At 40.4% G+C, this 144179-nt stretch overlaps 8 protein-coding genes, 1 long non-coding RNA gene and 1 pseudogene across 12 annotated transcripts; 7 read left to right on the top strand and 3 right to left on the bottom strand.

Moving 5' to 3' along the window:
* Positions 1–1726: 1726 nt before the first annotated feature.
* Positions 1727–4349, top strand: LOC146387002 (cystatin-B-like). Of its 2 annotated transcripts, none has more exons than XM_084928306.1 (4): positions 1727–2410; positions 3553–3639; positions 3725–3826; positions 3981–4349. In XM_084928306.1, the coding sequence occupies exons 2-4, from the start codon at positions 3565–3567 to the stop codon at positions 4104–4106; spliced, it is 303 nt and encodes a 100-aa protein (XP_084784432.1). In that variant the 5' UTR covers positions 1727–2410; positions 3553–3564; the 3' UTR covers positions 4107–4349. The 2 variants fall into 2 exon arrangements, with proteins under 2 accessions (XP_084784432.1, XP_084784431.1); XM_084928305.1 differs by having other exon boundaries at positions 1734–1808.
* A 10643-nt stretch (positions 4350–14992) lies between these two features.
* endou (endonuclease, polyU-specific) lies at positions 14993–18359 on the top strand. The gene is made up of 8 exons (XM_084927222.1): positions 14993–15098; positions 15209–15331; positions 16865–17024; positions 17110–17315; positions 17425–17538; positions 17630–17736; positions 17820–17962; positions 18042–18359. The coding sequence occupies exons 1-8, from the start codon at positions 15050–15052 to the stop codon at positions 18154–18156; spliced, it is 1017 nt and encodes a 338-aa protein (XP_084783348.1). The 5' UTR covers positions 14993–15049; the 3' UTR covers positions 18157–18359.
* A 3872-nt stretch (positions 18360–22231) lies between these two features.
* LOC146387004 (neurogenic differentiation factor 4-like) lies at positions 22232–26202 on the top strand. Its single transcript, XM_084928307.1, has 2 exons — positions 22232–22377; positions 24400–26202. The coding sequence occupies exon 2, from the start codon at positions 24406–24408 to the stop codon at positions 25393–25395; it is 990 nt and encodes a 329-aa protein (XP_084784433.1). The 5' UTR covers positions 22232–22377; positions 24400–24405; the 3' UTR covers positions 25396–26202.
* Positions 26203–33704: 7502 nt separating this feature from the next.
* LOC146387005 (zinc finger protein 385A-like) lies at positions 33705–61598 on the top strand. 2 transcript variants are annotated; one of them, XM_084928308.1, is made up of 8 exons: positions 33705–33846; positions 49023–49168; positions 53098–53208; positions 58206–58386; positions 58565–58894; positions 59364–59551; positions 59643–59729; positions 59844–61598. In XM_084928308.1, the coding sequence occupies exons 1-8, from the start codon at positions 33834–33836 to the stop codon at positions 60075–60077; spliced, it is 1290 nt and encodes a 429-aa protein (XP_084784434.1). In that variant the 5' UTR covers positions 33705–33833; the 3' UTR covers positions 60078–61598. The 2 variants fall into 2 exon arrangements, with proteins under 2 accessions (XP_084784434.1, XP_084784435.1); XM_084928309.1 differs by lacking the exon at positions 33705–33846 and adding an exon at positions 37408–37847.
* Positions 61599–62323: 725 nt separating this feature from the next.
* On the top strand, positions 62324–63519 carry LOC146387006 (G-protein coupled receptor 84-like; annotated as a pseudogene).
* An 8730-nt stretch (positions 63520–72249) lies between these two features.
* Positions 72250–74776, top strand: LOC146387007 (G-protein coupled receptor 84-like). Its single transcript, XM_084927223.1, has 2 exons — positions 72250–72465; positions 73360–74776. The coding sequence occupies exon 2, from the start codon at positions 73371–73373 to the stop codon at positions 74592–74594; it is 1224 nt and encodes a 407-aa protein (XP_084783349.1). The 5' UTR covers positions 72250–72465; positions 73360–73370; the 3' UTR covers positions 74595–74776.
* A 4347-nt stretch (positions 74777–79123) lies between these two features.
* stat2 (signal transducer and activator of transcription 2) lies at positions 79124–89231 on the bottom strand. Of its 2 annotated transcripts, none has more exons than XM_084928312.1 (24): positions 89044–89231; positions 88315–88446; positions 88083–88227; positions 87617–87712; positions 86939–87031; positions 86773–86851; positions 86533–86612; positions 86287–86438; positions 86018–86176; positions 85828–85917; positions 85028–85087; positions 84871–84891; positions 84681–84774; positions 84381–84428; positions 84201–84284; positions 83948–84046; positions 83689–83824; positions 83445–83497; positions 83159–83244; positions 82380–82516; positions 82080–82268; positions 81943–81997; positions 81661–81752; positions 79124–79932 (listed from the first exon to the last, which is right to left on the bottom strand). In XM_084928312.1, the coding sequence occupies exons 2-24, from the start codon at positions 88443–88445 to the stop codon at positions 79703–79705; spliced, it is 2409 nt and encodes an 802-aa protein (XP_084784438.1). In that variant the 5' UTR covers position 88446; positions 89044–89231; the 3' UTR covers positions 79124–79702. The 2 variants fall into 2 exon arrangements, with proteins under 2 accessions (XP_084784438.1, XP_084784437.1); XM_084928311.1 differs by having other exon boundaries at positions 86533–86615.
* Positions 89232–91717: 2486 nt separating this feature from the next.
* Positions 91718–94514, bottom strand: apof (apolipoprotein F). Its single transcript, XM_084928313.1, has 2 exons — positions 94273–94514; positions 91718–93694 (listed from the first exon to the last, which is right to left on the bottom strand). Exon 2 carries the CDS (start codon positions 93656–93658, stop codon positions 92378–92380), a length of 1281 nt encoding a protein of 426 aa, XP_084784439.1. The 5' UTR covers positions 93659–93694; positions 94273–94514; the 3' UTR covers positions 91718–92377.
* A 7274-nt stretch (positions 94515–101788) lies between these two features.
* On the top strand, positions 101789–105294 carry LOC146387010 (uncharacterized). Its single transcript, XR_014800258.1, has 6 exons — positions 101789–102024; positions 103942–104062; positions 104199–104292; positions 104437–104481; positions 104881–104951; positions 105057–105294. It is a non-coding gene; the product is annotated as an uncharacterized LOC146387010 (long non-coding RNA).
* On the bottom strand, positions 105286–112799 carry c1galt1lb (core 1 synthase, glycoprotein-N-acetylgalactosamine 3-beta-galactosyltransferase 1, like b). The gene is made up of 4 exons (XM_084928314.1): positions 112274–112799; positions 111880–112150; positions 108943–109607; positions 105286–108058 (listed from the first exon to the last, which is right to left on the bottom strand). Exons 2-4 carry the CDS (start codon positions 112103–112105, stop codon positions 107759–107761), a joined length of 1191 nt encoding a protein of 396 aa, XP_084784440.1. The 5' UTR covers positions 112106–112150; positions 112274–112799; the 3' UTR covers positions 105286–107758.
* Between the last annotated feature and the right edge of the window lie 31380 nt (positions 112800–144179).

Consider the following 144179-nt stretch of genomic DNA (forward strand, 5'->3'; position numbering starts at 1 on the left):
TCCTGTATAAGAAGGGCCAGAGTCGACTCCACCTGCTGAGGAGACTGAGGTCCTTCGGAGTCTGCAGGACTCTGTTAAGGACATTCTATGACACTGTGGTAGCATCTGCCCTTTTCTATGCAGTGGCCTGCTGGGGGAGTGGATGCACGGACAGGGACAGGAGCAGGATTGACAAACTGGTGCGGAGGTCTGGCTCCGTGCTGGGATGTCCCCTGGAGTCTGTGGAGGTGGTTGGTGAGGGGAGGATGTTAGTAAAGCTGACATCCATCATGAACAACCCACATCACCCACTGCATGAGTATGTGAGTGGGCTGAGCAGCTCCTTTAGTCAGAGACTGAAACACCCTCGCTGCAGGAAGGAGCGCTTTCGCAGATCATTCATCCCAACAGCAGTTAGACTCTTTAACTCCTCAATCACGATGTCATAAGTCACTGGACACTGTGAACATCCACGGTCACCACTTCATGCATAATGGACCTTCCATGTGTATGGACATGTGCAGGTATATATGTCTGTATATGTATACATATGTATATTTAGTGTGTACGTGTGTGTGTACATGTCTATAAACAGGAATAGTAGTGGTACAATAGCTATATCAAGCTATATAGTTTATGTCTTCCATATTCCAACTATATCCATAATCACATACTGTGTATGCTACCATTGTATATAGTGTATTATCTTACTTTTTTTCATTGATTGTACTTATTTGTATTTTTGTATTTCCTTCTGATATCTGTACCTGAGCTGAGGTGACGCAAAAATTTCCCCGTTGTGGGATCAATAAAGTCTTATCTTACGTTATCTTATCTTATTTGGAGAGTTATATTTCATTTAGCATGTTATCCTTTTTGAACGCATATCTGAAGGTGACCTAAAATAAAGCACAGTTCAGTCAGAGGGTCTCTTATTGATTGAAATCTACTTTTCCAGCTTTTAGGAGATAACTGAAAGTACACATGAAAAGTGGTCAGTAGGTTGTCAGCATTATTTTATTAGCAAATTTGACCATTAGTCAGTGTTTCTTTTATCTTGTTACTGACGCTTGTCTTTTTTAATTACATCAATGTGAATTTTGTGGTTTGTTTTGTTCAACAAAGTATTGAGTCTGGTGTTGTACTTAGTTTTTTATAGGACAGCACAGAGTTCTGTGAAAAGTTTCTTTTTCACATGAGCTAAAGCAAAAATGTCAGGTTCATATATGTTTTAAAAAGTGAATAAATAATATTATACAATAGTCAGGATGAATTGTAGCACATAAGCAGTTGATGATAGACTTTAAATATTTGACTTTTAGTTGATGATTATTCTCTTTACCATATAGATCAGACATACTTTGTCATTTGAATGACAAACTAAGGAAAAATAAGAAAGAAGTACTGTGTCAGACTAAAAGAGTTGACTTTAGACTTAATTTGCTGTCGTCTGATCTTCAAGCTTACTGTATACCCATGAGGGTGGTATTTATGTTTTTAATTACATTAAAAACAACAACAAAAATAAATTAATCCACAACATAATATCACACAGTACTCTTCATTGCCCTTAATGATATAAGCAGTAAATGACACTATAAACTGAGTTGATCTTACTTGTTGATATAATATGTGTTGGTCATGAGTCATGCTCTGAGTGCGTGCACCGTGATGGCTCCACTCCGTCAGTCATTAAGAGTGCAAGCCTGGGAATGCTGGGCACCCCGTGACTGGAATAAGACAGCTGCACACTGAAGTGGGAAATGGCAGATATATGCTGTGATGGTGGTGAGGAAAGTCCAGGACTGCCAGTGTGTGTTCATTTATCTGTAAGTATATTGATTACTGCAGTGTGTGTTATTGATGGTAAGAGTTCTGGTGATGTTGATTATGAACGCAACTGCATCTTGGATTTATTTAATCAGTGTTTTGCGTTTATCTTATAAATGTGAACGCATTGTGACATGTACAGCATTTTGGATAAAGTCGCTGCTCTTTGGACGGCCTCAGTGCTGCGTGTGTATAATGTAATAGCGCTGCGTGCACCAGAATAGTTGCAGCTGTCAACCTTACGGTAAGTTGGTGGCAGAGCAGTGGGGAAGGCTAAAGTAACTGTGTGTGTGTGTGTGTGTGGATTATATAATTTATATGTTCATTTATATAAACTGTATAATCTATTAATCAATTAATGTATTATTTTAATACCTGCGGACTGTCTATCCTTCCAGCTCAGGTCCTCCACCAGAGGCCTGGGATCTTGAGGATCCTGTGCAGTATCCTGCTGTTCAGGACAGAGATCTCAGATGTTGTTCCAGGATTTTCTGGATCCACTCGCCTAGCTTGGGAGTCATTGCACCTAGTGCTCTGATTACCAGTGGGACCACTGTTACCTTCACCCTCCACATTTCTCGAGCTCTTCTCTGAGCACTTGGTACTTCTCAAGCTTCTCGTGTTCCCAGTTGTTACAGGATCTAATCTCGATATCTTTCTGCAAAGGGACAAACTCTGCAAAAGCTGTCCTATTGATGCATCAATCAGCATAGCGTCTGAAGTAGAAGTTGCCCTATAGCACAGGCCCTATCCACATCAGTTAAATGTAGCATGCTTGGAGCATATGATCGCTGCACCAGGGTCCATGCTCACAGAGATACTAAGTGGGCACCAATCAGGCACTGGATTGTCAGTACCTGGGGTACCTGAAGCTCAAAACAAGAGTCAATAGCAGAATAAGCTATTTGGCTTTGGCAGAGAAGATCTGGCAATTTATTATGGGCATAATGCACATACTCACCTCTGCTGCTCAACGCAGGAATACATTTTCCTTACAAACATGGCCCCATTTAAGGGAAAATAAACAGACTTTCCAATAACATAAGATTTATTGCCAAGAAGTGTGACAGCAAAGAAATGATTGCTCAAATATAAGTTTCCTTACTTTTTCTATGAAGTTTATATGTTTGTAAAATAAAGTAAATCATCTGCTCTAAACAGGTTTAAATAGACTCAAGTTTCCTTTTATAATTTTCTTGAAAACACATTTTTGGGGTGTTTTGCAAAACTGTGAGTTTCCTCAGTTACCCACCTTTTCATTTCACTTAAAAAAACTTGCAGGCATATTGATCTCAGGTTTGATAGCGTATCTCTGGACAGTCAGCTTAAAGAAGAATTTGCAAAGTTCATTGTATTTATTTAAGATAATTTTTGACAGTCACAGCTGTGGCACATAAATTATTTTTATAAGACATTTATCACAGACCATAGACTGACAGGACTACGAGAAACACCTTTTAGTTATCGTCCTTTTTAGTCGTCTAAAAAATGTTAATATAAAAGCATAGGTTTATCTGTTTTAAAGACACAGATAATTTAAGACACAATTACACAAGTATATTTCAAGAAGACACTGTAAGAAAACATTTAGGGGCTGTCGTTTCACATGTTGCTCCTCCTATCATGCGTTAGAGTCACCTTCCAGTAAGTTTCCAGGTCACTTACTCAGTATATGTACTTGGACTGGCACCAGTATGTTTGAGACACATAAAGCCAGAAAACTGTCTCCTCTGTTTATTTCAGCAGACTTTCACAATGGATGCCATAAAATGTGGAGGATTCTCGAAGGTGAAAGATGCTGATGAAGAAATTCAGACAATCTGTGATGAGGTGAGCTTCTTCATAACACTCAGACACATCAACTCTGTGCTCTGCATTTTACGTTATGTTTTACGTATATTTTGTCCATACACAGGTTAAGTGTCAAGTAGAGGAAAAAAGAAATGAAGCATATGCCGTCTTCAAAGCTGTTCAGTACAAGAGTCAAGTGGTGCAAGGAATCAACTATGACATCAAGGTAACTGTGGCATCATACATGATAGTGATTATTAATGGAAGAAAATAAGAAAGTGTGTATGGACTGAGTTACTTGTGAGAACCAGATGAGCTGTTGAACAGATTGAAGATCTTCAGTGTTCAACAAGTACAAGTTTCCTCTGGTTTGACTGCAGGTTCATGTGGGAGGATCCAGCTACCTTCATCTGCGGGTCTGGAAGAAGCTTCCATGTTATGGAGGAGAAGCTGTAGTTACTGGTGTGGAAGACCATCATGACAAAGATCCCGTCCAACCTTTTTAATGAGATCACACTTTGTATTTCAGCTGCTCCCTACCTCCAAGCTGCTGCCTCATGACATGTGCTGTTTTATTATCATGAAAGAAAAAACTGCAATAATGCTCCTTCAAAAGTTAAAGTTATAATCAATACATTAAAAATCTTTAATCTTTAATTTCTAGACGTATAGCACTGACTGGAGTTCATCATTTGAAGCATTAAAAGTCGGATTCTGTAACAAAAAAAATAAATGATTGTGATTGTTGATTTCTTGCTAGTTATTAATTTTTACCATTGCATTTACCATCATTGCAGCTTCTGATGATTTTTTTTATTTTAATATTTGTCCAGAGCTTCATCTATAATAACTGTAAGGTTAACAGTACTCTTGTCTGAATTATCTCTGTTTATGTGTGTGTGAGGGAAGACTCTCTAACAGAGTCCCAAAAGTCCAACACATGTTATCCTGTTTTTAGAGACATAATTTGTGCAGCATATACAGAATCTAACCAAACATTAAAGGATTATTCAGGCTTCTAATCTCTCTAATTTATTGTGTTTTACAATGATGGACATGGTCGTCCATACAGAAGATAATCAGTATTAAGACTTCAGTCACAGCTGAATTTCTTTTTAATCTTGCATTAGTCCCACTTGTCCAGCAGATGTCCTTGTTATGTCTTCTGCACATCTTGCTTGTTTGTACGTCTCAACCATGCTTTGACCAGATCATTCAGCCTTCCTTCTTTTATTTAAAACTATGAACCATTTAATCTAGTAGACCATCTTGTAGTGGCGTTATTGCAGCCTTCAACATGTCATTTTCAGATGGTTGTTTGTTCTGCTTTTTTTCCCCTTTAGCTTGTGTCACTTTGTGGCTGTATCTTCATCTCCCTGTTTTAATTTTGATGCTGTTTGCAGTCATTAAAATCTAACATTTTTGCATCTAACATTTCCAGCTCTAAATGTTAACTAGAAAAGAGTAATAATTAGGCAGAACCCCTTGAAACTCACTTAAAAGTATGTGAAGAGAAAATCCCCCCCTGTTGGAAAAAACAAAATGAAAAAACAAACAAAAAACAAACAAAAAAACCCCCAACAACAATTAGGGAAGGAACAGTAAAATCCAATCTCTACAGCCTTAAACGACAAATAATAGTAATAAAATAATATCTAAACCACAGAGAGGAGTATACACTAGAGCAGGAGTGTTGAACTCCAGACCTTGAGGGCCGGTGTCCTGCAAGTTTTAAATATCACTGATAGGTTTGTACCTTGAACCTATTTGCTGGAACGTTGAAGACAATATAATTACACAGCAAGCAAGACACGAAGTAGGCAAAGTTCTTCATGTTTCTCGTGCACGGGAGAGAACCGGACAAACGCCGTTCCTTCGCTTGACCCCAGTTGCTCTCATCCGCTCCCCCGTAACACTGCTCTTTTATTGAGGTTACATGAATATGCATAGGTTCATTAACATATGACGTCTACATACAAACAAAGAGTACCTTGCCTGTGTGTGTGTGTGTGTGTGTGTGTGTGTGTGTGTGTGTGTGTGTGTGTGTGTGTGTGTGTGTGTGTCAGAGTTTGACCCCATAAATGACTTCCCTAAACCTGCTGGTCTGGAAGTCCAGCAGTTCATCTAAACAAAAGGCACTTAGCCTAAAACAGATATAGCCACGTTTATCCTGCCATAAAACAATAAGACAAGGTACGACCTCTTCCCATGCTCCCAGGATGTAGGTGTGCACACAAAGTTTGCAGACTATTAAGGATCAAACCTCTACCAATCTACAACTAATTATAAAACTCTAAGCATATATAAGTAGATATTTCTAAGCATAAATGACAATCAACAATACAAAACCTAACAATCACCCTGGGTCAACACACCTGAAACAAATGATTAGTTCATTACCAGGCTTCTGGAGAACTTCAAGACATGTTGGCTGTATCCCAATTCAGGGTCTGCAGCCTTAAAGTACGCAGCCTTAACGGTCCACAAGGGCCGCGTACTCAAAGACCGCTAAGGCCGGAAGTGCGAGGCTTGTGAAATGGGACGGTCTAGCCTCCGTTGCTAGGCAACCCGATTGCTAGGCAACCCGGTTACTAGGCGGTTGCTAGGCAACCTGCTTGGCAACGTTTCATACAGCTTTGTTTGACAGAAATGAAGGACAAAATCTTTTGTTCATTTGTTTGTTTGTTTCTACATGAGCTTTAATTTGATAAGTATCTGAGGCTGACTGTGAAATCATGATTATTGGGCTTCACTTCTGTACTGAACAGTCATTTAATGAATAACTGGCTTGGTTCAGAATTAATTCACATATCCATATAACACTGCATTCTAAAATAAGTGCGCACATTTTAGTTTACACTAGTGATGGCCTGCTTGAAGCTGATGCTCCGGTGCGTGTGTCAAAAAAAAATCAACACACTGCTTCAGAAGCACTGTGTCGAAGCTTGATTCGTTTGGCCAGAGTCACGTGATCAGTGACGTCCGAAGCTTCATTTAGAACCTAACTGCTTCGGTGTCTGATTCACTGGTTTATAAGGAAGTGAATCATTTGCGGGATTTGTGGAGTGTTTTGATGGTGACAGATAGCAAACCACTGATATTTATACTGAGAGATTTGGAACGAGCGAGGAATAGAAGAGTTTCTGTCATGTGGGAGTATTTTGAGTTGATTTTGGTCAATCGGATGGGTTTTCCAGCTTTGTGTTCTTGTTGTTTGCCTTTGTATTGTGCGTGTTTAATTTATCTGAAAACGGGAAAAACTTAAAATGTCAAAAATCTGCTTTTGATAATATAAATATAATTAAATAACTTTAGAAAGACTCCCATTTGACTCTTTACATTTAATGTTATAAAAATAGATTTTTTATTTTTTAAATAATCTTAAACTGTTAGTCTGCAAAATGTGCAGCAATTTAATTTATTTATTCTCTTTAGCTGATAGTTTGTGGGGCCCAGGTAGACTGTATAACTGCATCTCTACCAGTTTTTCTGCACTCCAGGCTCTTCTGTTCCATGTGAGGGGATTTTCCTTAAGGCAGGAGAAATTATCTCCACAAAAAGAAACAGGTTCGGCCATCGCACAGTGGAACAAATTTTCTTCTTAAATAAAGATTTAAAAGGGTTACCTTAAATGCATCATGTTGTAATTTGCAAGTTCATAAGCATTTTCCCTTTCCAGTTCACAATCAATTCTACCCCCAGGTCAAAAATATGTATAGGAAAATTTCCCTAATATAATATTATTTATAAATATACCCCTCCTGCGATTAACTGAAGTACATGGAGGCGGGACCTCACAGCAGAAGCATACTCTATAATGTGTTGTACCAGGGGCGATTCTAGGATCAGAGCTTTGGGGGTGCTGAGCACCCAGAGAGCTGCCCAGCCAGGCAAGATAAACTTTACTCATCACAATGAGACTTCTTCCCTGTCTCTGTCAGTCCCTGCATCCCTAAATGCCTCCAGTTGTCCCGAGTTCTCTCTGACTGTCTCCTTGGTGCATTTATGATGAATGATGATCATAGTGAGTAAGAAGTAAACTGAGCGCATTTCTTGGACAGAGATTCACTTTTAATGTGTATGTATAATACAATACAGATATATAAAAATACACTCCAAAAATAGAGTCCTTGAAATGTACAAATCTACAAAATATTGATAAAAAATTATAAAAATGGAGGCAACTTTGCCTATGGTACAATGTACACAATGTATGAAAAGATCTTTACTGCAGATACTACTATGGCTCTGCAGATTTTTTTTTCTTTTATTTTAACCTATGTCGTCTCACCTTGAGGTTGGCAAATCAGTTTTGGTGAACTCCCTCAAGCAGTTTAACAGTTTCTGTTTTGCCTGTCACTGTTCCCTGTCTGTTTTCTTACCTGTTTCTTCCTGACCTTGTACTTTCTCCTCACGTTCCCCTCTTTCCTCTCTCCCTCTTCGGACTGACAATCATACACAAATAGATTGTATTCAATTAGATGAAAAAATGACATTGATATGAAAAAAAAATATTATTAAGATCACTAATAAAAAAAGTCCTCTTACAGTTTACTTTCAACCAAAAGGCAAATAACCAAACCACATGCACATCTAATAAAAGATATAAATATTGAAACACTGATCCAACATTATCCTTTATTGACGGATCATTTGTTCTTATACTTTTACCTGAATGTGGCTCCTGGGTTTAATATTGGCACATGCACATATGACAAAATAACCAACTTCTCTCATTCCATTTCAAACAGGACAGTGGCAACAACAGTAGGCTACGGACAATTTTAAGTTTTAGATTTTAAATAGGCTGTATAAATTTCAATGGGAGCAACAGGACGGTCAAATGTCGCTGATTTTACTACAAAGCAGGACTGATTGTAGGGTAGCAAACATCGTCGGAAAACACGTTTTCAAAACTGCAGGTTACCTGGGTGTAATGTTTCTCAGCTAAAAGGAAACATGGTCTGACTCCTACCTAAATATATAAAGAGCAACTGAAGGTTAAATGCAGTTAACATGTCCTGTTTTAAGTCAGGCACTTACACCTCCACTCCGCTGCGTCTCAGCCACCATCGCTCTGGCAGCAACGGCGCTAGAGCCAGAGTAGGGGAGAGGCGAGCTGGAACAAACCAAAAATGGGCTAAAATCGCCCCTGGGCAGTATCATCAGAAGACATAGCATACATTGTCACTGCTATGTAGATGACACCCACCTCTATCTATCTATGAAGCGAGATAACACACACCAATTAGTTAAACTGCAGGAATGTCTTAAAGACATAAAGACCTGGATGGCCGCTAACTTTCTGCTTCTTAATTCAGATAAAACTGAGGTTATTGTGCTTGGCCCTGAAAATCTTAGAAATATAGTATCTAACCATCTCTAAAATTAGAAATATCCTGTCTCAGAGTGACGCTGAAAAACTAGTTTTGCATTGATTACTTCCAGGCTGGACTACTGTAGCTGATTATTATCAGGAAGTCCTAAAACTCCCTGAAAAGCCTTTAATTAATCCAAAATGCTGCAGCAAGAGTACTGACAGGGACTAGAAAGAGAGAGCATATTTCTCCTGTGTTGGCTTCCCTTCATTGGCTCTCTGTTAAATCCAGAATTGGATTCAAAATCCTGCTCCTCACATACAAGGTGAAGTACACTCATGCTCACAGGTACACACACTATCTTGGGCTGCCTCTAAAAATATCTTGTATTATCAGTACTGTGTGCTGTTCAGTAACATTGCCACTGTTATTTATGCATATGTTGGTTTTTGCTGTGGTTTCTCTGCTGTTTTCTTTTTCTTTTTTTCTCAATAGGTGCAGAAGCATTTCTCCTCTTTCAGCCTTTCAGTCATATTCTCTAATGAAATATGACTATCAAGTGGACCATAATAGTACCTTATATACACTTGTTACAACCAAGGTATACAAGGTATAACCAAGACCACAGAGGGTGCCACTCGTGTCTGCTAAAAACAGACAGCTGAGTCTACAATTCCCAAGGGATCAGCAAAATTAGACAGTAGAAGACTGGAAAGTGTTGCCTGGTCTGACAGTAAAAAACTGTAAAATTTGGGTAGTAGGGTCAGAATTTGGCATCCTGCCAAGTATAATGCTGTTGTTCACACTAGACACTAGACAGCAGACAGGTCAATAGTCACTGTAAAATCTAATTAGTTTGCAGAACTAAAAAAAACTATGCACACTCGTTGCCTCGAAAAATTGAGTAAAGCTTACTTAAGACGGCTAATTTAGGGCAACTTATTGATTTTGAGTATGCATTGTGTACTCGGTGACCTTTAGCTTGCCAAATCAAAATATGCTAGCTTCAAAAGGAATTTAAATCCAATTGTCCACTATAAAATATTATTGTAGCAACTCAAAACTGCCTAATTTTTTGTTCCTCGATTCATCATTTTGAAAATTTTCAATATAAATGTTCAAAATCGTGTTGAAAATTTGTCGATCAAATATAACACTGCAGGGCAGGCTATAACACAGGCTACAACAATAACAGTACAATATTTTATGTGTTTCACAAAGGTTAAAAGCCCAAAGGCTAAACAGCAATTTTGTAGTTCTTTCCAGATTTTAAATTTAAAAAAATCTGGTTGATCTGGTTGAGAAAATATGCACATAATATGGGCACAAAATATGCACTTATGCAATATAAGTTCTATTTTCTTGGGGGGGGGGGGGGGGGGGGCATGAACCCTCATGTGTACTTTAGGGGTAGGAAAATCAAACATTTATATGTCATCAGGCATCCCAAGAAAAATCCAAACCAGTGTTTGTTGCAGAAGTAGTTTTATTTGTAAGTGAACTTCATTTCAAGGCATCAATTTTTCCAGGCTTTAAATCAAGGTTGCACTCTCAGTCAGTGTTGCGTTTGAGCATGTGATCTCCACATGATGAGAGATACCGAAATGTGTGAGCTATTCTGGGTTATCTCACATAAACCCTGTGAAATACAGCATCTGGTCATTCAGGTGGAAAAATCAGAGAGGGTCCCATAATAATGCATAAATGTACTTCAGATTACTTTGATGGAAATTACATTATTTTTCAAGGCAAATTCCATATACAAAAACAGCTTATAACATATATGTTATGAGCTTTGATGTTTTTTATGTGTTAAAGCTCTGTGTGATAACCAAATGTAGTTTCCATTGAAGAGAAAAAAAACTGGAGATGTTTATCCTTAAAAAGATTGATACATATTTTTTTAAAACGTGATTCAAATATAACTTCAATCATATAAATACATAATTAATTAAGATAACACCTCAAAAAGCACACTGGTGTGTTTTGCATAAAAGGTGCAATTGTGATGAAGTGACATGACTTATGGGTCTGAGTAATGTGAGTGCTGCTTTCGGATTGTTTGAGTGAATTTGTAATTTATTATTTTCTTTTAACTGCACACACACTTAAACAACATAAAGGCCGTGTGCTCCTTTGTGGTATGCCTGGCATTCCTGATAGCACACAACTCACAACAATAACACAAAAGACTGCTTTCAAACAAGGTCTCACGGCTGGTGTGTCGGTGTATGCCGGCATGGACTGGTCCCAGCACCACACTCCATAAGGGAAGAAAACTTTAATAATCAATGCACAGCAGCTGTACTAACCAGCTCCACCTGGCACTGCTCTCTGAACTCCCTCAGCCACCTCTCTTTATGCAGCTGAGGAAAACTACAGCCCACTACCACACAGGCTGACTTAGGTTGGGGAACCAGCCTGTTTTGTTGTTGCAGTTCCAAGCTTCAAATAACAGCAAAACTCACAAGGTGTGTAATGTGTAATGCACCAGTGTGACTTGAGATAGTGAGCTCCAACTCATCACATGTTAACACTTCTTTACACGTCATTTTTCAACATGCGGGACAAATGTTTCAAAGAAATGTTGGCTCAAGCCAAGGCCATTTTTTAAAAATTTTTAACCAAGCAGTTTTCTTGCCTTTCTTCAGATACAAAAGTAATCACTGAGTGACAATAAAGTGGAAAGCATGAGCTCTTAATTTGTCATTTAAAACACCATCTCTCACTCTTATTTTTATTGAGTGTCATTTGCTAACAGGATAATTTGTTCTAATGTTGCAACAGTTGGTGTTTCAATCTAAAGGACACTTTTTTTGGACTGACATGAATCTACAAAGCCGTGAAGCTAGATCCAAGATGAAGCCAGTGGCTGGACTCCTTCATGCAGTAGAGTCACTGCAGTTTGACATGGTCTCAACAGAGGGTGGTACTAGTTTTCATCCTGCATACTAGTACTGCAGAACATTGGTCATCAACCAGATTGGCAGGCATACATTTATGTTATCCATCAATCCATCCATCCATCCATCCATCAGGAACAATAGGTCAGGAGGAGACTGCGAGTGGTTAACCCCAGGAGAGCCTGAAGGCCTCCACTATCATTCCCGTCCCCCAAAAAACTGGTATAGACAGCCTCGATGACTACAGACCTATAGACCTCACGTCTGCAGTCATGTAGTGCTTTGAGCGGATAGAGTCAGTGTCAGCACATCAGAGACGATCTACCCTACCCCCTCGACCCCTACCAGTTTGCTTACAGAACAAATCAGTCCACGGAGGATGCCATCACCATCACCCTTCACACAGTGCTGAGCCTTCTCGAGAACAGGGAGAGCTATGTGGAGACAGTCTTTGTGGACTATAGCTCAGTGTTCAACACCATAATCCCAGACATCCTCACCAAAAAACTGGACCATCTTCATATTCCCCCTGTCACCTGCTCCTGGATCAAAGACTTCTTCACCAACCAGCCTCAATCAGGCCTACTCAGTCCCCACCTTTCCCCTCCCCTGATACTCAGTACCAGATCTACTGCACACTTATGAGTGCACACCAACCCACCCAACAAATGCTCTTTACATCACCGTGGTTTGGCTCATCTCTGATGGAGATGAGACAGTGACAGGGCGGAGGTAGAACTTGTCCCGCTGGTGCTCAGAAAATAACCTGAAACTGAACATCCTTAAAACAAAAGAGCTCAGGAGGCACAGGTAGATCCACTCCCCAATTATTATAAATTGAAAACGGGTGGAATCTGTCTCCAACTTCAGATTTCTGGGCACCCACATGTCCACCGATCTCACCTAAACCCACAACACCAAGCCACAGCAGTGGCTGCACTTCCTCCGTGCCCTGAGAAAGAACAATCTGGACCAGAAGCTGCTGCTGGCCTTCTACACCTCCTCAGTGGAGAGTGTGCTCTCCTACTGCCTGGGTGTTTGGTACGCAGGGCTCACAACTGAGAACAGGTTGCACAGAGAGTAATTAACACGGGGGCACACCAAGTTGTTCACAAGCCAGCCAAGCTAGAATTGCTCCAGCGACTTATGGGTGTGCCACAGAAAGGCATCCTAATCAGGTGCCCAAACCACCTCAACCACCACCATGCTTCAGCCCATCAGAATCAACACGAAGTGTGTGGAAAACATGTCCAGCTTCAAGTTCCTGGGTGTGCACATAGACACAGACCTCCAATGAAGCTCAAACACCTCGGCAGTAGTAAAGCAGGCCCGACAGCGTCTCCATTTTCTGAAAATCCTCAGAAAAATGGACCTGAAGAGGGAGCTGCTGATCGTCTCGATTGAAAGTGTGCTGGCATACGACATTTCTGTATGGTTCTCCAGCTGCACCACGGCACACAAAAAGGCACTTCAGCGGGTCATTAATATGGCCCAAAAAATCATTGGCCATCCTCTTCCCTCCCTGAAGGACCTGTACAGCACTCGCTGTCTCAAGAAGGCACACAGCATCCTACGGGACTGTACACAGCCAGGACACCGGGTGTTTAAGCTGCTGCCGTCTGGCAGGAGATTCAGGCTGCTGAGGTCCTGGACAAACAGACTCGAGGACAGCTTTTACAACAGGGCAATAGCCCTAATCAGTATTTTTTATTTTATTTTTTAATATAATAATATTAATGTGCAATAAACATTCACTCATTCTTTTATTTATTAAGCCATTCCTATTTTTTGCTCATCCCTTTCTTGCACTTTTAAAAAAATTAAAAGTTACTGTGTCTGTGAAGGTTCTCAGTCACCCAGGTCATCGTAGTCAAAGGAGCTTGCAAAGAAAAGTGTCTGGACTTCTTTAAGTTACTTGAAGACGTTTCACCTCTCATCCGAGAAGCTTCTTCAGTTCTAAGGTCAAATGGTGGAGAGTCCCAGATATAAACCTAGTGGGAGTATCCCCCCACAGAGGGACAAAAGGACCCCCTGATGATCCTCTAATCGTCTGAGCCAAGGTGTGAAACTGGGTGTGGGTCCCAATCAGCCAGAGTTTCGGGTGTGTTCATTGTGAAACCTGGCCCCACCTTATCATGCGAATTCCTGAGGTCAGATGGCCCAGGATGTGAGTGGGCGTTAAGGCGTCTGGGAAGGGATCTCAAAACTGGATTATAGATGACCTTAGAACTGAAGAAGCTTCTCGGATGAGAGGTGAAACGTCTTCAAGTAACTTAAAGAAGTCCAGACGCTTTTCTTTGCAAGCTCCTTTGACTAAAAGTTACTGTGTTTTCTTGTGTTTTCTTGCTTTTAGTTGCGCTTGGTGCTGACGTTGGACAGTTTCCAATTTTGTTGTACTATTGTACTAGGTATGAATGGGCAATGGCAATAAAGAGTTATTTTAACTGCCTACTTTCAATGTGGAGAAGCAATGGCTCTACCCTGCACCATTGTGAACGTGAAGCATTTAATCTCCTGGTTTAAATTTCTATAAGTCCCACTTTTTTAATGGCGTAGTTAGCATTCATGTGAATTGAATGCAGTTTCCCTCTCAAGTTCAGGACATGATGCTGAAGTTTCCTTCAAGAACCTTGAGAACTTCTCTATAAGAACAAAAATCCAGTGGAGGCCTGGAGCTCCAGCTGTGGGGAGGTGAGGGCACTTTAGTTTAGGGGGTGCCACAGTCCCCCCTGCCATATCCCCTTGGAGCTCAACCACCTCTAAAGGTGCTGTCAGTTCATTACCGACTGTGTCATCAGCTGCTGACATACATATGTGTGCTGCTACTAGTGGGTTCCCATCATCAGGTTAACAATGCTATTGTTTTCTCATTTTAAAAGCTGTGCCCTTCACTGTGGTTGGGTGTATTTAGCACTTGGGATTACCCAAACAATAATAACCACAGACTCTTCTTTAAAAACGTGATGCGCCTGCTGCCATGTTGATGCCTGCTGGTGTGGTCAAAATGTATGTGTGGCCATCATGTTCCAACAAGTGACTACTTGAGAGAATTAAAGCTGAGTAACCTGTGCATAGGTGCTCTGTCACTTAACTCCACCTCCAATGGTCCCTGAACCAGTATGCCCTACCTCTCTGATGGTAGTTGGGCAAAAACCACACCCCACTTTGACATAAAGGAAAGGGCATAACAGTTAGTTCACCCAGATATCAGGCTGCTGCTAAGCAAAGATGAAGCTCCTTTCTGTCCTTGTACTCTGTTTGACCCTGGGTTTCAGCAGTAAGTCATTTATTTTTTAACCCATCTTTGCATTTTTATTATGATCATATTACAGGCAGAACAAGGATGTCAGTGTGTTTATAACACCAGTCTGTCCGGTTTGTTTCCAGATACGCTGGACTCATGTCAGGGACGATGTGGTTATGGAACAGATAGCAATTACTCGTGCCAGTGCAACCCAGCGTGTGAGCGCTACAATGACTGCTGCTCAGACTACGCTGCATTATGTAAAGGTACGTGACAGAAGTAGAATCTTGATGATATTTGATACCAAAAACATGTGCATTTGCCATTATTATAGTTTGTGGTAAGCTATTAGTATCAGTATTTATTTTCTTGTAAGGGCAGGTGTGGTGAGAGTTACAACTCTCAGAACGAGTGTCACTGTAACTCCCTGTGCCCCCAGTACAACAACTGCTGCAACGACTACAACGAACTCTGTTACAGTAAGACCAAAATATGTGTCGTGAGTAGCTGACCCCACCTCACGTGCCAGATGGTGTCTCTACACTACTAGCTGTTTAGTTTGTGTTCTACAAAATCTTCCACTACCAGCCCCTCTGTTGCAGACACCTGGTTGCTTTCACACGGCTAACGAGTTCCAACAAGCAGCAAGACAGCGGGCTGCAGGGTCCTGTGTCCCAAAATCTGAATTACTCAATCTGTCCTTTATGTCAGTAACATCATAGCTGAATCACTAATTACAGCTTTAGGCAATTATCCTTATTTTGTATATTGCATTTAAGGGGATAATTTTGTTCATTAATTTGGGAGTTTTAGTTTCTAGTTAGATTTTAGTTTATATATATATATGTATATATATACACACACACACACACACACAACAAATTAATGCTACAAACTGAGATCAAAACAGTGTTTCAAAATGATTTTAATTTGTGGGGCTCTTTGAATTGATGAGTTCAACCAAAAGTGGGTACTCTGCTATTTTTATTAATTAATTTAATTCATTATCTGTCATAGATAAATAAATAAATAGCAAATTTTATATCTGAACCTCTCTCATAATTTATCTCAGCGCCCTTTTATTTATCTTGGAGTGTCCAGCCTTTAGGTTGGGGACTTCTGGACTAAACAACAAACTTCATGTAAATTACTTAAATGTAACTGTGCTTTGACCACTTATATTTTAGAGTAAATTTTCTTTTATAAATGAATACATTCAGAGTCATGAAGATTTTTATCATCTAGATGCATAATGAGAACTAATTTTCTTAATTTCTTTCTTTTGACGTATTATAGTTGTAATGTAGTATTTTTATATTGTGCCACAGATCCATATTGTGCTTTTGCTACTTTTTCTTACCTACAATAATCTAAACACTTTTTATTGGCTTGTGGTGTCAGCAACTCATGGGCAAAGCTTTTTTTTTTTTTTAGTATATGTCCAGCAGGTGTCATTGTTGGGCTAGTCCATATAATGAACGGAGATTAAAAGGGTTCAGTTTGTTCATTCCCTAACTGCATCTGTTGCCTCTATGTTGAGTATAACCCAGTGGTGGAAGATGTATTTTGATACATGAAAGCAGCAATACTAGAGTATAAAGATACTCCAGCTTTCATTGTGGAAAGTTGATGTTTTATGGTTTGTGTGGTGATCTAAACAGCGGTTTAAATGTGATCTCTGACTCAAGCAGAGTTAAGTTGGACTATTTCACACACTGTTTTTAACGTGACTTATTTACGTTCCTGTTATCTGTACTCTGACGTCTCCAATAACACACATATGTGCATGTATTTTGTAGATGCGGGTGGTGCCGTAACTGATGCAGAGATCAAGTCTATCTCTGAGAGACTTTATTCTCTGGACTCAAACAAGGCTTCAGCCTCAGACTTGGTCATTGACCCTCAGGCTCTGGTGGCCGACTCTCAGACCAGCTCTGAGACAGATCGCTCCTCGAAGCCGTGAGAAAAGCCGTTTTATCAGCACAGCAATCTCTCGCTACATAGCAGTTTTTCTATGTCCTAAATCTTCTTTTTCTGCTTTCAGCTTGTTCAGCTACCTGAATGAGAATGCTCTCTTTTCCAAGCCCACCTATGCTGCTCTGCTGTCTGTGCTGGACAACTACAACAGGATGACTGGACAGGCAGAGAACTTCAGCTCTCAGCAGCTGGCTGAGCAGGACAAGTTTGTCAGGGAAACTATGTCCAACACTCAGCTGGGACGGGAGCTGTTTGCTTTTCTCTACAACAAGGGTAAAACATTTCTATGCATGATATTTCACCTTCACGCATCCTCAGCAATACTTGAAGGTTGGGTACGGTTATCCTCATGTGTTTTCAATGTCTGTGTTTATATCTTAAGGCATTTACAAATCAGAGGAAGACTTCATTCAGGACCTGAAGATGATGTGGTTTGGTCTGTACTCTCGCAAGAACAACCAGCTGGACTCTAGCGGCTTTGAGCACATCTTTGCAGGTTCGGACAGAGCAGATTTCTTTTGAACATCTCATTTATTTGAAAACATATTCTCTTTTTTGTACTATTTTAAAACCACATTCTCTAACAGGAGAGATCAAGAGAGGAAAGGTCTCCGGTTTCCACAACTGGATCCAGTTTTATCTTCTTGAAAAAAGTGGAAAGCTAAACTACTACAGCCACAGCTTCAATGGGCCTGTAAGCAGCGATGATAAAAATCCTAAAATACTCTTTTAATTTACAAAGGGCACTGCATTCATTTTTTTTCTTTCTTGCTTCAGTGGACTACATTTCCGGATGTCTTGGGGATGCAGTTCATGTGGGACGGCTACTACAAGCAGGTTGGCTCTGCAGTCATTGGCTGCAGCCCAGAATTTGACTTTGCCATTTACAGCCTCTGCTACATCACTCGTCCTGGAAAACAGTGAGTAAATGTTCACATCCTGTGACGCCTTATCGAACTTGGATCTGTTCTAATTTCTGCTGTCTATCATCATCCTTAGGTGTCATCTGAGCGTGGGAGGGAACACGCTCATTATTCAGACTTACACCTGGGATAATTCCTCCTATGGAGATGGGAAGAAGTTTATTGGCTCGGCCTATCCCGCATCCCCTTAAGGACTGACATTTCCCCCTAAACAATAAACAAATTGCAGAGCTGCCTGCAAGTGTTTCATTGCACTCATTATATAATTGTTTTGAAATCATTTTCCCAATAGTAGCATTTAAGTTCCCAAACTGAAAGATGTAATGTGATGTAAATTTGTTTAATACATCCTGTATTAAAACAATACAGAGCAATAAATAAAAAAATACTTTATCGCCTAATGATGGTTTCTTTCTGATTATCTAGTTGCATAAACAAAACTGTAAACCAGCAATTAATCTGCAGTGAAACCTTTCAGAGAAGTCTCTCGGAGCATGAGAATGTGGCGATCTCCCAGGGGCACGATCAAGCTGTGCCTAATGGGGCAAAAAATGGGCGTTTACACACCGTGAGCGGGCACAACGTTGACACTAACCGTTCAGTCATAAGAGCGTGTGCACACTTGACACAATTGCTTATTGTCTTATGTAAGAGCAAAACAACAAAACAGAAAACAAAATGCAGTCTTTTGCAGTATGAACTATAGAAACAAAGAGACATTAACAGATCTTGTTCTGCTTGACCTGCTCTGAACAGTAACCACCAGCTAAACCTGTTCTTATCAGCTGTCCATAAAGCTGCCAGTGTGTATAACTCCCCAGTGTGTGTGCGAGTGTGTGTGCGTGTGCGTTTCTGCCTTTATAAATGGATGTGTATGTGTGTGTCCAGCTGGTATGGGGGTTGATTTTACTCTTTCACTCATCTAGGGTGACTAACAGGATAAATTCTGGTCTGCCGACAGAACAGGGGGGACACACTTGCTGCCCTGTTTAAAGAAAGTATTACAGGAGGTGGATCTGCCACTGATCCCATTGTCCACCAGTCTGTGTGCATTCATGCAAAACAAGAGCACAAGACCAGTCAGTCCGCAGGAAAACTCAGCCTTCAGCAATTCATCTGATTTAGGCCTCACATGTAGTCAAAGTGCTGCAGCAACATGACAATAAAGTTCGCCCAGGGAAGAATTTCTCTTGCTATTTTGTCAGACCATATTACATTTTCTTTGCTGGTGGCTCTGGAAATTAGAAGAGTAAATCTCCTCTCTTTTCACTCTGCCCTCTTTTTTAAGCCCCAGTGGAATCAAATTAAATCACAGTGGGGCAAATAAAAGGGGGAGAAAAAAAAGATTCAATTGTTTCTTTTGTCACTCACACAACTTCATAATCAAATTATAGCTGGCCACCCGCCAGCGTGTCCTCGCATCTCCCTCAAATGGGCTTCTCCTGGCAGATCTCGTGAGCCACCTGACTTTTGTTTTGTAATTATATTATCCCGCTCTCTCTTTCGCGTGTTGCGGCTAATGGCTGAGCGGGCTAGCCCAGCTGCACACGCAGAAACAAAGCTGCTTATGGGGGCCAGACAATGGGCCTGTGGAAAAGGGACGCCTGAAGGCGGTCAGCCAATGAGCACGCTCAACAGGGGGCCAGCAGGGGGTTTAGGAAAGGGTTAAGGGGGTTTAGGGTTCAGCCACAGGGAGAGGAGGAGGAGGAGGAGGGGAGGGGCGTGTATTTTACCCAGTGGTGGGGTCCATCAGTGAGATGGTTAGTAGAAAGACACATGGTCACCATCACCCCTGTCTCCCCAGGGTCGATCCTGGGCTGGAGGGAGGTTCAAGTTTGGCTTAGAAGACTGGCCATTTCTAAAGTTGATGGGGGACCATGAAATACAGAGCAACATTCATTCTCTGGTGTTGTTTTGTACGTTTTCCAAACAATTTGAAGACCATATTGTTATTGCTGTTACCGCTGGTATAGATGTTGAAATGGATACTGACATGTGCAAAGTGAGAGATACAATCTCAGTGCACCGATACAACCTACGGCCATATCAAATTACATGTTCACATTACATTTCTCATATGGAGAAAAAAAAAACTTTTTAAAGGCTACACATGGGCTCTATCCTCATCCCCAAACATGAGAACACGCACAAACACAAACGCACACAAACACACTGTGTTCATGCTGTGGCGCTGGCACCTCTCTAAGGAATTCCAGTATGACAGATGGACAAAACCCACTTTCCCCACTGTCACACACAGAAACACTGGGGATTCAGAGGAAGGTCATGTTTGTGTGTGTACTGAAGTGAAGTTTTATCTGTCCTTCTTTTTTTTTATTACAACAAATTCCCGTCTCATACCTAGAGAAGGTGAGGAGTCCTCTGAGCATGCGAACATGCTGAGTGGGCTGAGCAGCCAGTGGAGAATAGATGAGCATCTGAGCCACAGACTGTTAAAATATGATATATGTTCAAGCAAAGACCATCTGCAGCAGGACTTCATCATGTGTGGCCAGCACACAGGGATCAGGGGACATCATGGCATACATACGAGCACCACTTGTCGAACATAAAGATCGGATAAAAACTGCAAGTAGGTTGCATTTAAATAGAATTATTAACAGGCTAGAAAAGAGAGAGGCTTTTCAAGTTTGGATCAAAGCTCTTAGAAGAATAATGAATAAAATTTATTCTGCTAGGTTGTTACAAAATGTTTTACAAGCATATGCAACGGGGACACGAGGCCTCAGCTATCATATTCCCCTGCCGGTTCCACTCTGGGGATGTAAGAGACCCAGCTCTGCTATTCCCATCTCAGGCTGCAGGTGTGGAATAGGACAGGAAAAGACGCAGGGGGAGGAGCATGGGGCAAGGTGGTCGACTTGGGAATGAATATAAAGTGAAAGCACATAGTTTGGAATTGCAGATTACCCTGTAAACTATGTTAAGCCCCTCTGTTAGAGCATGTGGTGCTCTTTTCCTAAATCGCATATACAGCATTCCCAATCTCACGCTCTCTCTTTTCTCCAGTATAAAAAAATGACAACAATCAGCAAGACAATTTGTCATCCTCACTTTTTGGAGAACCTTGGATGGACAAATAAAATTTGAATTTGAATTTGGTTATTTTACATCTGGATTGCTAACATTTTCTTTCCTTGAAATAATCTGACTTTAGATCATTGTGTGAAATTTGCCACCTACTTGACATTACCTGTATATTAGTCGAATAAAATGTCAAATGTACAGTCACAAGTGTTTTAGTTGTGATTCTTAGTCAGCTGAAAAGTTAATGTAATCTGTATAATCATTATTAATCTAATCATTAGTGTACCTTTTATACAAGTAAATATTTTATAACAGCTGGTTATTCAAACAAATAAAATAAAAAAGTACTGGGCACAAGTTCTTCATATTTCCTTGTCTTTAAGACTTTCAGCCACGTTTCATGGTCCTCATCACTGAATAGAGTGACGTGGCTGAAGCGCTCCTACAGCAGGTTCTGAATAGAGCTAGCATCCATATAATTTTTTTGTTTTTTGAGCAAATCAGAGTGAAAACTGTGTTGCAATTTGCTCAAACTACTGACATAAAAGTTCAATGCAATAAAAAAAATTACTGGACTTTTCAAATTCAAGGTTAACTTACAGCTATTGAATAATTCTGATAAGCGAAGACATTCATTCATTGTCAGTGAATGTGGGTTATGGTGCTAAGCCTCAATATTCAGACACCCATGTCCCGCAGAGAGGACGAGGGGGGCTGGAGCGAGTCTCGAAGTCACATTGCTCATTTAAGCGCACACCTCAGGAGACCAAACTTACCCCTTCTGGTCAGAGCGGCCTCTCAGTTGAGGTGAACTTGTTTAACAGCCTCATCTCCACAGCGCAAAGGGCCTATGCTGGACGAGGGGAATGGCTCAAACACCTGCTCACACGCAACTCCGAGCTGTCACATACAGTTAGGCTCACGCGACCGAGCGCGTCTCCCCTCCGTTCACTGACACCGTGCTGCGGATTTGGCGGCCGCCCTCGCGCCTCAACAAAGGCCCGGGCCTCCCCTGTTCGTCTCGACTATTTCAGTGAGCTTATGCACATCTCTCACACGCGCGCTCGCGTGCGCGCAAGTCTTTGAGCTCCAGGGGCTACAGCCACGGGCCGGCCACGCGCGAGCCGAAGCGCGTCAACAGGAATTGGATGGGAGTGGGAGGAGGAGGAGCTTTAACGTGAAGGTTAAAACCCGGAGCCCCCTCAGAGTGACCCGCACTGAGAGGCTGAACAGCTCCGCACAAGGAGACGCCACTGAACTTCAGCGCTGCTTGATGGACGGTGTGACCGAGCTGTGATCCGTGGAGAAAGGACAAATATCATCTGACAGACTTCCTGAGGCGGTCCCGGGACACATCAGCACTGGTATGTTTCATAGCGCAGCCAAGAGAGACTCTGCGGTTCTCACATGTGAGTGAGTCAGTGTGGACACACTGTTTACACGTAATTTACATTTTAATGTATCTTACAGGCAACTTGCTTTCAGTTTAGAGAACCAGATTTTTTGGCATAGGGATTTTATTTTGAAGTGCACGTAAAGTCAACAAGAAATTAATATATCTAATGAAAAAAGTACAAAAGGCTTACCTTAATATACTTCAGCAATAGCTGCTTAGGCACGCAATTTGTGGGGAGACATTAATATTTCTGCCTTTGAAAATGTCTATTTGAATTCAGACTGAGCCCTCTGTCAGGCTACTGATCTGCGGGATGTCGATCTTTCATTTAATCCCATGGTCGTTGCTTCATCCACGGAGTAAATCCTGTGATGGCCCAGATTAAAGTCCTGTCGGTGACTTGCTGGGGCATTACCAGTTCACAAGTTGACCGGGATTACCCAAAGAACAAGGGAAGGGGAGAAGACGGGTAAAGCAGATAATACATATAGGGGAAAATTCATGTAGCTATAAAGGCATTAAAAGCCATCACCTCTCTCTGCAGCTGTAATGTTTGGCCAATCAGAAGTACATGAGGCTGAGAAGCGCGCATCAGGAACTGTCCGGTGCTGAAACCGTCGGCCCGTTTGAGGACTTATTTGTGCAAAAATAATAGTTTTAATGGTTATTGATGTTTATTCCTTGTGACTTAAGACTTGTATTCACTAACCCCAGGTTACCACGGCCATCAGACCCCTTAATTCACCCTTAACCTTCCCCAACCTTAACATCGTATAATCTTTCTGGGAAGTAAGTTTAGTTATGTTTCTAGATGAAGAATCTTAAAATGCTGAAACCTACAGCCTATATAAAATACAACTTTGTGTTATTTGTTCTAAAATAAAACTGCCTGCAGGAGGGCAAAACAGAGAAAATGGCTGTAATGTGAAAAAGAACAGGAAAAGTATTTTTTCGCTAATCGAAAGATCTTACAGAGAAGAGAGAGGGAAGCAAACAGGGACAGAAAGACACTAGATTTTTATACTTGCTTTTATACTTAATTTCTTTCATTTAATTTGCAAACTTTGATTTTTTATTTCCACTTCCGTTGGTGAGGTTTAGGAACCAAATAGTGCTGGTTAGGTTTAGGAGATGATGCTAAAATATCCTTGAACAGTATTAACCACCTACTACATTTTGTAGTCATACATGATTAAAACAACAGTCCGAAAGTAGTAACATTAGTGGCAGTGTCATTACAAAATTATTTTATGATGCATTAAAACATGATCCAGAAGAGATTACATGTTCCTTGAAAAACAAACGATAATACTGATGAGCATTTGTAGGAGGTGGGGCTGTTAATTATGGGTAACACACCTTTATTATGAAGCCAGGAAAGATAAACTGCTGATCACCTGCTGATTTATGAAGAGCTGTTTAATCCACTGGAACACTTATAATCTGAGACAGGTCCAGAATCACCAAGTTCAGTCCAAACAAAAGCTGCTAAGTATTCCTCTTTAGTGGTGCTAAAAAAATTAGATAATTAAAATAAAAGTTAAAAGGAGCAAATTCACGTGTGAAAAGACATATTATTACAGAAATAAATATATTTCAGTGCATTATAAATTATTCAGAATTAAGGTAATACTTATGTAGGATGACCTCACTGACCAATAACCTAAAATATACATTCCGGTTTAATGCAATACTTTCAACAGCACATGAATTTAGGAAAAGAAAAACAATATTTTGTATTATCATATGTTTAGGATAAACAGATAACATTAATATAATTATAAAACAAATCCTAGTGTAAGTACAGTCACTGTATGTATTACAGTACTCATGTTGAATGCACTGCTTTATATAAAAGAAGAAGCTGAAAACCAACAACAAAGAATTTGACAATGATGAATCTGAGACCAAGGTCTAATAAACAATACTGTCTGTTATTATTACAGCACGTGTGTCACAAAGATGTCCTTTATTCTCCATTTTTTGGCAGATTGCTATGATGATAAAGCCATATGTTAGACAAGGGGAGGGTGAGGAGGTCGTCAGCCCTCTGCAGTGGATGGACGGAGACATGAGCTCACCGGATGGGGATCCATCGGCCCCATCGCACAGCTACAGAACAGGTGACATGATCCAACAGGCCAGAGAGATGGGGAGTGAGGATGCAGAGGAAGATGAGGAGGACAGAGAGGAAGGACCAGAGGATGAATCAAAACGACGAGGGCCTAAGAGAAAGAGGATGACCAAGGCCCGGCAGGAGCGTTTCCGTGCGAGGCGAATAAAAGCGAATGCCAGGGAGCGCTCGCGTATGCACGGCCTAAATGATGCACTTGAAAACCTGCGCAGCATCATGCCCTGTCACTCCAAAACACAGAAGCTGTCCAAGATCGAGACGTTACGGCTGGCCCGCAACTACATCTGTGCTCTGTCTGAGGCTCTGGAGGGGGGCCTGTCCACAGAAAGCAGGGCTTTCATGGAAACGCTGTGTAAAGGACTGTCACAGCCCACGACCAACCTGGTTGCCGGCTGCTTACAGATGGGACCAGCTCCGGGTCCTGGGATGAGGCCTGAAGACAGACATGGAGGTCGGCCACCACCTACTCTTGGTGGCATGGTGAGCTACTCCTCTCCAGGACTGCCAAGTCCCCCATATGGCACATTTGACTCAGCTCACCTGCTTCACTTGAGGGCGATGAAGGGAAGACCCTATGAGAATCACTCACCAAACGAGTACAACGCTGGTGGCGTGGGAACCCCTCCATATGACGGCCCGCCTACACCACCTCTCAGCATCAGTAGCAACCTGGTGCCCAAACAGGAGCCTTCACCTCGCTACCCACCTTCCCACCGCTACTCTCCCACCCCTGTGGAGCAGGTGCTGTATCATACACAGACCGGATATGATGTACACTTAGAGGGGCCATATGACTCCTATCATCCACCGCACATGCCCCCCCGACAGATTACATCTGTCTACAGAGACTGAGAAGGATCAGGAGCGTCGGTTCCAAATCAGCCTTCAGTACAACTTGAAGGATGGAGTCCCGTCCTTCACAAACACTCAGGCTGATTTAAAGAAGCTGGCTCTCTCTCAGTAGACAGACTGGTAGTCAAGCACTGTAGAATAGTTTGTTTTTTAACACTTGTGGAACATTTGCACAGTAGATTAGCATTACTCAGCATTGCTAGCATTAGAAAATACTTGACTTAAACCAATAAATTGTTTTCCAAAACTCATTTACCAAATGATATAAGGACATAGCAGGCTGCTGCTGTCCAGCTGCCCGGGTACTGTAAAATAAGCACTTCTAATTAAGCTTTGGTAACACCAGATATTATTCCACATAAAGTATTTTTAATTTATTTGTTAATTTAAGACGGTGTAAATAATTTTTTTTCTGATGTGTGTGTTTTTGGGGTTTTTTTGTTTTTATTTGTACATATTTGTAGTCCAAGCCCTTCTTTGTCACTTAGACTCATTCATCTAATCTCTTATCCTTGTTTTGTGTCCAGTTTTTTTTGTTCCATTATATTCAAGTTTCACACTTGAAACCATTCGTTTGTGGGGATCAAGCTGATCTTCTGTGGGTAATGACAGAAGACAGAGATATTTGTTTGTTTGTCTTTATTTTCAAATTTTCTGTAATGTGGAGGTTTGCAAAGGGGATCACGGAGAAGCAAAAATTGTAATTCTCAGGTTAAAATTGTAAAGAAACTGCAAAATATGACTGTTTTTCTTTTCAGTCTTGTTTCCTTTGGGACAATTGATGTTATTAAAATACTGAAAGTTCAATTAAGTCTGTTTTTTCTTTTGTTTAATTTACTATTTGATGAAATGTTTTATTTTTAAGCATATATATTCATCAGAATCCATCGTTTAAACACTACCAACATTAACACGCCTTGTTTACTTGCTACTTTGCTTCTCATTTTTCTCTCCAGATCTCTGTGGTTTAGCGGCACTAATCCCCGGTGCCGTCTTTTAATGAAGGACGAATGTGCGAGGCAGGATTGCAAGATAAAGATTTATGATTAACATGGCTGCCCGCCTGTTTAGGCTTTCTACTTCTCTGACATTGCGTTGGCATAATCCTGCCCTGACATCCACCCAGGCCGCAACTTAGCACTTGTATTATACACATGTAATAAATACATTTCCTTACAGTTCTTATATTATTGACGTTTCATGTTCACACACAAACATTCAAAAAACATTTGAAATGCCGGAATCAAATTTTAAAAGCCTGGAAATAAACAGCCAGAGTGAGAAAATGATGAAGATAAAAGCAAAAACAAGAGAGATCTGATTTGAGAGCAGCCAGTCTTGCTTTATAGTCCTTGCTGGTCACTTTAAGGGCCACCCACTGAGAGGTCAGGGAGCGGGGTCAAGAGGTCATGGGTCAGTGGTGGGAATTGTCACTGAAGGAACACTGGTGACCAGTTGCTTCATCATGTTGCCGGTCATCTTTCTGCGTGTTTCTGCCCTGCCTTCATCTTTTCATTCAGAGCAGCGAGCGTTAAGTATGACGTTAGAGGTTATATTATGGCTGAAATGCTCCTAATCCCGGTAAACACGCTGATGAACATCCCACGCATGACCTGCACTGGGAAAAAATATATCGCTTTGTTTTCACGAGGATTAGCATAAGCCTGTGTGTGTATTTGTAATGCATTTGCACTACTAACCAGGAAAACCAGGGACTAACTTTGAGGGGGCAGGATGAATAACAAATAGCAGGACATCTCTCTGCTTGTTGGAGACACAGACGATCCCCAGACAATTAACATGCGGAGTGTTCCTACATGATAAATGATGGACGGCTGATCGACCAGCGTCTTGAAAAAAGAAAAAGAAAAAAAAAGTTTTGTCATTTAAAAAGGACACTTCTGCACACAGGAGAAAGAAAGGACTGCATTCACCCTTAACCTTTTGACCTTTGACCCCTCTGACATTTAATATCAACGATGCCTTTTATTGAATAAATGCAGAAACTGTTCACAGTGCCTCATTTACATGTAATGTTTTGAATAATTTCCCAATTATGTCAATTTTCCCAATGGAAACTTGCGGCTTGGCAACATTTATATGAAAAAATTAGACAAATGCAACAATTCAAGCACAGTTTAAATCAAGCGCCATCAAGTCTTAGTAGTTAGAAAAGGGTTTCAGTCATATTTATGAAACCAATAAAGTTTTAAGAACAATAAGTGTATATATTTGTGTCACTCTAACATCATATGGGACAGTAGCTTCCTGCTGCCTGAATATAAGTACCAAATTATCTAAAGAATACGTGCTCACTTATGTGAATCCACAGTTTGTGCGTCTGTGAGAGAGCTCACCTCACGTGTGGATGGTGGTTGTGTTATTTGGGATGAAACAGTATTAAGCAGCTGATCAGAGCTCAGTGTCTGAATGGTGTCATTTACTCGTTAATCCAGAGGAGAGAGGGGCAGTCAGTGCAGCAGCTCCTCTTCTCCATTTGATACGCAACAGTATGCATCTGCAGCGCTTACTCAGCTCAGCATCTGATGCACGGTTAAACAGATCCTGTTTTGGAAGAAGTTGAAGACAAATGAGTATTCTGTTGTGAATATACTCATTTTAATTTGTATTTTATTAATTATTATTATGTTAGATGACAAGAGGTCAGAACAAAATCTATAATGAAGGAGGGAGGAATCGCACTGCCACCTAGTGGTAGAAGTTCATTCCTGCAATATATGTATCAGCTGCATGAGATATAAGCATTTGGCCACTAGGTGTCAACATTACACAACTTCTACAGTCTTGATCTTGACTGAAGTCTGTAAAGCATACTGTATTAATAAAAATACAACAACCGTTTGACAAAGACACATTTGGCATCGAGTGACTGGCATTCGTTTATAATGAAAACCCCTCAGACTTAATACGATGGAGATGAGATAATTTCTCAAATACTTCCTTTGCGATGACTGTGAAGGTAGACACATAACAAAAGAGACATTTGGTGAGAACTCCTCTGCTAAACACAGTGAGCCAGCAGAGTGAGCAGGGAGTGGGAATAGAATTAACCTATTTACAAGTAAACTGGTTGATGGAGTGTGTTTGGATGAGAATAATCAGGCTAATGAAGATACCTGGGGACTCTGCTCTATCAGAGAACTGCATGCTGTCCTCTCCATCCAGCAAGTGATCATATCAGAGTCTAATTATTTACCGTGAAAGGACATGAAAAAGGATTAATCAAGGAAATCTGACTGATTAAATCTTCAAAGCCAGCACTGAAGTGCATCGGCTATTAGGGAAGAAGGTTGTGGTCGGGGCTTTTATCCTTGAGGGGGGAAAATGAATGATCAAAAAAAGAAAAAGAAAGAAAGACAGTGCTCTCCAGGACTGTTGGGACACTGAGTAAAGGAGAGGAAAGAAACACAAAAAAAATGGCTAGAAAAACAACACAACTGGCACGATTTGAAGCAAAAGTGTTTTTTGATGCTTTTTTAAAAATGCTTTTTGGTAAACTTACCTTTGATTTTATGTGATAAGATTTTCAGAGTTAATGAGGCAAACAATGTGTTTTGTTTCTGATGCAAGTGGGAGCTAAATATAGAAACAAACACACTATTTGATTAGTTAGATAATTAAAGCACTCCCAGATGGCAGTAGTCTCTCCTAGCAGGACAATGCACACGTCAAAGAAAAATCTCAGGAACACCAGAAGGAACATCACTGGGAGCCTTATAGCACTGAGCTGGTCTCCAAATTCCTGAGAATGTGATATGATTAAGCATATTTAGGACTCAGTGGAATAAGCATGACAGACTGGAGCCCTACAACCCACAGCCCACTGGACCTGTATAACGTACTACCCGCATCCTGGTGTCAGACCTGATAGGACGACGCCATGAGGGCTCACAGGTCAGAGCAGATTTAAGAAGATAATGTTAACTTGTACAGCTGACTGGTGTACAAACACATTATAAAGTGTTTTCAACCAGTTTTTAAAGATTTACCTTTGCACGTCATACATAAAAATTTCAAGAAATACTTCATATTTGTTTAACAATAAATATGTACAGATACAAATACAGTACTTAACAAATTTGTCAGACCATCTGCCATAAAAACAAGAAAACAAACATTTTTGAAATCTGAAACTCATTTAAAACTAAACATTGTGTTGTTCGTTTTATGGTTATGTTGTTATGTTATTCAAAAATATAATTTTAATTAAAACACTTAATTGCATTACTGCAATTATCATTACAGAAACATAAAAGCTGATTTTGGTATTTACCAAATCTGTTCATTTAGGGCATCTGTGGCATTAATTTGTGTTTACATATAAAACTATAATTGAGGTATATATTTATACTAGTATAGTTTACTAATTATAATTTTGCACTTTTACCTAAGAAAGAATCTTTTTTTTAATTAATCTTAAATGGATAACTTCTACTTGTAATTGAGTATTTTTACTGTTTCCTGTATTTATTTAAGTTTCTAAATATTTTTTAAGCCGAATTAAAATGAATTTGTTTCAGTATAGTTCCAGTGGTCAGTGGTGTGGGAGAGAGGTTAGCCAAACCACATCTTTCTGCTCAAGTAAAAGTCTGTGGGTTGAAGAAGAAGTTGCGTCAAACTAACCTGCTGCACACATGAAAGGAGAACAGAGACGTGAGCAAACACTGAAAATCCATATATAGATCACTGAGGGAGGAATGCAATGCACTGCATTACTCTGCAGGATGTTATGGTGAGCCATCTTATAAAGGTTTTATGACAGAGAGAGATTAGTTAAAGAGCAAAGGACAGGGCAGTCAGAAAATGTGTGCTTGTTTTACTCACGTTGTGAGGACATACATTTGTTTACATAGTCATATTGTGGGGAACTTGAGTGCATTTATTGATAGCATATTATAAGTCGTTAAACTGTAGAAAGGGGACGTGGTTTAAAGGTTAGCATTAAGTAAGTGGTGGTTATGGTTAGGGTAAGTAACCAGGAAATGAACATAATGTCCTCTGAAGTGATGTAAACTCAACTTTGTGTGTGTGTGTGTGTGTGTGTGTGTGTGTGTGTGTGTGTGTGTGTGTGTAACTGTATCCGCTGATGAAATGTGCTTACTGCTCCAGTTTGTCGTCCTTCCTCACTGTCCCTCAACCTAACCCCTTATCTGGCATGGTGCCAGAAGCTGTTGGTGTGTTGCTTTGTCCGTAATAAACATGCAAATGAAATAAAAGTGAATATGTCTGCCTTAAATTAAACTGGGATATAAGTTTACATGAGCACATCCTTAGAAGAGTCATAAAGTGACCCTGCCAAGACTGACTGGCAGCTTGCATTAAACACTTGGTGTTTTTAAACGGCCTGTCTCATTTACACAAGAGCACTTCACACACTCAGTGTCTTTAAACTGTTCACATCATTTTAATAGACTGTAGTTAGCCACGCATTTATTCCCCATATTCCTCAGGTGACTACTTGGAGCGCACAAGGCAGACTAGAGCTCAGGCCGTTTAGCGTATCAGAATTAGACTGACATTTACTCGACATTGGGCCATGCGTCAATCTCACCTCAGCCCTTGCCTCCTTCTGCTCCACCTAATACTCCCCTACCTCTCCAAAATGACACTCACAAGCACATTTAGGACATCCAATCTGAATCTACACCTTAACTGGCAGAAAGCAGGAAGCAACATGGTAGCACACAGGAGTCCCACAGTATCATGTTTGTAAATTTTGTGTGACTATCTTCATCTCGCAGCCATCCACATTTAATTTCACCATCTCAGCTATACCAGTGCTTCGCTTTAGATGTTTCAGTAGGTGAGAAATGGAACTGGGTGGCAGAGAGGCTGAGAGTGTTTTGGATTTGCAGTGGATCAGCATTTTAAAGAAGGCCACCTAGTGTAAAATTTACCTCCTGATGTTCGGTGCGTGATGTGAGTGAAAAAATAGAGTGTGGCACCAGGAGGCTGATGTCCTCAGGAAGTTGCACAAGTGGAGACAATCAGTGCTTTGTCATCCCCACTATACTTCAGTGATTACTGACAAATCCGAACTTTTAATATCCTGATTAAAAGTTTGGAATGATGGAGACGGGAGAAAAAAAGAAACATTAAAACTGAAGTGCACCAGTTAAACTGGTCATTATGCAGTATTTAAAGCTGCACCAGTTAATGTTTTGATAAAAATGTTGATATAACCTGATTTTGCAGCTGTTTCTGTTCACTTCTTGCCGCTCTGACTGGATTATTTCCAGTAGATACTGATGGGTGTTTTCAGCTCTGATGAATTCAGAGTTGATACTCTGGCAGCTACAATTAATTCCTGCACAATCAAAGGACACAAGCAAAGCTAAAACAGAGCTTTTCCACAGTGTGTCTTCTGTGCTGTCTCCCTCCCCTCACCCCCAACGACAGATGGCTGCCCCTCCCTGAGCCTGGTTTCTTCCTGTTAAAAGGGCGTTTTTCCTTCCCACTGCCGCCAAGTGCTTGCTCATAGTGAGTTGGCTGGTTGTTTGGGTTTTTCTCTCTACTATAGTAGGATCTTGAACTGAGCTGAATTGAATTAAACTGAATTAAAAGAGAAACCAAATGAATGAATGTATGAATGCTTATGGTGGCATCGCACAGTCATACACTATATATAAAAGATGGAAGTTGCTATAGTTTTTTATTATGTTTTTGAAAACTTAACTTGATTGTTAACTTTTTTTCCCCAAACCACATGTTGTAAGTAAAGTTGTTGCACTTTTCTATTGCACTCTTGTGTCTGTATCATTCTGTTCTGTCTGTTGTTGCACTGCCTCTGTTTTGTTTGTTTGTTTGTTTGTTTGTTTGTTTGTTTGTTTGTTTTTTTTTGGGGGGGGGGGCAATTTTTGCAATTTTTCCCAACTTGCACTTTATGTAGTGCTGTGTTGATTGTCTGTTATATGTTAAATGTAGCATCATGGTCTTGGAGGAACGTTGTACTGTACCACTTCGCATGGTTGAAATGACGATAAAGCCACTTGACGTCACTTAACTTGACAATCACACCACTTTTTGCAGCTAGAGGAGTCGCCCCCTGCTAGCTGTCAGTAAGAATCCAGAATTAAGACACTACCCCACACTTTGGTTTCAGTTTCAGCAGTCTGTCTTTAGAACAGATTTTTAATGGCCCTTTTAAGTGAACAGACTGTCACTTAATGCAGATTTAACATAATTTGCACAAAATCATTTATGGATAAAATGGCAACTTAAATGCCTGCTTACTGACTGAAATAAATATAAAACGAGATTATTCAATATACTGATCTAAAGCATTTAATAGGGGTCTCACTTTTGCAAAAGTGCCCAAATTGAGGGCTGTTCAAAGATAATGATGTGAAGCTAAAATGTTGTAAATCTTCATAAAGTTTCTAGCAACTTAAATTCTTACATATTGTCCATCTGTAATATATATAAGCCTTTCTGACACATTTGCCAAACTGAAATTCTTCAGCTTGTGGATAACAGGGATTGAACCGATAAGCAGAATCATCAAGCACATGTGGACAGAGCAGGATTTGAGCAAAGGGTTTTGACGATTGTGTAAATAACTCAGGCTTTGCTCATAACTCATTATAACAACCCGGTCATTCAACAAATGAGCGAACAAACCCTGTGGGGCAGAGCCATTTGTGTGGGAACCTGTTTCAAGATCAAACAAGCAAAAAGAATACACAGTTTATCTGTCCATAAGCCATCTGTTTCATCCACCAATTATACTTCCCTTTGCTTCACCATGTCAACAACTTCTTTCAAGTTTCAGTGACTTTCCACCATCTTCAAAACACACACACACACGCAGACTTCAGTCCTTATTTCCTCTGATCTGCCATCCGTTGCTGGGTCTCCCCTCCTCTCTCCTGCCCCTCCTTTTCCGTACACACACTCCCTCTCTGCCTGTATCTCCCTCCTTCCACAGTTGTCCTCACATATTAGGTTCCCCAGTCCTAAGAAGCAGAATTAGCCACTGGAATCTTGTGCACTTGTTTCCTTCACTCCCGGCAAAGAGGTGACAGCATGAAAGGAAAACACAGAGAAAATACAGACAGACACAGAGTATTACAAGCTTTTTGAAACGAAGAGGATAAAGAGAGCGAGAGAACCAAAGATGAAGAAGATGAACATCAAGATGCTTGTCGTTTGATGCAGCCACACTGTGGGCATGTGGCTGCCTGCACCGAGCATTTCCCTCTTCACTCCCCAGCTGACTGGTGCCAGTTCTGCGCTCACGACGCTGAGTGTTTATTTATTTATATTTCTACAATAATGTGAGCATACTTTTTTTTATTCCACTCAAAGAGGACGGTATCTCTGTGGTACTTTACGCTGGCTGACACACTGACCTCCGGAATCTCTACTGGTCAAAGGAGCTGGATCGCATTGAGCATCGCGAAGCGCAGAAGCAACCAATGTGGGGCTCAGGTAAGATCATAACAGACTACTGAGCAATGCAAAAACTCCCACCAGCCTGAGTTTGCTTCCTTTGATCAGCTTAAGAAGAACTGAGAGGCTGGGTAAGCCGGGATCCCCTCATTACTGCAATATTCTGAGCAGAAATAAAGAGCGAGTGACAGTGGCTACACGAGGCTTTGAAGGTTTCTCTCTTTGATGAAAGTTAGGCCAGTCTCCTGCAAACATCAGCACGCAGGGTCAGATAAGACTTTGCACTCACACTTGGTGTGACCCTCAGCCTTTTACACACTTCACTGATATGATGCAGGAAATGGATGATGGAAGAAGGAAGGTGTATAGAAGGAGGAGAAAGAAAGAGAGCAACCTTTGGCGTGAATAGATAGAACAGAACACTTTTTTGTTTTCCCTGACATTCTTAAACAAGTTGATAAGCAGAACGGAAAAGCTTGTGGACACGCAAAAAATATCAGTAATGTTTGTTATTAAAGTGAAGACATTTTGCCCGAGGAAAGGCTAGTCACAGCTAGAGCTGTGTGGGGGTAATTCTTGTGTGCCCAATGTCAGCATATTCTGATTCTGATTCTTTATATATACAGCAGTAGTAGTAAACAGAATCTAAAGCACTCTGGCGTCTCGGTTAATAGCATGTGAAGTATAAGACACCAGTTTTTGGGTGCTTACATAGAGGGAACTGATTGCACATCTGGCCTCTGCTCACATTATCCTTAGCTGAATCCCCATTACCTTCCATCATAGTTATTCCAAGTCTTTGTCTTCACAGATGTGGTTAAAAAATCTGGTTAAAAATGTAGTAAGTGCAAATGAAATTATTTGTTTATGATCACATAAAAAATGCTTTAATAACACTAAAATATTAACATATATAAATTGCCCCTTCCCCATCAGAGGGCACTGTAATGTACAACACACGTGCTGATGAAGTGCCCTCTACCCCTTTACTCTACACAGACATGTGTTTAGTCCAGTGTGTGTCCTTGTGTGTGCCTGTTTGTGTGTATTTATATACAGGGCATGTTGGTCATTTAGTTAATTCAAGCGACGCCCATTTTAACCTCCACGGTGCAGTAAATTCAGTAGATCTTCTCTCATCACTTCAGAGCAGAAATACACTTTACATTATGTAGCTTTATAACTAAGTGTAGCTCAAGTTAGTATGTAGTTCATATGTAGAACAAAAAAACAAACAAACAAATTTGCATTTACTTCATCTGCATTGTCTGTTTGGCACAATAGCCTGTATGGGGTTACCAAGCATATGCTTATGGCTATTCTAATGTTATCTGAGGAGGACTGGCACAACACTTCAGGCCTCACCGCTAAAGATTAAACCTAAATTGGACTTTTCGACAAATCTGTCGATACAGTTATGGCCACCCGGGACAGTATGCAGTACACAGGACTACTGAATGAACAGTATGCAACTAAACACTGATCAAAACTTTAATACTTTATTCTAAACATAATGGGAGCCATGCGAGTCGTGTAAAAGACTAAGTACACCCTTCCTGCTACCATAGAAATTCAGAGGGTAAGTAGAAGCTGATCAAACTTCATTAACTGATCATCAGCAAGTGTGAGCACCTCTACACAAGTTGGTACTAAGGCAGTTTGCTGGTTTGCCACAATGCTACAATCCCACAATCTTCCCAGGATTGGACATCCCAGGAAACTCACCCCATGGTCAGACTGTGCTATGCTCAGAGAAACAGCACAAAACCCAAGAGCCACACCTCAGACTCTACAGGTTAAAGCTAAAGCTTCACTGAAACTGGTTCATGCAACAGAAGAATGATGCCAAGCACAGCAACAAATGTTACAACACAAAGGCTGAAAAAGAGAAAAATCAAGGAGCTGCAACAGTCCAGTCACATGCCAGACTTTGACTCCAACAGGTGCATAAATGAATGCCTGGAAACCTCATTGAAATGACGCAGCATTGTAAAGAAAAGTGGGCCAAAATTCCTCCACAACGATGTGACAGACTGATAAAATTATACAGAAAACAAAGTTATTGCTGCTAAAAGTGGTTCTACAAGCTACTGAATCATGGAGTGACTACATAGTCCTGTGTAAACTTTCTTCATAAATGTACAAGAAATATTTGAATAATGATTAAAAATTATTTTAAATAATCCTTTTGAGTTGTCATTAAATCCACTGTATAATTGATCAATTCAGCAAAGATATTCTTTCACACTGACAGAACTTTTTGTTCTCCGAAAACCAGAAAGGCTCTTCATTAAGTAAACAAGGCAAAGACTTAGCATAAATCCCCAAAGACACACACACACACACGCACAGACACACACATACACAGATGGGATGGTTCGTCACATGAGCTCTGAGGTCCGATTTCATTTTCCCATGGTGACATCCATTAAAGTCATGCTGTGTCTGACCCTCCACCCTCAGACAGCCATATTAGCACCTGGCCCATTGGCCACAACAATACACCTGCCTGCATTATTCAGGCTGACTCTACTAATGAGGAAACCTTATCACACACACACACACACACACACACACACACACACACACACACACACACACACACACACACACACACACACACACAAACTCTACCCTGGGTTCAAGCAAACTTAAACACAAACAGACTGACACGCAGCATTATTTGACTTACTTTAGGATGACTGTTTAATTATGTAAAAATGGACCAGATCGTGTTGCCTAAAGCCCGAACAAAAGAGTTCATGTGACAGCCCGATCTTGTGAGAAAGTGTTTGACGAAGGCTCGCACATCCATTAGCACAGCATACACTTTAAATTCATTGTTCTGGTAAATGTTGGTATAGGAGTGCGTGCAGTGAGCTTAGTATTTAAGCTCATTCAGCACTCTCTGCCACTGCCTGTCAAACAGCTGTCAGCTCCCTCCTTCATCCTGCTGTTTCACCATATCTTCCACATTTCCTCACCTTACACTTTCATCCCCGAGTCAGTCTGCATTAACCTCAATTTCTCCACCCCTCCCCACAATGCTTCATCGAGTCTCTCAAGCTGTCAGTCTCTACTGCGCCTCTGCGCCCGCTCTTCTTTTTGTCTCTTCGCACACTTGTCTGCAACAACACCGTGAACTCGGTCAGCATTTTCCAAAATGTACTGCTGATTTTTGTGTATACACCTAACAGACAACAGACAGGTAGAGGGAGAGAGCAGAGGAAAATCTCAGGAGGAAATTGTCAGAGCACAAAGACATATTTCAGATTTCAGATGTTGTCGATGAGAGTGAAAGTGAGACGAGGAGAGGTGTGTGTGTGTGTGTGTGTGCGTATGTGTGCTGGGGGGGTCGTCAATAGTAAACAGGAGACAAAGGGAGACGGAGAGAAGGAGAGAGCAGAATCGACAGCAGCATTATCAGTCTGTGTCCTGATTCAAACACCCCAAGAAAATGTTCAGTTCCAGCTGCTCTCATTGGCTAAACCTCCAACCAATCACAGCTTAGAAATGCAAGGTGCCTTTAGGTTATACCCAACCCCAAAAATATGGTCGAGAGAGAGCGCGCAAAAGCGGGAGAGAGAGAGAGAGAGAGAGAGAAAGGCATGCTGTAGTGCAGAGGTTCCTCCTGTGAGGCAAGCCTCCATCTCTCTGGTGTTCCTCCTGCTGGAGTGAATATATAACAGTGAATAAATTACAGGCTTCATTGCAGTAGATTGAGTGCATGCTGTGTTGCAGTCAAGGCTGCTGTGTTTCTCCTCTGGCAACAGCTGCCTGAGACGTGTGCCGAGACCTGAAGGAGAAGAAGAAGGAGAACTATCTAATGTGGATGAGGGACACTGAGCAGGAGGGAAGACACAGTGTAGAGAACCAAAGTGAAGGTTGTGATGTTGGATGTCTTTTCCACATTGAGTTTTGAGAACCAGAGAGGGGGGCGCTTAAGATTTGAGTCGTCCTTGTAGCTGATCAAAGAGGAGAGGAGTCAAGCAGGAAGATAACGTGGGAAAGAGAAGTGGGAGAATACAGCATGATCTTGGGTAAGACAGCATTAGAGGGCTTTTTCCTCCTCCGTGCTCCCATTGATCTGATTGATTTTGTTTTTCTTCTACACAGTTAGATTTCTGTTCTGATGAGATGATCTCTTAGGTATGGTGCAAACTTTTTATATGCATTTATGCGATGTTTTCTTTGACATGCGTGATCAATGTGTCACCCTGTGTGAAAGAAATCTGTAGGGTCTTGTGAGCAGGCTCGCTTTGCTCCAGTTCATTTGACTTTGTGTGAGAACTTGACTCTCACGCTCACCAAGCTCGTGTACATTAGATGATTTTAGTCAGTTCCAGAGGAAATAAGGAAATATATGTATCCCACAAAAAACATGAATATTGCAAAATGAATGAGAGAAGAGACCTTTAACCACATTAAGGCGATTAAGGAAATATTCCAAATTCCTATGAAAATGTCTTCATTTTAAGCAGTCTAACATGACCCTAAGCTGAGGTAGTCCTTCATTATAAAATAACTTAGTGCATTATGTGATCAATTATCTCAGTTTCTCTTGGCCTAAGGCATAAAAGCACTAACCACTGACAGGGTGCAAGACTGCATGTCATTCATCAGTCTAATCCTCCGCCTCGCCAGCAAGCTTCATTACGGAACAGATTCTGGAAACTGGAGATCTGGCTTTTAGATTCAGTTTTTAAAGGAGAATTTTTAAGATCAACAACAATGCTGGCTCACTTCCCTGTGGTCGGTACATACATTACTCCAACATAATGCTCAAAGGTGTCAGGGGACAAATCAGCATTAAGAAGAAGTATAAAAAGGTCAAGAAAGCAGTGTGCCATAAAGCCACAGAGTGCTATTTTTTGTGCAACAGAATAATGAACTCCAACTTCAGTCTATATAAAGGCTGTTTTGTATGCTTGTACACAAATTGAGTTTGGATTATGTTTGTGAAACGCATTTACTTCAGTCAGTTGAGTTATGCTGATGTTTTGCAATCTGCAGAATATTACAGTAGCTTTTCAATGCCCCATCCAATAATGTCATGCACTGCACTTTTATTTAAAGGCTAAAACAACCATCCTTTAGACACAATCATGTGAGGCAGAGGCATATAATTTCGAAACATATAATTTAGATGATGTTTTCCAGTTCCAGCCTTTTATCTTGTTCCGTTTATCAACACTAATCCATCTTTCCTCACAGTAGATTTGATTAACCACTGTGACCTTGTCCCATGTACGTGTGCGCTGACTAAATATTTGACTACTTTATTTTTGTTTGCTTGCTCTTACCCCTGCTCGAGTCTTCCTGTGATCTGAGTGTGAGCTTGAGCTTGTGGTAATCCTTTTCCCAGTGCAGAAGCTTTAACTCTGCATGCATTAGACACTAAACGCGCTGACACATGATCACAACAACATGGGCTGATAGGATTTTATAAACTGTATTAGTTTCCTTTTCGAGAGACAGAAGTAGCTCCAGATACTGAAATAGCAACCATGAAAGGCAAAGGCAGGAACAGCAAAGATGGAGGGGATGAACAGGGAAAGCCTCCACCGATCTACAGTCCCGTGTCTCCCTTCGCTCTGTCTCTACGTCCATCATTTACACCTAGTTTTAATGTCTTTTGATGAAAGGAGGAAAACCAAACATGTTGACACAGTGAGCCTCGCAGACTAGAAGAACTGTGCCGAACCTGGCTCATCTCCCTCGATGCAGAGCAGTGGAGAACACAGTTTAGTAACTCTTGTGTAATTTTTGTGATGAATATTTCAGACCCAGAGGTTTTTATTTATTTAAAAGTGAGCCAAGGCTTCCTCTAGTCTGATGCAAAGACCTCAGTCAGCACTATATAAAAGTTCACATCTTGCATCACATCTAGACACACATAGACGAATTTTCCCCGCTCATCCGTGGCCTCCAAAGGAATCAGAGGTGCACGTTGACCCCGATAAACAACATGACCTTTAAATCCAGGCAATGCAATGAAGGGTGAAAAATATTGGCATTTTAAATGGAGACAGAGGGCTGCCACTCTGTGTTCAACAACCTGACACACATTTCATATGTTTAAGAAGCCTGAAACTCTTGCAGAGGAGAGCGGATTGAGAACTGCAGGACTATACGGGGCTATATGCTGACAGTAAATGCAGCAGAGCTCAGACAGGACATCAACAACTACCTTTTATCACACAAGGAGCTCATGCAGTCCAGAAATTACATTTTGTTTATCTAAATTACAGTGTGATAACAGTAAAACCGCTGCAGTAAGTGGCATATCGTTTCTGAATGTATCGTTATTATTTGTTTATATAAACTGCTCGAGGAGGATTGCGCACAAATGACCCATAACTCTTCCTAACCTTACGCTAGTCTAAACTGGCATAAATGGGTCACTGGACAGTGAAATCAGAGTGTGTCATTTCGGGGGACACCAGCATCTGCGGTATCGTATGATGTCACAGCAAAAATGCTCATCACCACTGCTTTTTGCACGCCTAGTCTGACAGTGTGTCATGTGATGCTGGGCCACAATAGCCTTGTTTACCCACCTGTAAGTACTGCAAAATGAAAGAGGAGTGATGGTGGAACTGTGAGAGGGGACCAGAAGTGTGGACCCAGGAAACGAGGTAGAAAACTGTCTGTGAAGGTTCTCAGTCATCCAGGTCATCGTAGTCAAAGGAGCTTGCAAAGAAAAGCGTCTGGACTTCTTTAAGTTTACTTGAAGACGTTTCACCTCTCATCCGAGAAGCTTCTTCAGTTCTAAGGTCAAATGGTGGAGAGTCCCAGATATAAACCTAGTGGGAGTATCCCCCCACAGAGGGACAAAAGGACCCCCTGATGATCTTCTAATCGCCTGAGCCAAGGTGTGAAACTGGGTGTGGGTCCCAATCAGCCAGAGTTTCGGGTGTGTTCATTGTGAAACCTGGCACAATGAACACACCCGAAACTCTGGCTGATTGGGACCCACACCCAGTTTCACACCTTGGCTCAGGCGATTAGAAGATCATCAGGGGGTCCTTTTGTCCCTCTGTGGGGGGATACTCCCACTAGGTTTATATCTGGGACTCTCCACCATTTGACCTTAGAACTGAAGAAGCTTCTCGGATGAGAGGTGAAACGTCGTCAAGTAAACTTAAAGAAGTCCAGACGCTTTTCTTTGCAAGCTCCTTTGAGGTAGAAAACTGTGATCACAGTTTGGTATATAAACTGTAATTAATGTTACTGAAAATCCCCAAATTGACCAATTTTCATTTTTGCAAAGACGCTTCTCATGCCTAAAGTCTGTAAACCTGCAGCAAAAGTAATGATAGGTGATGTTGCTGTTAGATCAGGAAATCTCATATGTCATTTTGGAAGGCAATAACACATTTGTCATTAAGTTTGGAGCCCTTGTTGACCATAATTATACAGTTAAATGCTCTGAAATCTACAGCACAAAACAGTAATGTCTATCATTTACTGATTTAAGGACTCCAAAAGTAGCATGAGAACATAGGCTGATCATACAGTTGTTTATTGTTTATTGTTCTGAAGTTATGCACACTATGTGCGCCACCCGCCTCAATCTTACCCTTGCGTGTTGCTTTATGGCCATGCTATAGCATAAAACCACACTCTCCCTTTTAGACTGCAATCAAATCCCAAAATACAACTGGTCATTTCTGCTTCTGTGGAATAAAACCTGTGCTGTATGTATTTCAGCTGTATACCACACAATCCTACTTTGTTCTCTGTGACTTTTCTATGCATTGAAGATCAAGTATTCCTTTCTTTTGTCTGTTTTCTTTTTTATAAAATGATGATGCATCTGGCTGCTGTTTGTCTGATGCCATTGTTTTGTATGTGCATTTTTACTGAACGTGTTTGCTTTGGATGCTCTTGTGTGTTCTGTGTACTTTTGGTTCTCGGGTTTCTGTATGTCTGTATCTACAGTAGTGTATTATTCCACCACCCAGCAGGTGTTTAAATGATTTGAGGGAAAAAAGGGATAATAATGTGGGGCAGGGCTGCTGTTCATGTTGTCCTGGTGGATCTCTTAATGGCCTTCACTTTGCTCTTTGTAGCTTTGTGCTGCAGAGCCCTGGTAGAGCCTCAATGGTGCCTGCGACACAATGAAAGACAAAGTTGGCAGTTGGATTCGGGCTGTTCCAGCAACTCCCCAAAGAGCTGAAGCCTGACACGAGCTGAAGAACAGGCGGATGTTTAACAGTCTTTTTAGGAAACAAATCTCTTCAGGATGCAGCATGTTGACATCCACACAACCATGCAAAAGACTGAATAGACAGATGCAGTTTTAACATTAAAATCTTATAGTTTAAAAGGAAATATCTGTATCAGTCAACTTTGTAGGTGGTAAAAGGGAAACTTGTGAAAAGGTCAAGGTGCTGTTAATTGGAGAAGTGGACCTTCTAACTGACATACGGATACTTTTTTATGTCATCACATGAATAGTAATGCCTCTTCTGTTTCCAGTTTGTTAAGTAGACTTTGGTTTTACTATTACTATTATTATAGCTGTCAGCCAAGGAGTTTCTTGGCTGACAGCTAGCAAACTCGAACACTTCTGGTGAAAAGACTGCAAAAGAAAAGCCTGTCATAATCAGTAGCAAGTGAGACAATGAACATATATTACTATATATTAGTATTTGGTGAGTTGGTTTCTGTGGAAGTTTGTTTCCACCACCACAAAAATTGTATTGATCCTGTCGCACTAGTTTCTATCAGATGCCCATGCCAGCATTTGTTTCTATCAATAATCAATATTTGGACTGATCCACCCTCCTCTAATGGTAAATGGCCTGTATTTGTATAGCATTTTACTAGTCCCAAAGGACCCCAAAGCACTTCACACAACCAGTCATCCACCCATTCGCACACTGGTGATGGCAAGCTACATTGTAACCACAGCCACCCTGGGGCGCACTGACAGAGGCGAGGCTGCCGTACACTGGCGCCACCGGGCCCTCTGACCACCACCAGTAGGCAACAGGTGAAGTGTCTTGCCCAAGGACACAACAACCGAGACTATCAAAGCCGGGGTTCGAACCAGCAACCTTCCGATTACAAGGCGAATGCCCAACTCTTGAGCCACGATCGCCCCTAATTTTAATAGTCACATGACAAATAATTGGCTCGCTGTGTGGTTAATTTTACCATCAAAGAGTTCTGAGCTCCAGTTTAAGTGAATGAAATTATAGTATTAAGCAGATATCTTTGCTATTAGTTGATCTTGTAGCATTAGCTGACAAATTAGCATCTCACCTTTTTCTCCATATATTGTCACTTCTGGCTCTAAGATAAACTTCTGAAAAACAATATGGATGCAGTCCTTGTTGAGGCTTCAAAAACTGAATTGAGTGATGTCATAGACCTACATCATATTTACTGTATACTCTTTGGGGTAAGCTTTAAGCAGATTGCTCAGACACCTCACAGGAGTGAGGTACTTTGTACTCTGATACACAGTTAAACTGACTTCTACCAAAAGCAAGCAATGGCATGTAGCTGACCCACTAGAAGAGACATAGCATGAAATTGCTCATCCATGTACGCTTTGCATGTGACTTGCAGAGGTTAACCCTTTGCAACAGCTGTAGCCTACTTGACTTGACTCCTTTCAGTATTTTAAAAGCAATGTTTTTAACCAGCATGTTCCACGCTGTGGTTCAGCTGCATGGAGTACGACTGCTTCCTTTAGGTAGCAGATGGCCTTTGTTCTGTACATTAACCTGCAGGTCAACATGGCTCTTTACCTCCTCTGGTCACCTTGGACTCACCTCAAAACATGCGGCTCTTTCCCCCCACAACCCCCACCCCCTCCTCTGATGCCTTCCTTTCGCCTCCTTGTCCAGACCTCCTTTTCTCGCTCACTCGACTTGAACCACTCAGCCCAGTGCCATTAGTTCTCAGCTTATCATCTCCAGTTCCTTGATAATCACTTTTTTTTTCTTAACCTCTTCATGGGGAAAGACTGTGAAAAGACTTGAGAAATAATTTACAGGATAATATCCAGACAAAGCAATGTCCTGCATCATTACATAATAATTTTTAATTTTAATGAGAGCAGTGAAAAATCTGCAGAGGAAGAAAAAAAAGTCTTCGGTAATTACAAACACTGCATCAAATCAGAGACTGGAGCTGCAGAAGGACTAAGGAATCTCAAGAGCACTGCATAACAGGCACACACACACACACACACACGTTTCCACTGAAAGAGGACTTCAGAGAGGTCTCTAGGAGGCGGCATTTAAGCTTGGCCACTGGGGCGCAAAGCATCTATCATTAAAACAAAGTGCAGAGTGAAATCAAATGTGTTCTCCTTCTCAACCACTTGACTCTCCTCTTCGCTCTGTCCTTTCCAGATCTCACACAGACCAACACAACATTAATCAGAACCCAGCCCATAAATTACCCTTTTTTTTAGAGCATCATCTATTCAGACTACAAAGGTTTGTGTGCAAATGCGAATGTGTGTACCGTCGTCTGTCCCCCCGCTTAGGTTGAAATAGCTGCCTTTGACTTGAGGGTAAGCTGAGCCGCAGTAAATTGGATTTCATGCTCAGTCCTTCACAGCAGCAGTATGCGACACTAAGACAGACCCATCTTCCCTCTGCATTCACGACAAAGTTAGCACTGTGGTTCTTTAAAGGTTGGAGCTTTAAAAACAGTTGCATGACTTTCTTTTTTTTTTCTAGGATTAGTTTTAATGTCAGCTCTGCCAAAGTGTGGCAATTACCAACTCAGCATTTCAGCTACAAAACTGAAAATGTTAGTCGTGAATCACAGACACACCAATGGTGTCATCTGCGACCAAATGTTGGATCAGCTCTGTCTCGCATTCCTTTGTACTTCAACCTCAGGGTGAAAGCCAAACCCAAATGCAGTGAGCCCAGTGGTTTTCTGGTTATTAGACACCCTTCCACCACACAGTTGCCTCTGTCTCTGCTGCAGTGACAGCAAGAGGGTTTTTGTCAGGAGGCAGGCTGGTTAATCCACCACAGACGCTCATTTCAGAATTATCTGTGCACAGCAGGCCATTTAGATGCAGATGTGACGCGGCTGGCATCGTGTGCCGGTCCTCTTGAGCGTGGAGCTAACGGGCCTGGATAAAGGTTTCTTTCTTTGGTGGGAGCCTGCAGTGTCTTTGCCTCTCATCAGACTTCATTCTGGCAGACAGCATGTCACACAATCTCCTGTCCCCTTCCCTCCCTGTCCCATCATGGAGCGAGAAGATGGAAGCAAGCAGGGAATACAGAGAGACTCCTGCGACGCCACTGACATTGACATTACCTCTATGATCATTAAACCTAAATTGGCTAAATGAATTGCCAATTTGAGAAGCCTTAGTCACAGCATACTGGTGTGTGCACCGCACGCCTGTGTGTGCACCTAACGGGGGAGATAAGATTCCATCTCTGGTTGTCTGTTTTCCTTTTTCTTTTCTTTTTTTGTCCCTCCTCTGCTTCTCTTCATTTCTGTCCAACTACCTCTCTCGCACAATCTACACAAAAATTCAATAAGCTATTACACAGACATTGATCTCTTTCTCACACAAACATTTGCATGGGGGGGGGGGGTGAAGCAGTGAGATGACGGTGCTGTCTGTTCATTTCAGTGGAGAAAAGGAGCTGTAGATGGTGAGAACTGGATTTATGGAGTTTGGCAGCATCTTAACACTTTAATGCTCCTCAGAATGTGTCCAATCAATGCTCTCTCTCCCTGCGTGGTCGTGGCATTCTCTCATCTGATGTCACTGTATATCACTCAGGAGCTGGGTAGGTCAGGGGACGATGCTGCTACGCTCACGCCGAATTGGTTGGTGCAGAACGTGGCACTAAAAACAATGAGCAGCATTGTTTTAATGTAGCACTCTACTGTGTCTGCACTGTAAATACAGATTTATTATAGAAGACGTTCTTTGACCTTTAAATTGTAATATAGCGTAAAATGAGCTGTGGATTTACCAGAAACGTGCCGGGAATACATTTCACCAGCCCAAGAGGAAACACAGTGATGATGTCTCTCCATCGCTCCACACAGCTGAGACACTATTGTCCTATTATTTGCTTGGCAGGGAATTAAAGTGTGCTTAATTGCATTCAATTTAGTTTCTACTTTTTTAAATTTACCCTTTTGATCAAATAAAAAACAAACAGAATTTTAAGTGTAATAGGCAGAAGGAGAGTGGTGAACTGATGCTTGAAATAAGTATTATTTACAGTATGCTGCATGTAACTGTAACCCTAGCACCCGCCCACTAAAATAGCTTGGTGGTATGTTCATGAACATTTTTCTCATTTACACAAACGCAGTCCTGTGGCTGTGAATACATCCTGCTGCCTCGTGTTAATCCATGTCTGAAAATAGTTCTCAAAAAGCTACTAATGCTACTGCTTTGGGTGCAGCCACTTGGACACCTCCCACTGGTTTATGAGCTCTTGCTTCAACTCGATTATTTTTTCGTTCATCATTTTGTTTTTTTCTCTTTTTATTAAACCAGATACTACAAGTGGAAGGGGATTCTCACTGAGAAACCAAAGACACCACATGGTCATACAGCAGCAGCTGGTCAATCACCAAGTAGACTTGGCTCAAGGCATTCCCTGATTAGTTTTCCATGTGACTAATAAATTGGACCATATTTCACAAACGGAACATCATGCTGTAAACTAGTGAATGAGAACCGAGAGGGTCACACACTCATGGCCTCAGACAGTCTCTTTCCTGTGCAGCCACACAACCAGTAATGACCTCGTAATACAGTGACAGGTCTGTCCCATCTACACTCACCAGCCACTTCATTAGGTACACGTAACCTTCATGAAAGCATATCTAATCAGCTATTCGCATGGTCGAGACATGGTCGAGACGACCTGCTGAAGTGTGAATCGAATGACAATGTGGAAGAAAGGTGATATAAGTAATCTTAAACATGGCATGGTTGTTGGTGTCAGATCCAGTGAGCAGCCTATGAAGGAAACAGTAACTGATATAACCGCTCTTTCCACATATGCTATGCAGAAGAGCACCACATGTTAAATCTTGAAGAAGATGGGATATAGCAGCAGAAGACCACACCGAGTCCTGCTTCCTGTCACCTAAGAACAGGAAACTGAGGCTCACCAAAATTGTAAAATTGAAGACTGGAAAATCATTGTCTGGTCTGATGAGTCTAAAGCTCTGCTGCAATATTCAAATGGCAACGTCACAATTTAACATAATCGGCTTCAAACCTTGGATCCATCGCTGCCCTGGTTAATGTCTAATTGTGCAACTTTTTGCATATTTGGGCCTCACAGTACCAGTTGAGCATCATTTAAACAGCCTACTGAGAATTGTTGCTAAGAAAGAAGGAGGAAAGGAAGGAATATAACTAGCAAGCTAGATATATAGACAGATAGATGTTTATATTCCTTCTCTCAGTATCTGTTGTTGGGCAGTCACTCATGCCTACCTGATGGTATGTCGTCTGAAATGAGATGTGTCACTCCAGTTTTTTTTAATCCTTCACAAATCTTGCTGCGTTTGTTTTAAAGAGGTGATAATGGCCACCATTTGAACTGTGGGCTTTATGTCTGAAGGACATTTAAACTGCAACCTGTAGCCTTACACCTATTTTTTCCCCATAATATCAAACACTCTCCTTCTCATGCAGCACATGTAAAAGTATTCACACATGATTAACAATAGCTACAGCTGAGCTTTACCTGTCACAGCCTCCCAAGGACGCTGAAACACCCTGAAGAGGAATGCCAAAAGGAAAGACTTTCCCCTCCATCTATTTCTGATCCTGACAGTAAATTATTTATGTCTCCCCTGTTGTCAGAGACGGGAGCCTCCTCTGATACCAAAATAGTCTTTTCTTCCCCTCGTTTTGACAAGTGACCAATTTTCTTTTCAAAACTAACAAAACTGTTAAGGAGCCTAGTCATCACAAAGAGGCAGCAATAAAGGGAGATGACTGCATATAATCTCAAGAGAAAAGATTATACAAATTCTCTCTGGGTAGCTAGATTGGGCCTGAAGTGTCCTGCTGGTTTTACACTGGAGAAGAATAAGTAGTGGAAGCATAAGTGGAAAACAGAAAGAGGATGATGATGAGAAGGAGGAATGGAAGAACTGGTGCTGGAGTGAGAAGAAGTACAGATGAGGGATAGAGAGCCAGGCAAACAGAATAAGAGACCATGAAATAAGGATAGAAAACTGTGCTCGGTGCGAGAGACAGAGAGACACTGGGAGAAATGGAGAAAAGACAGATATCTGCAGCACCCGAGCTGCGAGGCTTAAGGAGCTTAGCTCTCCTGCCCATCACAGAAAAGTCTTCAAGTGCAGGCATTCAGTGCTGCTGAACTACTACTGAGAGAAAAGTGAGCAGCAAAAGCAAAGAGAGGAGAGGTTTGGGTGATGAGTGGGGTTCAAATGTGAAAAAAGGCACAGAGGATGAGGGAAGCACCGGATTTTGTTTTGATACAGTGAAAGAAAAGATGTGTTAGAACTTGTTGTAAGATTGTTGGATATGTTTTGACACTTCTGGAAAAAAACAGCTCAGAGTTCAGAGTTATATACAGAGTTCCTTCCCTGCTTTGATTTTAATGGCGGCACCCGTCCAACATGATATCATTTCAAAAACTCATTAATGAAGTGTCATAATATTAATTCTTGGCGCAGATCTGGTATTGATGATGAAGTCAGACCACTGAAGAGTCCCTGTTTTGTTTTGTTTTTTCCTGCCTTGACGTTTGAGCAAGCATCAAGAAATTTTAAAGAGCTTTTTCTGTGAATTAACAAAAACTTTCTTTTATAATAAAAGGACAGTGTGGGCAATGAGCTACACATTTATTTCTTACACTTTAAGAGTACTACTTACAGTTTTATTTTATACAAGAGCATTTATTTAAAAAATGAGACATACTATTGAGACTTTACTTCTTTTTCTTATCTTAAGACATTACAGGGATTAACTGTGTAGTTAAACTTCCTTACAGTGACAGAAAGGGGGGATTTCACAAGTCCAGCCCACTTAGGATCAAAGTGGGCTGTATGTGGCCCACCATGTGAAATTAGTTTGACATCCCTGGTGTAAGCTCGTTTTCCAAAAGGTCAAACTGCTCCTTTAAGAAGAACGCTTTATGGTTGCCGTCTTTTACTAGAATATGTAATTATTTATAGGTTTTTTAATATCATTGTTTGCATATCTACCGCAGGAGGTGTAAACCGCCCAGGGCCTGTCCCTGCCTTCCTCAGGAGCCCACCTGTCATCCCACCTCCACTGGATATGAAGCCGTTCCTCCAGTTCCCCCTGGAATCGCCTCACCCAGCCAGCATCGGCCTCTTCCACAACTTTAACACAGTGAGTGCTCACAGACATTCCTGTGCATATGCGCACAGGCAGCGCCTGGGATTTGTTATCAGTTTGTTTCACTTAACAGGAGACAGAGTTGGTATTCAGTTGTGGCTCCGGAGCCTCGTGAGTGAAGACAAGTGATAAACTGATAAGGGATTTATAGTGTCTAATACAAAATAATAAGGTGACAGCTGTTTGCTTTTTATTCAGCACAGTGAGTTTCAGTATAATTGAGAAAATGCCCAAGCGAGTGGTTTACAGCAATAAAATGAGTTACAGCTAATCAATCGTATAAGAGGCACGGGCTGTTCTCCACAGTCAGCATTTTCTCCACCTCCCTCACATTTCTAGATTGGGTTTCATGTGAAGGTCATTGTGGTGACAAAAGGGGACGGGCGAGCACCACCCACAGACACACACACACACACAATCAGTCAACTCGGGCAGAATGACCCTTGTGCAGGTTTATGATTCATCCTTTATCATCAAGGGCATTGAGTGTGGCCACTAATTCCACAGCACTTTCATGCAAATCATTCTCTGTCTGCACAGTAAAAATTTCTACAAGTCTACAATACTAAAGCACTCTGTGTGAGTCACTTCAACATCTACTGTCATCATATAAGATAAGAGGCTGCAGGAGCTTAAAGGACACAGTGAAAGGCAAACTGACAAAAACAGTTGATTACAGTGATTATTGCTTCAAACTGAGTTATGGTCCTGTTTGGAGTCAGGTCAACCTCACCAGGTTTACAGGCAATTTCCAAATACTTAACATTCTGCAGAGCCTACAGTAGGTCCAGCCTTCTTGCACTGAGACTGCACAGTACTGCGCTGTGTGGTAAGAGCTCTTTAAACTGCTCTTTAGAGCCACGCAGTCCTAGGTCATTAGTCCAAAACAATTCAGGCAGTTTTACAAAAATGAAGACTGCCTTATTTTACACACTTCAGCGGGGAAAAAATACACATTTCCATGGTAACAATCTGCTGTTCCCATTCAATTCACATAATTATGGTAATAATAGGGTCCAAACAATGACAAAAAAAGAGTTAATTTAGGCATAAAAATGCTACTGTTCATCTGGGTGCCTGCCTTTGAATTTCTCATACTAGCTGCTGGGACATTTTCAAAAGGACTGAATAGAGCAGAGTTGCTGAGGCTCTGAAGAGGTGGCACAGCTGGCTTTTTTTAGTTTTTTGGGGAAAATGAATTCTCAGTAAATTTGTACTACAGTACATAAGAGAGTCAAGAGCTACACTGCTCTGCACAAGAAATAAAAACAGATGTTGACATACACTAACTATCAAGCTGTTTTTACACATGCGCTGCACCCTCACACTTCTCTAGACATTAGCCAGCACAGGTGCATGTGAGAACACAAATGTCTAACAGAGTCTTTGTAATGTTCACGTGTGAAAGTGGCTTTAGTTAGATCCAACTCCTTAGTCCTCCTGTTGTTATAGGAGGACGTGTGCTGCGTTCAGAAACATTTTATAACTTGTTAACAGCAAAGCCAGTTTTGTGTTATGCAACATAGAGGACAAGAGCCACATCCAGGCAATGTATTTATATTTTATAAAAGCTTGTTTAATACTGTAGAAAACAACCTTCAGCCAGGAGTTCAGTATTCCCATGTCAGACAGCCTTGTTGACTGCCGGGAGCTCGATAATTAAACTTCAAGTGCAAATTTGGTTTCACTTCATAATTCAGTCTGACATCGTGTTCTTGTTTAACTGCGTTCGGTTTGGAAAGGGACGTTCGTTTACACTAAGCAGGTGACATATCTGTTCCTCAATTTCCATCAACATTAAGCTGATGATTTCGGTGTTATCTTCTCTCAATGATGACTTGCAAAAGCCCCTGTAGCAGAAATTTAATTTTTTTGCTGCACTGATGAGCAAAGCAGAAATGCAGGACACAATCTGGAGGACAAGAATGTACCTAGCTGTCTTCTTTAGTTTTCTTGATTAAAGCAACAAAACACCAGGGATCCACAGACAAAATCTAAAAACCTTTGCACGGCTACTTAACCAGTTTTGGTGAAGTTGCTTCCTAAAGTGTTTTTGATGCTCCCATTAGATACTGAAGATATATTTTTGAATAGAACTCTGTGTCCTATAATGTAAAACATCACCTCTTTCAACAAAGATGCTTTGCAATCCTATCATGAAACGCTTCCAGCCTTTTATTATGAAATATTATCTAAATCAACTTTAATGGGCATGCTTCTACCAATCTATTTGCTGTTGATTGCAATTAAAGATTCTTTAAGCTCTCTGTCAGCTAAGCTATATGGTTATGTGGTGCATCCAAAGCAAAGGTTTATATGCAGCCAGATATGTGGGAAGCATCTATAAAGTGTGAATTACTGGTGCAGAAAAAGCTCGACTACACGAGGAGAGTTAGAGTGAAAGACAAGATGAAAAGTGGAGTAATAGGTTAATGAGGTCATAAGAGTTGGGACAGAGAAAGAGATCCTGATGAGAACAGGTGGTCAAAGAAAGGCAGCGAATGACACGCAGTGATGGGAGACTACAGAGAAAGACACAACACACACGCACACATTAAAAGGCCCCAGATACATACCCACATGCACAACAGACAGGTTGAGCGCTGAGCTCACCCAGACGCAGCGCTGGCACACGGACAACTGAGCAGATGAAAACAAAACAAATTTGGAGGTGCTGCAGGTCTCCACATGAAAAGCACAAAACAGTCGAAAGATAAACCGAAGAGCTGACGTCACAGGCAAGAGGGGGAAAGACGTTAAGTCTGTAAATATTTCTAACAATAGATTTACACCCAGTTTAAGTCCTCAGACCAATTACACCATTTCCCCTGGTGCCTGCAGCTTCACAGTGTAAACAGTCTCTCATTTGGCAGCATGCATCCAGTCTGAGAAGGAGATGAGAGGTGGAGTAAAACCACAGTGGAGTTTTGGCTGCTTAATGAGGGCAACACCCAGCACTGCGGTTTCCAAACCCTGCCAAAGGGTCAGAGAGCTCACACGACTCCAATGCAGTTGTCTAAAAATGAGGCAGTAAAGAGTATGACATGGCATATTTTTCCTTGATCTGGAAATGACAAACATGGGTATTATATATATATGCATGTCTTGATGCATGCTCAATCATCCAGGTAAGTAAATCTCCAAAAGTTGGAGAAATAGTCAAAAGATAGAGACTGAAGAAGTCACTTGGATGAGTGACGAAACGTTTCTCCCACTGAAAACGCTTCGTCCAGATGAACAGAATAAACTTTTGGATATATATATTCATATTTTTTTAAGTTAAGAGTCATATTTTTATTATTTTGGAACTCATCACATGTCTGCCTGTAGCTATGATATTAATGTCTCATCTTGTGGTAACCCCTTACCCCTTTTACTCCGCTGTTATTTGCTTAAAAAACAATCATCTAAAATGCAGCAAAATCCAAAGAAAAGTTTCCATCTTTTCAGAGTACTGCATGGAGAAATTACTGCTTCTTGTAATACACTGGTATGTAGGTTTAAAAAAAGGAGCTTTTTTTTCTGCACACATAACAATGTAAAATTCTTGGAGATTGCAAGTCTGTAATTAGGCCCCTCTAACCCTAACATGAATTAAAGCGTTTGAACGGCACCCAAGAACTCAGGCACAGACAGCAGCACCAGCTGCTGCAGAGAAAACACACACCTTCCTGTCCGCATCAATCACTGCTCCCTCTTCACTTCCCTCTTCCCCAACTCTATTTTATCTCCCAGCCTTTCTTCCCCTTCAGAGGCTGTCATTCACCTGCACTTTTTCTTCAGCGCCTCTCTCTCTCTCTCTCTCTCATCCACATTCACTTGGCTGCACCTTTGAGTGCACTGCAGTTAGGAGAAGCACTGGCCTCTGAATTTCTCCTGTGGTGTTGAATTTTTGATGTGACCTCTGGGCTGTCTCTCCTCAGATGGACCCTGTCCAAAAGGCTGTGATGACGCACACCTTTGGGCCACCTATGATGAAGACAAAGCGGCCAATCATCTCCTGCAACGTCTGTCAAATACGCTTCAACTCAGAGGTATGGCACCTTAAGCAGTTCCAGAACAGGGTTTGCTTTCATGGCCATAAAAATCCTACTAACTGACCACTTCCAAAATTCACAACACAAACAGCAGCTTTTTTTTTTTTTCTAATAGCTTAGCTTAGGTGAGCAGGATGCCGGGGAAAAAGTGACACTCAAACGCAAAAGCATCCTAGTTTTACCTGGATTATTAATCAAGCACACTTGTGATTGTTCCTCAACCTGCTACATCAGCACCTGTGTGTCCTTTTATGCAGAGACCTTTAGATTAAATAGCTAAAAGCTTAAGTCTGTGGTGGCTGTTCAAGATTTGCACATCCACTGTAGAGTGCTTTACCACACTGTGGAAACCAGTGCTGAATGCTTCTATAATAAAATTTAGTCTTATGTTAACACCTCTGCTTCTAGTTTTTATTGGATTTGGGAAAGTTTTGCGTGCCAGGCTTGTTAGCCCATTATTTCAGAAGGTTTGCTTCAAGAATTTTGAGTAGTGTTGCTGCAGGATTTTAATAAAAGGATGGGGTTAATAGAAACTTAGTTGGTTAAAGACATTATGTTAAAATAATGAATATCGGAATTACTTCAATCCAGAATTGAACTTGCACTCACTGCACATGACCTAAAAAGTCTGCAGTCTGGACTTGAAGTTGGTTGGTGATTGACTGCACAGCTGGAGAAGGTGAAAACTTAGTTCACACTTTAGCAGCTCCATTTTTAGCTTGTCCACCAAAAAGTGTGGGGGGAGGAAGAGAGAGAAATACCTGCTTGCTTCACTTCTGCTGGAATTCTCACACACATAGTAGTATTAAAGTTTCAAAGGAATGTTGTCTCAGATAAGCTCCCGATTATCCAAAAACTTGTCTTTTTAACTTGTGCAAACAGATTTTGATGAACTTTGAAGTCTGAAAAACATTTCTTAGTTGTTGACAGCAAGCTTGTGACTATAACTGTTCTTTATCCCACTCTGACGAGGCTGTAATTGACATTTGTACGATGTGTTTGCTGGTTACAGTAAAGCAGGAGGATGGAGTCCTAGAAGTTTCTGTATTGCTGATGGGGCACATTTGTGGCACGTTATGACTAACAGTCGGCGCCTATGCCAACACAAGGAAAGGGGGGCTGAAATAAAAGAGGCCTGAAGCGATGAAACTTTAGAGGAAAGATTGGAGTGTCCCCCATTAAGGAGGCAGTAGTGTTAACTGAAGTTGAAAAGCAAATCATTCATAATGTGGGCAGCTACTGGATGACATGACCGATGAGTCTGCGCCTGTCTACTGCTGGGTCTGTTACAGTGAGTGAGCACAGGGAATACATTTTAATGATATAGGACTTTCTTTGCATGAAAAAATATGTATTTGGACAGACCATTTCTTGGTGAGCACACTTCTTCTCAAGCTGTATCTCTACATTTTTGTATTTATTTAACACCAATATATGTGCAAAAAGTGAAATAATCCCAGAAATAAAAAACACGTCAGTTCAAGACGCAAATATCTTGTCTTGTCAACAAAACGCTGGGGCTGCATTTGAATGATCGATGCATTCGACACTGACAGAGCTTTCAAGGATGGAAAAATCCTGGTGTTTATGACTTGCCGCTGTAACCTCTAACCTAAAACATGAGCAGAAATCAAACAAAAGCCTGATATACAAGCCTGGCTAAAAATATGATTGGATTGCAGGGACCAAGTGCTAAATACTTTCACTCTAAATGCAGTGGTGTGTAAAGGACACAGGCAGGGAGGGAGTCATGTGAAACTTGTGTAACACTGCCCCGTTCTCTCTGCGAGGGGCCGCTTAATTATATCTCCCCTGCTCAAACCTTGCGTGTTCTCACATGGTCGACATTATCATTATTATTATGGGGGTGGGGTACGTGTAATAGGGAAGTGTTTTGATTCTCTTCACCATGTTCTCATTTGCATACCTGTGTGTTCACTGAAATGTGCATGTATGAAAATGCTCGTGCAGGTGTGTGTGCGTGGCTTATCGTGTGCCCGGGACTTCCAATTCTGAGCCACCTGTTTGTCCAGCCTGCTGCTTTACTCATGAGCTGGCAGTGTGCATCTGCTCTGCTGCAGCTCTACAACACTTTCCAGAGTAACCTGAGAGTCTGGGAGCTTAAAGCATAGTGGACATTCTTTAATAATGAAGGAATACTCTACTTACAGTGCCGTACTTGGCTTACTCATGCTGTCTGGTCTGTGCCGTGGCTCTTAAGGGAATACGAAGCAAAAGCAATTTGTTGATGATGGTCACTGGGAGTCAGGTGCCTATCACTGCTGTGCCACTGTAGTCCCACATGCTGTAATTATAACACCACAATTCATTTAAGGCCACAGAGGACAGATTAGCCTGCCAGTGTGTTCAGCTCTGCTCTGCTGCAAGGTTGACGTCACACCATGCTGCATTAGCCATCGTCACCACTGCTGTAACATGCTGGACACCTCTCTCCCTTTCCCCATCTCTCCTTGTCCTCCTCGGGCAAATACAAAATCATGTTTCATTACCGTCTCCTATCCGTCTGGCAACTTTTGTCTTTTCTTTTTCCTCATCAGTTTTCATGTTTCCACTTCTCCCTCTGTGGGGGTATACTCTATACCGTGTCTTTCTCTTCACCTCTCAAGCCTCTTTCCACCCCCTCTTCCTGTCACTGCTGTCTGTCCTCAGTAGATTTGGCTGCTAGACCAGCTCTATCTGCTTTCAGTGCCTTTTGTCGGTTTATAGATAAAACATCAAAGCACATCCTGCTTAGAGAGAAAAAGGATTTTAGGGACATTCACTTGCTCTCATTTTCTCCTTAAATCCCATTCCCACTTCTTCATTCATCTAAATTCTCCTTTCTGTTGGCTCTCACTCAGCTTCTCTCCATCCATTTCACCTGCTAAAACATAGTTTCTGTTTTATCATATGCTGTATTATTTACCTTTCTTCTTACATAAAAACCCCTCATTGACATCAATTGCTTTGGATCCTGTAATGTACTGTGCCCCCACTTCTGATGCTGTCAGGATTTTTTTATGCATGAATGGATGGCAGCCCTTCATTGATTTCTTGAAATTGAAGGTCATTAGGACAGTGAAAGTATCAAAGCACAAGCAGCAAGAAAACTGTTGGGTTGCATATAAAGATAAACAAAACAAAACAAAACAAAACATGAAGGCCAGCAGCACAGAGCCTGGGTTACAACAAGAGAGGCCACTGGCTATTTCAGCTCTCTACTGTCCTTTGTTTGTCGAGTTGTAGGCCCCTCATCTCCTGCCTAATTGCAGGGAAGCACCAGCTGGGGGAGTAGAGTTACACAAGCAGAGCTATATCTGCCTTTCTGTCATCACCAATCAGGATGAGGGCTATATGGGTAACTATCATTGGCAGTTAATACCACAGGCTTACAGAGGCACGCTGGACACGTCCCAGTCGACCCTTTGCCTCAGAGCCCCAACATGTACCTGGCACACGCCTCATGTGGGTTTCTCAGCCTTTCTATTGACATAAGGAAACAGATCTAATTCCAGAACGTGTTTGCATGAGCATACACATGCACATAGAGTCACACACACAGTGTCATATTACTGTATTAATAAGGAGCTTAAAGGAACTATATTTGTACCCTAACACCTCACCCTTTCCTTTGATTTCACTTGATGGTGACATGGACATTAATATCTGAACTTGGAGGCTTACACTGATTTCCGTATCAGCGGGGAATATTTTCGGATGTAAATCATGCACCACATGATTAAAGTTAAATACCAGCACAGCAAACCTTTTGTGTAATGAGGCAGAAAGTAAGGGCATTGAGGTTAGTGCCCAGCGGACATATTTGTAATAATTGTAACCGCAAACCTTAACCTCTACCAAAAAAAAAAGAAAAGATAGTGTTTATGAATACGCAGAATCTGTAGAGAGGTTTTTTAGTACAGGAACTTGTACAGTTATGGTCTGAATAGCTGCCGGTTACACTGAAAGCTCAAAAGAATAAGCTGTGACTTCAATGCTCTAAAAAATAAACAGTTACAACTAAAATAAGTACGGCTAATGTAGAAAGTGTTAAGCTCATGAAATATTGTCTTTTCTGTGACTTTTTAGCAATTAAAGCCTCAGTGATGAAGTCATATAACTGACATATAAAATGTCTGTAAAAGGAACCTTAATGCAGCTCTGATATGGCTGTGAAAGTGCACACATTACATGTTAAATCCGTGTGTTTTCCAGGGAATCCTTCACTTCGTAGGTGGGAGGAAGTGAGGAAATGGCAGACTTATAATAGATAACTTGTTTCCTGTTGCATCCTGAAAACTGAAATGTAAAATCCGACATCCCCACAGTAGATCTTTAAATGCCCATACCTCTTTATGCTCCCTTGGAGGATCAGCTTGGAACTGATCCTCTTAAGTGCACACTCGTGGATGCAAACTTTTCGCCCAGCAACTGACTGTCAACTGTCACACCTCACCCACATCCCCCCAGCCCATTTCAGATTATCCCACCGCTCAATAATCATCATCAGCTCAGCAGCCCAGTGCTGTGATTACAGCAGTGCTGAAGGAAGACAAGAATATTCTGGAGACTAATCTTTGCTGACTGCCTCATCAGTGGTGCACCATCACCCGTCACAAAAAACAGCTCAACAGACGCTGCATTACTCCTTCAGCCTCAAACTATGCATGTTTCTGCACTTATACAGAAACTTGAAAGAAGATTGAGATGTTTCTAGTCTCCATACCAAAGATTTAAATGGGGTACAAGATTGCAAGATGGTAAATAACATTTAATAAGCCTATGTGAAGATGCCAAATGCATGTAACATGTTCTTATTTTGTTTGATTAGGGTTTACTATGTGTGTGTTTTATTTGTAGACACCTCATTTGATGATCTATTAGAGTCTGCTTGGTTTAATATGGAGAAAAGACAACCAAGGTGGTGGGCATTTGGAAATAAGGACTTGAACATGCCATGTTAAAGTGCCATGTGCTTTGCTCTTGTTTTTCAGAGCCAGGCAGAAGCCCACTATAAAGGGAACCGTCATGCTCGAAGGGTGAAGGGTATCGAGACTTCCAAAACAACCCGTCTCCAAGATGGTGACAAGCAACACCATCCCCCTCCTGCTTCACCCTCCCCTCCAGGCCCTTTACCATCCAGCCCTGAGCCTGATCCTAACAATAATAAACAGGGTGAGCATCGCCTCTCAAATACAGGAACGTGTCATGAAATGTAAAGTGAAAGTATTGGCAAACTGGTTTATCTAAAAAAATATATTTTCACATCAGGAGAGTCAGAAGGTTCATTTTATTGCTGATTTTGTTTTTTCCTAAATTATTCACTAACAAGAGATCTTTGTGCTGTTTTCAGATGACAATCAGTCCTGTCCCAACTCTAAAGAGTCACCGTCAACCCCTAGCTGCCTTCCTACTTCCACACCAAGCTCAGCAGATACAGAGTGCCCCCTCTTGCCTTCTGTCAACACGCCTTTGCCACCGTCTCCTTCCCCTTCTGCAGCCCTCAGTACACCCTCTGCGGATTCAGCAGCACCAGCAGCAGCTGGTCTTCTTGACACCCCGTCCCCAGCACCCAGCCCATCTTCAGGAGAGTCAGAGGAAGAGAAAGCCAAAAAGCTTCTCTACTGCTCCCTTTGCAAAGTGGCTGTTAATTCCCTCTCACAACTGGAGGCACACAACAAAGGTCAGTCCCAGGGGAAGTGGACAAATTGTGCAGCTTTCAGAAGCGTCTTCAGAAACACTGAAGCGTGCCTCTTTAGAAGTTATTCTTCACTTGTGCTGAGTGTCATGCTTGAAGACGTGAAGCAGCTGCGTTACTGCCACTTAGTGGTGAGAATGTCAGGTTAAAACATGGTAAATGGCAATTGATAAAAACCTTAACACACAGCACCTACACTTAATATTTTCTCACTCAATTCTCTATCATAAAGTCCATTTACTGGCTGTTCTGGAGCTTTTAGTCTTGTTACATAATCCTCTGGAAGTTTAAAAAGCTTATTTATTCAACCACTTGAACAACTTCTTATCCATATGGGACACTCTTGCTCTTGGAAACATCAGACAAACAACAACAAAGAGGCAACAGAGAAAAACATTGGAGGGGAAAAAATCCTGGAAGATGCTCACTCTAGTATTCTTTTTGTTGTTCCCAGGTACCAAACACAAAACTATTCTGGAGGCTCGAAGTGGACTGGGACCGATTAAAGCTTACCCACGCTTGGGTCCCAAACCCAGCCCTGAGCAGGGAGGGGAGCTCTCCTCTGACTCTAACACTCAGGAACGCACCTTCCACTGTGAGATCTGCAACGTCAGAGTCAACTCTGAGCTGCAGCTTAAACAGGTGAGGAAGAAACCTCAAAATAGATCCTGAGTGAATTATATGACGAGAAATCCCATATCTGATTTTTTTTTTTTTAAATTTAATGTTCCAGCATATATCTAGCCGGAGGCACCGCGATGGAGTCGCAGGGAAACCTAATCCTCTTCTCAGTCGGCACAAGAAGCGCACAGACTTTATGGTACGTGCTCATTTTTATTTACATGCAGCACTTCTCCCTCATAAATTCATCGTCATTTAGGTTTAATCTTAAAAGGATCAACAAGTCGTTTCTCTATTTGTTTGTTTTTTAAAGGAACTTCCAAAAACCCTAGGGGCTGGACTTTTACCAAATCCTCTGGCTGTTGCTGCAGCAATGGCAGCAGCAGCGTCCTCAAATCAGCTGGCACTACGTCCTCCCGGCCCAGCCTCCCATCCTCATCCTCACCCTCATCACCACCTCCTACAGGGAACACCCCTCAGCCTGCTGAGGCCAGCCCCAGGACCCATCCGCACCACACACGGTCCAATCCTCTTCACTCCTTATTAATGCTGAAAGAGCGAGGACAAATCAGGAAGAAGCACACTGTGAATCGGAGGCCGGCAACCGCGTGCCATCAAGAGCCAAACCAGCTGGTGTTTCTCCAGCTGGTTTTTCAGGATGATAAAAACATGAACATGGCTCTTAATGGCGCATCGTGTAGCAAAATATATGTTTCCATCCTCTCCAGTTTCCATCAAGCATGGACTTCTTTCAGCATCCTCCAGTCTGCAGCTGACTAAATACCTGCATCTGTCATAAGATCCACTACATTGGACTGAAAACCCTACCTCTCTTAAGTTTATGGTTCATCTGCAAGGATTCATTACATATCCAAACGTTAACAAACATGCCTGCTGCAGTTAGGTGTAGTAGTTGCCTCTGATGTTAGCTGGTATCCATACTGTAGCTGTAAAAGTATAGTGGATTGTACCACTGTAATTTTTTCTATTTTTATTTTTTGCTTTTGTAGCCTATGAAAAGAAAAAGGTGCCCACAGTGTTGATACAATGTCTGCAGTTTCTGGCAAACATTTTCAGAGCTGGCGTTTGTCTGTATTGTGTCAGGTCTACAGAAATAAGGAGTGATAAGAAGAACAGGAAATACATAGTTCTCACAGGAAGTCTTAAAGCAGAAGTGATTATGAAGTAATGGTAATCATAGATCATTGGCTACAGATGCACTATGCAGCTCTTGGTGTTTTTTCTTAGCGTTTTAAGAGGAAACACAAGCTTAGACTTTATAAGAAACAGAGAACAAGAGGAAATACCCGTGCTAAGTCTCTTAAATCCCCTAAACTGTTTTTCTGATCATCCTCTGATTATCCCCAAGTCATCACAGATCGTGTATATAAAAGTCTCACAAAGCACACAAGCGGTGAGAAATATAAGTGAAAAATGTCTTCATTATTTTATCATCTACACAATACTGTGCAAAACAGAAAATTTTCAGTGTCTTAATGGACTGACTTTCACATGCCGAGCACAGCAGGACAGTCGTTGACTCATGGCTTCTATTGCAGTTTGTGCACATTAAAAAGACTGCATTTCACCACTATCTGAATGAAGTGGAAACAGTGTGATGAAAGACACCAGCATTGAAGCAAAAAGGACCACATGCACAGATGAGAAGTTGTATGCAAAAGAAGTTTTTTTGACAGTGTTGCAGGTTTGTGTTGGGATAAAAATGTTTTGTTTGTCTGCTCTGCCTCGTGTGCTCCAATCTGCATCACCCAAAGTATCCCAGTGAAAACTGTTGGCTTGCGAAACTTTAGAGGGAAGCTTTAGGAAATGGAAACTGTAGCAATACTTTAAGCACTCCTGCTAACTTTTCTTGTCAACTGCAATAAAAAATGTCTTCAAATGTGATAAATGTTATTTAGGATTAGGATACTGAAACGTTGCTGTAAACGTAGATTAATAAAAAAATAATAATAATAATAAATGGTTCAAGTCTGGGATTCCTAAATGTTGAGTCTAAGTAAAATTATATATATTAAAAAAAATCATTAAACTGAATTCATGGTTGTAACGAGTGGTGACTGGTGTTTTGTTTTGCAGTTATTTTAAGTCTGCTGCAACACATAAACAGGAAATCTCACTATCAGAAGGCAAGAAAACTAAAGAGAATAACACACACACACACACACACACACACCCCCCCCCCATCACCATATGAAAAGAAAGGTGGACGTCATCGACTTTACGGTGAGAAAATTTAACTTCTTTTCATTAGAAATGTTTGAAAGTCTGAATTTTGAAAATATCACCTAGGTTAGAGTTCTTATGAAACTAAACCTTAATTAGTTTATCAACTTTCTGTTAAGTTAAAATGAAAGTAAACGCTGATTGTTGGTTTTGTCTATTTTGTTACTGCATTTTGTTGAGGGAGATATTCCTTTAATAGCCTATTATTAATAATAATTAATAAATAAAGTATTATTACAATATTTAACCATCTGTTCCTGAATAAGCTGGTGACTAGTCATTTCCTCTGGCAAAAACAGAAGTTTTTTTTAGTTGAGAACTTTGTTTGAAAGCCAGAACAGTTTCACTGCAGATAGCTGAACTGTTTTGTTTACAATTGTTCATAATTATTTTCCTTTACTAACCATCAAAAACCAAATGATTACATTTGTTCACTTCACTGCACCTCGAGGATTAGCTGACATTGAAAATTTTTGAGGTGAGGGCAGGCAACGGGATTTTGTTTACTTATATTCTTATTCCTATCTTCTGTTTATATTAGTTGACAGAATGCTGATGAATCAAACAAACCACACCGAGGACGTTCTCTCCTGCTACAGTCCTTCTGTTGAAATCTACCGGTACTTTGCCGCTCTGTGGGGATGTGCTGTAACCATCACGGGTACGGTGGGGAACCTGATGACTATTCTGGCTTTTGCGTTTGACCCACGTCTGAGGACTCGCTTCAACGTGCTCATTGTCAACTTGGCTGTCGCTGATCTCTTATACTGCACCATCCTGCAGCCCATCTCCATCGACTCCTATCTACACCTCAGGTGGCGCAGCAGTGAGCTGTGCTGCAGAGTCTTTGGCCTGCTCCTCTGCCTCTCCAACCCTGTTTCCATTTTCACTCTCTGCCTGATTGCATTGAGTAGATATCTCCTAGTTGCAAAGAGAGCTATGTTTGACCGTGTTTTTTCTAAACGTGGTCTTGTTTTACTCCTTGTCTCTGCGTGGACATTCAGCCTGGTCAGCTTTGGTCCACTCTGGTCTGTCTATGTGTTTGTGCCACAGGTGTGCACATGCAGCTTCCATCGTACCCGGGGTCGTCCTTACACCACCATCCTGCTAGTTTTCAGCTTTCTTGTTGGCCTGAGCTGTGTTGGTGCATTCTACCTGCTCATTTACAAACATGTGCTGGTTGCATCACAAGCTCTGCTACATTACAGGTTCAGCCAACAGTCATCCAGGAGGAAACCAACACCAGCTCAAGAGACTGACGATAGTAGTGTAAATTCTGTCATAACAAACACGTGCGGCCAGGCAGAACTTGTTCAGGGTATAGAGGCAGCTGGTGAAAAGTCCTGCCAGTCTGCTCAAAATTCACTTAAGATCTTAAAAACTGAGCCCCCATCTGAAGCTGACCTTGCACCACCTACTCCCACAAATGCAATGCTAGCATCACACTCGACAGTTGCAGTGGATGAAAAGGAAATTAAGCACATAACACGGATGTGCTTAACTGTTTTTCTGTGCTTTGTGTTCTGCTATGTCCCCTTTGTGCTGCTGAACACAGCCGACAAACCGAACCACGCCCCTCAGGTACTATACATGTTCTTTACCAACCTCACCTGGCTCACAGCTGCATCAACCCCGTGCTCTATGCTGTCATGAATCGTAGGTTTCGACAGGCCTATCACATGCTGCTCACCAAGGCTGCTGAACCTTTCACCCACCTGTGTATCCGTCACACAGATCAGCGTTGATAAAACTTAAAGCAGACATTATAAGATGGGAGACGTGCTAAAAATGTTGAGCTGAAATCAATGGAAGAATTTTAAAACAGCAAAAATATCAACATCAATTTCTCTTCAGGGTGGGAAAAACTTTTTAAAACTTTATTTTGGGGGAGGTGACAGCATTTTTTTGAAATCTTGTTTCTATTCTGTACATAACATTTTTGACAGGGCATTTTCACTGTCTTGCAGGACAAAAATATGTGTAGTTCAAATTTTCCTCATTTTAAATGCCATAAAATGTTGAAAATTTAAATAAACAATTTGCCCTAAATGGACTTGACTTAATTTTGAATTGTTAAAAACTTGGTACCAAATCTCACAATCGCCCCGTTGTGTGAGTTTCTCAGCCATAGTTTAATAGCTATGTCTGTTATAATAACAGGCAGAGAATTATTCCAGTAAAAGATAATAATTTCTTTCTATACATATAATTCTAAAAATTTGGAAAAATTATATTATTTGTAAAAATAAAATAACAAATAAAGAATGTCAATGGTGTGACAATTTTAAATGGGGTAATTCCAATTGGACAGCTATATTTAGCTAAAGGGCCCCATTCAAGGTCATGTAGCTGAGGGGCCACGTGAATCCCATGACACTCATACAGATTAAGTTTTGTTGACCTTATGTTTAAAATGTATATTTCGCAACATAATTACAAAGCGTTGTGTAAATGACACTGAAGTTATTAGTACCATGGTTATAAACAGTGCACAAGTGTGATGAGTGCGTAACTTATTTGGAGAAGAAAGAACTGAAAGAAAAATGAGTAGAAGAGACTATAAAGAAGTGATAGAGAGCAAATTAGGATCCAAGCAGAATATAAGAGAAGGTAAATCAACTGAAAATGTTGCGTTAAAATAGAAATTAAAAATATCACTCAGGTATCTTGATGACTTTAGTTTGAGTACCAGCTCTACTGAATGTCTACCCACTACTAAGTATTAGGATAGGTTGATGCTGGGCTTACCTATTAAAACTATTATTATTACTACTTGTTTAAAAGAATAATAACTCAGTAATAAAAAAAAACCCAATAATAATCCTTAATCATCTTTACTTTGGTAATTTATTACATTGACATTAACCTATTGTCTACTATTTTCCAAAGAAGTATCATGAAAAGAAGGCTGAACGAAACTGGAAAGTGTGTTAACTGTTTAATTAATAACAGCTCTAAAAGTGCATTTTTAACTAAAATTATATTTATTAATGTTTTGCATATTTCTTAAAGTAAAATTAAAATGCATTTTTCAAAGACGTGAATGTAATCAAGAGACTGAGTGCATGAGCTACGAAGAATCAAAGTTCTTTCCGAAAATTAGGCGTCATTTAATAAGTAAAAGTTTCTTTGTTGCGATCAGTACATTTGATTGATGTATTGTTGATGCAAAGAATGACTTTCTCTATCAACGTTTAAATAAATACGTCACATATTTGGGCCATCAGCACCATTTCTGTCCCTTAGTGTGACATAATGTCCTCTGGTGTGACTTTCATAAAATTACCCCCCCCCCACCAAAAAAAAAAAAGCTCTTCTTTTTCTATCATTATCTCACCTGTTAAGGAGAAGGTACATACATACTTATACATTATAGATGTACATACATACGCTCCATCAATGCCTGGAGTTAAATCTGAAATATTGGTTTGTAGCTGTAAAGTTTCCTCACTTTGATGGCAAGCTTTATAAAGCACATATATCAGTATTTTTTAATGTTTTTAATGTGTTTTATTGGCACAAAAGGAAGGCATATGTGAAATGGAAACTGGTATTAGATTTTCAGTGCTACAGGCCAAATCTGCTCTTCGGCATGACGTGGTGGTTCACGTCCAACAGGGCAGAGGAGGATTTGGTCTTGGAGCAGTAACACCTCGGTGGCAACAGGCATCTGTAACTGAACGTCAAAAAGTGGTAGTGGAGAAGGTGTGACAACAGGAGGAAACAGCCAGACATGCTAGAGCCCCTCCATCCCAGACCTGGGCACGCTGAAGGTCGCCAAGGATTGGCAGATGCAAGTGGACTTGGATCAGAGGCTAATTTTCCCACAGAGATCGTAACAACTACTGTGCGACCAGACCTCGTCCTTTGGTCTAACTCCCCAAAACCGCGAGACACACGCCCAGGATTGATCGACCCGTGGTGGGCCTGCCTCAACAGGGGGCGTCAAAAGGGTAAAACATAACATTAGAAATTTTGCTGGTTGACTGAAACAGCTGTCTCAGGGCCTCCTGGGGACTGTGCAGCTAACCTCATGAAACCTCAATGAAAGAATAAGAAAGAAAAATGTTCCGCTCTTCTCCCCTCTGCTCTTCTTCCCTTTTCTGGAAGGCAGTGGGGAGGTAGAGCGTACAGCCCGATCCGGCGAGGAGGTGTGAGAAGCCAGATCAGGCGCCCCCCATCCAGATCTCCTCTCTGCTTTCTCCTATCTTATCTTACTTACTTGTCTTACTCCTCTCTATCACCTTTTCTGTCCCTTTGAAGAAATGAGGCTCCATAAATGTTAAAGAGGCAAGTATTTCTCAGTTGCAGTGAATAGATAGAATAAACTGTAGAAAACTAAACAGCAGAAAGAAGAAGAAAAATAACAATTTTAACATAAACCATTGACACACTCTGGGGCCTGATCAACCCTGGCAGGGCCTCCTTGGATGAGGGTGTCTAGTGATAATGGCCGAAACACCCTATGAATCCAAGGTCCACTACTGATGATGTGTCCCAAATTTTAATATGATCATTTAGATCAGATCTCTAATCCCTAAACCTAACCAAGGAAAAAGGGCAGATTAGCTTGGGTAAAAGAACAAAAGTTGAGGCACACAACGATGTGTGCCGCTGGTAAAGTTTCTGGGCTGCTTTTCCTCATAACAGCCATCCCCCAAGATTTTCTCCATTTAAAGCAATGCATTGTCAGGGAATGTAACATCTGGTCCTTTTACTGAATTCTAACTTGCGTTTTAATGATTTGGGAGAGAATTTCAAAATCATCTTGTAGGTTACAAAACTAGATAAATGTTATTAAACGTTCATCAATCAGAATATCATCTCTGTCCCATCCTTTATTTCATTTCACTAGCTGGGCCCACATCCTCATTTATGTTTGACAGCGTTTTAGTAGGAAAAAGTGAATGCTCTGACATGAATTGAGCTGCGGTTTGGGGAAGGCCTCGAAGGGGACTGGCGATGGCTCCCGGGCCTGGCAGATCCCCATGTACTAAATAGAAGTGAAGAAGCTGAAGAATGGAGAAGAAGGAGGGAGGGAGGGTGGGGCATGTAAACGAGAATGATCAGCTTGCAGAACTAGGGGAACCTATATAGATGGCAGCCGGAAGGAGCGTGTTTGGAGGCGTGGTCCTGCTCCTGAAATTCCAATACATAATCTCCAATAAATAAAAGATGGCAATATTTCCAAGGTGGAAAAAAAGTTATATTTCGTTTTAGTGTCCCCTAATTCATTTTAACAACTTTGGTATTAGCTTACTTTTATTCACACTGAAGTAATGAGAGACGTAACATTTCTTGCAGTTGTTAAATTTGAACATTCAAAGCCAGTAAACAATGTCTCCCATTTCATGGGTTGGCATTTGGATTTGCTTGTCTTCTTGTCACAGGTTTAGGACATGCTCAGAGAGCAGTTCTGCTGTTCCCACCTGTTAGTGAAGCCTCCACCTCCCCCTGGTGGTCATCTTCAAGAAGAGTTAACCTGTCAACTGTGCTGATGAGCTTTGCGACAAGTCGTGTTACTTAGCAGACTGTTTGTAAAAGCTTTTCCCATCTACAGCAGAAAATGCAGAGTAGTGGACTTTTGTGACACCGAAAGAGTCCACTCCCCACCCACTAATACTCATGTACATGTATTTGCCCTAAGAAAAAAATCATAAAGTCTTTATACAACTTAGTTTCACTTCATATTGTGGCGAGCTCAGACAAGGAGGAGATGGAGGTATCGTTTGGTCTTGCTTCCCGTGAGCTAGCCAGGGAGCACAGCCGTTTATTAACATTTGCAGAAGAGCACACTGCCGCTAGCTAACTGCTCAGCGCGGCAACAACACAGCAACAACACACAGGGCGCCCTCTGACCCCGGAAGGACACACCGTCGCAGCGAGAGGGCGTCACCCGTCACCATGGCAACATACACAAAACATAACTGTACAAACAGAACCCCGAACAGCCCTGACCCGCTACAATATATTTCCCTTTGTTGTCCACACCCCACATATAGTACTTTCCTACCCACCAGTGGGGCCTGCCCCTAAGTCTGAGAACGACCGTTGTAGTGGTTTCTGCTCCTAATTTTACCCACTTTCACCTTGCTTAGTCTTCTGGGAGAGGTGGTGGGCACACTGGGTTTCATTTGATAGTGGTTTTAAACTTAGGGAGTTTTTTTCCTACACTTCTCCAAAACTGAAATGAACAACATTCGGTTGCTTCCGTCTCTTCCATCTTGTTCAAATGTATGACTCAAAGTAGGTTTAGGTCAACAGAACCTGCAACCCTTAAAAATATTTTCACAGAGCAGAAAATGTCAGAAAACAGTGACAGAACCAAGTGCTCACTGTCAAAATGCACATCCGTTACTTTGATCAAATAATGAATAGAATTTCATTTGAAACTAAAGGTTTTATTAATCAGTCATGTGTCTTTGGTCAGGTTTCAAACAATCAACACAATACACCAAACGTGATTTCACGTGTGCTTTACACATTGTTTTCACTCAAGAATTTTTTTTATTTATTTTTTTGGGGATGCTGCTGCAGTAGCATGAGACAGACACAAGCTCAGATACAAACTCAGGTCAGTGAATCAGAGGCTTCTGGAGCATGCAGTGCTTCTAAAGTGTTAACTTCTACATGTGCTGCCACACTGAGCCAGAAATTCACACACTTTGCACACTCCATCACACGTCTGTTTTCTCGTGTACGCTGAACTGTCGGACAAATTAACTAATAACAAAGTTACAGGAACATCAGGGGGGCAACAAGAAATGATCACAAATGTGTAAATCGTGCAGCTGCTCAGAGTGACATCAGGCTGCTTTTCTCCTCTCAAATTGTGTGACAGGAGCACGTGTGACAGTGAGTAACCATGGTTACAGGGGACGCTCTGAAACTCATGATCCCCAGTAAAAGATCTCAGGTTATTATATCCCTCTAAAATCAAGGCTGTGCTCAAATACTGAAGCCTAGTTAAAAAAATATATACTGCATGTGTATGTGTGTATTACTGCTGTAAACTTAATAACACTGACATCAATCCATAGGAAATAATACGTGCAATGTGTCACTGATGTTATTTCAGAAGTGAAAAATGAACCCTTCTCCTGACTGCATTTGGTGTAACTTCCCTGTTCATGTTTTGTTGTGCTTTTCAAAGATATGCATGTCTGGCATTCGGTGCATGCCATGAAGAAGACAATAGAAGTTAATGTATTCTGTTATGCTCCATTTGATACTACTATTCTAAAACCACTCTGTAAAGTGTAAAATAAATACAATGTAGATAAATACAATGCAATGACAAAAACACTGTAAAAGGAGAGTGATCATTAAAAAATAAAATACTGCGAGGAGAGGTGGAGAATGAACTTAACCTGGGTGTCTATTGTCTTGTGTAGTCTGGGAGATGATTGGATGATGGGATGGTTGCAGTTTTCTCTGCGGTGGGGTCGAGTGGGCCGCCCTGGGATCTGTGGGGCTGGGCGGTGCTGCTGCACCGATCCAGATGGGCCTGGGCCTCCCTGCTGCTGCAGCGCCGGGTGCGGTCTGCTTGTCTGCACCCCAGGGAAAAGGGTAACATCTCCTGGGTCTAGGTGCAGTTTTCCCCACTGGGGGCAAGGGTACCTGAACCTGGGTATAGAGCATGTTTGGGGAGTGTGATTGTGTGTACAGGGCATGATGCTTGACATTTTATATTCATTTAAAAAGTGTTGTTATTAAAAGACAAAAGTCAAAATACAAAAGATTTCAGGGCTGCACAAAGCCCCCAGTCAAAGGAGCCTAACCCTAGCCCTAACCCTAACCCTCGCCTGTCTGAGGATCATCAGAGGGTCCTTTTGTCCCTCTGTGGAGGGATATTCCCACTAGGTTTAAATCTGGGACTCCCCACCATTTGACCTTAGAACTGAAGAAGCTTCTCGGATGAGAGGTGAAACGTCTTCAAGCAACTTAAAGAAGTCCAGACGCTTTTCTTTGCAAGCTCCTTTGACTACGATGACCTGGATGACTGAGAACCTTCACAGACAAAGCCCCCAGTGTTTAATTATGCACTTTGTAACTTTAGACAATTAATGTTTGTTAGTATTATAATAAGTAAGTAAAGTTAATTTATTAAGCATTTTCACAGACAAACATCACAAAGTTCTTAAAATAAACAAGAGCATTACCTGGCATAACAGCCAGTTAAAAAAGATACAATTAGACACAATAAATAATCTGAAAAAATCTTTCAATAGAAATCCTATTTTAAAAAAAAGTCATAGAAACAGCATAGTTACAGCTGTTCCACCGCTTCTGTCAGAGATCTGAGGTGAATAGAAAAACTGTCTCCAGGACATCGTATTGAAAGGTGTCAGACTTAATTTTCACACTGCCAGGTCAAAACCATGTTTCATGTGAAATAAACACAAGCTTTCGGGAACCCTCTTTGGTGCGCAGTGGAAACAATATTCAGAAACTCTCCTTTTTGTCCTTTTGTCCTTTTACTGCCACACAGTGGAAAAGTCTAACTTAAGAACAGGATTTGCTTAATAATACATGTCATATATGTTAAAAACATCCTCTTTATTAACTGCCACAACTTTTTCCCCCCACAACTTTGTTGCAATTCTGTACTCAAAGAGACAAGAAAAGACGTCACGGACAATTTCAGTAGTTGTTCTGCATTTTCTCGTGACTCACTGCTTACTGCTCTGTGTGTATGTTGCATTTGAGACCTCATAAAATGGCCTCTATTTACAGAAACAGGAAACTTTAAAGGGACAAATTTGTGGTTTGGCGGTAACACTTTTATCTGCCTGTTACTAACCTGCAGATGCAAAGGAGATGCATTTGTCAGTATGCAGCTTTGGACAGTGTTTCCTGTCCAAAGCAAATGAGAAAATTAATTTAAATACTTCAGATTGGACTGGACTATTTATCAGAATCAGAATCAGAATACTTTATTAATCCCTGGGGGAAATTATTTTTTGTTACAGTGCTCCATTATAAACCAACATTAAGACAAGACAGACAATACGCTAACTAAGAATAGTACAATATATACATATATATACATACATAAGTCACTCATAAATAAATCGCTGGAAAAGAAACGTGTAGTTGTAGCAGTAACCAGTGTGTTAAGTGGATGCGTTGTACAGGGAGATGGCCACAGGCAGGAAAGATTTCCTGTGTCGTTCAGTGGTGCTTTTCGGTAATCTCAGTCTCTCACTGAACGTGCTCCTGTGACTGACCAGCATGTCATGGAGTGGGTGGGAGGTGTTATCCAACATTGTCTTTATCTTGGACAGCATCCGCCTCTCCGACACCACCTTGAGGGAGTCCAGCTCCATCCCCACAACATTACTGGCCTTACGGATTAGTTTATTAAGTCTGTTGGCATCTGCGACCCTCAGCCTGCTCCCCCAGCATACAACAGCATAGAGGATCGCACTGGCCACAACAGACTCATAGAAAATGCTGAGTATTTTCTGGCAGATGTTGAAGGACCTCAGTCGCCTCAAAAAATAGAGACGACTCTGGCCCTTCCTGTAAAGTGCTGTGGTGTTTTTAGCCCAGTCCAGTTTATTGTCTATGTATACTCCAAGGTATTTATAGTCCTCCACAATGTCAACACTGACCCCCTGGATTGAAACAGGGGTCAAGTGTTTCCTGGTCTTCCTGAAGTCCACGATCAGTTCCTTGGTCTTTGCCACGTTGAGCTGCAGATGATTCTGCTCACACCACGTGACAAAGGAGTCGACCACAGCCCGGTACTCTGTCTCATCATCCCTGCTGATGCATCCAACCACAGCAGAGTCATCAGAAAACTTCTGAAGATGGCAGGTCTCTGTGCAGTGGCTGAAGTCTGTGGTGTAGAGGGTGAAGAGGAAGGGGGAGAGGACAGTCCCCTGTGGTGCCCCTGTGTTGCTGATCACCTTGTCAGACACACACTGTGGGAGACGTACATATTGTGGTCTTCCTGTCAGGTAATCAACAATCCAGGACACCAGAGAAGCATCCACCTGCATCGCTGCTAACTTATCACCCAGGAGGGTCGGCCTGATGGTATTGAAAGCACTGGAAAAGTCAAAAAACATTAGGACTTAGATTGTTATACATTTTTCACAGGATTCCATTTTAACTACTTGGATCAAATGCTGTTTCCTCCCTTGAGTTGCTCTGTCATGCCTTTACTGAAGTCACCATCAGTTGCTGCCTTTTTTGGTTCTTAGCATCTTTTACCTGTTTCAGTTGAAATGACAAGGGAGCGACTCACCTGATCATTAAACTCCACATCGGTCAACTGTCCGATTAGTCTTCTAAAAGCAGACAGCTGTGTATAAAATGTAATCCATAAAATAATGCAGTACCTTTTGATTGAAGTACTGTGCAAATACTGTGATAATGATCAAAATATTTCATGCCATGCACACATAACTCATAGCTAGATGAGAAAACTTTTTGGACATCTAATTATTACATCAGAAATTAGGAAAAGGGAAAAATACACTCAATCTTGCTTCCCAAATTTAGACAGTGGAAATTCCCTGCTTCATATCACTTCACAGTATAACGGGTACTTAAGCAACACAGAGGAGACACATGCTCACAGTGGCATCAGCAGGAAGAGAAACATTCAGTGTGGCGGTGCACTGCAAAGAATTACTCAGCTACATGTTAACAGTCAGAACGGGGACCACAAGTATTTAAAGGTGAGAACTTTTTTCTTTTAATTGGTCATGATTTTCCTTGATTATTGGTAATGACTGTTTATGATCATCTTTAACTACTGAAGTGTTTTTTTATGTTAAGTCTTATTTTTGGTTCAGTTACATTTTAGCGTAATTAAATGCAGTTTTTCCGCCATAACATCTAAGTAGAAGTTTTAAATTTGAGTTCAGCTGAAAGGCAATTTAAGGGTTGCATTAAGTGAGCTGAACTTGACTAACAGAAAACAAAACCAGTTTCTACTTCATTGTGGTTAACACTGTGGACATTTTCAGGTGACAGCGTTAGATTAAATCAGCCACAGCAGTAAATTATGTTTACTAAATTGATTGATCATTAAATGCAAGATTTTCCTAAAACTCCAAAGATCAAAGCACAAGAAATATAATCACACAGTGACACAAATGAATGACTAAAACAGAAACTCAAAGTTTTCATGTTGTAAACGTCTTGGTCTTTTGCCCTGTAACAGGGTGGACCCTGAGCTATACATAACCACTATTGAAAGTACAGGAAGTGGTAAGGTGACACCAATTCACGCTGTTAAAGAACAAAGGGACTGACACTATAACAGCACACTGCAAATACCTGAAAAGCGCACACCTGCACTGGCTCATATAAAATATCTTTGATCAAGTGTTTCTACATTTCAGCAACTGCATTTCATTGCCTTGTACTTGTGACATGTGCAATGACAATAAAGTTGAATTCTATTCTATTCTATTCCTGCTCTTCACAACAAAGTAAATGAGCGATGTTTCTAAACAAATGTTTCTAAAAAAGGAAGTGGTTAACTGTGTAATCCACCTGTAGCTTCCCTTTTAACTTTCAGTAAGCACAGTGCAAAGACATTAACCAGTGTTTTGATTCCTGTTTAGTTGACAGAATAATGATGAATCAAACAAACCACACCGAGGATGTCTTCTCCTGCTACAGTCCTTCTGTTGAAATCTACCGGTACTTCGCTGTGCTGTGGGGATGTGCTGTAACCATCACGGGTACGGTGGGGAACCTGATGACCGTTCTGGCTTTCGCTTTTGACCCACGTCTGAGGACTCGCTTCAATGTGCTCATTGTCAACCTGGCTGTCGCTGATCTCTTGTACTGCACCATCCTGCAGCCCATCTCCGTCGACTCCTATCTACACCTCAGGTGGCGCAGTGGTCATCTGTGGTGCAGAATCTTCGGCCTGCTCCTCTTCCTCTCCAACTCTGTCTCCATCATTACCCTCTGCCTGGTAGCAGTGGGCAGATATCTCCTGGTTGCAAAGAGAGCTGTGTTTGACCGTGTTTTTTCTAACCACGGTCTTACTTTACTCATCATCTTTGCGTGGGCGCTCAGCCTGGTCAGCTTTGGTCCACTCTGGTCTGTCTATGTGTTTGTGCCACAGGTGTGCACATGCAGCTTCCATCGTACCGAGGGTCGTCCTTACACCACCATCCTGCTATTTTTTTATTTTTTTATTGGTCTGGGCTTTGTTGGTGCATTCTACCTGCTCATTTACAAAAAAGTTCAGGCTGCATCACAGGCTCTGCTCCGCTACAGACTCAGCCGCCGGTCATCCAAGAGAAAACCAGCATCTTCAGTTCAAGGGACTGATGACAGCGGTGTGGAGAGCGGCATAAAGACATGCACCTCTGATCTGAGCAGCCATGAAATATCCCAAAACATGGATGTGAAAAATCAAAATGTGACCCGTGAAAAGTCTTCCTTTTTCACCACAAGCAATGACACAGCATTAAATTCATCAGCAGCACAGAAGCCTTCCACTGATATCATCGAAAAACCACCTACAACCACACCTGCTAAAACAGCTCACTCATCGCATTCTGCAACCTCAGGGGACGACAGTGAATTCAAGCGTGTGACACGGATGTGCTTCACTGTTTTCCTCTGTTTTGTGTTCTGCTTTGTCCCGTTTCTGTTGCTGAACATAGCCGACAAACAGAACCGCGCCCCACAGGTATTGCACATGTTCTGTGCCAATCTCACCTGGCTCAACAGCTGCATTAACCCTGTGCTGTATGCCATCATGAACCGCCAGTTTCGACAGGCCTATCATGTGGTGCTGAGTAAGATGGCGTCTCCCTTTACTCACCTCTACAGCAGGTAAAACATGCCGCTACTGGATCCTGATCCCTTGGAACTGAAACTTGTCCGACATACAACACTGCTTTTGTCACTCTTGTTATTCATGTTACATTACAGCTCTTTAATACGCACAAAAATCTTAACAATTATATTTTTATATGTTGTCATCTTTAGAGGGATGCTTCACAGTTTCTGTACTTTGTATATACCCAAACCAGAACATGTGTTTTTGTTATTTAATAAATTATATATTGTAATACATATTACATTGTTGTATTTGTATTTGTTACACATCATTATCTTACATCATATTTAAAAAACCCTCCAGGATTACAAAATCAGTGCCGGATATTGCTTTTCAATGCAACACGCCTTATTTCAGCAACTCAGGAACTTAGGACTCTATGCTGTGTCTCAATTCTGTACTGCCTTTGCTGATAGTGACTAATGGTAAGAATAGGTCAGGTCATGCAGCCTTTAGGGCATGGCTATTCAACTACGAAGTTAGTTGGGCCAGATTTTCAAACCGAGGAATTTATGTGGGCCAGATTTTTTTTTTGAAGCCAGTAAGCAGCAGATCATGATCAATTTCAAACCCACACAACTGTATTGAAAAACAAGTAATTTTTTTATTCCTTTTCCCCTGTAAATCTGGTGACCTCTCACAAATGCACACCAAAAGGTCCATTTAAAGAAAAGGGAGCTATAACTAAACTATTTTATACACATTTGAAATAATAATAATAATAACAAAAAAACATTTAAATAATTCCCTTTCAAATTAAAATAAATATTTCGCTGACCACTCACTTCCTGCCATGGATGGAGCCCCATCCGTCACAAGTATACAGACACGCTTCATATCCAGACCATTTTCCTCAAAAAGAGCTTAAATCTTCTCAAACATTATTTCGCCAGCTGTGTGTCCCTCTAACGGTAGTAAGCCGAGCAATTTCCCATCCAAAAAACGGACATATACGCACAACTGTGCATTATCAGTTCTGTCTGTGATCTCCTGCTATAGACATTACATCAGTTTTCTTCAGGTCATCTAACAGCATTTCAAACTCGTCTGACGCCAGAACTTCTACTCTACGAATATTTGAACTGTCCTACAGGGGTAGGTTTTTAATAGCAGATGTCACACTTACTTTAATTTTTTCATCACTTTTCACCGCATCCACCACGGCCAGCATGCAGTATTTCACTGTTTCAGAATCTGTGAAAGGCCTTTTCTTCTTCGCCAAGAAGGAAACACGAAGGGAAGATGCTGCAGCTCTCTCTTGGGCTGTACAGGACCCTCACCATGGTAGTAGAACTCCGGTTGTAAGATTATTAAACTCGGTAAAATGAATAAGTATTTGTCAGTCCAGGCAGGGTTAAACCGACAGTTTTCATTGTCAATTTTGTACTTTTGGAGTGAGAAAGACATGCTGTTGTCACATCATATATTACGACGATTGTTTAATATGTTTACATCACGGTGCATTGTGGGTTAAATATTGCTAGGCTACTAGGAGTGTTGCATTCACAGTCTACACTACGCTGTAGGAATTTTTAATTTTTTAAAAATTAATTAATGAATCAATTTTTTGCGTTTTCTCTGTGTTTCTGCCAGGACCACAGGCAGGGCCACTCGCAAGTTGCTTCTGGGCCGTATTTGGCCCGCGGGCCGCCATTTGAATAGGCTTGCTTTAGGGTAATATGTGGGTGAAACGTGCATGTACGAACATGTATCTGTATTTTACTCACTTCGGCACAAAGGAAGCTGATGGAAAAAGTGCCAGAAGCAGCAATGGTTAATTACAATGTGAAAGTTGTGACACAGCATAAGTCAAAGCATAAAAGCAGTGTATGTGGTGCTTTCCTTGGAAATTATAAGTATAGTATAAAGTATAAACTGCTTAACATGTTTAAGCTTAACAGTAACTAAAGTAACTTAACCTTGTAAATCTTATCTTGAGTCAGCCTTGTCGTCCAGCTGCTGAAAGTAAGTAAAGCCTGGTTGTAATCTGTGGTGAAAAAGTTTGCTGTTTCCACCTTTAGTGGGAGCAGTTTTCTTGCATATTGTGCTACTTTTGATATTGAAGTGTTTTTTCTGTGACAAGGAAACCATTAACATGGCTCTTGCTCTTGGACATGCTTAACCTTGTCTCCTTGTTAGAGGTGGGTGAATCAATCTAAAATACCAACGCTGCTATTGGTATTGGATACTAGATAGACAGACAGATTTTTTGCAGATCTATTTATTACATCAGAAATTAGGAAAATGGAAAAATACACTCAGTCTTGTTTCCCCAAATTTAGACAGCAGAAATCCCCTGCTTCAAATCACTTCACAGTGTAACGGGTACTTAAGCAACACAGAGGAGACACGTACACATAGTAGCATCAGCAGAAAGAGAAACATTCAGTGTTGCAGTGCACGGCAAAGAATTACTCAGCTACATGTAGTCAGAACAGGAACCACAAGTATTTTAAGGTGAGAATTATTTTTTTTTTGTGGTAATGATTTTCCTTGATTACTTGTTTACAATCATCTTTAACTCCTGAAGTGTTTTTTTAAAGTAAGTCTTTCTTTGGCTCACTTACATTACAGCTTCATCAAATGCAGTGTTTCACTAACAGACAGCCAGTGGAAGTTTTAAATTTCAGTTCAGTTGAAAGGCAGTTAAAGGGTTGCATTAAAAAACACACTGATTCTGAATTTTTAGTAAATTGAACAGTAAAACAAAACCAAAAAATCATTTTTAATAAATTGATTGATGATTAAGTGGAAGATTATTCTAAAATTACAAAAATCTAAGCACAAAAAATATAGTGTCACACTATATTCATTAACCACAATAAATGACTAAAACAGAAACCCAAAGCTTTCATGTTGTAATTAACTTGCCCCTTTCCCCTGTAACAGGGTGGACACCGAGCTATACAGAACTACTATTGAAAGTACAGGAAGTAGCAGGGTGACACTAATTCATGCCATTTCTTTTTTTGTTAAACAAAAATATTTAATCTATTATCACTAGACATACCTTGTAAATCTTATCTAGAGTCAGCCTTTTGAACCAGCCTTTGTTTCAAACCTCTAAGTTCAGTATGTAACCCACTGAATTGTGTTAAAAAAATTTCCCTTAGTTATTTTGGAAAATTCACAACACAAAAACATTCACAATGAAAAATGTCGCAACTATTTTATTTATTGCTTTAAAGTGCTTTAGAAACAAGCACATTTACACTCCAGGTCTCCAAAAAAAACTAGTTTCAATTTTCTGACCAGTTATGGATTTATTAAGAAAATTACTCACATATAATTAAATTATCAGCTCCATCACTGATTTTATCTTTCAGCTTTATTAGTGAAATTTTCTCTCTCTCTCCCTTACTCTATGTGCAGTCGATGGATCACAGCTGTGATCTGTGAAATAACCCAAATACAACCAAAAGCAACCCAAAACACCTTGAAATTATCACAAGGGGAACAGAAACATGGTAAACAGTTTCATTTATTGGTTGCAGGCACGTGCTGCTAGTGGTGACCTATACTGAGCCTCTTCGCTGAGATTTGCACCAGTTTTGCCCTTAAACAAGTTATGCACTGTTATGCAACAGTCTGTGGCACCTCGGACTAACCAAGCAACCTGGAGGAGGGTTTCAGCCACTGAGTATGAGTCTCAAGATGACAATCAGAAAGGTAAATTTGGTATTAGCATCCTTAAAATCTCTCCAGCAAAATAATGAAAAATGACATCTCAACAAGGACATGTTTCTTTATGCATTAAGCGATCAACTCAGTCACATTTGAGGTTTACTAATGGGAAAGTAGAAAAGAAAATAATATTTCAATGTGACACTTGCAATTCTCAAGAAGTAAATATTCATCCTCTTTTTTGGGATATTTCATGGTTGATTGGCCATGTAACTAATTTTGAACTTTGCAACCTGAAATTAGGAAAAACAAGTATTCACTCCTTTGTTTCGGGGCTTTCTGTTATTGAAATATCTGTTTCTTAAGTCAACTAGCTTCCTACTTACTACAAAATGCAGCCTCATAGGTGAAAGATGAAGCCAACCCTGTGCCACATACTGCAGCTCCTCTAGCTGCCTCTAGATTGTAAGCTATTCCAGAGAAAGTGACTTTTTCATATTCCTCCTTCTCATATTCATGAGTCTCTCTTAATTGTGTCTATATATTGTTTACAGAGAATTGGTGTATTGCATAAACAGACAGCCAAACAATTCTGTGCTCTAGTGATTAAAATGTAAGCACCAATTAGCAGGCATGTGTGATGCAACTAAAAGCCAGCTAATGACTGAGGGCTTCACCCGTTGTTCAAATATGGCTGCAACAAACTAACATGACAGCATGACTTTCATGTCCAGCCTGTTTCTGTGCAAAAAAAAAAAAGTTCTATCAGCAGAAAATCATCATCAGTCAAAATATTAGTTCTAGTCCACAATTTTTACAGGTAATGAGGTGCAGGCTAAAAATATAAAACCAGTTTCCTACATTTGTCAATGTACAATTTGTGTTAATAATCAGACCACACATTTCTTCTTTACTGGTGCTTTTATTGTGACTTAAATGACAGTGTTACTATAAAAGGACAAACTAAAACAGGAAGTGGTATGTTTACATGAATTTTATCACGTTGTAGGTGCCAATATTAAAACAATAACAAAGGGTTCAAAATAAACAAAGATATAATAAATTATGTGCAGTCTATGCAGTAATAGCTCATACAAACCTTTCCCGCCTCCTTACCTGGTCAGTTTTTAAGCATGATTTAGACTTTATGCCTAATCTTAAAATAATAAAGTATGGACTGATATGAGTCCGGCTCATTCAATGTTCTTACGTGTATCTCTTCATAGAGCAGTAAAAATAGTTTAGGATTCACAGGGATGCTCTATAAATTTATACAGTGCACAAAAACATCAGTTATGTGTGATTTTCAGGGTCATCAGATGGGCTGTTGAGCATCTCACATGAAAACGGAATTAAAAGCAAACTATTTCATTTATGCTGGATTTGCCACGTGTGCCACATTTTTCTGATAGAAATGCTGTACTGTGTGTAAAGCTAACAAGTGCATTATGTACAGTAATATGGTTGAATACAAACAGAAGTTAAGGGAAGCTGCCACAGGACTGTGGGAGCAGACAGTTAAATACTTGAAGGCTGAAATCAGGCAGAGATTGGTCATCTTGCAGGAGGTCGTTGTCAAAAAGGTTTGGATTGTTGAGATACATCAGCAGATCCTGCGGCGGCTCTGGGTCTTCAACAGAGCCATTCATCATGGGATCAGGGTCATAAGATTCCAGTGGTGGCGTCAGAGGATAAAGATCCCCGTCTTGTTCTAAGAGTGAAGAAGGGGAAAAAAAAGTTGAATCTGTTGTCATCGCTGTGTAGTTTATTTATGCTCTCGCTAGGGAAATGAAACTGAAAAAACATGTGATTTGCTGTTCAAGCCCAAAGCAGAAAATAGAAAATCACAGGAACTGATTTTGTACAGAACATTTAAACGATGTCCAACTTAGGTAGTTTTTTTTTTTACCTCAGAATAGCTCAGTTGAATCAATACTAAATACAAATATCACATACCCTTTGTAAAGGAATAGTTTATTTTATGGCATATTAGAAAAAACAAAAATGAGCAGTTTAACCATCCATAAAATATTTAAATCTGACTGAAAGTGTCTTTTAAGCTCAATAATTTACATGTTACTGAATAAATAATTAACCCTGTACATAAAAATCCTACACGTGACTAAATCTGACTACTACTACACCCTCACCCCCATATTTTTCCGTCATAAAACTCAGACGTGCATAGAAAATACTGTTAATATTATTTTCCCTGTGAACCCAGAATCACGGAAATATTAAAATCTGAGAACATCAAGTCACTTAATGAGTGCAAAACCTCAGAAACTGTGAGAGCTCGACTGCAGCCATGAACAAAGCACTGACGCTATATGAATAAAACTAAATTGAACTGAATTGTTCTATATTACAGCACACACACATTTTCATATCTTAGTCCAGACATCTCATTTACATTACTCTTTCCCTGGCCGCTTAGCCTAAACCTAACTATAACCTAAATGTAACCCTGACATTAAAAAACACATTTTGAACCTCAAAAATGCCTTCAAACTCGTGGGGACGGGCATTTTATTACATTTATTTTATTTTTATTTTTTTTAAAATCCAAATTATGATTCAACCTCATAGCTGTTTGCCTTCGCTCAAGGCTTAAGTCTTTCTCTAAGGATTTTCTGACGTGTGAATAGAGAAAACAAATGGAAAATTTGCTTCTGAAAGCGGAGCCATTAAAAAAGCGGGCAGTCCCTGTTGCACTCTACAGTTCTCTATGACTTTAACCTTTAAAGCTTGAAGAGATCCAGCATGCATTGCAGATGAACAATTGCAAGTGATGAGAACAGGGCTTGTAGGGATCAATGCAAACAGGGCAAAAGCACTTTGAGCAGTGCGGAGGACAGCAGAGAAGGTGACCTCAAAGGGGAGATCGCAAAGATTTAAATCAGCTATGATTTTTGCTTGTTATGAATAGGATCAAGCAAGGTTTTGATTTGACCAAAAAGTCAAACATAACGTACTGTAAACATTTTTGTAGTAATTAAATGAAGAAAATATAATTTAATTGTGAGTTTTAGATGTGCAAGTATGTATATTACTTCAGTAGTCATTTTAATAGCGACTCCAAGAATGTAATTTAATGTAAAAGGACCAAAAAGCAGCAGGATAATAAAACGTGTTAGTGATTCTATTGCTTGGCCAGAACAAGCCTTTATGTTCACTGCACCATGCTACGGCACATGTGCATGCAGTAAAAGCAGCCAACATTCCCACAAAAGTTCAATTCAAGGATAAAAAATAAATAAATAAATCTTTTAAAAAGCTGTCACCTGACATCTACTGTATTCAGACAGCTTGCTACGCATTGATTTCATGCACTGCAAGACCATGACAGGGATGGTGACAGAGATTTTTGATGGAAGGTGAGTAATTTGTTTGACAAGGTCTTAAGCTGGATTGGACAGCAAGGAGAGGCATGACTCACCAGCTGCCTCTCCACACAGGCCATTCATTGGCTCCAGGCCTTCACCCTGTGCCATGTCAGAGGGCATGGGTGACCTAGCCTCCAGTGTGTTCCTACATGACCAATGATAAACAGTCATTACAACCATTAGCTCATGACATAAAAAAAGGTGTGGGTACACCACTTTTTAAGTGAAGTGCATTTAAGTTTGTTGTATTAATGGGATGTTTTTTTTTTCTTTCTTTAATTCCAACAAGCAAGACACTATAAATTAGCCTGAATGTATATGGACCGCATACTTACTCCTTGGAAACAAACACCAGCTTGGTTTTGATGTACTTTATGTATGGACTGTCCTCTGAAACAAAAAGAAAGAGAAATTTGATTTAATGGGTCATCTGCAGGACTAACTTCAATAATATTTTAAATGGTGGCCTTACCTCCACTCTTCTCAGTGTAATACTTTCCAAAAGCCTTATCTTTCGGGGTGTCCGGATACAGGTAGAGTAGAGGATTTTCTGGGACATTTTCAGCTTCTAAGATCTGGTAATTTCGAATGATTTCATGGAAGGGAATCTGGGAAAGGTCAACTTTGGTGAAGGGCTGGACTGTCTTTATATCAGGCTCACCTAAACAGACAGTGGATGATGTATTAAACAGTTTACCCCGGCCACTGTGAAATGCAGCTTAGTTGTATTTCTTTCAGACATACAAGCAAAAAAAACCCAAAACACTCTCACCAGTCACAGTGATTTCCACCCAGGAGAAGGTAATTCCCCCAATGACGCTTTCACTGAAACGCAACAAGAACGTGCCTCTCTTTTTCTTCTTCAAGAGAGACTTCTCTTTGCCTTTGGTCACAAAACCCATGATGAGCCTGAAGCACAAAAGGAATTTTATTTTAAAAGGCAAACATTTCAGGTTTCACGGACAGTGAAGTTATGAGCTAAACTGCACCATGCATATTAGTAACAGAGTTATCCAGATTACAATACTGACAGTGTGGCATGTGGCTGGATTCTTTTAATCTGTTTAAACATTAACCTGACACTGCTGTCAAGTTTTCAAATACAGATGCTTACTTTTCTTTACTTAAAAAAGACATTTGTTGATAACTTTTGGAGGGCAACCTGCAGATTTTTCCAAAAAATGATTATCCAATATAGTTGTCACGAGTTAAGTTACAATAATAAGAGGTACCTATTTGTTCTGTGTGACATACAAATAATATGCAAGGTACAGTACTGTGCAGAAGTCTTGAGCCACATCTCATTCATTTAGAAAGTCAAAATCCCTTGTTATTTTGTAATTGTGTAAGCTGTCTTGAGCAATAGTTCTCCACGCTTTAATGAAGGTCTTTCAAAATTTTTATTTGGACACTGGTTTGTTTTTCAGTCATTCTCAGTCCAGTCCTTAAAGTTAACTATGTTCAGAGGAATGTTTGTTTTGTTTAACCCATTAAAACTGACCTATGAATCATTCAAGCAAAAAAGCTTCTAAGAATGTATAACAATCATACCCATCCCTCCACAGATCCTCAAGGTATGTTTTCACCATCATCAAAATGCCATCAAACCACACCCAGAAAGTGTCAGGAGTATTCTCCTGTAACACAAACAGCAGAAAATGTCATTTGGACACACCTACAGACCTATGTTCTCTGCAACGAAATGCTCAGATATATTTAGATGAGATGTAATAATTGTTTTTAGTGGTAAGGCTTAAGGTTAAATTACTCAAGACTTGCAAAGTATGGCTTGAGGGATTACAAAATAAAAAAAAACAGTAGCTTTTAGGGCTCTTACCTTGGTAAATTTTGACCACGGTACTGTGCAGCTGTCATAGTTTGGCTTTTTGCCTGGAGATTAAAAAAAACGATGGACAATCACAAGCATGCTTACAAGCCACAAAGGACAACGAATTATGTCAGTCTTGTGCTACTATCTATAAAGGTAAAGTTTGCAAAATCAAGATACATTTTAACAGTACATGAAAGTAGGTGTTGTCAACAATGAGCAGAATGAAGCAGAACACGGTGGAAGAATTTACCAAAGAGCTTGTTTCCGATCATTTCCAGCTGAGTGTCATCCAGGCCACGTTTTGTGGCCGAGAGAAACTGCCAGCTCAACATCTCTCCAAACTGAGGCCAAGTAGCTGCAGGAGTGTTGGCGAAGAACATAACATCCTGGGAAAAGCAGACATATGCACATGATATGTACACGATTAATTTCGTCTGGCCCGTAATTGTATTACAAGGGAACTTGAATGCAAAAGCACAGCATGTCTGCCAGTAACAGTGACTTATCACCTTGGGATCCTGACTGAGCATGTTGAACCAGAGGACAGATGCCCAGGCACTTTGCTGCTGGCTGGAGTTTGAGATGATGACCACAGGGAGGGTGGAGGCCTACAAGTGTGTGTGCCATAAAAACATATAGCTTCTACTTAGGTCATAGTTCTGTCACCAAAGCTGCAAATTAATGATTAATTTTTAAACTGTACTAATGTTCTTTATCTGTGATGGCAGCCATATAACATGAAAAACGCAGAAGAAACTCCACCTGCAGCTCAACAGAGAAGCCTTTCAGCTCAAATACAGTGTTGAAGTAGATGATATGCAGCTCCTCTGTAACACTCAGAGAAATCTATAAACAAGAAAGTAACACACAGATCATTATTCCTTTATTATGATGTAACATTAAGAAGAGATGGTATCAGCAGGGTTACCGATATTAACTCACATCACTGACTCCTTTGCCACCACCTCCTGATTTCTGCTCCTTCAGAGTCTACAGACAAATAGTATTTATGAATTAACTAGTAAGAACGCACACACAGTCACTTCCAAATAACATATAAAAATTCTCACCTGCCAGTAAAGGCTGTATATTGATATAAATGTTATTTTTTGAATTACTTGAGTGTAGCTGATGTATTACATGTTAATACATTGTTAAATATTTGGTTTTAAACCATTTTTGTGTCACAGTTGTATAAAAGTATTTGTATCTAATTGCTTATGAATTCATTATTGAATATACCAGATGTCTGAAGTCTGCCACCATGCCTCCATTCGTGCTCTCAGCCATGTTCAAGGCCTTAATTTTAGTCCCCAAGACATTGAAACGTCGATACCTACAAAAAACAGGAGGTTTACTAAAAACAAGTTCACAGCAAATGTCAAAGCTCAACGTGGCTTCTGAAACTTAGATGTAAATGAAAAAAACTTGCCCTTTGATCTGAGGAGCCTCCCTATATTCAAGGGTGAGAAAAAAACACAGCAGCAGTGATCACAGGGAGGAATTAGACATATTTCTCTAATGTTAAATGCTGGAAGTTTGTTTTACGGGTAATGAAAACAACTAAAGGTCTGAAAGAGAAAACTTACTTGTCCATGGATACATCCACTTTCATGGAGTGGTTCAGTTCCGGAAACTTCACAAGAAGTCTGAAATGGTTAAGTCAGGTGCAAAATGTTAGAGCTTGAGAAATATGAAGATGATGAAGACAAAATGTAAAAAAAAAACAGGAAACCAGGAACGCTCCCAAGGTCACAGCATGGAAGACAGCCAAAGACATACTTGGGAAGAAGATGAGATGGCTCTGCAGGAATGCAACAAACTTTCAAACTTACTCGCATTATTTCACAATTGATTCTTTGTTTACATGGTGGAAATAAAGGCCAACAAAACCACTCTCTATACCAGTCTGTTTCTATAAAGATACAGCAGCTTGATATGCACATTATCCTAATAAGTACAGCATAGTACAGTAAGATAAGGGGGGCGCAATGTCAAACATATATATTTACTTTGTGTAATATGCTGAGATATTTGTAATTTATAATTAATTAATTTTTTGTAACTTTGTAATATACTGTATTATTTAATTTGGTTTAGTTAGTAAATGTTCTTACTGTCTTGGAGCACAATAAAGTATTCTGATTCTGACATTATTTACTGTAAGCTCATTAGTGGCTCTACAGGTTTAAAAAGCAAAAGATCCAAGTTCAGTCCCAGGAGGAGACACAAATCCCTCTGGGGTTGTGCCAGCTAGGACACCCAGTGTAAACAAAATCTGCCAAATCAAACATGTGGATTAGGGAGCAGCTGAAAGTAGCTCTCTTATTAATGCAGATAAGTCCATCGAAACACTGCGTGCACGCTGATTTCTGTGCTGGGCACTGACCTGGCTTTGACAGAGAACTGGACATTTGTGCGGAGAACCAAAGATCCTTTCCCCTGAGGCATGGATGGCTGAGTTTCAACCACAAAGGAGCTAAATGTAAGAGTAAAAGAAAAAAAGGGAAAGTCATTTAATTAACTAAAAAATACATAAAAGTGAAAGAGAACATCATAGAGTGTCCTAAAAGAAATACCTCTTGAGTAAGTCTCTTAGAAGAGTGTCCACTCTCTTCTGCAGTGTGGGGTTTTGGGCCTTCACAGGGTCATTTTCATAGGACACTTTTCCTACTAGCTCCTCCAACTTAGTAAGAAACTCCCACACCTGGAACAGACACACTGCCACACAGCTGAACCTAGAGATTCAGAAAGAGAAGAGTATTTATTTTAATTTCATGCAGATTTTAGAGAATGGGGGGATGGACTTTGGAAAAGCAAATTCAGCTCAAAGAGAGAATAAACATACCACTTTTCCAGCTGATCCAGGCAAACATTGTCCGGAGCACCAATGCACGCTTTCTGCTGCCTCCTCTGCCACTCCACCAGCTCCTTCTTCACAAGCACATCAATGATGTCCTGAATCCTGTCCAGAATATCATTTAGGCCTGACAACGTGCTCTAAAAAGTGATTAAATGAGATAAGAATGTAAATAATTAAACAACTACAATAAAACGTTTAAGAATATATTTAGGAATATTACTGACTCCATACCTTCCTGCAGTTATTCAACTTGTTGACAAGCAACTGAAGCGCTTTAATCTGTTCTTTTTTCCTGGCTTCGTCTACCACAGCTGCTTAAAAGTTTCCATGGTGGGATGAAAATTTCCACATGACAAAGACCAAAACAAAAGAGTACATGTAGCTCTGATTTAAATCTTTTTCTAGATTTATTACTAACTCTCACAGACATTAAAGCATGCAAATATAACCAGATTGTTTTCATTTGTTTACCTTCCAACTTCTGGGTTTGGAATTTAAAATCAAACTCATCTTGCTGCTCCTCCAGACATATGATTGTATGTTCCATACACTATAGCACAAAAAAGGAAATAAAAAAAACTGTGACATGCTTTATCCATATAATACAAATAATAACACAAAGGAACATAATCTCCACCTGCACTTCATTCCTCAAGCCAGCCAGTTTACGTTCAAGGTCCTGCTGACTGCTTGTCTCCATTGCCTGTGGCTCAACTTGCAAAAGCTGGACCTAAGAATAAACAAAGGTGGAGCTAATACCAAGATCTTATTATCTTTCAGATGTAATACTGGGTGAAGCTGTCACAAGGGAAATAGTAAGTGAGAGTGTAGTGTAAAAACTGCTGGGGGAAAAATCTTCACGTTTTAGCCCACACAGTGAGTTTCATGGTTCTATTTCGCACACACAGCTCTTTTTAAAAACTGAATGGAAAAAACTAAAACAGGATAAAAATTTACACTAGGCTCCATAAAAGTTTGCATTTAATTTTACACTTAAAAGCTGAATTGCAATACTACAAACACTACAGCTAACAATGGAGTCATAACAGAAAAAAGCCAAAACATGGCAATACACCAATAGATCATATGATATAATGTTTTCCTGTAAAAAAATACCACATACAGGTATATCCAAGTGTGCAAGTATAGTGTTGGGGCACTATTTTTAGCAGAGCATTACCATTTTACAGTACATGCTAAATACCTATGCTTTTTCTGGGTTTATTTGTTTTCTTAAGGCACTTAGCTACATTGTTATCAAAAGTGGCTATACATAAAGTTTATTTTAATTACCACAATGAGACCTTACACCAACCTTTTCAGCCAGTTCAGCGCTCTCCAGGATTTCCTTCTCTTTTTCCAAAAACCAAAGGATGGTGGTTGCCAAAGCACACGGATCATCCACATACCTCTGTAAGAGAGAAATGGCAGAGGCTGGGAGTCACATGTGTTAAAGTATATTATGTTACACTGATACAGTATATAGGCCAATCAACTGTGCAGAATTACTGGAAGACATTAAAAGGCTTTTTTTACTTTTGTCACTTTTTATAAACCTTTACTGTCATAATATAATTTCTCATCAGCCAATAAAGGATTAATAACAGGTTAATGTTTTCCTATGTCTAAATATCTCTCACTTGGCTAAACAGGAAATTCTGAGCATGTAAACACATAAGCAAATCATGGTAAACGGAGTGGTTGCAATTATGATACTATTATTCAAAATCTGCTTTTCCATTTTAAACCAGAGACCTGGGTTGCTCCTTTACTGGACACACCTGAAAGTTCTGCTTATAGCGCCTAATGTTGTGCTGCAGTAAAAATGACTCCTCCTGGACAAAGCGGCTGTGTTGGATGTCCAGATTCTCAAGCAGGACCTGGAACAGCACCATAGCAAAGGCATGGTCCCGTGCTGCCCGCTGCCTGCAGAAAATGACATAATAAAAGCTTTTCACAGCCATACTCACTTACAGTAATAATTGAAGCTCGTTGAATCACAGGGTTCCTTACCACTCCTGCTTCTCTATCCAAGGGGCCAGGTAGTGCCGAACATCCATGGGTAAAGCATCTCTGTCATAGAGCTCGTGTAACTGCTGTCCGTACGCAATAGGAAGCTGTCTCAATCTGTCCCACTGTGCCATCCTAAGATAAGATAAGATAACCTTTATTAGTCCCACACGTGGGAAATTTGTTTTGTCACAGCAGGAAGTGGACAGTGCAAAAGTTATGAGGCAAAAATTAGGATACAATAAGAATAAATACAGTACACAACTGTACAGAATAGAATAAAAATAAAATACTATATACAGTAGAATAAAATAAAATAAATATACAATAAGATAAAAATAGAATACAAATACAAATGCTATATACAACTGAGTAAAAAAGGCACACAAACAGCCAGCAACCACATTAAAGGCTGGATTCAAGTCAACAGCAACGAATGTGTATCTATGCCGGGTGTTAACTTGTCATCCTAGAGTGCGACTGCTTTACAAACAGTGCCATAAAGAGTAAAGTGGGCGAGTTTGTACCAGTATGAAATCAACAGCTGAGCGAACAACAGATGACCGTAGACCAAGTCCTTACTGTATGACGTGAAATCTGTGCACACTGTTTAAGAGCGATACTGAAAACTTAAACTTTACTTTATCTGCAGGTTAGCTAGCTGGCGGAAAAAGTGCCAAGACCACAAATACCTTTCGATAATGACCCGTCGATAATAACACATTTACTCACCTCAGTGCAAGATATCAGTGCGAATCCACTTAGTATACCTTATTAGCTTTCCGCTAGATTAAGACAATGTGCATATCTAGCTCTTCCGTCGAGCTACTTTGGAACGCTGGTAAAACAAAACAACTGTCAAGAGCAAGCAAGCGTGTAAAATGTTTCCCCGTCAAGTCTTTATTTTACTGCTTTTTCATTGGATATCTACTTGTCCCGCCCAAGAAGACCATGACGACTAAACTCCCGACGCCATTTTGGCTCTGAAAGAATTTCCACCAAAGGCAGTTAAAGAGCCGAAATGTCTCAACAAGACTCGCAGATTCCTCGTGAGTTCAGACTTAACGCCTGATTGGTCAGTCCGTGGACAGGACCACGCGTTCTGCTGGTTAACGCATCTGTCAATCTCTCGCGTTGCATAGCAGTGAGCAAAATAGAAACTTACGGCCGTGTAACCAAGAGATTTCCCGAGAAATGACGTCTCGAAAGTGACAAAGCCAAAGAGGAGCATGTGACTCACAACAAACCTCAAAACAGGTTGTGTGTTTTCGTAGAATCATCTGAGAAGAAAGCGTTTTTTTTATTGTATTCCCTTATGCAAACACAATGAAAATGAAAAAAGTACCTTTACGTTTATCGGAGTAAAATTTGAAAAGCATGACGTTTTATCCTTCATACCTAGTATTAACAACAACGTTAATACTACTAATAATAATATTAATACTAAGAAGAAGAGTAGTTGGTGTTTTTGTCTACCAGTGAACTAAAACGTTGACACACATGGAAAGTTTCCAGTTTCTGTACAGTAGCTGCTCCCCAGAGCTGGCGTGCAACGAAGTACTTAGAAGTACAAGTACTTCGTTACTGTACTTAACGAGAATTTAGAAAAATCAGCATACACAGACTGTCATTTTGTGCGCAGTTTGTACAGCTTGTTGCTAACTAAAGGTCCAGTGGAGATGAAGAAGAAAGGGTAATATATTAAAGGCAAGGACTGCTCAGAGGTATTTACTTGCAAGTCCTCATGTGTGTAAATCAGATATTGGGTTTGTGCATGTGACATTATGTTTTTCATACTGTGAAAAGTGCTGAAAAACAAAATCTTTGTGTTTTTAAAGGTTGAAAGAAAATACTCAGCAGTTTACTGCTCCTTAACCCACAGGGGCTATTCACAGTGGGTGGTTCCGCATGTTTTGATTTACAAACCAGGCATATTTTTCTTATTAGACGACAGCACACTGTATTTAATGTGTTTATTCTCTCGGTTTCTACTGTCACCAGTAGATGTCACACTTCACTCACAAGAAATTAGGATGCCAGTTTGGATTTTTTTTTTTTTTTTTTTTAACTTTGACTCAAATGCGCCATGCAGGTGTGAAGAAATTCCTAAGTTTTAAATATAATTTCTCTTATGCAAATCTAATATAGTTATTATTATTAACTTAACCATACATTCTATAGGCCTGTTGGGCCTATCAGATTAAATATTTTGATTCTTAACCTTTTTTCAGTATATTTAGAGTGTGGCAGGTTATTTTAAATAAATAATATGTTGTGTAAGAATATCTTGATCAAGTCAGAGGGAATTAGGCAACAGACAGGCAACACTCTGCCCTGGTCACCGGTCAGTCACAGGGCCAGCACCAAACACACACAAAAAAAGAAACACAGTGGGTTTCTCTCTTTTGGTTCATAAATAATCTGCATCAACAGAGAGAACAGACAAATTCACAAATGTCTCAGACAGCTGGAATTAAATAGAAATTTGAGTGTATCCTGTAAGCCAATACCAAGGAGCGTCTCTTAGATCTAAGTCTAATTCGCAACAGTGTGGCCAACTGCAAAATGTCAAGGCCCTGAAAGTGAAGCAGTTAAACAGAACTTTTTCCCCCCCTGAAGGGAGGCAGTATGTAATCAGTTCGGTTTGTTTGTCTGTCTGTCTGTTTGTTAGCAGCATAACATCCACTGTTTTGAAGATATCAAAATTTTGTGTGATGGTAGATATCAATAACAGCTCGAGCTGATTTAATTGTGCTGAAAATCGGGCCAAGGTTAAGGTCAGGGTCACCTCAAATAATAAAATCAGTGAAAACTTTAACTTTACCGACAATTCTTCATGGCACATCTTCAAATTCCACAACTGGCTAAGCATTTGACCTTGAACTTCATTGTTAGCGTTTACGTTGAAAAAATTTTAAATAAAACATAGAGAGTTTTATTGATTTCAGTCAAGTCTGCTCTAGTTATATGGGTAAAGATAATAAAATACATCACAATCACACACTAACACATCTGCACTTATGGCCAGTTTGTGTTATCTGTTGGAGTGTGAATGTTAGATAAAAGTCCTTAGGTATTGCAAAAAGCCTTGTACAAATATGTGTGTGTGTGTGTGCGCATGTGTGTGCGCATGTGTGTGTGTGTAATCAGCTGACTCAAATTTACAGTAGGAAGCATTTTGATTGCTTAAATTGAGTATGAAGGCGCCTTATAAGTGCCAAACCCATGCCACTTATTTTCTTCTTTTTAAAGTATTATGTAAATATTCTTTAAAGCATCACTTAGCGTCAGCTGAAGTACATACACGGTTTAAATTCCCACGATTAAGACTATGTTAGGTATGTACTGCAGTTCAACACAAGCGTGCACATTAAATATTTTCAGCACAAAAAACAATCTGATAACATTATACACTGCCACCAATTTAATGTAAAATTTAATAACATTTACAGGAAAAAATATACAGCAACAATATTTTATCATGAGGCTAGTGTCCCTGCAATTAAATCCGAGCTGAGAATATGACTGCGACCTGACAACCTGACTGTAGGTTTCAGCTGAAGGAAGAGTCAAATTAAAAATAAAAGATGATAAACAGAGACGGGCAAAATCAAAGTGTTGAGGGACTGAAGGTTTTGTTTCCTGAGACCAGTCATCAGTGTTGCTGCCTAATACGATTAACTAGTAAACTACTTTATAAAGTATATACTTAAAATATTATTTCTAAGCAATGGCTTAAAGCTTACTTTCTGAGGTTATAAATTATTGGATCTGTTTTCAGCTCATGTGGACATTTTTCATTCTGTAGAATGACTTTTATTTCATTGTTAGCTTACATTGTCTCTCTTTTATTATTTTATATATGCAGACAAATTGGAATCTGTCTTAATAATATTCTTTCGTTGTGTGCACCCTTACAAAAAAAGAAAAGAAAAATTGCACTGCAAATTATCACTAATAGTTACTATGCAAACAGGTAAGCTATCAATTATTCATCCTCTATCTTTACACATGTAGTTATGTCAGTATTTATTGCCAGAGTTTAAGAGGGTGATTCATTGATTCTTCAGTCTATGGTGATGACACCCTCCTCCACGCTGAACTGGTTCACCAGCATGTCATCTTCCTCCTTCATGGAGTTGAGCAGATACTTGACCCCAGCTTTCACGCCGGTCTTCACCCCTGCACCCAGAGCATAGCCTGCTACCCCAGCAGTCCCACCCGTGGCGACCATGAGGGCATCTGTTCCGAGGTCAACGGCGCTCAGGATGGCTCTCTCCTTGGCTGTTTCAGAACAGTTGACTGAGGCGTAATACACAGCTGTGCCAAGGTTATAGAGTGTGCTGACTCCAGGGATCCACTCCATTACACTGTACACGCGCTGCTCGCTTTTGTTGATGCAGTTCCTCTGGGTGCTGCGCTTCCACCGGTGACCAGTTGCTGCTGTGGCGCTGCACTGATGGATCCAGGTCTCAGATTCTGTGGATTCAGATGGCAATATGCAACTACCTTTTTTCCAAACTGCCTGGTACATCCTGGGTGTGTGACGCCCACTGCTGGTCACACCAGCACACAGGAATCCCAGGCTTTCACAGCTGCTCACAGCATCCTCCAGTCCACCTGTGCCTCCCTCCACAGCGTTTCCTATCAGTATGGTCCCATTTACTCGACTCCAACCCTCGCAGTGCCCCTCCTGAATAGTGTTGCCTTCTCCCACGAATGCCAGCTGCTCAATGTTAAACATCACAGCTTTTATGTGTCGCTGAGTTTGATCTCTCCCTGAAGGCAATGATGCTGATGTGGGTGTTGGTGCAGCTGCTGATTTACTCATCCTCCGCTCTATCAGGCCTTCTACCTCCATCAGGAGCTCCTCTGTATCAGCCACTCCCAGCAGATCATACAGCTTCAGCAACAGGGTCTGTGCTTCCTTTGGGCACCCTGCCACCACCAACACAGGCACCAAAGAGAGACCCAACAGCTCCTGTGGAAACATGGAGGACAGCTGGTCATCCACAGCGCTGGCTGACAGCAGCTCCTCACAGCTGATGTTCCCCTGAATGTGTAAATGAGCTTGAATCTGCTCCTGAAGCTTCGCCCCAAGGACCGATGTCATTCGTTGGGCAGATCGGATTCTTTCAGATTTTTCCTCAGGTAAGAGACCAGACTGAACTTGAGATCCCAGGAGAGAGTCAAGATTCTGTTTGGACACCTCCTCTACAGCTTCATGGGTGTCACTTCCTGGAAGCAGAGTGCTCTTTTGCACCAAAGGAGGTGGGACCCTGCACAAGGCCTGTTCATTCAGCAGGAGCTGGATCACAATCAGCCACTTCAGCTTGGAGGACATCATCCTGCTTTAAAAGAACACTTTTCCAAAGCCACTACACTAAATCGGAATAGTAAAAACAAGGGAAAAAAAACATTAGGGTTATTATTGTATGTGCTGAGTAAATAGTGCAATCAAGGACCTGGGTTATTTGGTTAGTTTGTCATCACAGTAAATGTAAACCACTTTGTCTTATAGATGGGTTCATAATTTTTTAGCTGCCGTGCAGTGTTATTCTTGTGGTGTTAAATCCTTTGCTGCAGGCACTAAGCAAATATTGACTTACTAGTGTTTATGCATTTGCAAAGGTACGCTGTGCAGGAAAATAACCTTACTAGAACATTTAACCTTTAAATCCGGAACAAAAATGCTGTTTGTAAAAAAAAGAGTTAATCGCACTGTAACTTTAACGAAAAAAAAATCCTATTAACAAATCTATTTTACATCTAAAGTGAAATTAAACCAAAAAAAAAAAAAGCAAAAGCAGTAAAAAAAAAATGATTTTGTTTAGCAAAGCAAGAAAGAGCAACACGTCCTGAAACTGGCCCCTCACTCGGAGCTGAAGCAATTGCTCATGTCCTGTTTTGTTCTCAAAAACAACAAAAACATCCTGTTCCATACGTTTATCGTACACCTACCTTATTAATAATTAGTGTTGCTCATGAAGTCCTGAGCGTCTGACCAAGATGGCTTCACCATGTAGGATGCTTTTTGTTTTCCCCTTTTTCCCTTTTCTCCAAACATGCATAGTGATCTTCTCTCCCTTTGCCTCCAATGAGAATCTCTTTCTTTACACATGACATCCCACAGCCCTCCCTCTGTATCATCCGTCTTTCAACTCCCTCTTCTCTTTGGCCTCATTGCTCAACAGGGAGATCAGGGCTTGAATATTGATTCACGTGGGGGAAAGTCCATGTGTTCTAAAGCAGTTTTGTTTGTCTGCCCCGCCATCCTCTCATTCTCCCCGCCCCCCACCTAGTCCCTCTGCTCCCCCTGTTCCCTCTCACACAGTCGTCAGGTTTTGTTTTTGACCCAAATACTTGAAAGAAATCTCCCCTCATGCCGTTAGCAAATTTATCTCTTACAGAACCACGTGAGGGGGGGGGTGAGGGGGTATTTAAGGTAAAGACCCACACAAAAGCCCACATAAAACTCTGTGTGCTGTGTGCGTTTCTTTTCCTTGTGCCATTGTTTTACATCCTAATGCATTACACACTGCTCCATTTACAAACATACTTTTTCTTCTTCTTTTTTTTTTTGCCCTGAAGCTCTATTGACACACAATATAACGCTGGTAAAAGTCCATCTTGCACCCAGAATAGTGCAGTTTTGACCTGGAGCATCAGTGTCTTTTAGAAATGTGACTTTATCAGAGTCATTGTGATGATGCATTTAAGTCTTTACCTTTATTACATTTTTAAAATTACAATCTAATGAATTGCAATGCCTGCTTGTTTTTTTTTTTTTTTTACTGATTTGAGGCGTGAAACATTTTCAAAAATAAGCACATATCCTGTTTGTTGTTGCTCTTGGACCGGCATTAAGCACAAAAGAACTTCTTATCCAAAGAACTTAACTTCTTCTCCTGATCCTATACCACTCACTCATTATGGCTACTCTCTTTCTTTTGCTCTTTACACACCGATTTTACCCTTACACAAAAATAGCTTTACCCTGTTAGAATCCTGCAGAACTCTCAAATAACAGGAATAACCTTTATTTGGTGAGGAACCATATTCGGTAACTTAAATAGACATCAAAACTGGCCTCCCCGGGACTCACTGTGAGGTTCCACATAGATTTCTCCCACTTATTCAGCAAATTCAGGTTATGTGACAGAGAGTGATATTATTGCATTTAACCAGTCAGTAGTGGACTGAAGCATGTCAGACTTGTTCAGTTTTCTTTCAGAATTTGGAAAACTAGGTTTTTCATCCCTATGTACTCCCACACTTATAGTTTCCAGTAGTAATAGGTTCCTTGTAATAGGTTCCGATAACACTCTAGAGTTGAAGTTTTAAATTTCCATGTATGTCAATGAGTGTCCTACAAATAAATATGATCATTCAGAACCAAATTGTCCAACTACCATAAAAAAATGTAAAAAAAAAAAAAAATAAATCATATCATATGAGCAGATTGTTTTGGCCCATTTATGTTAACCAGCAATAGTTTCTTAAATATATGCACTCACTGGCCACTTTATTAGGTCAAGAAGACCTGCTGAAGCTCTGCTAAGCATCAGCATAAGGATGAAATATGACTTTGAATATAGTGGGTTGATGGTGCCACACTAGCTGGTCTGAGTATTTCAGAAACTGTGCATTTGCTGAGATTTTACTACACATCCATCTCTAGGGTTTAGAAAATGAGCAGAGGTCAGAGAAAAATGGGCAGGCCACTTCAAGCTGATTGGAAGGCAGCAGTAACTCAAACAATTACTCATCATAACCAAGATATGTAGAAAAGCATCTCTGTGCACACAGGACATAACATCTTTAAAGAAGATGCGCTACAACTGCAGAAGACACCATAGATGTCAGCTAATGGTGTGAAAATATTTCCATAGCATACCACTTTGGATCCCTTTATGATCACAGTATTGGCTACCCATCTTATAATGGCTGCTTTCAGCAGGATAACACACAAAGCTCAGATCCTCTCACACTGGTTTCTTGAAGATGTTAATGAGTTCCGCCTATTCAAACAGCCTCCACAGCCACCATAGCTCAATCTGACAGAAAACCTTTGAAATGTGGGTGAACGGGAGATTCACATCATGGATGTGCAGCCAACAAATTTGAAGCATGTGTGATGCTGTCATGCAACTATGTAAAAATGGACAAAAATCTCTGAGGAATGTATCCAGCACCATGTTGACTCTATGGCATGAGAATTAAGGCAGTTCTGGGGGTAAAAGTGGGTTCAACTCAATAGCAGCAAAGTGTACCTAATGAAATGGCTGGCATACTGTGTGATAGGAGGATTTCTTGGCACTAGGGGGCGATGTTGGAAAATTTTTCTTTGTCATGGGAGCAGATGTCAATATAAATAAAACTTCTGCTTCTTTAGGTTGCTTGAAGATGTTTTCACCTCTCCCACTGGGTTTAAATCTGGGACTCTCCGCCATTTGACCTTAGAACTGAAGAAGCTTCTCGGATGAGAGGTGAAACGTCTTCAAGCAACTTAAAGAAGTCCAGACACTTTTCTTTGCAAGCTCCTTTGACTACAATGACCTGGATGACTGAGAACCTTCACAGACTTAATGATTCGAGCAAGTCGTGAAAATGTTCTGAAAAGAACGCTGTCTGACCTTTTACATCTGACGCAAGAAATATGAACCACCTGAATGTTTCACCTATTTTTTAAATATTAGTATTAGTTGCTGACTATTTACATCCCAACAGAACAGATTAGGGATGTGGTAGAAGGGGAGAGTGTCATCATGGATGTGCAGATGATGAATATAGAGCAACTGTGTGATGCTGTCGTGTCAGTATGAATCAAAGTTTTAAAAACTTTGTTGAATCAGTGCCATGAAGAATTAGTGCAGTTCTAAAAGAAAAAGGAGCTCAATCAAGATAGCAGCAAGATTTCTTAATGAAGTGACCGATGAGTGTACAACACAAATATATGACGCTCTTGCCCAGACACAGGAAAGTGGTCCTTAATGTGGTTGATAAATAATATAAGATGTCTAATTAGAGGACTGATTGCTTACACAGTAATTTCTGCAGGGAATTCAGTGGAAATGACACATATGGATATGATTAAGACCCTAGGGTCCAATAAAAAATCCTCAGAAGCTTTTTCATATAAGTGGAGCACTTTATTTACATCAACAGGTTTTGAACCACGGGTTTTTTAAGTGCCTGCTTCACTTTGTTTGTGCAATGCATGACTGAGCATGATTGCAGCCAGACATATTTGAAGTACTTGTCTTTTAGATAAGTAGGTACAGCATTTGGAGTTTCTTCTGATGGTTCTAGTTATTGTGAAGTAATGGCACAAGAAGTCTCTCTGCAAGAGAAACTCAATGGGCCAACGAGCTTCTAAGTCTTTAATTAAGTGTGATTGATTCAGTCTCATGGGGTCAGGAACCATGAGCACACAAACACACAGGCACTGATATGATACTGTGATACTAATGAGTATCGCCTCTGTCAGTGTGCCCCAGGGTGGCTGTGGCTACAATGTAGCTTGCCATCACCAGTGTGTGAATGTGTGTGTGAATGGGTGGGTGACTGGATGTGTAAAGCGCTTTGGGGTCCTTAGGGACTAGTAAAGCGCTATACAAATACAGGCCATTTACCATTTACCATATTTGTTTTTGTGTAGTTAGAAAGACTTTAAACATTTAGATTTATTGTTGCAATAGAATATTTTTGCCTATGGCAAAACTGAATTCAAAGTAACTGAGGTTAAAAAAAAGAAGAAGAAAGAAATAGAAAAGCTCAGAACTTTTATATGTGTCTGAATGTGTCCTTCAGCGAAAGATGAATTGTTCTCCGTGCATTTCATGTTCTGTACAAAATGAAAGCTTTAACATTCTAGATCAAGTTTAAGAGATGCTAATACCAGATTTCAGCAACTATGGACATAGTTAGCTGGGTGATGCCTACTGCTAACTGCTAGAGTCATTTGAAAATAAATAAAGCTATCAATAAAGCATTATCAATTTATCAAATTAACCACCGACAAATTGAATAAAAGTGTTAAAAATATTTTCCATTTAAAATTAAAACAAAAAGAAAACGAAACCAATTGTTCTGCATGTGATGAGTCTGTAGGGGTGTTTCTTCTGTCTCATCAAGCCACTGATGAGCTGTTGGCACTGTAATTTAATTCAGTTCAGTTTCATTTATAATCTGACCTAATCACAACAACAATCGCCTCAATGTACTTACAATAATGCAGAGAAAACCCCAGCAATCAGACAACGCCTTATGAGTAAGCGCTCAGCAACAGTGGGAAGAAAAAACTTCCTTTTAACAGGAAGAAGCCTCCAGCAGAACCAGGCTCAGGAAGGCCATCCGCTGCGACCAGTTGGGGGTGAGGGGTGGGAGACAGGTGAAAGACAGAGATTAATAATAAGTAATAATTAAAATCTAGAGAGTAAATCCAGAGAGAACACATAGTGAGTAAAAAAAGGTGACTGAAGAAGAACCATTGCATCATGGGAAGCCGCCAGCAGCATAGGCCTGTTGCAGTGTAACTAAGAGTGGATTGAGGGTCAACTTATCCAGTCCTAACTATAAGATTTATCAAAAAAAAAAGTTTTAAGACCAATCTTAAAAGCAGAGGGTGTCTGTCTCCCAATACAAACTCACAGAGAGAACTGGTTTCACAGAAGGAACTAAATGCTGATGGCTCTGCTTCCCATTCAACTTTTAAATACCTTACGAACCACAAATAAGCCAGCAGTCTGAGAGCGAAGTGCTCTATTGGATTACTATGAGGTCTTTAGGATGAGACAGGGTTTGATTATTTACTCTAATTTTAGAGATTCTGCACAAATGCAAGAATATATATATATGTATATTTGTCTAATGTGCACACTGAAGAAGATATCCTGGTCAAAAACAAGTGCACCTGGTTAGACACCATGTTTCTAGGATTTTTACAATAACCTCAGTTTTGCCTGAATTTAGTGGTCATCCCAGTCATTATGTCTAATAAGTAATAGCTTAAATTTTGCATGTGTCATCTGGCTTCATGGATAGCTAAAGCTGGGTTTCATTTTCATAGCAATGACAACATACGGTGTGTTTTGTGGCATATGGTAAACAAAACTGCCCAAGGGAAAATGTCTAATGCAAATGGTTTTTCCTAGCAACTAGCAACCAATTCTGTGGAACTCTGTGGAGCAAATAAACTGTAGTGTTTGACAAACAGGAAGGCTGACTGACATGTTTGACAGGAGATACTAGTTAAAACTTTATGGCACTTACTTTGGAATGAACAAGTTTCATAATGTCTTGTGGCAAACACTACATGCTCATATATGTTCACATTTAATGTGGTGATGTTTCAGTTGTAAACTCAGACTGTTCCAGATTTTCACACCACATACAGACACACAAAAACCTTTACGGGTTGTTCGAGTTCTGGGTAATTTGAATTCCCCGAAGCCTTATAATGTGAGAGGCTTCGGGGAAAATCTGGAACAGTCTGAGTTTACAACTGAAACAATGCAAAAATATTCATAGATTTAAATTCCTCTACAAACAGTTGGTCTGGTCACAGTATACTCAATGATGTTTTAGTGTGCTCTGTAATGTCTGTTCTCTTACCATTGCTGGTATGATTCCAAAAAAAAAAAAAAAAAGTGTGTGCGTATGTATGTACATATATGTACATGTGTGTGTAGATATATATGTATGTATGTATAAGTATGTGTGCTTGTCACTATGTAATTATTATTGCCTGTTACCTGTGGTAACGCAATTTATAATTATTATATATTCTGTATTTAGTTATGATGGTTCTAATTGTTGTTTGCGAGCTGCCGTTGAGATGCTTGCATGTGCCCGGGGCTGTTGATGGTTTGTTTGGTTGTAACGATGGGCGTAGCTGTGGGAAGCTTATTGTTTTTGTTGATGAGTGAGTATAGGGGTGGGATTTAATAAGTTTTCTTCGTCCCACTCTTTTTCAGGTCATTTTTGTTTTTTTGTTTTGTGCACTTTATGTTCAATATATGTATTTTGTTGTGCCTGAAATGAATAAATAAATGAAATGAAATAAATGAATGTCACTCATTACATTAAAGGGAGCAGCAATGCTAAATAATTAAACACACACGCATCTTTAAATTTGCTCTTGTGAATGTCTGTCACTGTAACACAAGTCATCCTAAGAGTAAAAGGCAACAAATATCCGGAAACTACAACGCCCTAAAAAGTTAGTTCACACCCTGACCACAAACCTAAACTAAAGCTTCAAACATGTTACTGTAAGCCATCTGACACTCTGTTTCATTTTCTTAAAGAGCATGCATTTCAGTGACAAAGAGATTTCATGTGAGAGATACAGAAGAGTAACTCTAACAAGATAATCGAGCAAAACCTATTCCACATAATGAATAGATAAAAAAGTATGATTCAATTTCTGATGGCTGCTTCCAGCTGGATAATGCACCATGTCACAAAGCTATTATATACCACATTAAACATTTTCTTTTAATGTCTCTTGCATTAAATAAGGAATGGACAAATAAGCTCCAGATTACTTTCTTTTTTTTTCTTTTAATGTTTAAGCCAAAGTTTTATCCACATGAGGATGAAACATTTAGCTTTATTGTGAGATTTGTGCAGATTTTTTGCCTGTTTCTTTCTATGTCTTAATGAAAAAAATATCATTTTTTCAATGAGGAACATCTAATGAGGCAGTTACTACAAATTATGTGTATACATGTGCAAGGGTGGGACAGAGTTTTGGGTGGTGGGTGGAGTGCTAATCGGATTAAAAATTAACTCAAGCTATATAGAATTTGAGAAAGAAAAATCCTGCTGTCTTAAAAGACTGGCTTCAACGTGACATGGCGCTGCTCTGATGCGAAGGGAAAAGATCAACTCAGGGTAAGATTTTTTTACACTTTTGGTTTGTTACATGAGTCTTTACATGGCTGACTGCATGAATTAAATTATATTGTGGGATTATGTGATAACACAATACTCCATGGCTATTTTATTCCATTTTGACTTAAATCATAAGCAATTAGGTCAAAATGTATCACTTGATGCACTATAGTTATCTGATTATTTAAAACTTGCTATATTATTCCTTAATTATTCTTATTTCTAGCAGCCAGTTGAGGTGGGATGAGGTGAGAATAGATAAATATAAGTATAGGTAAAAAGCAATGGAGTGATAGCAAATGAAAATAATTGTCATACTATATGCACAAAATATGGCATACCTACACATTACAGCTGCAGGAGCTGCTCAGACATGGAAATCCATGCCATGAAGCTCCTAGCACAGTTTTTGTGTTGATGCCAGAAGAAGTTTGTAGCCTTTCAGCTCACCTTTTTCCACCTCAGGACTCAGCGACTCGTCATCGCAACTTGGTTGCAGCTGGGATAGGCTGCAGACTATCACAAAGAGCTAACACTAAGAGCCAGACAACTATTTGCACTCACACCTACAGGCATATAGAATTACCAGTTAACCTAACACCAGTAATTCCATGTCGCTGGACTGCGGGAGGAAGCCGGAGTACCCAGTGCTAACAGTGGCACTCCCCCATTCCTTCATAAATATTTGTAAAGGTGGACTGCGTGGCTACGTATTTGACTTTTGTCTTTGAATACAACTGAATTCAAAGATTAAGAGGTGTGGCACAATACTTCATCTACATGGTGTTTGCTCAGTCAATAAGCAGCTTTCAGGTAAAGTTTTTATCAACAGCATAATGTTTCAAAGGGTAAGCTCCTCCTCAGACTTCTGAAAAGAGAGAAAAAAATGTAAACAGTAAAATAGGAACTGCTCATGTTGGCTAATAGACATGTATTTGACGTTTATTTGACAGAGATTGACAATAGACAATGCCATCCTTCTATCACTTATCTGGGTTTGTGTTGTGTGGGCAGCAGTTCGAGCAGAGAGTCTCAAGCCATCTGAGAAATATGATCTCTCCATTGCTCTGCCCTGAGCCTATAGACAATGTTGTGTATTGTCCATATCCAGCTGACGTGGTTATTAGTTCAAAAGGTGTTAGAGGAAACACTGAAACAGTAGTATTTACTCTGTATTCTGTTATGAACACACTAGAGAAAGTTTACTGTAAGCTTGTGTTTCAGCTGTAACATACAAAATTCAAGAGGAATGCTCATGAAATTCTGGAAGAATGTCTTGTTTTTCTGGGATATACCTGAATCCCACAAATCACAAAACATTTAAAAAATTCAGTCAAAAAATGCATCACAGTCAACAGACAGAGGAAAAAATAATATGAAATCAACAACCTGCTATGAGGTTTAGTTCACCTTTAGTTTTAAATGCTGATGGCAAAGCACTTTGTATGTTGTGTGCTTTAGTAAAAACTAGTACTTTAGGTCTGTGTAATTTTATTGGACAGGGAGCTCATCATTTTGGATTTTGATTTTGTGTTGTCTGTCATATCTGTCCAAAATATTCCATATTTGTTTAACTGATTTTAGATCTGTTTTCCTTCAAAGCCATGGCATCATTTTCATAGTCATCAAACTAGTTAGTGATCCCTTTGGCCCTGCTGAAAAGACCACTCCAATCAGGACAGAAATGTTTCATCAAGTGTATCATTAACAGATAAATGTGGCACTTAGGGCAATTTTGTGCTGATTTGTTGACCCTCCACCCCAAAAACATCACCTTCTGTAACTGTCTCTGGTCTTGAACTGTCCCTCAGCAGAACAGAGTCACAGATCCCATCATTGAAATTGCCAAGGTTTCAATGTGTACCTTTTGGTTCTCTGCATAGCGCTCTTCATGCTGTTAACAGCACGAGATTTACGGTCCCTCATTTGAAGCACAATAAAATGGAACAAGTGAATTATTTTATGAAGAAATGGCTGTGGTCATGGACAGCAGAATAGATTAATAGATTACATAATTCACACGAAAGTTAATGGACTTTATATGATGATGGTGATGCCACAGAAGCAAATTGAAGCTTTACCAAACCAGTATTAGGCCTTTAGAGACTCTGACATAATATTTAAGGCTAATCAGTGGGCAGATATTTGCTATGCATCTAAAACCACGTTTTATCTATCCATGAACCAAGATGACACACACCAGTTAGTTAAACTGCGTGTCTGCATGAGTGTCTTAAAAGACATAAAGACCTGGATGATATCTGATTTCCTGCTTCTAAATTCAAATCAAACTGAGGTTATTGCACTCAGCCATAAGAATCTGACATCCAGCCAGATGCTTATTCTGGATGGCAACATGGATGTGCTTTAAACCAAATACTCAAAAACTCATATTTTACGACACTCTGGGGTCAACAATAATTTGATATGCATCATTCATACAACTATATGAAAATGAGTGCCACAGTTCTGCACAAGGCAGATGAGTACCACTAAAATAAACTGGTGCCTTAAAGAAGCAGTATTTAACTATACTCAAACAGCTTTGCTGCATCGTTGTAAACTGAAGTTACACAACACATCGCTAAGTGTTGTAGAGGACAGTTCAACAGAGAACAAAGAACACCTTAACCACAGATACATGGAGACGCCTCCCATCTGATTCCCTAATGTGTAAATTCACTTGTAGCTTACTTATGTCTTTTGTTTTTCTTTTTACCTTTAATCCAGTGATTCACAGTTCAGTGAAGTGATGGAGGGAACACATTTTTCACTGGTTGCATTGAGTATCTTCATCTTACTGACTGTGAGGTGTTGGTGTGAAGAAGAGGCCTTCAATCCACTGACAGAGGTATGACTAAGTCAAATGAGATGCACTCACATTTCCACGCAGAACTTCACAGCCACTGCAGCAAACATATTAAATAAGAAGTTGAAAAAATAACAATACTGAGCAAAAGGCTAACTCGTTTTCACTGTCCCCCAAGGCTGGATCAGACCGTGATTTGAAGAGATTTGATGACATCGGTTAAGACAGCTTTCTGGGTCTGATGGGACAGAGAAATGCTGCTCTGACAAACAGTATGCCAAGAATTTTTGCTCAACTTTTCCTAAGAATGAAACTCATTTAACCTGTAGTTGTTTTAACATAAAAAGCAGCTGAATTCAGTGTTAAACAAGTTTTCATCATTGTGCTTTACTGAATGCAATATTTTTCTTTTGCAGGGGACACTGATCACAGCCTTGCTGATCTGTTGGGGTGGAGAACAAGTGAGTGCCTTTGGAATCAGTAGAACAGTTCTTACTAGAAGGAAGATGTGCTGATAAATGAATTAGATTAGATTAGAAGCACTTGTTAATTAGGTTTAGACTCCAAAAACAACATGGTTAGGCATAGGTGTTAAAACAGTAACAGTAAACCACACTTGTTGATGGACGAGCTGGGAGAAACTGCTCGCTCTCAATCAAGAGGCAGCATTACACTCTCTACAGCCTCTCCTCATTTTTTCACGCATATCACAAGTGCTCAGGCTGAGATTGTGAAAAGGTGGTGGATCTGTCAAGTCTGGTATTCCATGGCAAGTGACAAATCTAGTTCCAGCAAGCAGTGAGTGGTGTTTCTTGATCAGTGTAGATAGCTTGAAGGCACTTTCCTTTTCTTTGCAACAGGTATGACTAGTCTGCGTGGAAACAGGTATGCAGAAAAGAGGCGGCGGTTTCACTGATGATGGAAGGCTTAGGTAAGAAACCTGCTCACTTGAGAAAAAAGAAATACAAGAAAGAAAGTTATGTATCGCTTTTGTGCAAATGTTTTGACTGCATTTTGGATTTTTTTTCCCCCTCAGGATGGAATGCTTTGTTTAATGGACACATGACACATACTTGTATCATGAACCCTCATGGTGAAACTTCGGCTTTTCCATCGCACTGTAAACCCTCAGGGCTACTGCACTTGTGGACAATGTCCATCCGCCCATCAAATATTATTCACAGTCATAGTAACCCTGAATGAATGTTCCTCTGCTGTCATGAGAAAAATGCTTTGTGCAAATACATGTAAACAAAATCAAGATATAAAATAAAATATGCTTTTATTTATAGTGATTAAATTACCATTTCACTAAAAACAATCCTGCACACCGATTATATCATGTGTGCTCACACATTAAAATGAACTCATGTCCACACTGAAGTGTATCGACTCAATTAAGATTTCAATTCCAACATAAATACGTTCCAAATATAAATATAGCACTGTACACCATTCCCTTTAGGAAAACTCAAAATGAGAAGATTGTCAAGGACTGCCCCATTAGAAATGATGCGGCTGATATCAAATGTGAGCGTGAGCAGCCAAAAGAAAGATGAGAAGAAAAAAACATTTTTTTAAAACATGCTCTGGTGAACATGCATGTGTTCGTGCACATACTACAGAAACCAAGTATAAACAAAGTTATATTTGAAAATATCAACCTCATACATTTTTAACCTTGAAGAAAATGTGGTCATAAAAAAAACAAAGAAAAGGATAAAAATGGCCACCGTTCCATGAAAACCTTTAGTCACTCTGCAGATATGTGCCAAATTCCTTCTTCTTCTTTCAGCATTTAATCTCACCTTTGGTGATTACTGCATCTACCACAGGTTTAATGTCTGGTTAGAAACTAGCAAAAGAGCTGTTATTTATTTTATTATTTATTATTATTTTTTTACATGTGCAAAGTGTGCCAACTTCAAATGAGTCCTGACTGACAAAGAATTTCAAAATAACATCACCTTCTTCAAACTTAAAAAAAACAAAAAAGACATTCACTGACTTGTATGAAGCTCAAACACATTACAACAGATGGATTCGGTAAAGTAAAACACCCATCTGAATCAACACTCTCTTCACGCTCATGTCACAGTGCTAAGTCAAGTGTGCAGCTAATGGCTGGCTCATACAATCTCAATTTACAAGGCACAAGCTAATGACTCCACTGTGGGAGGATGCAGAAAACTGTGTGCAGCACGTTACACAGAAACAATGTGCTGTGGGTCGGTTGATTAAGATCGTTTTTCATTCCAGACAAGAAAAAACAAGTTTGACTAACTTGTTCTTCATCCGACTGACTTCCCAGAAAGTCTTTGCCGACTAAACAAAGTCCTCTGAACAAAAGAAAGAAAGAAAGAAAAAGACCCACAAGCACCACGCAATAAGCCCGATCACATATAACAGCTGAACAGGTTCATCAGCCTTCACTGTGGTCTTGTGTGAAATCTTTGGCTGCATTGTAGAAATTTAGATTCCTTTTAAAGCATAACAGTCACCTCACTATTGAGGAGTATGCAATCAAAATATTTTCCTAAAATACATTTAGTAATGTATGATATCTGTTATATCAAATATTAATACAATCAGTTGCCAGTTTATTAGGTACAGCTAGGAACACGTAATAAATTCTTCTTTCTACACTAGTTTCAGACACATGTTTTATGTGTAGTTTGAACATTGCACAGCTGGATGTGTTAATTAAAGAGAGAAAACTTCAGGATGGATTCTGTTTCAGCTCTTGTCTACCTAATAACCTGGCAACTGAGATCATTTTTTAATAGCTGTTACTGTTTAATTAAGGCTGAATGTGTGATAAAAAATGTATTTTGCCAGATTTTGAGAGTAGATATATATATATATATATATATAACCATCCATGGGACAAAATGTTTCATTTTATAGAGAATAAAAGATTGACCTATTCATCACTTTTTTAAAACCTTTTTTTTTCCACTGTTACTTTGAAAAATAGGAGATCCACTTTGATTAGCCTATTTACTTTTTAGGAAAACAGCAGTTTTTCACCAATTCTGATGTCTGGTTTACCAAGAGATGCAGACTAATGGGTACATAAATATTATTAGTCAACTCTAACTAATTCACTTAAGTAAACCTTTTAGACTTATGCAACGTCTTGGTTTAAAACATGTCTTCAAAGAAGGAACTTGTCAAAACAGAAAACAACCAAAAATAAAAAGTGAAGAGATGCTACCCTTGTATTTCATGTGAAAAGGCTTTTAAGCACAATCCTAAACGCTAGTGTTTGGGAGGCATCAAACTCTCGTAAACAACAATATGATCTGACATAAACCAGGTTTCAGGCACATGTAGCTATAAGTGTGAACTGAAGCCTAACAACTCCAGCAAGCCTTAAAGAGTGTTAGAACAAGTTTTACTGGGACTTTGTGGTAAGACATGAAAGAACAGAAAAGTCACTTTTTTAAAATATGCACTGGAAATACTGGTTTACTTTGTTTTCAGAACAACAGAAAGGTGAGTCCTGTTATGGAACAATCTGTAAAAACACCCGACAAAACTGACATACAGAGCCACAGGTCACCTTTTAGCATGGGGAACACCCAGTCTTGCTGTCAAAGTTCACTAGCAGTCTAAGTGGACAAAGTTTTTATACTTCACTTTGATTATCAAAATGGATACCCAAACACTCAAAACCCCAAATCCACCGCATATCCTAATGATCAGTACCCTCAACACTGCTACAAAGTCCTACTGTTATTTACCCTCTGCAGCAGCAGGACCATCTTTACCATCTACAGGAAGGGGATCTTCATTCTGTCTCTTGTCAGTTCTGGATAGGTCTGGATGGACTAGTTTTTGTTCCAGCTTTTTGTCTTTTTTCCCAGCATCCCAGGATTCAAACTTGTTTATACTGTAGCCAGGTGGGGTGGGAGGCTGATAGCGATATCTGTAGCCAAAGGCACGCAGGTGATAAGTGTAATATTCCATTAAATACATCCCTACAGCATCCACGTAATGGAAAGATACTGACATGTCCGAGCAGCAGTTAGGACCCTGAAAAAAAAGGAGAAAAAAAAAAACAAGATATGGTTGTTAATACACATGGAAGCATGTTTGTTGTGTAAACAAAAGAAAATGTCAATGTGAATGGGTGGAGTACAAAAGAAGACTAATTGTCTTGCGTCAGACTATTTATTCATGCTTGATAAATCCAGAAATAAATGCAAGACTCCATCAGTTTGGTTAAACAGTAGGGCTGTAACAAAACTGCAGTACCCAGCCCACAGTCTTGTTGCGATATCACCATTTTGTGGGTCTAAACACCATGTGTATAAATGCTAGTTGACAGTGACAATGTTGGTAACACGCATCATGTTCAAGATGCTCATGCAGATTATGATTTAACCAGGTGTAGCTGTGCTAGTTAATGACTGATTAAAGAATGCTAGTCTGGTCAAACATATAATGTTAAAACTGGACCTATTATGCACCCTTACAGATTTTATTCTTGGACTCTACTAGAGTAGCTTTGCAAGATACAAAATTTTGAATTAGTTCAACCACTCTCTTATATTAGCTGCTCTTCCAGTAAGCTCACTTTATTCAGACTGGCTGCACCTCACAAGCAAGAGAGTGCAGTCCAAAGCTTCAGCGTTTGGCTAATAGAGATTAAGCATATAATGCTAACCTCAATATTTAAAAATCCATATTAGCTTCCACCACTTTGCACGCATGCCAGAAAGAAAAAACAACAAGCATAACAGGTCCACTTTAGACATTGTTCTAGTATGGAGTGAAGTGGAAATGCATCCAAATATTGGATTTTATTTTGCAGGTGAGAATTCAGTTAAAATATTAATAGTGTTCAGCTTTCTTTAAACCTCTTTAATAGTGATGTCAAGAGTAAACACAATGTCAACGGTGTTTGCCACACTTGCCTCTGAGATGGGGTAGTAGCAGTAGCTCCAATACCAGAAGCTCTTTGGAAATTTGGCAGTGAGGTGCTGCTCAAGGACAAAGGGGTGAAATGTCTCCCTATGAAAAGAGTCTCTGGAGTCTCCAGCCAGCACCCCAACTTTCTCCATGCACTGCCCCATTGCCAGGTCCTCTACGGAGGTAGTATGAGTACACTGTTTGCTTTTAAAACCTTCAACAAATCTTCGCAAAGCCTCTTTGCTCAGTACGTAGCCTGCACCACCACTCATGTAGCCCTGCTTAGTGTAGGGCTTGAATCGTCTGCCGAAGTAAATAGGTTCCTCAGGAGTGTGGTTTGCAAGAATCCAGCGTAGGTTGTCCACTATGACGTAGGTGTCGTCATCTGCCTTGAGGAACCAATCTGCCTCATCTGCATAATGCTCATAAGCATAATGGTAGGCCCGAATTGTTTTCCAGTACAGCTGATCCCGACCCTCCTTTGTACCTAATCCCACTGTGGGGAAGTCGGGGTCATCCACAGAGCTCATGAAGACAACAATATTGCAATGGCGACTCCAAGTGTACTTCACATGTCGAGTCTTCGTCTCCAGGTTTTTGGGTCCAGTCATCACCCAGCAAAGAATACGCACCTTTTTGTACAATTCGTCAGCCATGCGGCTATCCTCACCTGGTAAGGACACAGAGACGTTATTATCATTTCACTGACTGAAACAAAGATAAGTCCAACTGTTTCAGGAACCTCCTACAACTACTGATGGTCCTGGAGGGTAAACTAATGGAAAGATGTTTTGCTCACATGTTATTGTTGGTGACTGTGCTTCCAGGTTCGCAAATACTCAATGCAGAAAAAAAGACAAGATTTCACATTTAATTTGCTGATGACAACTTGGAAATACTGAGACTAGTTATGGTTGGTAATAATTCTGTCACAAAAAAGCAGTGCAGATCAGTGCAGTGCAACAGCTATTTAGATAAACAGTTTGGGCAAGTTACCAGTAATGAATTACTTCACCTTAATTTCACATCAAATCTGAGTACTCAAGGTATATTTGCACATACATAAGATACCAGATTACTGGAAAAGTGGGGATCAATCAGGTAATAACATGCTTTCATGCACTACAACACCCCATGAAGTGTACGGACCCCTGCAACATTTTACTATAGCATACAAAATCTGTCTGCCTGTGAGATCCTCCAACATAATCAGGAGTTGAGCAACCAAAATTGGCATAGTACACAGGTACTGCACATATTAACCCGATGAAATTCATGAATATTATGAAATGCCTGGCAACCACCTACCAACGGGTAAAAGAATCCATTTCAGCATTTATGCACCTATATTATTTTATAAAAGTGTTATACAATTGATTGGTCTGATAAGCAGTGTAAGGTGATCAAACCCTCTCGTCTGAAAGATTCAAAAACTTTATTTAACTATCTTTCCAGTTTTATCTGTGATCTTCTTTAATAGGTGTCATAGATGCTTTGAATATTTCATTTCACTGTTATGAGTGAGTCTGTGTGTATTCACTTTTGTTTTTCCAGGAAGAACAAAAAGCTCTAGTAACTAATACTCATGACTCAGTACAGTGATATGCACCTTTATTCACAGCTTAAGTGAAACTGTTACTAAAATGGTTCTACTTATCAGCGGTCTGCTAGAAATCTGCTGACTTAAATTACAGAGACATGAGAGGTTTTTGTTCCCCTGTCCTGGATTACAGAAATCAGTTTCCAATTCTCACTAACACAGTTGGACTCTTCCCTTCAATGTATGCTAATACACTCGTTTGCATTTCCCTGTGCTACGTGTTCCTGAGCTTTCACATCTTTCTTCTTCCTTGTGGATTCCAGGTCAAGACCTGCCGACTGCTGAGCTTCCTGAGGGTGTAGTCAATCATCTCCACTTTATCCTCATGATTATATGACTATTGATTTCTTGTTTGTTCTTGTCCACAGTTCTCACTTGGTAATGTTCCAATCTTGATTGGTTATAAGGGATTTATACTTCTTTGCTAAATCTACGCCATAAGCACACTGTAACCACAAACCTCTTTGAAATCCTAGATTGTGTCCTGACGTGCACGTCCCTAGAAATGTAAACAAACAGCTGCCCGTAACGCCCACTTTCACTACATTACTGCATCATGGGTTTTACATAGATTCATATCATACAGAAAGTACTCAGGTATAACAGGAAAGTCTACTTAGCTGTTATAAACAAGGCTTGAGAGAGTTATGGCTGCAGTAAACGAAAACAGCTGCAATCTAAAACAAATGTAACTTGGCTCTGTTAATCATCAAACACAGAGCACATTTTTGTTAATCAAAATAAAAAATATTGAAAAATAAAAAACGGATTACTGCAGACATTTCAGTTAAATAAGGCAACAAGGTGACTCCGAACCTGTGCTCTAAGTGAATGAATATGTACAATCTTCAAGGATATAACTATGTAGCTCGTGGTCACGTGCAAGAGATAAAGTTTTATAAACCGGACTCAACCCTTTTCCTTGTTGAGAACATATGTCCTAAAAGTCTGAAGATAAATAGAATCACGTCCTCACTTGGCCTGAAGATAAAATATTGTTCTGGTTTAAGCCAAAACATTTCACCCCTTTAAAACATTGAAAGGTTTTTACCTATATTTGTAGCTACTGAAGCAGTTCATGGCTTTCTATGTTTCAATACCTATACATATAATGTACAAACTTGCCTAGCAGAAAGTGAGACTACTATGGTATAAAAGGGACTACAATGAAGAAGTGAAATTTAAAAAGGAAGTTTTCATTTATGCTGTAAGTGTAGCTGACCAAAGTCCAAAGCTGAATACCGTAAATTATTAAAATCTGACATTTTATCAGAAGATTCAAAGTCTGAAACACACAGATTGGTGTTTAATTAAGGCATTAAAGAGGCACATGCTGTGATACCTATGTGATGAGGGTGCTCGAGGTTGAAAAGTGCAGACCCCTCTTTCTTCCACATTTTCTTTTCCTCCTCGAGCTGTTGCTGGTAGTCCTGAATTCTAGCCAAGGTGGTGACTTGATGCATTGGCAGAGTCTTCTCAAACCAAAGCTGCCGCAGAAACACGTACAGCGTAAAAGTTCCCACCACAAAGCCCGCATAAAATGAGATTCTGGGTCCGAGGGTCTTCATGGTGGACCGGATGTCCTCACGGGCAGAGACTTAACTTGGCAGCAGCTGCGTACGAGAGCAAAGGAAGCATGGACCTAAGTTTCACTTCAGTCTCGAGCTGTAGACGTGTTGACTATGAGCATGATTACAAGTGTTTGTCACTCCCTGTTAAAGGTGTGGTTTACTCACCAGCTTTAGCCTATCAACCATAGCAGCTTTATGACAGCACACAGCTAGTCCATAGGTGTTCAAACACTTCCGCGCATAAAGCAGCGTTTTTCTTCAGGTAGCCCAGCTAGCCACACTTGCTAAGTTAACACGTATGATGGTGGGTGTGGGGGTGGGGTAAAAACCTGCTAAAAGAATATGTATGTTAACCGAGAAAACAAAATTTCCCCGGAAGAAAAATAGAACTAAGTACAGTCACAGTCATAACCAGTTAATCAGTTTCTCCAGTCATGTGTGTTAGGACAGCTGGTGATAGCTAACTGGCTAGTCCGTTATTTTTCCGAGTGCTAACGTTAACTTTCCATCACGTCGCGGTTACACGGAGCAAGAGGAAACGACGCAGCCCACCGACGGGCTGAACAAAATCCTGACAGGAATAAAGTCAGAGAGTTTAGTGAAACTGTCGCGCAGATTACAATAGTATTACTAATATTATACGAAACACGCCAAGAACTACATCTAACTTGTCTGCCGCTTCCTTCCGTCTAAAAAAAAAGTAACTTCCGGTCAATTTATTCAGAAGAAAAGCGCAGACATGTTTTCACATAAGTTAATATGGAGAGTGGCGTGTATGGGCTCAAAATGTGGTCATAAATATTTTGTACTTGCAAAAAAGATTTGTATGTGTAAAAAAGATTTGTGTGTGCAAAAAAGATTTGTGTGTGCGTAAAAAAGATTTGTATGTGTAAAAAAGATTTGTATGTGTAAAAAAGATTTGTGTGTGGACTTAGCCCAAAAAAAAACCCTGCAAGTTACAAGTACGAATTTTGACCCTATTTTTCTTCCTTTCATCTAATTGGTCAATGTCATGTCAATCACAAATGTAACAATCCAATCAGAGAACAGATGGGTTTGGCTGTCGGAGGGGCGCTTTTTTGAACTGCAGGTCCTTGAAGGGTAATACAGTTTGAAGCTGGAGGATCTCTATATAAATATCTGATAGCAGCTAGGTCCCCTAGCTTTCAGCAGCTGTTGAAAGGATAAAGTTGTGCTATATCAGTGGTTAGAAATACCATTATTACTTTAGGATTAGTTTAACACAAAGTCAGGGCTGACCCGGGACCATTGCTGTGAGTCACAGTGCGCAGCATAAAAGTCCTTTCACATCGGACGCAGGATGTGCTGCTAATGCTAACTGCTAACTAAAAGCAAAGGATCCAGAATTTATTACGCTGGCTGCTGGGCTCTGTGGGTTTTTGCAGCAGCTCTACCTGTACTAGATGCACCTGCTCCTTGTCTTTTCTATCTCTGACTTTATGTCCTCTACAAGAGTTTCTATTTTTTTTGCTGGTTCTTCAAATGTTCAATAAAAACATGTATGCTAATTCATAACGAAGAAAGCTTTGTAATGAAGACTGTCATTTCCAAAACACTGCCCGCCCCCACCCCGCGGTCCGCAGCGCTGTTGAAAAGGCTGTGGAAGTCCCTATATTAAACACGTAGACCTGTGACACAAAAATCACCAAACTCGGACGATCACAGACTGTTTTCCTTCGTGGTGATGAAGGAAAACGCTGGGTTGGCATGTAAAAGGACATTTATTCCCTTCAAAGACCTGCAGTTCAAAAAAAGCGCCCCTCCGACAGCCAAACCCATCTGTTCTCTGATTGGATTGTTACATTTGTGATTGACATGACATTGACCAATCAGATGAAAGGAAGAAAAATAGGGTCAAAATTCGTACTTGTAACTTGCAGGGGTTTTTTTTGGGCTAAGTCCACACACAAATCTTTTTTACGCACACACAAATCTTTTTTACGCATACAAATCTCATACAAATCTTTTTTACGCACACACAAATTCTTTTTACACATACAAATCTTTTTTACAAGTACAAAATATTTATGACCACATTTTGAGCCCATAGGGCGTGTTTTCTTTATAAAATAATGCGTAATAATATGACTTTTGTTTTCTCAGAAAAAGATGTGAGTTGTGGAATATATTTGACTGTGAAAGCTGAGCATAAATACAGTTATATAAACAAAGGAAGCAAAGTCTGGTTGCAGTGACAAAGAGAAAATACAAAAAAAAAGGCCTGACATTTGTTCCGCCTGTGGTTTCAACACACGACCGGATCATGTGAGACCCCATCACTTCTTCTTTGTCTGTTCACTTCTATGTTTCTTCCTTTTCTAACTAAATTGATTTCGTTAACAGGGGTTTACATATGTGGTAGGATAAAACTTCCAGTGCATAATTACTGTTCTTTAAAGTGTGTTGATATTAAATAAATGAATTAAATAATTATAAGAGTCATGTATCAACAAAATTTAAGCCGAATGTTAATTTATACCTTATTTCAACTGTTATTTTTGTTACCCAATTTGGGTACAGGACAGGTTTTAAAACTGAATAAAATTTTAAAATTCAGAACAAGCACTGCAGTCAAAAATGTCCAGTACACACATTGTTACAAGCAGCTTTATTGGTATACAGATACATATAAATCAATTAAACACTTCCACTGGTCCTATAGGGATTCACTTAAGAAACACGAGGCACAGACAGAGGTTGTGGCACAGTCTGAAGCACTAATAAAATGACCGCTCACCCTAATTCAGAGATCACACTCTAATACTACTGCACACAATCCCACAAGAAACCCAACTGATCCCAGTGAGCAGACAGGCTGCCACCACGAAGCCCTAAAGACAGCAGGACCCAGAGATAAAAATCACTAACGAAATAGGCTAAAAATACCAAGAAAAGAAGAAGTTGCATGTTAAAAATACAAACAATTAAAAACACTGGTGGATAATAATCAATACTTGACAAAAAGGAGATAATTTTGCTTAGCTTTTCTAAAGCATACCTAGTACAGGAAGTGCAACAGGGTTTTGAATTGACCAAACCTCAACATATCCCTTATATAGAGGACTGTGTTGAATCAACTTCATTCATTAAGCAAGGAAAAGGCCTGCCACTGTAATTCTCTGTCTATTGTGCACAGTGTCTGTCCTATATTTATCAGCTGTTTTATTACAGCGATATGGCAGCCTCGCTTCTGTCAGTCTGCCCCAGGGCAGCTGTGGCTACAACTGTAGCTTGCCTCCACCAGTGTGTGAATGTGAGAGTGAATGAATAGTGGCATTGTAAAGCGCTTTGGGTGCCTTGAAAAGCGCTATATAAATCCAATCTATTATTATTATTATTATTATTATTATTATTATTATTATTACAGGAATAATCAGGAAGATTACAAAAAGTCAAAGAAAAAGTATTGTGGAAGTTGCCAGATGATACATGTTTTTTTGTTTTTTTAAGATTGTATGTTTCACTGTCAGCCCCTTTTCATACTGCACACTATGTGTTCTCATTTCAGATTCCACTCTATAATCTTGGTTAACATAGAGAGGTTTCTTATTTCCAGCTAAAGTTACAGTGCAAACATATTCTTTAGAGCAGAAGTCTCAAACTTGCACATATTGATGTGAAGAAATATAATACAATTCGGCCCTTGAAGTTGCTTTTTTTTTATTAGGGAGGATAAGATAAGATAAGATACGATAACTCTTTATTGTCATTGCACAGTCATACATAGTACAGTAGTACAATGAAATTGGAAAACTGTCCTACGTCGGCACTACATATAACACAACATGACACGATATGACACATCACAACGCAACAAACAACACAACACAGTATATTAACTTAGTATAAAAAGAAGAATAAGTGTATGTGTATTGCACACTGTTATTATTGCACATTAATTATTATTGCACCTTGTTATAAATATAAATATTATTATTGTTATTGTTTTAAACATTGTTACCTCCCCCCTAAAAAAGTCCAGGTAGGTAGCCAGTCAGGTCAGCTATTTACATTGATCAGGGCTATTGCCCTGTTGTAAAAGCTGTCCTTGAGTCTATTTGTTCGGGACCTCAGCAGCCTGAACCTCCTGCCAGACGGCAGCAGCTTAAACACCCGGTGTCCTGGGTGTGTGCAGTCCCGTAGGATGCTGTGTGCCCTCTTGAGACAGCGAGTGCTGTACAGGTCCTTCAGGGAGGGAAGAGGATGTCCAATGATTTTTTGGGCCATATTGATGACCCTCTGGAGTGCCTTTCTGTGTGCTGTGGTGCAGCTGGAGAACCACACACCGATGCAATATGTCAGCACACTTTCAATGGAGCAGCGGTAGAAGACAGTCAGCAGCTCCTTCTTCAGGTCCATTTTTCTGAGGATTCTCAGAAAGTGGAGACGCTGTTGGGCCTTCTTTAAGACCGCAGAGGTGTTAGAGCTCCATTGGAGGTCTGTGTCTATGTGCACACCCAGAAACTTGAAACTGGAGACCCTTTCCACACACTCCCCGTTGATGCTGACAGGCTGCAGCTCGGACTTCCTCCTTCTGAAGTCAACTACCAGTTCTTTTGTCTTGGTGGTATTGAGGTCCAGGTTGTTATCTACACACCAATCTGTCAGCCTCTGAACCTCAGCTCTGTACGCCGTCTCATCTCCCCCAGAGATGAGCCCCACCACGGTGGTATCATCTGCAAACTTGATGACTGTGTTGTCTGGGTGGGAACTAACACAGTCATGTGTGTACAGAGTGTACAGTAGAGGACTCAGTACACAGCCTTGTGGAGAGCCGGTGTGTTGAGAGATTTTGAGTTTTGTGTTATGTTTATTTGTAGCTTCATTTGAAGGAAGAAGAGCTTGTGAATTGGACAATTGCAGGAAAAGGGAGTGAGACCATATGTGCAGAAAAAATGCGCTGTGACATACCAAGCTACCTCCTGTGTCAACAGACAAGCTAACGGTCTCTCCTCTTAAGGAGATGTTATTGAGTTCTACACATACCAAGCTATCTCCTGTTTCAACAGACAAGCTAACAGTCTCTCCTTTTAAGGAGATGTTATTGAATTCTGAACATGCCACACCTACTGCTGTGAAAGCTTACTTGAGTATAAATAAAGAATGTACTGACAGCCCCGCGCGATTCCTCTGTGACACACACACAGTGCACACGTTGGTGCAGTGTCGGGGCATCGTCCATGTACATGTAAAAATATCTGAGTCTGAGTTTCTTTGCCTTCTAACAATTTTCTCCTCACACGGTGTTAAGGCTGAGGGCTGAGGAAAGATGAGGCCCCACTCTAACTCTCTGTACACGGTCTGAGAGGAAGTCTCTGATCCAGCGGCAGGTGGTAGAAGGAAGTCCAATTTCCAGCAGTTTAACTATTAGTCTGTCCGGGAGTATCGTATTGAAAGCAGAGCTAAAGTCAACAAAGAGCAGCCTGGCGTAACGGCCCTGCACTTCCAGGTGAGAGATGGTGGTGTGGAGCGTTGTAGCAATGGCATCTTCAGTTGATCTGTTGGCTCTGTATGCGAACTGGAGTGGGTCGAGTGTGGGTGGCAAGCAGGACATGATGTGATGTCGGACCAGTTTCTCGAAGCACTTCATTATAGCAGGTGTTAGAGCAACTGGTCGGTAGTCGTTGAGGCTGCTAATGTTAGTACGCTTTGGCAGTGGGACAATTGTGGCTGACTTTAGGCACGGCGGGATGCAGGACTGGGACAGTGAAGTGTTGAAGATCTTAGTGAAGACCCCAGCCAGCTGGTCTGCACACTCTTTTAGGACCTTTGCGGTTACCCCATCTGGTCCGGCGGCCTTCCTGGGGTTCACTGCCCTCAGTGTGCGCCTCACCTCATATTCCTGCACTATGAGGCTTGGGCTGCTGCTGCTGATTTGTTTGTTGTTGAGAGCAATGTTAAAATAGGTTCTTTAAAACACCCAAAATTATTTAATATGAAGGCAAAATGAGCAGAGATTAAACATGTCAAGGGACTGGCTGTGTTAGTTAAGTGAGAGTTATTTGTAAAGAAAACAATTTTCACTTGCAGTCAAAAACTAATGTGTACACTTATATCTGTATTTTTATTTTGTTAAATACAAACAAAATTATAGCAGAAGTGCTGCCACGTGTCTGGCCAGAAAGAGAGTATCAGTTAGTTTATTTGGTAGTTCAATGAAAGGCTTCAATTAGTTAAGAGTGAGGAAAGAAAATTGCATTCACGTTTGCGATTTTGTCTTGTTATAAAATATTTGAAATTTAGAAAAAAAAAAACCACTACATTTTCAGAAATATTTGTGGGTGTTTTCTTGTTTGTTTCTTTTGCACTACTTGAACACTAAAGTGGCCCTCCAGTGAGATGACAGTGCCAGCAGTGGCCCACAGCTCATTTAAGCTTGAGACCCCTGCTTTAGAGCATATTTGTCTCCCACCTATAATGTACATTCTCTGCACTATCATTAAGTAATTTTTACACGTTTGTCAGACATTCAAACCACAAGAAGTTTGGATTTCTCACCCAAAAAGTGTTTTTTTATTTATATCTGAACACACTATATATACACATCTAGAAATAGACTAGTGTATGTGAATCTCTTATGTCTGTTGCACACTTTTACTCGTGTCATTATTGTTATCTTTAATTTTGCATATTTGATTTTGGTGTTGTCTGTGAAGGTTCTCAGTCATCCAGGTCATAGTAATCTAAGGATCTTGGAAAGAAAAGCATCTGGACTTTAAGTTTCTTGAAGATGTTTCACCTCTCATTTGAGAAACTTCTTCAGTTCTAAGAGGAACTGGTCGAGTCCCAGATTTTTAAGCCTTTTTGGGAGTGTCCCTAAGAGGGTCATTGACCCACTATTGATCGTCTGTCCAATCACATGAACCAAGGTGTGAAAACAGGTATAGGTCACTATCAGTCAAGGTTTCAGGTGTACACATTGTGAGACCTTGCCCTATCCTATCATGTGACTCACTGAGATAAAATGACCCAAAATGTGAGTGGGCGTTAAGACTTCTGAGAAGGGATCTCAAAACTGGATTATAGATAGCAGACAGTTGGTGTCATAGGCACAATGTGTTCACCCGTGAGAGTGTCACCTTGACTTCTGTGATTAGGCAGAGGATCAATACTGTACGGTGGCCCCTAGAGACAAAGCACGTACAAACTCCAAAACACATGCAAACTCCAAAACACTTGCAAACTCCAAAACACTTGCAAAATCCAAAACACATGCAAAATCCAAAACACTTGCAAACTCCAACACACTTGCAAACTCCAAAGCACTTGCAAAATCCAAAACACTTGCAAAATCCAAAACACTTGCAAAATCCAAAACACATGCAAAATCCAAAACACTTGCAAACTCCAAAACACAAATTACAAAGAAAGAACAGTACAGTATCCACATCTGAACCAAAGAGTAAAACAGTGAAATGTGGATTATTAAATATTAGGTCTCTCTCCTCCAAGTCTCTGTTAGTACATGACTTAATAATTGATCAACAAATTGATTTACTCTGCCTTACAGAAACCTGGTTGCAGCAGGATGATTATGTTAGTTTAAATGAATCAACACCCCCGAGTCATTCTAACTACCAGAAACCTCGAAGCACAGGCCAAGGGGGCGGTGTGGCAGCAATTTTTTACACCAGCCTATTAATTAATGAAAGACCAAGACAGACTTTTAATTCATTTGAAAGCCTGATGCTTAACATTGTCCACCCCAGCTGTGAAACTCAGAAACCAGTCTTACTTGTTATCATCTATCGTCCACCTGGGCCTTACACAGAGTTTCTGTCTGATTTCTCAGACTTTATATCTAATTTAGTTCTGAGCTCAAATAAAATAATTATTGTGGGTGATTTTAACATCCATGTAGATGCTAAAAATGACAGCCTCAACATGGCATTTAGTCTGTTATTAGACTCAATCGGCTTCTCTCAAAATGTAAAAGAACCCACCCACCACTTTAATCACACTCTAGATCTTGTTTTAACATATGGCATAGAAACTGAACATTTAACAGTGTTTCCTGAAAACCCTCTCCTGTCTGATCATTTCCTGATAACATTTACATTTACAATAATTGATTACACAGCGGTGGAGAGTAGATTTTATCAAAGTAGATGTCTTTCTGAAAGCGCTGTAACTAAGTTTAAGAATATAATCCACCCACTGTTATCATCTTCAATGCCCTGTACCAACACAGAGCAGAGCAGCTATCTGAACGCTACCCCAACAGAGGTCGATTATCTTGTTAATAATTTCACCTCCTCACTACGTACGACTCTGGATACTGTAGCTCCAGTGAAAACTAAGGTCTCTAATCAGAAGTACCTGACTCCGTGGTATAATTCTCAAACACGTACCCTAAAGCAGATGACTCGTAATCTGGAGAGGAAATGGCGTGTCACAAATTTAGAGGATCATCATTTAGCCTGGAGAAATAGTTTGCTGCTTTATAAGAAAGCCCTCCGCAAAGCCAGAACATCTTACTATTCATCACTGATTGAAGAAAATAAGAACAACCCCAGGTTTCTCTTCAGCACTGTAGCCAGGCTGACAAACAGTCAGAGCTCTGTTGAGCCAACCATCCCTTTAACGTTAACTAGTAATGACTTCATGAACTTCTTCACAAATAAAATTTTTATCATTAGAGAAAAAATTACCAGTAATCATCCCACAGATGTAATATTATCTACAGCTACTCTTAGTACCATTGATGTTAAGTTAGACTCTTTTTCTCCAATTGATCTTTCTGAGTTAACTTCAATAATTACTTCCTCCAAACCATCAACGTGTCTTTTAGACCCCATTCCTACAAAACTGCTCAAAGAAGTCCTGCCATTGATTAATTCTTCGATCTTAAATATGATCAACCTATCTCTAATAATCGGCTATGTACCACAGGCCTTCAAGCTGGCTGAGGTTAAACCTTTACTCAAAAAGCCATCTCTAGACCCAGCAATCTTAGCTAATTATAGGCCAATCTCCAACCTTCCTTTCATATCAAAAATCCTTGAAAGAGTAGTTGTCAAACAGCTAACAGATCATCTGCAGAGGAATGGTTTATTTGAAGAGTTTCAGTCAGGTTTCAGAGCTCATCACAGCACAGAAACAGCTTTAGTGAAGGTTACAAATGATCTTCTTATGGCCTCTGACAGTGGACTCATCTCTGTGCTTGTCCTGCTACCATAATATCCTATTAGAGCGATTAGAACATGCTGTAGGTATTACAGGTACTGCACTGCAGTGGTTTGTATCATATCTATCTAATAGACTCCAATTTGTGCATGTAAATGGAGAGTCCTCTTCACACACTGAGGTTAATTATGGAGTTCCACAGGGTTCAGTGCTAGGACCAATTCTGTTTACATTATACATGCTTCCCTTAGGCAGCATCATTAGAAGACATAGCATACATTTTCACTGCTATGCCGATGACACCCAGCTCTATCTGTCCATGAAGCCAGATAACACACACCAATTAGTTAAACTGCAGGAATGTCTTAAAGACATAAAGACCTGGATGGCCGCTAACTTTCTGCTTCTTAATTCAGATAAAACTGAGGTTATTGTACTCGGCCCTGAAAATCTTAGAAATATGGTATCTAACCAGATTCATACTCTGGATGGCATTACCTTGGCCTCCAGTAACGCTGTGAGGAACCTTGGAGTCATTTTTGACCAGGACATGTCCTTCAACGCACATATTAAACAAATATGTAAGACTGCTTTCTTCCATTTGCGCAACATCTCTAAAATTAGAAATATCCTGTCTCAGAGTGACGCTGAAAAACTAGTTCATGCATTTATTACTTCCAGGCTGGACTACTGTAATTCATTATTATCAGGATGTCCAAAAAACTCACTGAAAAGCCTTCAGCTAATCCAAAATGCTGCAGCAAGAGTACTGACAGGGACTAGAAAGAGAGAGCATATTTCTCCTGTTTTGGCTTCCCTTCATTGGCTTCCTGTTAAGTCCAGAATTGAATTCAAAATCCTGCTCCTCACATACAAGGTCTTAAATAATCAGGCCCCATCTTATCTTAATGACCTTGTAGTACCATATCACCCTATTAGAGCACTTCGCTCTCGCTCTGCAGGCCTACTTGTTGTTCCTAGAGTATTTAAAAGTAGAATGGGAGGCAGAGCCTTCAGTTTTCAGGCTCCTCTTCTGTGGAACCAGCTTCCAGTTTGGATTCGGGAGACAGACACTATCTCTACTTTTAAGATTAGGCTTAAAACTTTCCTTTTTGCTAAAGCATATAGTTAGGGCTGGACCAGGTGACCCTGAATCCTCCCTTAGTTATGCTGCAATAGACGTAGGCTGCCGGGGGATTCCCATGATGCATTGAGTTTTTCCTTTCCAGTCACCTTTCTCACTCACTATGTATTAATAGACCTCTCTGCATTGAATCATATCTGTTATTAACCTCTGTCTCTCTTCCACAGCATGTCTTTTATCCTGTCTTCCTTCTCTCACCCCAACCGGTCGCAGCAGATGGCCGCCCCTCCCTGAGCCTGGTTCTGCCGGAGGTTTCTTCCTGTTAAAAGGGAGTTTTTCCTTCCAACTGTCGCCAAAGTGCTTGCTCATAGGGGGTCATATGATTGTTGGGTTTTTCTCTGTATCTATGAAGCGCCTTGAGGCGACTTTTGTTGTGATTTGGCGCTATATAAATAAAATTGAATTGAATTGAATTGCAAACTCCAAAACACTTGCAAACTCCAAAACACATGCAAACCCCAAAACACAATGGAAGTGCTCCAGGACGCTAGGGGCAGTGTTGAGCTCGATTTGCAAAATAAACAGCAAGTTTGTCTGTATGGGACGGTCTAGTCTCCGTAGCGCTTCCCAGGTTGCCTAGCAACCATGATACTAACCGCTGGAAACGTGTCATACAACTTTGTTTGACAGAAATGAAGGAGAACATATTTTGTTCATTTGTTTGTTTGTTTCTACAAGAGCTTTGTGTGATTTGATAAGTATCTGAGGCTGAGACCACAGGACAGTAAAACATGATTTTTGGGCTTCATTTCTGTACTGAACAGTCATTTAAGATTAGTTAGTAAATAACAATTAGCTGATGTTGTTCATGAGACTAAAGTCATATCACTTTGGTAATGTAAATATAATATGGCGAATATTATAGTTATTATATTAATCATTATTAGCTATTACAGCAGTGAACATGAACTCTGTGTCAAATACTGAGCCTCAGTACAGATTCAAGTTGCAGTTATTTATATGTCTTATCACCTTAAATCTTCACTCAAAGACAAGTATCTTTGACAGTGCATATATAGGTGTATCATATATAAGAGACAAATGTTGTTCCTTCAGTATGTTGGCATTACTAAATTTGGCTCATTGCTTACATATATTTATAAAAAGAAAACGTACAGGCTGTGATAACAGTTTCTGATAAAATGAAGAGTAGACTGATATATGAAATATTCCTTTATTGGGTGAGAAAATCAGACCATGTCATAACTGCTTTAAGTCATACAGAACAGATATCAGAGCCTTAAACAGGCTGACTTCTGCTAAATGGGTCAAACTGGGCAGAAAGTATACAAACACATAACATCCTTATAGAATATGATGTAACACTATAGATCAACTTACCTCAGAATATATAAAGCATATAAACAATTACAGCAATATGATGCAACAAACACAGCAGTACTACTGATCCAAAATACTCAAAGCTTCATAGAACTGAAACAAACATTTATTTTTTAGCTCCATTCTGCTGCTGATACATACTTTAGGTTTCTGAATATTAAACTTGTTACTGCCTTTCATAGTGTGTAACTTGAAGGCCCTGAGTACTTTCTCCCACACTGAAAACACTGGAATGATACAATTATTTGAACATTGCCTAATAAGACTGATTCAGGACAGACAATTAGTTATTTAAACTTTCCTAGCAGTCCTTCACAAACAGGGAACAGTCTGTCTATTCTCTCCATCTGTCAGCTGCTGCTGGCTCTTCCTCCTCCTCTTCCTCACACACTGCTGAGTTTGTCCTGGTCGATCATCAGGGGTGCAAAGCCTCACAGATGATGTGCAGCAGTGGGTCCCTCAGTCTGTCCTCACTCTGGACACTTGCAGTCGTCACACATGGAAATCAAATGTGTGATAAGCTGCAGGATTCAAACACAAGTGTGACTTATAAATGAATGTTCATACTTTTATTACACAATCAGAGAGAAAGAAAAAGAGAGAGAGTGCAGGACAGACAGACAGGTGACAGTCTCAGGTGTATACACTGCTACAAAACAGCACAAAAGAAGGAGGATTTAGTGTTTGTGTTATTACGAAACAAGAAGAGTTCCCAGATGGTACAGTGGACACATGTGTGACTCCTGTGATTAAAGCATCTTTCTTTCAGCTTAACGAGTGAACCGTCAGCTCGTTCAAACACACGTTAAAGTCAGTTTGGCTCGACACCACGGAACAGAGGCAGCAATATAAAATAGCTAACATTAACAGTGCAGTGAATCCTGCTTGTGCCGTGATATTCAGGACTGCAAACCGAGCAGCATCACTGACTTTCAGCTTGTTGTGTTTGTGGATATATGACTGACTTTAATTATCCATAAAATCATCACATTCTCTGTAAGATTAAAGTCAACTATTGAACGGCGTATATTTTGAAGTAAAGGCTTTAAAACCAAGTTAGTACAAACATCGCTAATGTCACATAACTTTCCCGACAAGTGACCAACAGTAATGTTTTAATGTTCTTCATTATAAAAACATTTGCGCATAAATATGTGACATAATATTCAGTACTTACTTCTGAAAGTTTACTCTTCGTCCGCTCTGCTTCCGCCGTTTTTTTTCGGCAAAATTATCCACACCACCGTTGCGCTATGAAGTCTGGGATATGTTGGGCCATGAAGGCTACACCGACCCATCCTTAAAATTCAGGGAAATTAAGGACGCATTTGAGGGCCGCATTTCGAGCAGCCTTTGAATTGGGACAGCCTTCGTCGTGTCGCTGTGACGTAATCGGCCTCAAAATGCAGCCTTTAAGGCTGCAGACCCCAAATCCGGTCATTGGTACTTCCTGGCTTGTGTAGTTACTAGGTAACAAAAGCTCAACACTGCCCCTAGCGTCCTGGAGCACTTCCGTTGTGTTTTGGAATTTGCATGTGTTTTGGGGTTTGCATGTGTTTTGGAGTTTGCAAGTGTTTTGGAGTTTGCATGTGTTTTGGAGTTTGCAAGTGTTTTGGAGCTTGCATGTGTTATGGAGTTTGCAAGTGTTTTGGAGTTTGCATGTGTTTTGGAGTTTGCATGTGTTATGGAGCTTGCATGTGTTTTGGAGTTTGCAAGTGTTTTGGAGTTTGCATGTGTTTTGGAGTTTGCATGTTTTATGGAGTTTGCAAGTGTTTTAGAGTTTGCAAGTGTTTTGGAGTTTGCATGTGTTTTGGAGTTTGCAAGTGTTTTGGAGCTTGCATGTGTTTTGGAGTTTGCAAGTGTTTTGGAGCTTGCATGTGTTATGGAGCTTGCATGTGTTTTGGAGTTTGCAAGTGTTTTGGAGTTTGCAAGTGTTTTGGAGTTTGCAAGTGTTTTGGAGTTTGCATGTGTTTTGGAGTTTGCATGTGTTTTGGAGTTTGCAAGTGTTTTGGAGCTTGCAAGTGTTTTGGAGTTTGCAAGTGTTTTGGAGTTTGCATGTGTTTTGGAGTTTGCATGTGTTATGGAGTTTGCAAGTGTTTTGGAGTTTGCATGTGTTTTGGAGTTTGCATGTGTTATGGAGTTTGCAAGTGTTTTGGAGTTTGCATGTGTTTTGGAGCTTGCATGTGTTTTGGAGTTTGCAAGTGTTTTGGAGTTTGTACGTGCTTTGTCTCTAGGGGCCACCGTAATACTGGGTCCTTGACCTTCCAAATAAGATTTTTAAACAGTCCAGACGCTTTTCTTTATAAGTTTAGACATAACACCTGATTCGTCAATCCAGGTTTCTATCAATTTTTCATGCTGTACCACAGCGAGCAAAATAGAACTTTATGGCACTAGGATTTTTTTAAAACTTTATTCAACAAAAGATAAGACAAGATAAGACAAACGTTTGCTCTTTTTCATGTGGGACTAATAAAGTATGAGCTAAGAGCTGTAGCTACCTCAGTAGCACAAAGACATAAAATATATACTGTACAAAATCTTTTCAGAACTTGAACATTAAAGGAATGCAGATGTGCCAGCGTGAGCAAAAAAGAAAAAAGGGACTACTGAGGAAGTTTTTTTCCCCCTTTCCTCCTCATTTTGTATCAAGTACCTTTTTGAATATTTAATTGAGAGCAGAACAACAACATCTTAACTGCTTTATGATTAGAGGGAAATTTGATAGTGTCAGTATAGTTATGGAATTCCATCATGAAAATGGGGAAATTGAGTTTTCTTGTGAATATGAAATTTGGTCCAAAAAAAAAAAAAAAAAAAAAATAGAATAGTAAAATAATGAATTTACTTTTTTTTGTTTATGACTGAGGTTTACCACCAAGTGAGGATTGGTAACAGGAGGAGGAGACAAGTTCAACAAATAATATAAATAGATCATGTCAGACACTTGTGAACATGCATTCAAGTGTGAAGAGAACCCGGCACTAACCACGCACAGCACGGAGGAACAGTTACTCAGAAGGCCATCCACCACCTTCAGCTCTCAGCCTGGACACACACACACACACACACACACACACATTTATTTAAGCAATGCTTGATCAAACATTGTATAAATAATAATGGATTGGATTTATACAGCGCTTTTCAAGGCACCTAAAGCGCTTTACAATGCCACTATTCATTCACTCTCACATTCACACACTGGTGGAGGCAGCTACAGTTGTAGCCACCGCTGCCCTGGGGCAGACTGACAGAAGCGAGGCTGCCATATCGCGCCATCGGCCCCTCTGGCCAACACCAGTAGGCGGTAGGGTAGTGTCTTGCCCAAGGACACAACGACCAGGACAGAGAGTCCAGGGATCGAACCGGCGACCTTCCGGTTACAGATGCGTGCGCACACACACACACACAAAAGATCAAAACACCCAATTAGGGAATCAAACGTAGTTGCTGCGCAACCAGCGAGGCAATGTGCAAGGGCCGCAAACCCAAAAAATACCAAAGAACAAACGAAGTAAAACTTAAGACAACAAGAAAAAAGAAACAAAAATCAAAAAAGAAAAGAAAGATACTGCGAAAAAAAAACAGCATTTAGGGGAATGCCGCTTTAAATTTGAAGCTGAGTTCACGGGCAGCTTACATAAACCTGGCCCGCTAAACTACTCCATTTGGACAAAAGAGGAGAGCTTCCCAACCAAATGCCCGGTCGGCCGATGGTGATTTTTCGTTTTTATGGGCCAATGGGTTTTTTTGGGTTTTTTTTTTTTTGTTTTTTTCCGTAACGGTATAAACACTGAAAGGTGGTGGATTGGCCGGATGCTGGGAGATGTGTAAAATAACTCAGTTGTTTGGTGGTGGCTATTGCGGAGCTTCCACAGATTCAGTAACATTAGCAAGTGGTGGAGGCCAGCAGATGCAACACGCTGGCAGGTGGATGACGGAAAGGCGGTGAACTGAACTTCAGGTAAGAAGTTATGACCTGCAGTCTATCTGGGTCAGATGTCACGGTTTGGCATGGCAGACCGTGGGGGGTGTAGGGAAGGAGGACCCAGGCGCGGTGCTCTGTGTGCGAACAGTGCGTTTATTTACAGTGTGTGGTACAAAACAACAATAAATCCCAGTGTTTTCCCCAGACTGTCGTGTCCTCCTAGTGCTCTCTGCTCCCGTGTCTGCACTCCCGGTGCTCGCTGCTCTTCAGGCCTTCCACGCTCCTCGTGCGGGAAACAATAGCGGCAGCTGTCAGGACACTAAACAATGGCAGGCATGCACTTAATGACAAAACCTAAACTGGATGACTAACGTGGAGTCTCAAGCAATGATCCCGCACCGGTGGGAGCTCCAAGACTCTCTTAAGTAGCTCCCCCGACGAGGCCTGATCAGCAGCAGGTGCGTGGCTTCGGGTGTGGCCAGTCCCCCAGCAGGGCCACACCCACCAGGCCCGAAGGCGCCTGCAAACCAGTGTTCATACACACACACACAAGCACGGAGAAAGAGCAGCAGCAACACCAAAAATACATATAATGTCACCAGTCCATGACTGCCCAGGGATCCTGGGCCGCCCAGACCCAGGACCCTGACATCAGATATAAACCAAGTTTAGGTGTAGTTTATTTTCGTTATGCTGACTTTTTACAGTCAGTTATAATAACTCCTACTTTGTATTAGCTAGCATGACGGAGTTTATATACAGCTGGGCGGATGCTATGATGTTAATGATGTTGAACTTGTTTTATCTTATTTTATTTGTGAGGTTAGTTATTAGAGTTGCCAACCGTCCCGTAAAAAACGGAATCGTCTGGTATTCAGAGAAAATATTGCGCGTTTTGTGTTGAGGTGAAAAGGAACACAGTTTGTCCCGGACTTCAGCTACAATGAAAAAGACACAAAGCTGGATTTATTCTGTGTCTTTGCTGTACAGCTGCCTCTTCTTCTCTCATTCTCTCCCCTCCCTCTCCTGTTTCTTACTTCAATCATGAAACTGATCAATGAGCAGCTGATCGGTTTTTCTCTCTTGTTTATTTATCGCCCACTTTGCGCCACAAAGAGGAAAACAGCGGATGTCGCGCTAAACAACAGCAGCACGTTTAAGCTTGATCAGCTGTTGTTAAAATTTACTTAATATTAATTTCTAGTATCAGCTGATGATTGCTGGAGCCACGGCTGTTAAGCTGCTGGTCATGATATCGGTTTGGTTATCTGGTGAGAGGGAAACATGAAGATGAAACCAGGAGATGTCCTTACTGAATCATCAGAGCTGAACAGGTGATGGAGAAACAGGTTTACCTTTTAGGTGACATGGATGAGTTGAAGGGAAGTTATGAACTGTTTCTGAGCGACAAATAACACCAGGATCCTTTTTTATGTAGCTGACAGCTGGTAACTGTGCAGGGGCGGGTCTAGCAAAGTTTTGCCAGGGGCCAGGTATGCCATTAACACGGAAAGAGGGGCACAAAGAAATGCTTTTCTTTCTTATTCTCATTTAAAATGTCTTGCTTTTAACAGATAATTATCTGAATCTTACAACAAATGTTTTCATCTGATGTAAAATTTATAGAAATCCATTATTGTACATAGTAATTTTTTTAGGGTCCCATCATAATTTCTTCAGAAGTAGCTAAGTACTGTATATGATGCCAGTATTTTCCCACATTTTCTAGATACTGTACCAGTACTGTGTGTAAAATGCCATCAAAAAGTCAATTAAGTTTTATTCTTTCTCACCTGTCTTTCTGTCTCCTTTCACTTTTTAAAGGTTGCCGTGTTAGAAAAAATATTTTGCCCTGCCATGCTGTTTCTTGATGTGGCAAATGAATGGTTTATGAAAATATATCTAAATCTGTCATCAGTAATCAGTAATGATCATGTCTCACCTCTAGTCTTCTCTGTCTTAATTTCAGGTTTTCGCCATGTGTTCTAGATAGTTTAGGAGGTTAACTCGACTAAGCAGTCTACTTTTGGGTACTGTTTAGAATACCAGAATAGGGAGGATGGTAGAATTTTGTAATCATTATTTATAAAACAAATAGGATGCCAATTGTCAATGATCAAAGATCCTTCTTTTTTGGTATTAGAGAAGTTAGACCCCGAGTTAAAGTTGTTATGAGAACTCAGTTTTGTAAACTTTCTATATAAACTTGCATTAGAAAGGGAACTAACTCATCAGAGAAGGATTTATAAAATTCAACCAAGAGGCCATCTGTTCCAGGAGATCTATTGGTCTTTTGTGTGTTCTTATTTTATTTTTATTGTTCTAGTGTGTGTGTATGTGTGTGTGTGTGTCCATCCCTAGGTCAAGCTGCAGCTGAGGGAGGAGGAGGGGGCTAACTCTAAATCCCAGGCCCTTCTCAACAGTTTTTGACCAATCAGATAGACGCACATTATCCTTATAAATATGTGTACCGCTAAGGTAGGGCATTCCTCTCCTGGGAGTTGACTACAGCAAGCTGCTGCTAACTGTAATTTTCTAACTGAAGGGAGATCCATGTACATTAATTATTCTTTGAACAGCTTGAGGCAATATATCTGTTTAACTTGAATAGGTCCAGAGCTATCTTTATCCTTGTATGGTCACCTGTAATCCTGCACCAGTTGGTCACATAATGTCCCGTAATTCTTGATCAGATGTGGAGATCTGATCTACCTTCAGAGAGTTTAATGGTCATCTGCAATGGTTTGACAAAAACTGAAGCTGATAGTTTTTGACGCTCACATATGGTCTCCATTGTGTTTTGCTCCATTATGTTTTCTGTTCAAAGCCTATTCCATGTTTTCCAAACACAGATTTCCAGTAGTGCCCATCAGCTCGAGTGTGTGAACGAGCTTGCTCAATATGGCACTGCTAATCACTTTCCTGAGCTGGTTTTTCCTGGGACAGCTTTTCCATGTGCTCCTGTTCCTGCGGTTCAGCTTCCCCCTGCAACTGTTCCAGTTCCCCAGGTAAGGGTCGCTAGGGCTCGACCGTTCTCCAGCCTTTCCCTGCACCCGTACCAGTGCCTCGGGTGAGGGTGGCCGGGGCTCAACTGGTCTTTGCTCATGTTCCTGGGCCAGCTGAGGCTCTGCTCATTCCTGTCTCTACGCAACATTACTCTGCCTCGCCTCTCTCCTTCACTGTACACAACTCCCCCTCCCCCATGCACGGGGGCTGCACGCCCTAAAATCTTTTCATTTTCTCAAAAATCGACAGTGCACCTTATGTATGAATTCTGATTGTGCTTACTGACCACAAACCGATTTTGTGGTACATGGCACTCAGCAATCTTTAAAAAAATTATTTAGTACAACTTTGGTAAGCTACGAAGCTGCACCGCTGTCACAGTCTGGCAGAGGCAGACTATAGGGAGTGAAGAAGTTGGACCCAAGTGCGTACACGCAAAATAACAAGGCTTACTATTAACTGAAAACGAGCCGTTTATTGAAGGCTGATTTTAGCAATGAAAAACTAAAGCAAAGACAAAACTAAACCATAACCTAAACTGGGTGAGCTAAACATAACAAAACCCTGGAACATGAACATAGACATAGAGACCTGGCATGGAGACAAGGTAGGATAGCAGACGCTCGGACAAGGAATGAATGAACACACACAGACTAAAAGCACACAGGAGGTGATCAGGGGAAGTGGAAACATATGAGGACAGCTGTCACAAATGAACATAATGACTTCACAGTAGAAGAGTAAAACTAAACACAATGAACACATGACCTCTTCAAAATAAAACAGGAAACATAATGAGACAGACATGACAACATGAACTTGACATACAAATGACATGCAGACATGAAACACATAGGACAGGGGAGACTTAATACAGGGGTAGAAAACACAAAGGGAAACTAACAAACAAAGAACTATAATGACAACCTAGGTATGATAGAATGAACGTAGAAAACCTAAAGGACTTAAACATAAAAACAAACTAAAAATCAAAACGCTGGTTCAAAATGACCCAGGATCGTGACAACCGCTTGCTGGATGTCCGAGCATTACGGCTACCGTAGTCAGGAGCCTCATGGAGTAATACGTACTGTGCTTCAACATAATATTACCGTATTGTGTGTGTATAAGGACCACAAATGGCACCTGTTAAGAGACACAGTTACAAAGAGGATTTCAAACTCGAGGCTTTCAGTCACGCAGCGGAACTTGGGAACAGAGCAGCTGCGAAATCTGTCTTTGTTATTATGCTCAGCGTCTTTTAGTTTACATTTTGACTGCACAATTGTGAGCTTTTTGTTATGCAAAAAAACAACATTGTTTTATTTTATTTATGGAGCAATAATTTTTTAATAAATGCTGATAATTTATTTCTGAGTAATTTTTTCATGTACATCTACGCTGTATGTTAGTAAAGTGCCTGTGTGAGATCTGGGACACAGCTTTGACTAAGAACTCTCTTTTTGTTCGTACTTTATGACTTAAAAAAAATATCGAAGTATATATCGTATATCGCCAACCAGCTAAAGAGTATGGAGATATGAATTTTGGGCCATATCGCCCAGCCCTGTGCTATGCCTTCTGATGGTACTGCCTAAGGAAAGCATGTATAATGTAAACAGAATTGGTCCCAGTACTGAACCCTTTGAAACTTCATAATTAACGATACTCTTCTTCTCCCTTACCAGCATTGTGCCACAAGGTTCCATATTGGGGCCTTTATTGTTTTTAATATATCTACTTCCTCTCCAGCATATTTTGAGCCCGTTTAAGGACATTTGCTAACACTGCTATGCAGATGACATCCAGGTATACGTTTCTTTTAAGCCCCAAGAATTATCTACACTGCAGATTCTGAATGAGCTTAGAATCCATTAACGGTTGGATGGCTGCCAACTTCCTCCAACTTAATAGTAAATGGACTAATTCTTATATAGCGCTTTTCTACTCTCCCGGAGTACTCTATACAACATGCCGCATTCACCCAATCACACCCATTCTAAGTTTCTTAGTGCTTCCTAACTAATATTCATACATGAATGAATGCATTGGAGAGCAATTTGGGGTCAGCCCAAGGATACTTGGGCATACTTGGCATGCAGACTGCAGGAGCCAGGGATCAAACCACTAACCTTCTGATCAGTACATGACCTGCTGAGCTGCAGCCAGCCCCCATGAAGGAAAGACTGAAGTCCTTGTATGTGCTCCTGACGGACTTGTACCTAAAATAATGAATGCTCTTGGTCCCCTTTCCACATTTGTTTGAACCCGGTTCTCACATTGTTCATGTCAAATGTCTGTTTCGGTCTTGCTTTTATCACTTAAGAAACATTGCCAAATTAAGGCCTATTGTATCTCGCACTGAACTTGAGATTATTATACATGCATTCATTTCATCATGTTTGTACTATTGTAATTCACTGATTACATGTCTAAGCAAAAACTCCTTGGAACGTCTGAAGGTTGTTCAAAACGCTGCAGCAAGGCTTCTGACCAAATCAATTAGATTACCGTTACTTTCACGTAGGAACGCTGCATTACTGCGTTACTAAAACCGTGATTTTTTTGCGAGAATGTCTCATGACAGTGACGTAAGCAAGTGCGACGTTTGTGACAACAGCTGTGTGCAGATCAACAATGGATAATATATCGAGTGCGGGAGAGAGTATGAGCGTGCAGCGTTTAAAGCGTGGAAGTACTGACCTTACTTTAACCCTTGTGTCATCCTTTAAAAAAACTTACACTGATCACCCTAGGGACCAAAAAATGGCCACACCCCCAAAAGTGCTATAAAAAGGTTATATATTAATATTTTTTTCCACTTTAAATGAGTCAGTCTTTTAAGACTACTTCTGCCTGAAATATTTATATCAAGTTTTTATTATATGTCGGGGTTTTTAACCCTTTATATCCCAGTTTCATTACATGAGCGCACTGTTTTTTTAGCCGAAAAAAACAAAAAACTTAAATATTTTCCATAAAATACATTTGAAGTAATATTTGATTATTATTATAATTAGGCCTTTAGAAGGTCCAAAGATTGGCACCAACATTCATTTTGATTGATCATTATTTTTTTTGCAGGGGCAAATTTTAAAAAAAAACTTACACTGATCACCCTAGGGACCAAATATGGCCACGCCCCCAAAAGTGCCATAAAAAGGTTATATATTAATATTTTTTTTCCACTTTAAATGAGTCAGTCTTTTAAAACTACTTCTGCTTAAAATATTCATATCAAGTTTTTATTATATTTCGGGGTTTTTAACCCTTTATATCCCAGTTTCATTACATGAGCGCACTGTTTTTTTAGCCGAAAAAAACAAAAAACTTAAATATTTTCCATAAAATACATTTGAAGTAATATTTGATTATTATTATAATTAGGCCTTTAGATGGTCCAAAGATTGGCACCGACATTCATTTTGATTGATCATTATTTTTTTTTTGCAGAGGCACAGTAAATTGAATATAATGGTATATTCTGTTTTTCACTTTTTCCCCACTAAATGCTTTTTAGCTTGCTGTGTTCTAAAATAAAATGGAAAAAAACTATGTAAATGAAAATACAAGATCAGTTTGAACCAGAAAACAGTTTTATTTAGAACAATGAACATGAACATTTGTGTTTTTAGGAACAGGGAAAGGTATGAGAAAGAAAGAGCAAGTGAGAGGGTGAGAGAGAAGAGCATATGTGGAGGTGTGTGGAGGTGTGGAGGTGTGTCAGAGTCCTCAGTTGAAGCAGAGGCTGCAAATGGACAGACTGTGGTCCTTACATGCGGGCTTTTCGCATTTGCAGCAGGTGCTGCAAGTGCGCCTCCTTTTGTCAGTGCAGAACTCGCACCGTCTCCTGCCCTTCGTTTTAGGGATTGGGGCGGGGCCTGCAGCGGCACTCTGCGCACTCATCACAACGTCTGCAGCACCTGAGGAGTGTTCTACAGTGGTAGAGCACGATAGTAATGTTGGAAATGCAGTGCCTATTATGCAACACACTTACCGTGTGAATATGACAAAAAGAGAAATGATGAACAAGGAAGTGGACTATCTTCTGCAGCATAGGTTGGCTATACCAAGCTATAGTCAGTGGAGTTCTACATGCCTTGTTACACCAAAATCGGATGGAACACCTTTTTTTTTGCAGTAGCGGTACCTGATTGCTTCCCACTCCCCCATTTTGAGGAGTGTACTGACAGCATTGTGTCTGCTGCTTATAGGAGTAAACCTGACCTTCTTAAAGGTTATTGGCAAGTTCCTTTGACAAAAAAAAAAGCATCATAAATCTCAGCTTTTGTAGCACCTGATCGTTTTTTACAATATGCAGTAATGACATTTGGAATGAGAAACACTCCTGCCACCTTTCAGAGGTTAACGTCAGTTGTATTATCTGGTGTGGAAAACGCTAATGTTTATCTTGATGATGTGGACATATATTCTTCCAACTGGTCGGAGCATGTCGTCACTTTAGCCACTGTGTTCAAGCGTCTAACTGATGCTTCTTGACTCTCAACTTGGCTAAATGTGAGTTTGGTAAGGCAACAGTGACCTACCTTGGAAAGGAAGTTGGACAGGGCAAGGTTCGTAGTTGTATAGTTGTATATGTTACAAAATGTACATTTTATATTTGCATTTCAAGTTATAAACATTTACTCAACATGTCTGTGTTTTACTACTAGGGTTTTAAGTTCTTTGTGTCATTTCAGATCAGTAATATTAATGCTGTCAGTGAAAAAAAACAACTAAATTCAGTTGAGCTGAAAAGAATGATACCAAACAAGGCAAGGGGAAAAAATAAAATGAAACAATTTGGGGGTAAACTACAAACGTAAGGTTGTATTTCAGACCTCAGTGAGTGAATCCAACAAATCATGCAAAATTAGGTTAAAATTTTTGTTTATGACAGTGCAGATTTCCTACATTTTGTGTAATTTAAGCATGTAACAATCTGATTGTTTTCTAACAAAAAACAGTGTGAAACTTAAGTTAGACTTGTGTTTGTAAATGAACCGCCCGAAGTGGTGTAGCTTTCTGGATTTTATACTTATTAGGCTACTTATTTTTTTTATTATGCAGGCATAGCTGGACTGGCCATCGGCCCATGGTGATTTTTCGTTTTTATGGGCCGATGATTTTTCTTTATTTATTTATTTTATAACAGTATAAACAATGACAGGTGGTGGATAGATGCTGGCCGATGTGTAAAAATAACTCAGTTGTTTGATGGTGGCTATGGCGGAGCTGCCACAAGAGGCCAGGTGGATGAGGGAAAGGTGAGGCAGGAGGAGGAGAGACCCGAGGTGGCCGCCGGTCCGAGTGTCAGGTGAACTGAACTTCAGGTAAGAAGTTATGACCTGCAGTCTATCTGGGTCAGATATAAACCAAGTTTAGGTGGAGTTTATTTTCGTTGTGCTGACATTTTACCGTCAGTTACAATAACTCAGAGTTTCTATACAGCTAGGTGAGTGCTATGATGTTACTGATAGTGAACTTTATTTTATTCATAAGGTTAGTTAGTAGAGTTGCCAACCGTCCCCTAAAAAACGGAATCGTTCTGTATTCAGAGAAAATATTACGCGTTTCGTATTGAGGTGAAAAGGAACACAGTTTGTCCCGTACTTCAGCTAGAATGGAAAAAGACATGTTGTGGAAGTTTTCCATTTAAATAAAGCCTGCAGACGAGCGGTGAGCGGTAGCTAACATTTTTTAATCCAAACACACAAAGACAACAGACAACCAAGCTTGATGGAGCCCCTGCATGTCCGCGGGACAGACGGTCAGCAGAGTCTCTCTGAGCCTAGCATGGCTCCCAGTTAAATACCTTCTCCAGGAACAAAAGGCAGTACACAGCTGTTTCACACCTTAAGGTTCACACTCCCTTGCTACTTCCCAGAGTCCTCAAAGAAACAAAAGACTGGTCTGCTTCCCCCAACTTCCTTACTACACCCCCACCATTTGTCTTCAGTATGAGTGTCAGACATGTTAATACAATAAAATAATGTGATTAATACCTAAATGAAAGAAATTCCTATACAATCCCACCCTTTGATTCTTAAATCAAGAATCACATTAAAACCAGAATTTCTTTCCTGACATTCTGTATATCACATCAACATTATTGTACACTTAAAGGAGTTTCACACTGTGTATCCTCACTTCACTGTTCTCCCACCACCCTTTGTTCATCTTTAATCTTCCCCACAATCTAGGCTCTCACATGCAAATGAAAACAACAATGATACAGAGGAAAGGTCTTCTCCAGAGTGTCAAAGTACTTTGCATGGCAAAGTGAAACAGCATTAGGTGGTCATTCTCAGTCACGGTCATGGCTCCTGGTGTCTGTGCCATTTACAGAGTCATAATTCCAACGCTGATCTTCCTTGCGCTGTCACTTTTGGAGCTTGGCACTCTCCCTCCATCCCCCGATTCCTGTTCCAACGCGGCTGTAGATTTAAGGCAGAGCACGTCGTACACCTTAGTTGTCTTCCTCAGCGTCAACGTCGAAACTCTTTCATTTTATTTTAAGATTTTGCTGTTCAAAATCTCCTCGTGACAATCCTTTGGAAGCCCAGTGGTGCAGCCCACTGTCGTTTGTCTGTTGTCCTGGAGATGGTTCCTGCTTCTCAATGGTCCTCTTGAAGCCTTCTCTCCCAGTCATGGTCCGCATCTGCACCTCAGTCTCTCCTTCCATATCCCTCATGTCACGGTCCCTGCAATTTAAAAATGAAAGCTTCCCCGGAAAACCCTCTCTTGCCCTATGTCAGCTTAGCACTGTTAGACATGCACAATAAAACTGTGCATTGTCTCTTAAAAATTCCCAGGGCTTCTCCCCTGGAGTAGTTTCACTCCAGGCCCTGTCTTAAGAAAAGGTAAAACATTAGCCAGCGGTGTGTCCTGCTGTAAATCATGTGATTAGATCATATGATTAGCCCTCTGCTGTGGAAAAAGTGATGTAGATGTTAGCGCAGCGCATCTGTATGAACACTTTCTCACAGTGACCTCTGTACTGTAAACAATACAAGGTCATGAATAACACACCCCTGGTAAATTCACAAAGACACAGAAAGTGGCATTTAAAAGGTTAAGTCAGCACGGCCCAAAAGCCCATGCAACCCAGGATGTTGCTGTCACCTTTCTGCTCCTGTAAAAAGAAACATACATACATCCACCCATTTGTCAGGTCAAGGTGGAGGTGCAATCTTGCATACTGGTGTCAACTTAGTCAAAGCTTTTGTCAGTCCCCATTTTTTATTTGCTGACAGTAGAACCTCTCGTGACGCAATAAGTTTCTACTGCCAGCAATGACGTCATTTCAAAAAAGGAAAAAAAGAATTTAGACTGGATTACCTCGCTGAATCCGTTTGGCAGGGACTTGTTTTCTGATTGTCCCAAATAAGTGGCTTTCTCCCGAGCCCATTTTAATTTTGGAGAAGCTCGCTTGCGATTGTTCAATATGCTGTGTAGCGCTTTCGATTCCGCTCTTGCAGGCCTGCTTGAAGAAGAGAAAATTGCCAAACAAAAATCTCAGTGCACAGTTAAAATCAAAAAAAATATGAAGGCCTAGTTTTAGGACTTGTCTAAGCGTACTCTCTTAGAATGATGAAAAAACTGGCAGGTTCAAAGTGGTACCAAAGGAAAATGCATCAGTAAATCTCCAAAACTTTCATCCACCAGTAACACACCTCACACAACAGCAATATTCTATTAGATAATGAGTTTTTGTTTTCCCCCATGTACCCAGATGTGTGTCATGATAAGACCTTCCCCACACATCAGAAACAAGAAACTCAATAATCTATTAGTCTCCACTCATCTGACCCCCCTGCATCATTCTGTTCACCCCTGCTATGATTCAATCATCCTTCCCCAAAAATAATACTAGTGTGTTTGTGTTAGTAGGATTAATGCATTTTTCTGTTTGTGTAATTTTGTGTACCTCTCCTCTTTGCGGTGCTCCAGACACTTTGCAATTCTCCACGCAAGGCAGTCGTTTTTTCTTCCCAGTTTCCTAAACCCAAATTTCATTTCCCACACTAAAACCGCCTTCCTCCATGTTCTCCCCTGCTCCTTCCACTGTGGTCTCATCTCATCTCCCCTCCTTGCAGCAGTCCAGTGAGAGTCAGTTGTCTTTCAGCTTTGTCCTGTGTCTTTAACACTCTCATCTTGCCATTTTTGCGCCGAAAGTGGCAAATGTCCAACTCAAGCAGTCTTTTCAAAGTCCATTCACACACAGTGAAGGTGCAGCTCATTGGAAATGCACATCCATCCATCCAGTCATGATGATGCCATTTTTCTCCTTACTGCCGCTGTCTTGCACAGCTGCTGCTGCTGCTGGACCTTTTCTTCACTGCTCAGGATACTGCTGTGAGCTCTTGATATCCATCTCGTTGTTCTGGAACTGCATTTCTTGTCTTCAGGGAGAGATTCTTGGAGCTTGTGTTCTCAGGGTGACAAACACATGGAAGTTAAGCTGTAAAACAATTCAGCCAAAACTTGGCTTGAGTGTTTCTAATGATGCTAACCTATAATTTTCTTCCGACTGCTGCACGTGGAAAATTGATCCGGGTCTACTCTTCACCTGCAAGTGACACACTGAGACATTTTGATCATTGTTCTCACTGCTTGAAACAACACATCTCCCCTCTCTGGTTCTGAATTCCCCTTTCTTAAAATCCCAGAGAGATTTTAGTTGTTCTACGTTGAAAAACACCAAACCCTCTTCCTATTTTATTGCTTATTTTTATCAACAATTCTGCTAAAAAGAAATTTTTCATGTGTCCACCCTAGGGGAGCTGGTGGCCTGCAGTACCACCCTCTCCCGCTAGTTGGAAACAACTTTTACACATTTCTAAACTCCTCTCTTTTTTTTTTTTGTTCCCCATTTTCAACATTTTTTAACCCCATTTTTCACTGTTTTTACACACACATCAACATTTCCCGCACAACCATTCTCTGCAATCTTACACACCACACATTTACTCAGTTCTTACCATACAGTCACGCATTGAGTTTTGTCCCTGGCCGCCTGGTGGAAGGCCTGCCGCTTTACTGGATCCAGCTTCCCGTTACTACACGAGGCGTCCCCCATGAGGTTCCTTCTCTTCTACGGACCAAGGAACGAACACCGCCACTCAGCGCACTGTAGTACGCGGAAATGGACTCCGATAGTGTACCTGAACCGCTGTCCCTGTGACGTACTTGGACCGAACACAGGTCTGGGCCGGCTTCTCCCCAACAACGTGCGCGAGCCACTGTCCTTGTGATGGACCGTACCCAACACAAGCCTGGGGCCTCAAACCGCCAGGATTTTCCCTCCGGAGACTCGAACTCCGGAGTCAGCCAGCGTTCTCCCCTCGGCCAGACAAAAAACTCTCCATGACGGTATACAAGTTAGCTACAACTCACCCATCTGCAGGAGTCCCCTCAAAGTCGATAGTCTCTGTGGTGGCTAAAACACACGGCTCCGTGAAACCTCCATTTCCTTTGCTTCAACAGCTGGTAGGACAAAGGCAGCTTTTTCCTCAGGGGTGATCAGCCCGTCCACGGAACCGTTGTTCAGCGACCACACGGACCATCCCATCCTCGTCGCCATTTTGTTGTGGAAGTTTTCCATTTAAATAAAGCCTGCAGACGAGCGGTGAGCGGTAGCTAACATTCTTTAATCCAAACACACAAAGACAACAGACAACCAAGCTTGATGGAGCCCCTGCATGTCCGCGGGACAGACGGTCAGCAGAGTCTCACTGAGCCTAGCATGGCTCCCAGTTAAATACCTTCTCCAGGAACAAAATGCAGTACACAGCTGTTTCACACCTTAAGGTTCACACTCCCTTGCTACTTCCCAGAGTCCTCAAAGAAACAAAAGACTGGTCTGCTTCCCCCAACTTCCTTACTACACCCCCACCATTTGTCTTCAGTATGAGTGTCAGACATGTTAATACAATAAAATAATGTGATTAATACCTAAATGAAAGAAATTCCTATACAGACACAAAGGTGGAGTTATTCTGTGTCTTTACGCAGTCAGCTGCCTCTTCTTCTCTCATTCAATCATGAAACTGATCAATGATCAGCTGATCGGCTTTTCTCTCTTGCTTGTTTATCACCCACTTTGCGGAAGAAAGAGGAAACCAGCGGTTGTCGCGCTAAACAACAGCAGCACGTTTAAGCTCGATCAGCTGTTGTTAGAATTTATTTAATATTACTTTCTAGTATCAGCCAGAGGTGGGTCGAGTATCCAAAAATTGTACTCAAGTAAGAGTAGCATTACTTTAAAATATTATTACTCAAGTAATAGAAAAGATATGCTGTAAACTTTATATTCATTTTTGCTCCAAATGGCACAGCAGCCTCAGAGAAAACAGAACGAGGCATCTTCAACGTATGTTCATACAAGGCAGCTCAGTTTACCATAAGTTGTATGGGTGTGCATCTATTTCTGCATATTTAGCAAAAATGTGCCATTTCTTAGCTCAGTGAGGTGATGGTTACGCTTCAGCAGCAGTTTGCTCTCAAGGTTCTTGCTGTGAAGCTGTAACTGTTTAAGATAAGATAAGATAACCTTTATTAGTCCCACACGTGGGAAATTTGTTTTGTCACAGCAGGAAGTGGACAGTGCAAAAGTTATGAAGCAAAAATTAGAATACAATAAGAATAAATACAGTACACAACTGTACAGAATAGAATAAAATAAAATACTATATACAGTAGAATAAAATAGAATAAAATATACAATAAGATAAAAATAGAATACAAAAGCTATATACAACTGAGTAAAAATACAACGATGCCAGAGAAGATTATTGCACATTAGTGTTATTGCACATTTGTGGATGTGTGTGTTTGATCAGTTAAAGTCTTTGTTGTGGAGTCTGACAGCAGTTTAGCAGTGAACAGTAGTCCTGCATGACTGAGAAGTCCTTCACAAGCTCCAGATGCAGGAAGAGCTGTATTGATTTTGATCAACAGCTTCTTGATGTGAGGAACGCCATGCAATAGATCCACACCTCCAGTGAATGGACATGAAAGGTACCTCTCCAGTTCCCCTGCTTCTGGCTTTCCTGACCCCATGGATCCATCATCTTAGTCAGTTAGGCTGCTGTTTGCGCTGGCCTCATCCAGCTCTGTGTCTAGGTGATGTCTGATGAAGTTGAGACCTGTGGAAAGATGTAAGGTTTTCAAAAGAATTAGGTCTGGTCATTATAGTGCTGTATACACTGCAAAGCTGCGGATGTTTGGCAAGAAGATTTGATCACACTGGAGATGTTTTTTACTAACTCTTGTAGAAAAACAAAATCTTGTCATTCATATCCTGCACAAACAGTTTGCAATGAATTCCAGATTAATAAGAATGCGTGCAAGGCTAAGCAGTGCTCGCCAATAGATCCTCCTGTTTGGCTGTTACTCTGGGAAAAGACGAGAAAGACAGTGATGGAAGCGTGACTGGAGCTGCGATGTAGCCTATATTATATTGTACGAACGTGATAATTCTGTATATTGTAATAACGTGATATTATATTGTTCAAACGTGAAAGGTATATTGTTAGAACAATATACTTTTCACTTTTCTGTTTTTCATTTGCCTGGGTGGCAGCTCTACGCTTCCGTATCCGAGGCTTTTCAATGTGGCCTCACAAAATTATCACGACTACAACAACCATGAAAAGAGTTGGATGGACATTGCTGCTCAATCACAGCTGCCTGGTCAATGTTTTTCATTAGTAATTTAGCAAAGTTGACGGTGGTGCGTGTGTGCCTGTGTGTGTGAGTAAAAGACAGAGAGGGAGAGTGAGGGACAGATTTTGTATGATAAGCTTCATGTTATGGACGCACAGTTTGAGCACTCAGGTCGCATCAGAGCATCAGACCGTATAGTGTGAGACCCTGCATCGTGGCCTATGAACTTCTAACCCCTGAGATTCAATTGTACAGTTTGAGCAGGAGCTGAATAACGCGACTGAAAAAAATCGCACAGTGTTTGCCCAGCTTAATGCAGACTGTTTAAACTAAACAAACTGCTGTTTCACATAATAAATCCTGTCACCGCAGTATTGCCTTCTGTTTTAACAGTTAAAGCTGTAGAGACGAGCTGTTTGCATGTGCGTGGAACTCTAGCGTCAAGACAATTAGTCTTCTTTTGTACTCCACCCATTCACATTGACATTTTCTTTTGTTTACACAACAAACATGCTTCCATGTGTATTAATAACCATATCTTGGTTTTTTTTCTCCTTTTTTTCAGGGTTCTAACTGCTGCTCGGACATGTCAGTATCTTTCCATTACGTGGATGCTGTAGGGATGTATTTAATGGAATATTACACTTATCACCTGCGTGCCTTTGGCTACAGATATCGCTATCAGCCTCCCACCCCACCTGGCTACAGTATAAATAAGTTTGAATCCTGGGATGCTGGGAAAAAAGACAAAAAGCTGGAACAAAAACTAGTCCATCCAGACCTATCCAGAACTGACAAGAGACAGAATGAAGATCCCCTTCCTGTAGATGGTAAAGATGGTCCTGCTGCTGCAGAGGGTAAATAACAGTAGGACTTTGTAGCAGTGTTGAGGGTACTGATCATTAGGATATGCGGTGGATTTGGGGTTTTGAGTGTTTGGGTATCCATTCTGATAATCAAAGTGAAGTATAAAAACTTTGTCCACTTAGACTGCTAGTGAACTTTGACAGCAAGACTGGGTGTTCCCCATGCTAAAAGGTGACCTGTGGCTCTGTATGTCAGTTTTGTCGGGTGTTTTTACAGATTGTTCCATAACAGGACTCACCTTTCTGTTGTTCTGAAAAAAAAAGTAAACCAGTATTTCCAGTGCATTTTTTAAAAAAGTGACTTTTCTGTTCTTTCATGTCTTACCACAAAGTCCCAGTAAAACTTGTTCTAACACTCTTTAAGGCTTGCTGGAGTTGTTAGGCTTCAGTTCACACTTATAGCTACATGTGCCTGAAACCTGGTTTATGTCAGATCATATTGTTGTTTACGAGAGTTTGATGCCTCCCAAACACTAGCGTTTAGGATTGTGCTTAAAAGCCTTTTCACATGAAATACAAGGGTAGCATCTCTTCACTTTTTATTTTTGGTTGTTTTCTGTTTTGACAAGTTCCTTCTTTGAAGACATGTTTTAAACCAAGACGTTGCATAAGTCTAAAAGGTTTACTTAAGTGAATTAGTTAGAGTTGACTAATAATATTTATGTACCCATTAGTCTGCATCTCTTGGTAAACCAGACATCAGAATTGGTGAAAAACTGCTGTTTTCCTAAAAAGTAAATAGGCTAATCAAAGTGGATCTCCTATTTTTCAAAGTAACAGTGGAAAAAGTTTTTAAAAAGTGATGAATAGGTCAATCTTTTATTCTCTATAAAATGAAACATTTTGTCCCATGGATGGTTATATATATATATATATATATATATATCTACTCTCAAAATCTGGCAAAATACATTTTTTATCACACATTCAGCCTTAATTAAACAGTAACAGCTATTAAAAAATGAT

This window comes from Perissodus microlepis, chromosome 5, assembly GCF_051167445.1.
Source record: "Perissodus microlepis isolate ML-2025 ecotype Zambia chromosome 5, ASM5116744v1, whole genome shotgun sequence".
NCBI classification, from domain to species: Eukaryota; Metazoa; Chordata; class Actinopteri; order Cichliformes; family Cichlidae; genus Perissodus; species Perissodus microlepis.

Coding starts and splice junctions, on each gene's coding strand:
- LOC146387002 (XM_084928305.1), top strand. CDS start 1,743: ATGGCAGATATATGCTGTGATGGTGGTGAGGAAAGTCCAGGACTGCCA. Junction 1,809..3,552: donor CAGTGTGTGTTCATTTATCT/GTAAGTATATTG, acceptor TGTTTATTTCAG/CAGACTTTCACAATGGATGC. Junction 3,827..3,980: donor GAATCAACTATGACATCAAG/GTAACTGTGGCA, acceptor GTTTGACTGCAG/GTTCATGTGGGAGGATCCAG.
- endou (XM_084927222.1), top strand. CDS start 15,050: ATGAAGCTCCTTTCTGTCCTTGTACTCTGTTTGACCCTGGGTTTCAGC. Junction 17,539..17,629: donor CTTTGAGCACATCTTTGCAG/GTTCGGACAGAG, acceptor ATTCTCTAACAG/GAGAGATCAAGAGAGGAAAG. Junction 17,737..17,819: donor GCCACAGCTTCAATGGGCCT/GTAAGCAGCGAT, acceptor TTCTTGCTTCAG/TGGACTACATTTCCGGATGT.
- LOC146387004 (XM_084928307.1), top strand. CDS start 24,406: ATGATGATAAAGCCATATGTTAGACAAGGGGAGGGTGAGGAGGTCGTC.
- LOC146387005 (XM_084928308.1), top strand. Junction 58,895..59,363: donor ACTGGAGGCACACAACAAAG/GTCAGTCCCAGG, acceptor TGTTGTTCCCAG/GTACCAAACACAAAACTATT. Junction 59,552..59,642: donor CTGAGCTGCAGCTTAAACAG/GTGAGGAAGAAA, acceptor TTAATGTTCCAG/CATATATCTAGCCGGAGGCA.
- LOC146387007 (XM_084927223.1), top strand. CDS start 73,371: ATGATGAATCAAACAAACCACACCGAGGATGTCTTCTCCTGCTACAGT.
- stat2 (XM_084928311.1), bottom strand. CDS start 88,445: ATGGCACAGTGGGACAGATTGAGACAGCTTCCTATTGCGTACGGACAG. Junction 84,047..84,200: donor GCTTCTCTGTTGAGCTGCAG/GTGGAGTTTCTT, acceptor ACACACTTGTAG/GCCTCCACCCTCCCTGTGGT. Junction 83,245..83,444: donor CGTGGTCAAAATTTACCAAG/GTAAGAGCCCTA, acceptor TTTGTGTTACAG/GAGAATACTCCTGACACTTT.
- apof (XM_084928313.1), bottom strand. CDS start 93,658: ATGATGTCCTCCAAGCTGAAGTGGCTGATTGTGATCCAGCTCCTGCTG.
- c1galt1lb (XM_084928314.1), bottom strand. CDS start 112,105: ATGAAGACCCTCGGACCCAGAATCTCATTTTATGCGGGCTTTGTGGTG. Junction 109,608..111,879: donor CGAGCACCCTCATCACATAG/GTATCACAGCAT, acceptor TGTCCTTACCAG/GTGAGGATAGCCGCATGGCT. Junction 108,059..108,942: donor GCTACTACCCCATCTCAGAG/GCAAGTGTGGCA, acceptor CTTTTTTTTCAG/GGTCCTAACTGCTGCTCGGA.